Source organism: Paroedura picta, chromosome 3 (genome assembly GCF_049243985.1).
Source record: "Paroedura picta isolate Pp20150507F chromosome 3, Ppicta_v3.0, whole genome shotgun sequence".
NCBI lineage: Eukaryota > Metazoa > Chordata > Lepidosauria > Squamata > Gekkonidae > Paroedura > Paroedura picta.
Genome location: NC_135371.1, coordinates 95816997 through 95949800, shown reverse-complemented (window position 1 = coordinate 95949800; position 132804 = coordinate 95816997). Strand labels below are relative to the sequence as shown.

At 42.5% G+C, this 132804-nt stretch overlaps 2 protein-coding genes across 4 annotated transcripts; both read left to right on the top strand.

The window, feature by feature from the left end:
- Positions 1 to 31202: 31202 nt before the first annotated feature.
- Positions 31203 to 46572, top strand: ZCCHC10 (zinc finger CCHC-type containing 10). Its single transcript, XM_077326926.1, has 4 exons — positions 31203 to 31359; positions 39779 to 39937; positions 43046 to 43087; positions 44468 to 46572. The coding sequence occupies exons 1-4, from the start codon at positions 31289 to 31291 to the stop codon at positions 44736 to 44738; spliced, it is 543 nt and encodes a 180-aa protein (XP_077183041.1). The 5' UTR covers positions 31203 to 31288; the 3' UTR covers positions 44739 to 46572.
- A 5064-nt stretch (positions 46573 to 51636) lies between these two features.
- AFF4 (ALF transcription elongation factor 4) lies at positions 51637 to 131972 on the top strand. Of its 3 annotated transcripts, none has more exons than XM_077326923.1 (23): positions 51637 to 51952; positions 66543 to 66643; positions 84443 to 84569; positions 88652 to 89452; positions 91314 to 91358; positions 91748 to 91834; positions 93819 to 93855; positions 95524 to 95572; positions 96764 to 96784; positions 103380 to 103434; positions 103818 to 103855; positions 104575 to 104737; positions 105252 to 106166; positions 108343 to 108431; positions 109821 to 110055; positions 111905 to 112002; positions 112511 to 112574; positions 114474 to 114610; positions 115336 to 115407; positions 119942 to 120035; positions 123288 to 123331; positions 124674 to 124894; positions 127042 to 131972. In XM_077326923.1, exons 2-23 carry the CDS (start codon positions 66606 to 66608, stop codon positions 127158 to 127160), a joined length of 3549 nt encoding a protein of 1182 aa, XP_077183038.1. In that variant the 5' UTR covers positions 51637 to 51952; positions 66543 to 66605; the 3' UTR covers positions 127161 to 131972. The 3 variants fall into 3 exon arrangements, with proteins under 3 accessions (XP_077183038.1, XP_077183037.1, XP_077183039.1); XM_077326922.1 differs by having other exon boundaries at positions 114459 to 114610; XM_077326924.1 differs by lacking the exon at positions 66543 to 66643 and having other exon boundaries at positions 114459 to 114610.
- The last annotated feature ends 832 nt before the right edge of the window (positions 131973 to 132804 follow it).

The following is a 132804-nucleotide window of genomic DNA, read 5'->3' as shown; positions in this document are numbered from 1 at the left end:
TTGAGTCTGCCATGAAAATGCTGGAGGGCGTCACCCCAAGGGTCAGACATGACCCAGTGCTTGCACAGGGGATACCTTTACCTTTTTAGCCAGATAATGGCAGGGGATCAAGTAACTTATTACTTATTTCACTGCATTCTTTCAATGTGATTTACATACAGGCTTTTTAAAAATCGGGACTCTTCTGCCCTGCTAACTGCTAGTTTGGTTCTAGCCAATATCATAGAGAATTCATTTTTTGGAAGATTTCGTGGTGCCACGAAACTGCATACTAGTTATGTGGATCAGAAAGTTTCTGTTTGACTTAAGATGAGTTAAATACTATAAAAATAAAATTGTTGATATTTTAAAGTATATTTTAAGCATTGATTTAACACCTTTAAAGGTCTTGTGTTCTCAGACTTTTAAATCTTATATTATTACTATTGTTTTCTTTCTTTTTTGAATTGCTTCATTTTCCAATTACAAATGTATCTGAATTTTGGTCTGAATGACTGTAAAATAAAGATTGGTTGATTAATTGATATTTGGAAGATTTATGACAGGAATCACACTTTTTTTTACTTCAACTCCTTTGTTTGCTTAGAGAATTTACACTTGAAAGACTTGTAACAGATTTCATACCAACTCCTAATCTTGATTGGAGGGGCATGACAAATCATTGATGGGGCCTAACATCTTTTTTCCCCACAGGCCTAGTCCTTGGGATTGAAATCTTAGAGTCCAAGGGAATGCTAGAAACTTGTTTTCAGATTTTTAGGGGAAGTATCTCAATATTAGCATCTACCGATAGGAATAACAGTATTTCCCATTGTTCTCACTGTGACTTTGAATAATGAGGTCTGGAAAGGAATCCTCCAGGGGTGGTTCCTCCCACTTTGGGAAGCACAGTTTTAAAGTGACCCAGGAAGAAGAGTGTGATAGTGAAACAGTTTTTCTGTGACATAAATTCTGTCCCTCCCTTAGCAGTGCCTCTAGCCCAAATAGTCAACATCTAAAAAGTCTACTTTCTGGAGTCATAAAGTGAGTGGACCTGAATACTGTACATAGCTACATATGGATGGAGAGATCCAGGTAGGGGAGTCATGACCTTCTGGAAGAGTGACTTGTGAATGCTCATTACAGAAGATAGGAGGACCAGGCACCCTCTTGCTTGAATGTTGTGGTAGCTACTGTCTAGAGCAGCCATTCTCAATCTCTTTTTGGTCATGGCCATTTTAGGAGCTCTTCTCAAGTTCCAAGGTTCCCTCTAGGAGGCTGACAGCTTCTGCAATGAGCTAGGATAAAAAAAGGCCTAAGCTTAAGAGAGAACTATACTTGACATTACTTGACTTATATATACACTAGGGGCAAAGCCCGTTGTCTCCAAGAATACAATGGGCGCTAGAGCTTGGCAGTGGGAAGAGGAAGGGGAGGAGTTGTCCAGTCTGTAAGGGCATGGGGTTGACTGTGTGTGTTGTATGGGAGGTTGTGGTGGCATGGTGGCAAATGAGGCCATGGGTGTGGAGATATGGGTGTCAAGAACCTGTGGTGTGGAATATTCGTTGACTGTGGGAGAGGACTGACCTTTGGGAATTGTGGCATAGTAGTTACATATGAGCTTTCCAGAGCCATGTCCTCAGATATGTGAAGGGAAAATCAGACTGGAGACTCTTCTTAGGGGAAGATTACATGGCAACCAATTCCCCCCAGTTCTGCGTCATTTCCCTTGTGTGAATGAGGCCACATTCACCAAAATGCCCCTCTGCCCTAATACACATAGGGTAGTCACAGTACACAGGTGTCCACCCTTCTATCTCCCATATTTTCACTGTTGGTAAAATGTTATGTGCCCACATGCTTCTTTCATGGTTGCTCCTTAGAAGAACGGATTTTTGTACCCTATTGCTTACTACCCAAAGGAGTCTCAAAGCGGTTTACAAACACCTTTTCCATTTGTCTCTCCACAATAGTCAACCTGTGAGGTATGTGGGGCTGTGAGAGATCTGAGAGAACTGGGAATGGGCCGGAGTGACCCAGCAGGCCTCAGGTGTCTCAAAGCATTTTCCAATCGTCTTCCCCTTCTCTCCCCATAGCAGACTCCCCATGAGGGAGGTGGGGTAGCGAGCCTCACAGGGAAGCTGGCAACCCTAAGAGGAAGACAGTCTGTGCACAGCAGTCTTGACCTTAGTAAGGTTTTTAATACTGTTTTTTTATTTGCCAGGCCAAGATTATTTGCCAGTTACTATTTCAGTTACGATGTGTCTCCAGACATTTACTTGTTCTCTATTTAGTTTCAGGCTGTAAATATTTATTTAGATCTTCCTGCACTTTCCAGACTCACAGGACTGATGCTGGTCTGCCTGTCTGCGCCCCAGAATACAAACAGTTGCTGATAAGGGCTGGCCATAACCCATAGCCCAGGAGGGACACTCCTGCACCACTCCCTACCAACTGCAGGCAAAAATGGCTCATTTGAAGGCTGGACTCTGAGGCATTGTACGATTTTGAAGTCCCACCTCCAAACCTCCAGGAATATTTCCAACCCAGGGGTAGCCAACCTACAGGTGTGGCCTGGAGAGCTCCTGGAATTATAGCTCACCTGCAGAGTATAAAGATCAGCTCCCCAGGCAGAAAGGACAACTTTGGACAGGGTTGTGGTAGAGAAGAAACATTTAAGGCTTCCCACACAGGTTGTTGTTGAATTGAAAGACTTGAGGCCTACTGCACAGGGTTGTTGTGCAGATGAAACAGGAAACAAAAGAGCCAGCTTCCTCTGCAGAATAACGCTGTGCAGTGGCCTCAAATCTGCAGAGAGTTGCAAAGAAGAAAGACACATGGCTTGGCTGTGTCTAACCCCCGGCCAGAGCAGTATTTTAAGTGAGAAGGGGCTTTTCTGTGGCCTCCCTGTCAGGCAACTGTTTGGCAGAAGGGGAAAGTCCCCCCCTCAAAAGGAAGGCCCTCAGGCTCCCCTGCGTTGCTCTTGGAAAGGCCTCCTTCCCTCAGTCAGGGCCTGTCAGAGGCTCCTTCGCAGCAGGCCTGAAGGGGGGAGGGGGAGCACTCTGCAGCCTCCTGCCAGCTCTGTCAGGGTTCTGAGGCAATTTGCAGTTGGACATGACAGTTAGAACAGCCTTGGGGCGAAAAGGGCTGGCGCAGCCTCTGTTCTCATCCCCCTTGGCAGCCCTACCGACCTCCTCTCCCTGCAGTGGTCAGGAGCAGACTGGCAGCCAGACTGGGCTGGGTGAATGGAATTTTGGTCTGTCTTGGTGAGGGGCCAATAGGAAGGCACTTTGCACGCCTCCCCATTGGCTGCTTGGCCCTGGATGGACACTCGGAGGGCCCAATCAGGAGCCGCAAAGCGGCTCCTGATTGGGCCCTCTGAGTTTTTATCCTGGACAGGGCACGCCCTAACTCCTCCCCAGGTGGCCTTACTCTTTTATTTAATAGGACCCTATCCCATTTAAAGATGAGAGAGATTTCTAAAACATACAGCCAAGAGAAGTGTGTTCATTATTTTTCTTGAATGCATTAATTCAAGCGCACACAAAGGAATGGATTATATATTTTTTTCTTTCCCTTAAGGAAGGTCAAAATTAATGACATTGTATGTGACAAAAATTATATTTAATTGGTTGTTACCAGGGCCTCCCATAAATTATTTTGGCTCCCCTTTTTCACATTCTAGTCCGTTCAAAGTGTCCTTTGTATTGCAACCACTGTAACATACACCATGCTTTTCCAGTAAATTGTCCATGGAAGAACAAACACTGGATTTCATTGCTTGTGATTATTTCAGTGGCCTTCTGCATGCAGTTTGCTATAATTCTTTCCCATAAATGAAAATGAAAACATGGGAGCCATGTATGCCTTTTTCTTTTTCTTCACTCACCAGTAATACAAGAAAAGATATCTTAGTTGACATTCCCATAAGCTTTTGCCAGTGGAAGCTATTCACTTAAAAGTGTTCTTTGAAATTTGCTCCACTTAAAGGACAAATATATGAACTGGGTTTCGTAGCTGGGTTGTACAGGCCCTTTCCTATTTCAAAAATTCTTTTCAGTAGCAGCAGCAGACTCTTCAAAATTACTACCTGTATAACTTTTTCTCTGAGTGTTGTGAAGAGGTGCTTAAACCCACAGAGTATGGTGTCACATAATGCTATTTCTTCTCATCTTCACAAAGGGCCTCTTTAGGTCAATAATTCTCTGGCAGTCGCTGATCAGATGCATTTATTTATTTTACTTATTGGCTATATGTAACATTCAACATGCCTTTAATGAAATCTTGTAGGCTGTTTTGTTGCCTATTCAGAGTTATCTGGAAATTCAAAAACAGCCTCATAGATACTGAGATATCAGCTTTTTTATCTTGTTAATCATAAGCACGATTTGATGTGGCAGCCAAATGCCAAATTGAGAAAAGTACTTCTCGATAAATTTATTTTTGAATACTTACCTCATAAATTTCAAAAATAGAACATCATCCCCAAATACGGAGATTTTAAAATAATTTACAAGTTGATAACCAACAAATAATAAGCCAACAAAATTTGAGTCTAATTGCACTTTTAAGACCAACAAAGATGTATTCAAGGCATGAGCTTTTGCATGCATGAACACTTCCTCAGACAAATAATAAGCTGTTACTGATCAAAAGACAAAAAGGGTTTTGTAAGTTGTTGTTGTTGTTGTTAGGTGTGATGTTGTGTCCGACCCATCGCGACCCCATCGACAATGATCCTCCAGGCCTTCCTGTTCTCTACCATTCCTCGAAATCCATTTAAGTTCGCACTGACTGCTTCAGTGACTCCATCTAGCCACCTCATTCTCTGTTGTCCCCTTCTTCTTTTGCCCTCAATCGCTCCCAGCATTAGGCTCTTCTCCCGCATTAGGCTCCTTCTCATGAGGTAGCCAAGGTATTTGAGTTTCATCTTCAGGATCTGGCCTTCTAAGGAGCAGTCAGGATTGATCTTCCCTAGAACTGACCGGTTTGTTCGCCTTGCGGTCCAAGGGACTCGCAACAGTCTTCTCCAGCACCAGAGTTCAAAAGCCTCAATTCTTTGATGCTCTGCCTTCCTTATGGTCCAACTTTCACAGGGTGATGTCTGGCAGGGTGATTGTTGGCAGGGTGATGTCTCTGCTTTTTAGGATGCTTTCTAGATTTGCTATAGCTTTCCTCCCCAAGAGCAAGCGTCTTTTAATTTCTTTGCTGCAGTCCCCATCTGCAGTGATCTTGGAGCCCAAGAAAATAAAATCTGTCACTACCTCCATTTCTTCCCCATCTATTTGCCAGGAATCATCTATTTACTATTTAGTACCTGTTTAAATCATTTAGAAATTCAAAATCATATCAATCTTTATTCACTAGATAGTCAGGATCACAACGTTTTATTATGGCAGCTAAATGCCATGATTAGAAAACTGATTCTGATATTTGAAGCTGTTCTGCCCATGAAAGCAAAAAGAAAAGTGACTCAGCTCATTCATCCTTGAGCCTAGGGGAGTATTCCTCCAGCATCCAATCATATTTCAGAGTGGGGGATGGAATGTTAGAAGAAAGCACAACGGTGATGTTGAGTATGCAGATCTCCCGAGGACCAAGCTTGAGGATCCGAACAGATATGAAACCAGCCAATGCGCTGTGAGGTTCCCTGCTGCAGGAGCCAATCCCTTTAAGTCAAACAAGCACAACTAAGCCAATTGGGCTCAGCCACAGGAGATTTTTTTGTCTGTAGTATGTATGTAAGTTGGGGTTTTCTTGGGTTCTGTCAGCCTTCTTGTCTCCTGCTACAACATGTACTCACTGCTGAGCTCACCAATAAAGAGCTGTGTTTGCCCATTAGCCTGGCATTTTCCTATGAACCCACATATTTTACACTGGCGATGCTAGGTTCAGAACCCTGGTAAGTGATTGCCTACAGCTGCTGAATCACTACAGTGGATCCCTGCTGCAAAGGAGGGATAAACCGCCAGCCGAATCACTCGAAGAGACCATTGTTCATTTGGCACCCTACCTCCTGGTAAGGGACTTTCTGACCGCTGGACATGCTGCCTGGTGTGCAGACTCAGCAAATGAATGCCATGGTGACTGTGGGCTAGAACGAATTTTTGGAACTTAGCCACCCTTCAGTCTTCCTACAAGAGCCATTTCTGCCATGACCTTGTGGCCAACGGCATCAGCGCCAGAAAACTTTCAGTGTTCCTGAGCTTGTGCAGGCCTGCTACCTACAACCTAGCACTCCGGATGCTGTAGACACTGCAGACCTGGAAGAGATTCTCTGGCGTCTTCGGGAACACTGTAACCCCCAGCCGGGAGAAATCACCTGCTGCCATGTGCTCTGCCAAATCTGCCAACACACGAGTGACTTCTCCAAGACTGCCAGGTCTCCAAGCTTGAGGAGGATCTATGGGATCTCCTTGTCCTCGGCCTATGGGATGAGCAGACCGAGCACTGACTTTTCCAAGAGAGATCCTTCCTCTAAGGACACACTGGAGGAAGCAGTTACCACCAAATCTGCCATTCGCAGTACCCACACCGTATGGAGCCTTCTGTGACTAATTATGATATAATCAAAATTGCCTCTACATAGTACACTCCTTTTTTTGTAGAATTTTGATTTGTAGCGGGTGGGGCAGTCCTTTCCTCTGAAAAGTTATTAATGGTTGTGTAACTTTCCTGTGACTAACTGTTCTTTAAACAGTAACTGGGATAGTAGTACTTGATAAATAGTTGTTCTGCTGGTCTGCAGGTCATCTGGTTGCTGTCAGATTCAGCTCCTAACAATTGGTAGGTGGCAGAAGAGGAGAGGGAAGGTGAAAGGAAGGAAGTGGCCGCCATATATTTGCATGGCTTCAGCTGTAGCTTATTTGGTCAGTTTCTGCACAGGTATCATCAGCTGTCTTTAAATGCAGTGCATATTTTATATCTAATGCCTTCTTTAAAGTATATTCTTAAAAAAAAATCATGGGATCCAGATGGTAGGAAAAGTTCCTCCTCATCTTTAACAATTTTAAATTCAAGTGGATAGCCATGTTGGTCTGAAGCAGTACAACAAAATTTGAGTTCAATGGCATCTTTAAGACCAACAAAGATTTATTCAAGGCATGAGCTTTCGTGTCCATGCATACTTCCTGAGACAATGGAACAGGGATCATAAGAGTACAGATATAAAGAGAAAGTAAATTAGTAGCAAATTAGTAAACAGCATGTTAAGTCCAAATATGCAGTATGACAATTCTTTGCTAGAAAAACCAATCAGTCCTGTGGGTTCAATTGTCATTTACAAAAACATTGGAGCAAAAAAAATGCAAAGATAGTGATTAATGGCAGACATTTTCCCAGTTGTGAAAAAAAGTAATTAAAATGACTTTGTTAGCCCCATCCATCTCCGCCCGAGTATGGAGGTGCGGGACTTTCTCCATATCTGTACATGATTCCTGTTCCATTGTCTAAGGCAGTGGTCCCCAACCTTTCTGAGGCTGGGGACCGGCAGGGCATCGGGCCGCGCGTCTTGAAAGGTCCCCTCCCCTGGCCCCCAGTCAGGCAGCTTAAGGTGGCTTTGGGCTGCAGCTCACAGCCGGATCAAGTGGGGTGGGTGGAGGCTGGCCAATTCGTTAGGAGGCCCAGGACAGCAGACAGTCAGCAGGCCGGGAGGCCCTCATTAGCAGGCCCTGCCTAGCAGGCCAAGAGGGCCTCGTTAGCAGGCCCAGCCTAGCAGCCAAGAGGCCCTTGTTAGCAGGCCCTCCACCACGACCCTTTACCCAGGGTGGCTCCAGGCACTGATGCATGCCTGAGAACAAAGAGGCTAGAGTCCAGGGACAGAGGGCAGGAGCTGCAGGGGCAGGGCCAAACAGGGTGCAGCCAGCTTTGCTGCACCCTGATTGGCCCTATTCCAACTTGGACAGCTGGACACGTTCACACCCCCCCCAGGCTGTTTCAAAAATATATAGAGAAACCATGGATAAGGATTATGGCATCCTAAGGAAAGTTACACCCTTGTAAGTCCATTGAATTTAGTGGCTTAGAAACACATCATTCCATTTAGTATGGGACCATGAGATACAGTACAGGTTCCTATATTTTTATGAACATGATTTGTAGCATTATAAAAACTGTAAGCCAGATGAAATAAGTTTTCTACATACATTTGTGTTAACATCTCCCACTATCTCTGAATGTGGCTTTTACAGAATTATTGCCAGAAAATAAGTATGTTTATCAAGTACATTTTGTTATCTCAGTCAGAAATTCACAGACTTCACATTTCTTCACAATCTCATTGCTATAGAGCCCTCCAATAAAACAGAGGTGCCAGAGGGCACACAGTGTCCCAAGCTAATAAAAACCAATGAGCAAATGACCTGAAAGGTTCTTAGTTGGTCAGTATCATATGACTCTCTCAATCTCTTGTTTTCCAGTGGATGATCTGGCAGGTTGCCTTGTAGTTCCTTCCTTTGGCCAGAGGTGGGTAGTAGTGCATAGGCTGAATCCCACCTGGCATTCCTTAAATCCAGATTTTTGGACCTGTTTCAGGTTGGAGCTCTAACATCTACTACAGTTGATAAATTAAGAAGCTGTTCCATATCCCATTAAAGGACTTCTCGGAAAACTATTTTGTATGCAACAATTGCATAGTATTACTTAGCAGATCCTGATGTCTTTCAATATTTTTTTTTAATTAAGTGGGGAAAAGCACATATTTACATCACTTTAACCATAATGTTGATATTTTGTCATAGGTTATCATGGCATCAGGAACTTTTCTTTTAGCAAACATGCTGCCCACATTCTGACTCAAATACCTTATTATTATTTTTAACCCGGAAAAGCAGTAATAAATTACATCTCACTGGTCACGGTGGGAGTTGTCACCACTCATGAAAGTGATCATTTACAATGCATTCATGCACACACACATATATATCTAATCTTTAAACAGCCCGTGGCGCCACGGGCGCCACGGACTATATAATTCGTTAAGCCCCCTAGAGGTGGGCTTTGTCCGTGATGAGGAAGGGTCCGGGTTGGACCCTTCCTCACGACAGACAATCGGAGGGACCAATCGGCAGGCACAAAGCGCCTGCCGATTGGTCCCTCCGATTCCCAGCCTGAGCAACTGCGAGCCGCGCGCAGCGCGGCTCGCAGTTGCTCCCGGACTGACGCGGCGAGAGGCGCGAAGTGCCTCTCGCCACATCAGACCGCCGCCCGAGGGAACCCCCAGCAGTCGCGCGAAGCGCGGCTGCTGGGGGTTCCCTCCCTGCCGGTCTGACGCGGCGGGAGGTGCGAAGCGCCTCGCGCAGCGTCAGACCGCCGCCCGAGGGAACCCCCAGCAGTCGCGCGAAGCGCGGCTGCTGGGGGTTCCCTCCCTGCCGGTCTGACGCCTTCTCCCCTTTCAAAACCCCTTTTTATAAAGGGGCTTTGAAACTAGTTAAATATATTTGCTTAATTTAGAAGAGTTTGGGTCTGTATGCCAATATGTTTATGCCCACTTTTCTGTGATAAATGGATTAAAACAGTTGATAATTATATTTATTTATTTATTTAATTAGATTTTTAGATTTTTATACGGCCTTCCATATGACTCAGGGTGGTTTACATATAACATCATGGGGGAATACAAGGAACAGCCTATAACATATAACATAGTCCAACAACAATAATCTAACAGTGGTTCTGAATAACACAATTACAGTGATCTTATAAACAACAATAATATAACAAGAATGATAACTTAGCTAAGGCCCCCGGAGAGGTCAGACTGGTTCAGGCCATGGTGGGGATGTCTGAGGGGGACCTGTGGATGTTATTTGGGTTTGGTCGGTCTCAGGCAAATGCCTGGTGGAAAAGCTCCCTTTTGCAGGCCCTGCAAAATAGTGGGAGTTCAGGCAGGACCCTGATTTCTTCAGGGAGCTCGTTCCACCAGGTGTGGGCCAGGGATCACTAGCCAATTTGCGGTGGCGGACGTAATGCTCTTTTAGGGGTATAGGCGGAGAGACAGTCTGTCAGGTACACTGGGACCAGACCACATATGGCCTTGAAGGTAAGAACCAAAATCTTAAGCCTGATCCAGAATTCAATTGGAAGCCAGCCAAGTTGTTGAAGTATAGGATGGATGTGAGATCTCCATGGTATATTCGTGAGAATCCTGGCTGCTGCATTCTGAACCAACTGCAGTTTCTGGGTCAAGGATAAGGGTAGGCTTGCATAGAGTGAGTTGCAGAAGTCCAGTCTAGAGGTGACCATTGTATGGATCATTATGGCTAGGTGTTCTGGTGCCAAGTAGGACACTAGTAGCTTGACTTGGCATAGGTGGTAGAAGGCCTGCTGCACTACTCTCATGACCTGTGCCTCCATAGAGAGGGAGGTGTTGAGGATCACACCCAGGTTTCTGGCGAAGTGGTCTACTGCTAGATGCACTCTATCCAGGTTGGGTAGGTGCGTTTCCTCGCTTGGTCCCTTCTTACCCAGCTACAGGACCTCCGTCTTTGAAGGGATGAGCTTCAGATGACTCGGCTTGGGCCATTTCGTCACTGCTTCCAGGCATCTAGCTAAGGTTTCTGGGGGGGAATCCATGAGGAGGAAGAGCTGGGTGTCATCTACATATTGGTGGCAACACAGACCAAACCACCATACCAGCTGAGCAGGAGGGCGCATGAAGATGTTAAATAAAATAGGAGAGAGGATTGCCCCTTGTGGGACTCTACATGTGAGCTGATGATGGTTGCATACTCTCTCTCCTATTTCAACCCTTTGTCCGTTACCCAAAGGAAGGAGATCAGCCATTTGACAGCTGTTCCCCGGATCCCAGCGTTGGCAAGGCGGTGAGCTTGGAGCTCATGATCTACAGTATCAAACGCTGCTGAAAAATCTAATAATATAAGCAGCGCTGTCCTGCCTCGGTCTAGCTGGTGACAGAAATTGTCTGTCAGGGTGACTAGCACTGTTTCCACTTCATGGCCAGATTGGAAACCCAACTGAAATGGGCCAAGGGCTGAAGTTTCCTCCAGGAATCCTGATATTTGGTCCACTGCAGCCCTTTCAACTAATTTCCCCAGGAACGCTTGGTGCAAGACGGGGCAGTAGTTGTCAGGCTTCTGCGGGTCTGAGGTGGTTTTTTGAGCAATGGGCACACCACTGCTTCTTTTAGTCCCTCCTGGAATTCTCCCGTTGAGAGAGAGAGATTGATTATTTCCCGGAGGGGGCCCCCAATTCTTATGTCCATTGTTTTTAGGAGCCACGATGGGCATGGGTCTAGTAATTAAAATAATTAGTATATTGTTGTGTTTAAGAAAAAAAATGAGCTGAAAGTCCCTATCCAGAAGATATTACCTAGCCTCAAGTATGTCTGTTTCTCTCAGAGACATCTCTTCCCTTAAGAAATGATGGTGATATTGCTCTGCATTATAGGCAATATTGAGGTAATGAATGTGCAGCACTTTTCAGTATTTAGGAAGACAGCAATAAGCATTGTTAATCCCTGAAGCAATAATGGGGAGAAACCACCTCCTTTGACAGGAATGAAACCAATGCAACCCACTGCTGATTTAAAGATACCACAACATTATTTTTTTTTCACTTTCGTTTTGATAACAGTCCATGGTCGAGAAGCAATGACATACGTCACTAAAGCATTCATAGCAATGTACTTCTACAACAGGGTCCTGACACCTGTTTCTGCATGTGACTGACACCAAATTGGATCTCTCCCAGCCTAGAAACATAATAGTTATATATAGCAAGAGATCCCCATCCAGTCCAAAAGAAAATGTCCTATTGATGTGGCCTGGCTAGTGTTGGTATTATAATGGCAGCTGCTATGCCAGGGTTAATGACCAATGTAATATAATTATGATCCAGTGAACTGAATCCCGATAGTGCAAGAATACCTATAGAAACACAACAACGCACACCCAAAAGCATACTTTCCTTGGCAAGTGTGTCACTGCAGATCAGTTATCACATTGCCCACTGATATCTGTACATTAACTATGTGCGGGAGGTACTAGTCAACACAACGAAAAGACACAGATTCTATGCTGGCACTACTCTGGCCTAAACATGCCACCTTCTATTCTCACAATGCTCATGCAGATTGCTAAGAAATGCCCATATTACCTCCACCACCTTGTCCTGTGCTTCTATGGCCAAGAAGTAATGAACATCAGTTTATACCTAAAGCCACATGATTGCCAGCCTTTCATGCTGAAACTGAATCCTGTAGACAGACTGAATACTCCTGATTATCTCGATTCACTTCATGGCTGCTTTAAATTAATGTTATTTAATTAAAATTTTGGTTATCCAAATTGTCCAGATTGTCCAGATAAATTGGATACATTAAGTATCTAAAATGTAAGGTTATACATTTAACAGTTTTAGTAATTTCTCATTGCTGCATTAGAATTGAAGTGCTGCCCTCTCTGGAAATAAAACAGAAAACAAAACATACTTACTCCTCAAGCCAAATCTGTTTCAGATTAATATTTCTGATGTACTAGTGAACATATTAACTAAAAGTTTCTCAGATAACTTCAATCGCTTATGGAGGGAAACTGAGAAATGTTTAAGCATATTTTAGAATGCACTTTTAAGTACACATAGGCCTATTATGTATGGGTGCTTTCCCTCACTTTCACATTTAATATATATATATATATATACATATATATATAGATTGAAAGGTGTAAATTATTTCCATATGCAAGAACCAGATGTGTGTCGGCTAAAAGCCTTTGCCAGTGGTAAAATTCAAATTGAACAGTCCATAAATTAAACATAAATAACTCATTCTATACAGATTGGACCAAAACTCCAAAATTGCAGTATGAGCCTTACTCACACTCAGATGTACACTTGTGAAGTAAGTGGAAATAATCTTAAAATGCAACATGGGGAACTGATTATTTTCATAGTGTACCTGAACACTCCATTAGAATTTTGAATATTGTGGACTGAACCTAAGCAGATCCATGAACAAATGACATATTGGTTGATGATTTGACCATGTTGCATTTTAAGATTATGAAGTCAGAATATTGTCTGCAGGCTGTTAAACACAGTGGATCAGACTGCTCTCCACAAATACCCACTCTGGATAATTAATTCTGGGGCTAGTGCAATGGTCCCCAACCCCCAGTCTGGGGACTGGTACCGGTCCATGGATCAGTCAGTACCAGGCCGCAGCCCCTCTTCATCCTCCTCCCCGGCTGCTGCCTCAGGGGCTGCCCTGCCACTCTGCTGCCGGCTCACCTTTGGTGCTCTCCAGTGGCTGCCATGTGTGGCACTGCACAGCTGCTACTGGTAGCACCCCCCAGCGGGTAGTGGGAAGTCAGGGGCGCTGGCGGGAAGGCAAGTGGAGCAGGGGCTCAGGCGGTGGCAACGTCCCTCAACAAAAGACTACCCTCCCTGGGCCTCAGTAAAATTGTCAAGCATTGACCGGTCCCTGGTGATAAAAAGGTTGGGGACCAACAGGAGCCCAAATCCTAAATGCCATGGATGGGACACATATCCAACAGATTCCCTGAATTTAGTAAAAAAAAATTTTTAAAAATCAGGGGCTTCCAGACAGTTCCAGATTCCAATGACATAAAAGGGAGCACAGGTGAGCCTCATAATCTTCAGAGAATATGTAACTATCCAGCTGAATTTCTTTCACCGTTTAGACCAGCTTCATTTAGACATGATTCTGACTAGAAGGCTAGTGTTAGCAACACGAGTGCTCCTGATTAAGGGCATTAACTCTTCTCCATTCAATTTTCTCACATAGCAAGAAAGCATAACAGAACAGAACCATACTAAATTCTTGCCAGTCCTCTACCATCCTGGTTTATGTCCAGGCATTTTACTCTTGTTCATTGTAGCATGACCTGAAAAGCACTAATAAAGGCCAAACAGCCAAACAAATGTGGCCCAAATATAAACCATAGTTAATACTGGTCTCGTGTAATGCTGATGTCACTGAACATAGTTCTTAGAGCGTCATGTCATGTATTACTCATAGTGCTATTCTGAGATGTTCATGCCCAAGTGGGATTTTCAGCCCCCTGTACTCAGGAGGATCATGTTTCTCAGATGCCAAATTCAGATCACACTGCCACTAATATAACACAATGTAAAGAAAAATCCTCACTGCCAGTGAAGCTGAGGGTATATAAACCACTTCCCTCCAATACAAAGTTTCACCAAACGGGTTAGAAAAAATAGTCTTCGGGGTTTTTTAAAAGCACTATTACTATATTTTTCTCATGCTTTCTCTGTACTTTAAAGGTGTGATACTTATATGCAGGACTGGCCCAAAGATGTCCCTAGGCAAAAAAGGAAGTTCTAGATCAATGGTTCTCAACCTTCCTAATGCCGCAACACTTCCTCATGTTGTGGTGACCCCCAACCATAAAATTAGGCAAGTGTTCTTTCACAGAAATTAAACCAAAACTGACTAATGGTGTGAAGATCCATTGTTCATGATTGAACAATAATTGTTTTTTTTTTTCCTGGGGTTTCTCAGTTCAGTTCTGCCTCTTGTGCCACCACACCGATCTAGCTCTTTTCCATTGCTCCAGATAGATGAACGCTCTATCTCGATCTACCTCGCAAAGCTGTTGTGTGGATGAAATAGAAGAGGAGCGATATCAGCCACTATGGGACCCCCTTGGAGAGAAGGGTGGCGTACAAACCAAGTAACGAAAACCAATGATTTGGAAGAACAACAATTGAGTCAGTGGCACCTGCATGGTCAGGCCAGCCCTGTTTATATGTTCAGCATCTTATAATTTCATTATAAATTAACAAAATTTGGCCAAAAAAGGAAAAAAATAATTAAGCAACAAGAGTGGGCTGCAGCCTTTCAACAACCCATGCACAAGATGTTTATAGACCCCTGAGAGTTCATCTGGTATAGTGGTTAAAGTAGTGTACGTGGCTCTGGGAGTCCCTAATTCAAATTCCCACTCTGTCATGGAAGATTTTGGGTAACCTTAGGCCAATCACACAGATTTATTTGTTTGTTTGTTTATTTATTTGACTTATAGCCCGCTGCTCCCGCAAGGCTCGCTGCGGGTCACATACAATAAAATCACATGAAACCCCAATACAGTAAAATCATCCTAAAAAACTGACACACCCCATCTAACCCAACTAATCCAAGTGGTGGTGGCACATACAACTTGACCCATATCCTGAGGAAGGGAATAGACAAACCACCAGAATAACCCTGGAGGGGGGTCCAATCTACCTTCCAAGCGCCGGCCTCAACCATAGACTTGGTGGAAGAGCTCCGTTTTGCAGGCCCTGCAGAAAGCTGGTAAATCCCGCAGGGGTAGGGGTCACAACCGAGAAGGCCCTGGCCCTGGTTGAGGTCAGACGCGCCTCCCGGGGACTGGGTATGACCAGCAGATTTGTGCCCGCAGAGCATAAGGCCCTGCAGGGGGCATAGGGCACAAGGCGGTCCCAAAAGCATGTGGGTCTCAGACCGCGGAGGGCCTTAAAACCTAAAACCAAAACCTTGAATCTGGGCAGCAATCGGTAGCCAATGCAGCTGCCTCAGCGCAGGCTGGATGTGGACCCTCCAAGATGTCCCTGTGAGGACCCTAGCAGCTGTATTTTGCACCTGCTGTAATTTCCGGATCAGGTGCAAGGGTAGGTCCGCGTAGAGTGAGTTACAGACATCTATTCTGGAGGTGACTATTGCATGGATCACTGTGGCCAGGTGGTCAGGAGACAGGGCGCTAGTAGCCGAGTCTAGCGAAGATGGAAAGAAGCCTGGCCTGCTACCTTCTTGACCTGAGCCTCCAAAGTTAGTGAGGCTTCTAAGGACGCTCCCAGGTTCCTGGCTTGGACTGTGATAGTCAGTTGCGTCCCAGCCAGGGTGGGCAGGCGTGCTTCCTGAGCTGCTCCCCTCCCACCAAACCATAGGACCTCTGTCTTGGCAGGGTTGAGTTTCAGGCGGCTCTGCTCGAGCCATCCAGCCACGGCTTCCAGACATCTGGCAAATGGATCCGGGGGGGGGGGGGGAGTCCGGGCAGCCGTCCATCAGGAGATACAGCTGGGTGTCATCCACATACTGATGACAACCCAAGCCGTAACTCCTCACCAGCTGGGCCAGAGGGTGCATGAAGATGTTGAAAAGCGTGGGGGAGAGCACCAAGCCCTGAGGGACTCCACAAGGGAGCCCAAACGGATTTGATAACTCATTCCCCAATGCCACCCTCTGGATCCGGTTTAGGAGGAAGGAGCCTTATCCCCGTCCCAGCGAGGCAGCATGCTAGTAGTTCATGGTCGCCCACATCAAATGTGGCTGACAGATCTAATAAAACTAGCACGGCAGAGCCGCCTCAATCCAGCTGGCAACGGAGATCATCCATCAGGGCGACCAGCACCATCTCCAACCCGTGGCCAGCACAGAAGTCAGACTGGTATAGATCAAGGGCCGAAGTTTCCTCCAGGAATGCCAGGAGCCGGTCCGCCACGGCCCATTCAACTACCTTCCCCAGGAACACTAGATGCGCAACTGGGTGGTAGCTGGCCGGGTCCCGCGGGTCCAGTGATGGTTTTAAAGGAGTGGGCAGACCACTGCCTCCTTCAACAGCTCTGGAAACTCCCCCGATTGGAGGGAGCAGTTAACAATATCCAGAAACTGCTCACCTACCCCCGGGCCCCCATCCTTGAGAAGCCAAGAAGGGCAGGGATCTACAGGACAAGTGGTTGCCCGCACCTTCCCCAGCAACCTGCCCACTTTGGGTAAAGAGAGTTGTTTGAAGCCATCAAACACGACATCCAAAGGCGGCCAACAGTTCATTTACTGTATCAAGCCTAGCAGGAAGTTCACAGCGGAGCGACAAGGCTTTATCCGCAAAAAAAGCTTGCTAATGCCTTACAGCCAAGATCCAATCTCCTAATGTTTTGACTAATGTTTTAGTTTCAGCCTAACTTACCTCACAGAGTTGCTGTGATGATAAAGTGGAGGAGAGAACAATGGTGTTAGCCTCTTTGGTTCCCTACTGTGTGTGGGGGGGGGGGGAGTATAAATGAAATAAAAAACAAAAATAGATATATTGGAAGAAGTTACTAAATTGCCCCTCTATATCAGAGATTTAGTTTATTAGTCAGTCATTGGCCATTTCCAGCAAATTGACTGTACAGTACAAAAGTCAGTTAAAATTAAGACATCAAACTGATAAAATCACAGGGAGTAATAAAAGTACTAAAAAGTTACACAGATAAAAGAAACCATAATGATTAGGGTTTTAATCCTAATTGCACAATTTGGACCTGATTTTCCTGGCTGCGAGAGCAAACAGTGCAACTCTGTTGGTAATGTAGGCATCGATATCAGACAATAAAAGGATCATATACTCAGTTTTTGAGAGGCCTGAGGTGGTAGGGAGTATTCTTTTAATAAACTTGCCTCTTGGTTCATCATAGAGGGGGCAGTCCATTACATAGTGTGTGAGATCCTCAATCACTCCCCTATCACATTTGCAGATGCATTCAGATAGGAGGAGATGGGAGAACCGACCTCTACGCACTGCTATGGGTAAGGATTGGAACCTTAAATGAGTAAATGCTATCCTGAGTGTTAAGGATGGCAGACTCTCCAGATCTGCAGTGGATTCTTTTGAAATGTTTAAAAAGAGGGACAGCTCTGGACCGAGCAATTATATCACCATCTAGAACTGCATCCATTTGATAGATCCATTTCTGGAGCTCCTTTACTGAGCTTCCAGGCCTGATTAGATCGTCTGGGGTAGTGTAAGATAATACTATTTATGTACTCTAGATGGATTCTATCAGTAATGAAAGTGAGCTCTAGGTTTTGACTGCTGATGACTTCAGAATTCTTTTGTGTACATTTCAGCCAGTTTTTCATGGTGATTAGTTTAACCCGTGCTTTTATGGATGGTAGTCCCAGTTCAGCCCTCATAAGGGCCACTGGAGATCCTTTAGAAAGAGCTAAAATCCTTCTCATAAAGATGTTCTGAATTTTTTCTAGGTTGTTAATCACTTGCTCATTCCAGCCCCAAATCTCTGCACCATATAGTATGGAAGATATTACTTTGCTGCTAAATAGTTTAATAGCGGGGTCAATCAAGCAGCAGATGAATGGGAAGGCGACTGTAAGCCGCTTTGAGCCTCCTTCGGGTAGGGAAAAGCGGCATATAAGAACCAACTCTTCTTCTTCTTCCTTTTGAGAAAAATAATTTGACAATAGCCCCCATACTTCTCAGGGTAGTCACTCTCAAACCGGACAAGTGTGCCTTCCATGTTCCATGTTAATGTTTCGCTAAACGTTACACCCAGGTATTTGTAGGAGCTGCACTGTTCTATCCGTGTACCCAGGATACTCCAGGAAAATCTTTTGGGGCGTTTCATGAAGACCATCACCTTGGTTTTAAGATAATTTATGGACAGGCCCTGATCTTTGCAGTGTAAGCCTAGGCTGTCCAAAAGTCTTTTTAGCCCTATTCTAGTCAGTGATATCAGCACCATATCATCAGCATACAGGAGAATGGAAATCTTGGTCTGGCAGAGACTGGGTGCTATAAAATGGGAGCCCTCCATCTTTCCTACCACATCATTAATATATGCCCCTCTATATCACTTTTGGAGTATTGCCAATTAATGGTTTTTTGTATGCTCAGCAAACTAACAAGCCTTTATTTGGCTTGGTTCTTCTTGGTTCATCTCATTCTGTATCAGCATAATGAGTATGCCTCATTGAGAATCTGAGGTTGAGTATTTCTAGGTTTTTATTCCCTTTATCTAATTAGAACTTTTTAATTCTAATCACTTGTCTTTTTTCACTGCTTCAGCACACTGAAATTATAGTGAGCTTTCCACTATGACCCCTAAATCTGTCCTAACTAATCACAACTAATTTAGACCATATCTAGATGTACATACATTTAGTTCACAAATTGCTGGGTAGGAGAGGAAACACGAGCATTTTCCTCCTACTGGGCAGCAGCGTTAAGTTTCTTGGGTTTGGACCCAAGCAGGATAGAATGGAGGGTGTCACTTGTTAAAATGGGGGCCATGAGAAATGTGCTTCGGGGCACACATCAACTGACCCCACACACCAGGATTCTAAAGAATATTAAAAATGGGTGCCCGTTAGGGCACATCCCCTTCCTTTTAAAGACCATTATGTGTGTTTAGGGGGAGGGGGAGCAGGATCAGAGAATGTGTTTCTACTCTGATCCTAATAATCCTACACCAGGCTCTTTTAGTATTGTAGGAGTCAAAGCCCTTAAAAGCACATCACATCTTTGATGGGGGATGAAGGCCAGAATAAATATGTTTCAGGGCATACATCTTCTGATCCCATACTCCAGAATTCTATGAATTGTTAGGGACTAAAGCAACCCAACTCTACCGCCCCATTCCCCCCCCCACACAACTGAAAACTACCCTCAACATTCAACAATTTTTGGAGAAAAATGAACACATATAGCTCTAAAGGGGATTTCTTTTTCTATTTAAAAAAATTACACTTTTTTTAGCATACCGGGGAAGTCCCATGACTATGCAGAAACCCTTAGTTTATGGGTGCACATATTTAAATGCCATACTCTCATAGGACTCCAAGTAGTAATATAGTAACAAGTTGGAATAATGAAAGGAGATAAACAATCCCTTTCAATTAATTATCAAAGGCTTTCATGGCTGGAGTCAACTGGCTGTTGTGGATTTTCGAGGATGAGTTGCTGTGGTCTGGGAGTTTTAGTCCCTGGCGTTTTTCCAATAACTGTGCTGGCATCTCCAGAGGTAGGACATAATATGGGAGTGTCTTCGTTTAGTTGAATGTCAGACTCTCTTCTTCTTTGGTGAAACTGTATCAGTGTTTTTGAATATCAGTGGCTCCCCTGTATAGTCTAGCATAGTAGCTGTTGGTGTTGTCCTGTATTTCTGCAAATAGGATTCTGTGTCCATATTAGTTAAGAGCATGTTCTGCTGATAATTTCTCAGGTTGTTTTAGTCTGCAGTGCCTTTCATGCAATTACAAACACCAATACGTTTTTTTTTTAAGAGTCTGAAAATTTGACTACCTAGCTCTAAAAAATACCAGAATAAAAAACCACAGGACTAAAAAACACTTCCCAGTGGTTCATCAGATAAAATAGGCAAGACTTTGACTAATGGATTTTCTAATGAACTCCACCCAGATACAGGAAAAAACCCTTTCTAATGGAGTAGCTAAGGAACTCCACCCAGATGCAGGAAAAGCACTTCCTAGTTCCAGCCCACCCCTTGGGAGACTCCCGGATAAGACAGGAATATGATGCATAAACCACTCCTAAAAAGGTAAAGGTAAAGGTATCCCCTGTGCAAGCACCGAGTCATGTCTGACCCTTGGGGTGACGCCCACCAGCGTTTTCATGGCAGACTCAATACGGGGTGGTTTGCCAGTGCCTTCCCCAGTCATTAAGGACCCCCCAGCAAGCTGGGTACTCATTTTACCGACCTCAGAAGGATGGAAGGCTGAGTCAACCTTGAGCCAGCTGCTGGGATCGAACTCCCAGCCTCATGGGCAAAGCTTTCAGACGGCTGCCTTACCACTCTGCGCCACAAGAGGCTCCTAAACCACTCCTACCCAGAAGTAAATAAAATACCCAGCAACAGTTCAAACACTCCACACTTTTCCACAGAAAGATTCCCATCTTACTGTGTCCCATCTTATTGTGTCCTATCTCTGAAGATGTCAGCCAAAGTTACTGGCAAACTGTCAGGGATTAAATTACCAGGCCATGGCCACACAGCCTGGAAAACCAATCTCTTTAAAGTTTTCAGCATTGCAGAAATGTAAGCAGAAAAACATCTCCAGCAAATACTTGCCTGCCTTCCTTGTCTTGGAAGTCAGTTGTTGGCAGGCCTACTGTAGCACCATGTACTGAATCTGGAATGGTTCTTTTTTTCTTCTTCCTCCGTTTCCATGTTTATATACCCGCAAACTGAGGTAGAGACTCGGCATTTCTATACATCCAACTGTATTTTAGAAAAAGCAGCCAATCTGATGCATTCCAGAAATATACTGAATGATGTAACGTTCTACAAGTTACTTCTCTTGTGTCCTTTGTATATCCAAATACTTCATTTTCTAGCACCATGTCATTTATGAACTGTTGACACACAATGATATGCTGCGTTCACTGAAATGTGAGTTCAGCATCTAAAAATACAGCATATTTTTATAGCCCAGTGCTTAGGACACTCACCATGCAAGCACTACTAGGGAAACCATTAGAAAGGCAACAGTGTTTCCATGGGAACAGTAGGCTAATGTGAATGGGTAGTGGCAAGTCCACATAATTTAAGGATGTCCAGAAACAACAGGAAAAAAAAAACCAATAGGAGAACTATAGCCTCATAGGACTTAAACTAGGGCTACAATATTTTGAAAAGTAAAAAAAAGGCCTATTGATTGATTGACTGGTTCAAACAAGTGGTCACAGTGACAAACCTCATTTTAAATACCTCTGCTATTTAAGGTGTGATCATTACTACTAATTAGGAATGTTCCTAACCTTCCAACCATCAATAGGACTTTTTCATCAGTTTTTTTTAAAAAGAGCCCCAAAGAGGGCAGACATAAAAAAAGGATATGTCCTCTAAAAAGAAAACATCTGGTAACCCTACTTAAACATTTCAGTCCCATTCAATGCATTTCTTAAATCTGTATTATAATTTTATATTATAAAGCTTAGGATCTAGCAGACAGATTATTCAAATAAAGAGGGATGATTTTACTACCTCTCTCCTACCCCCAGTGGTGCTTCTAGGGGGCCCTTTCTCCAAAAGCTGCATTTGGGGCAGTAGTGAAAAGACAGAAACAGGGAAATCCTGCCAGCGTGGTATAGCAGTTAAGAGCAGCAGCCTCTAATCTGGAAAACAGGTTTGATTCCTCTCTCCACCACATGCAGCCAGATGGGTGACATTGGGCTAGTCACAGTTCTCAGAACTCTCCCAGCCCCACCTACATCACAAGATGTCTGTTGTGAGAGAGGAAATAAAGGCAATTGTAAGTCGCTTTGAGACTCCTTTTGGTAGTGAAAAGCAGGATATAAAACCCACTTCTTGTAAAAAGACGCCTGTTAGATCAGTCCATCTAGTCCAGCATCCTGTCTCACACAGTGGCCAACCAGTTCCTCTGGAGTGCTACCAATGCAGCATAGAGACTGAGGCCTTGCCTGATGTTGATTCCTGGCTCTGAGATTGAGAAGCTTAGTGCCTCTGAATGTGGAGGTTCCTCATTCACCATGGCTACTAACCATTGATAGACTAATCCTCCATGAATTTATCTAATCCCCTTTTAAAGCTGTTTATTCGTCTGAACATCACTACTTCCCCTGGCAGCAAATTCCACATTCAAATCATTCTCTGTGTAAAGTATTATTTCATTTGTTCGTCCTGATCTACTGCCCATCAGTTTCATTGGATGCCTTTATATTCTACTATTTTGGGGAAAGTTAAAAATTATTTCTCTACACCATGCTTCTTATATGTGCAAGGTACTTCTCACAATGTGCCAGCCCTCTGATTGGCCCTTGAGGAGAAGGACCCTCCCTCCGAGGGCCACTCAGAAAAGCTGTCATGCTGCCAGTCGCCACCCCGCAACCTCTGATTGGCCCTTGTGTGGGGGATGTCCTCCCCTACTGACTAATCAGAGGCTTTTCCAACCCTCAGCTGGGGGCCACGAACCCTGCAGAGGCCATGGGAGGCTGGTGGGGGCGGAAAGAACAGTTCACCCCACATGGCACATCCTCCCACTGGTTGAAAGGAGGTGGCAAACCACCTCCTAGCCCATCACGCTAAGAGCTGTCATGTATGGGAAGCGTCTTCGCAGCCTCCTGGTCCTGCAGTGAGCTGCTGCCAGAGGCCTCCATCCTGGCTGGCTGCTTGGCTGACCCTCCCTGTGGTGTGCAGAGTGGAGGGGCATCAGGATGCTGAAGGCTTCTGTGCAGGCTCCTGATCCTGCACGGAGCCGGGGCCACCAGAGGCCTCCCCTGTCTGTCTGCCTGCCTGCCTGCTTGCCTCCCTATGTTGCATGGAGTGGCGCGGCTGGGGCTCCAGGGACAATGGAGGCTTCTGGAAAGCCTACCAGATCTGCATGGATCTGGGGCCACCACAGGCCTTTGCCTCACCTGCCAACCACCTCCCCCCGAGGTGAGGGGCCATACTGCTGGAGCAGTGCCTCCCCCCCCCCACAGCGATCCCATCCAAGCCACAGGTTGCTGTGTGTGCAGGCAGTGGCCCGCAATGGCTGTCAGGCAGGCCTCCTGCTCCTGCCTTGCTGCAACAGGGGTTAGCCGGGAGGGGGATCCTTCCTGCTCAGCACAGGTCACTAGAGTATCCCAAATGGTGTTTTTCCATCTATGCCAGGCAAGGCTACTAGCATCCTGTCTGACCCCGGAGCACCTGGTCACAGTGATTCATTTGATGGTCATCTCCAGACTGGATTTCTTTAACTTGGCTCTACATGGGCCTTCCTTTGGTCTTGACCCAGAAGTTACAGCTGGTACAAAATGTGGCTGCTAGGGTCTTCAAAAGAACACCTTGGAGGGCCTAGATCTAGCTGGTGCTGGGGCAGCTGTATTGGTTGCGTTGAATACCAGATCAGGTTCAAAGTTTTGGTGCTAACATTTAAGGCCATATACAGTCTAGGCCCAGTGTACTTGAGGGACCGCCTCTTTCCTTATGCCCCCCTCCCCCGCAGGGCCCTTTGCCCTGCAGGTTCAAATAGGTTGGCGGTCTTGGTCCCTGGGAAGTTCACCTGCCCTTGACCAGGGCCAAGTGCTTTTTGGCCCTGGCCCTGCCTGGTGGAATAAGCTGCTGGAAGAGCTAAGGGCCCTGCCATAATCGGTCCAGTTCTTCAGAGCCTGTAAGCTGGAGCTCTTCTGCCTAGCTTTTGATTGAGGACAAGCTGACACAAGATCTGCCCCGCCTCTGACTGGAGCCTCTCATCAGTAGCATCACCCCTGAGGACATAGCAGTGGGGGCGGGGTCGAGGGTGCTGAGGTTCTGGGGGTTATGAGATTTTATGAGCCTCCGGAGAGTGGTATACAGCTGTAGTAAATAAACAAACAAATAAATACACAAATAAATAAACAAATAAATGTATTCTATTGCATTTTTACTGTGTGTTATTTTTTGTTAGCTACTGCAACAGGGAGCAGCAGCATACAACAAACAAACAAGCAAACACATAAACAAACTGTATCCAGGATTACCTCTAATCTCTTGAGATTGCAAGAGTCAGTTGGATCCCATCAAAAATGGGAAGAGCCGGGCCTTCAGAACCATCTTCTCAGGATTTTGTTTGTTTGTTTGCCCATCACCATTTAACAACATTAGCACAGAGTCTCTACAGCACCATCAGGTGAACTGGATCAAAAAGTGACAAAGCATTGTTCTGTTTGACCTTCCAAATAAATTGCTCACATACCATAATATATGAATGCGAAACGAAATGAAGTGTCTGCCTGGCAGTCTGATGTTAAAAGCAGATTGGGATGCTATAGCAACTAAATCCACTAGGTGGCCAAGCAAAGGAAACAATAAACCCAGGACACCAACTCCCGAGTTTCTTAAACTGAGTAGCAGTGGGACCTCGGGATAAAGTGTTGCAGAATATTTTGAACTGATTTCAGTTGAAAAGTGTCTTTAATTCTCATCAACTTCTTAGGAAAACTATTCTCTAAGGCTTCATGTCTGGGTTTTGGTGCTGCTAGAGGCAGGATGCTTTAACTGACTTCAGGAAACAGCAGACTGGGTCCCACAGTTCTGATAGTGAGAAATGCCCATACCAGTCGTAGAGACATTTTCCCTTGTATATTAAATCATAAGTATCTTGCAGGGGTTGAGTTTGAGGTGACAAAATTAAAAAGGAGGTAGGATTTCCTGCAGTTTTCATTTAAATTTGTATTATATTTATTAAATAGACCGACATCACATACATATAGTACACAAAAAAATCTTACATCTAGAGCAGTGGTCCCCAACCTCCGGTCCGGGGACCGGGACCGGGACCGGTCCATGGATTGTTCGGTACTGGGCCGCGGCTCCTCCTCGTCCTCCTCCCCAGCTGCTGCCTCGGGGGGTGCCCTGTGACTCGGCCACCGGCTCACCTTTGGTGCTCTCCAGCGGCTGCCATGGCTGGGGCTCCCCCTCGGCGTGGCACTGTGCAGCTGCTGCTGGCAGCGCCCCCCAGCAGGCGGCGGGAAGTCAGGGGCGCAGGCAGGAAAAGCAAGTGGAGCAGGGCTCAGGTGGCGGCGATGTCCCTCGGCAAAAGACTACCCCCTCACTGGGCCTCATTGTCAAGCGTTGACTGATCCCTGGTGATAAAAAGGTTGGGGACCACTGATCTAGAGTTCTAATACTACTTCTGTTCTGTGTTTCATATTCTAAATATTAACATTCCAACACATAAGTACTTTTGAGGCAACCAAAGAGTTCTGAAAAATCAGAAGCCTGATTCATTTACATAGTTCTTTCACTTTATTGAAACATACTATATTTCACAGAAACACCTTCAAAATATTAATCTTCCCACTGTCAATATACTGAAGCCCATTATCCAGTTTCTCCATAAATTGTTATAGCATAATTGAACGGCAACAATTCTAAAATACAAGGAACTGATTCACCAAAACAGAGAATTCATACTTTATAGCATCCTTCAATATCTTTTGTACACAAATACATGTCTTATCAGCTGTAGAAAAAAGTTGTGCTATCAGAATTATAAAACAAACATTTCCCTTTTATGTTTTTTTACCTATCTTGGGAGACAGATGCCACTAATGCCTTATTTTCATAATGTTTCTGCTAAATTCCACCTTGTGGAACAAGCTCCCTGAGGAAATCAGAGCCCTGCTTGAACTTCTACAGTTCTGTAGGGCCTGCAAAAGGGGGCTCTTCCACCAGGCATTTGCTTGAGGCTAACCGACTTGGAACATCTGCTGGTCCCCCCCCCCCAGACACTCTTTCATGACTGAACAATTTGTTCTCTCCACCATTGTTATACATATTGTGTTGTAATTGTTAATGACAGATTGTGTTGTTCTGTTGAAAACTGTATAATGTTATAGAGCATGGGTAGTCAACCTGTGGTCCTCCAGATGTTCATGGACTACAATTCCCATGAGCCCTGCCAGTGTTTGAACATCTGGAGGACCACAGGTTGACTACCCCCTGTTATAGAGTGTTATTATGTTCCATGTAAAGTTATGCAGTATTCCATGTAAACCATCCAGAGTCATAAAGGCAGTATAAAAATCCAAATAAACAAATAAATAAAATGTTACCAGAAAGCTTGGGAACAAAAATCTTTTTTTTTGTTTGTTAATTTTATAGAAGAAGAAGATGCCACAGAGTTGCAATCAGCTCAAGGCAAAGCCAGCTGTGGGTGTTCAAGACAAGAGATAAGCAGGTTTACAATTACCGTATTTGCCGGCGTATAAGGCGACTGGGCGTATAAGACGACCCCCCAACATTTTCACTCAAAATGTGGAGTTTGCCGCCGCCGTGAGCCCAGTGAGGGGGAGCTGGAGCTGGCGCTGCCCGCCGCCCGCCGCCCGCAGCCTGCCGTGAGCCCAGTGGGGGGGAGCTGCTCACCGCCCGCCGCTCGCCGCCACTGTGAGCCCAGTGGGGGGGAGCCGCTCGCCGCCGCGCTGCCCGCAGCCTGCCGTGAGCCCAGTGGGGGGGAGCCGCTTGCCGCCGCTCGCCTCACCGCTCGCCTCGCCGCCGCTCGCCGCCGCTGTGAGCCCAGTGGGGGAGAGCTGCCGCCGCCCGCCACCGCCGTGAGCTCAGTGTCGGGGGGGGGGAGCCGCCCGCCGCCCGCCGCCCGCCATCGCATCCAGACTGAAGTGCACCCGGCGTATAAGACGGCCCCCCCAATTGGAGGCATGTTTTTGAGAGGGAAAAAGCCGTCTTATACGCCGGCAAATACGGTACCTTCCCAGCAGAGCAAGACCAGTTTTCCATGATGGCTTCTCATCTGAATACAGGGAGTAGCGGTCCCAGCTTAGCTCCCAGGCCCTAATTAACTTGGGTCGGCCAAGATGTTTTCTGTCACTAAAAATTTTTGACAAATTTTCTTTCATGTTCTAATGAAACATAATGTATAACAGAGAAAATATACCTGCCCCCTTTGATTAACAATGTTTCAATTTTCCTAATTTCTCTCCGTAAATTCTGGAATTTTCTCATGTTTTTCATTTGTAAATACTGAAAGACAAATATACTGTAATTACTACAAACCAGTGGTGGACCTAGCCTGTTTGCTGCCTAGGGTGGGTGGGGTTTAGTGATAAGGGGCAAATCTCACCAAGCCCCTCCTCTACCTTGGGAAGAGTTGCAGGGAATGTTGTCCTCAGCCTCCTTCCCTAATCACACTTGAATGGCTTCTTCATGGCTTGGGTCTTGCCCCCTTACTGTACTGAACAGCAATAGATCCCTTGTCAAGTCTGCTGGTTCCTTCCCCAACCCCACCCCAAACTTGTTGTATCCACTGTTGCTCAGGAACAAGGCAGAAGCTGTGTAGTATGTGCACCCCTATGTGTCAGGCGCTGAAGCCATGCCAGGCAAGCTGCAGAGCCAGCCCAGCAGGGTGTGCATGTAGTTCTGTTCATGCTGGGTCCTGCCACCCACCTCTTTCTCTCCACCCTTTGTAAGCACAATGGCACTCATAGACTCTCTGGCAATTTTCGCATATCAGTAAAAATAGCATTACAGCAGCTGAATGGTGTAATGCTAAATCATATCGTGGCTGCCAGCCCCACCTCACCTTTTTGCTGTCTTGCCTTCATCTGCCTTCTTTTCACATTACTCGCCACTTCTGCTGCTGGAAATAGCAGAAGAGAGCAACACGCCTTATATGCAACTAGCTTCTGCCTGTCAATCAATCCAGGCAACCAATCCCCTTTCTCCATGTTTTAAAGGTCCCACGATGCCTGCTATTTTTTTTTAATTCATACTTCTCCATTTAAATGCCTATGCATAGAATCATAGATGCATAGTGCTTTTTGAATGACACCTCTTATGGGATCACGAGTCCTTTGATACTTTTGAAAATTAATCTTGTTCCTTATTTTTTTTGAGGGAGGGGGAGAAAACTTTAGAGATGCATGCTTTGTGGTACAACTTTGAAAAAAAAATACTCTTTTATTTCTGGCATCGCCTGTACGCTTGTCTGCCTATTCGTTGCTCCAGTAAGCCATTTTTAAAAAGAAATTCTCATCCCTGGGAACAAGGGAGAAGGAGGCAAGTGTGAGGGCGGGATGAGGCAGGTGCCTTTAGCATGTTTGAGCCTCCATACCTTCCCTCTGCTGGTTGCTCTCTGGTGGCCAGCTCTAAATAGGTCCGCCAGTTTGGTATAGTGGTTAGGAGTGCGTTCTAATTTGGCAAGCCGGGTTGGATTCTGTACTTCCCCACATGCAGCCAGCTGGGTGACCTTGGGCTCACCATGGCACTGATAAAGCTGTTCTGACCGAGCAGTAATATCAGGGCTCTCTCAGCCTCACCCACTTCACAGGGTGTCTGTTGTGGGGAGAGGAAAGGGAAAGCGACCCCCCCCCAAAAAAACCCTACCATCATTGCAAAGCTACTTGTAGTTATACTCTGAAAACAAACCACTTTGTTATCTGAGTATTGGTCTGATTATTTAACCAAATCTGATTGGTGCATGCTACTATGCATCTAAAGAAGTGAGCTCTGACTTACAAATACTCATGCTCAAATCCACTTCACCAGTTTTCAAGGAGCTACTTGACTCCTGTATGATTTTTCTACAACAGATTATAATGGCTATCTGTTTGTAATTATCACCTTGTTATTAAAGATGGAATTACATATTTCCGGTTGGATTCCTGCACAATCCCAAAACATTTTCTTGCAATACAAAGTTCATGATGTTTCCTTTTGGAATTCTTGCTCACTATTTTGGAACACTTTAGCTGGTTCTAATAACAATATGTGAATGGTTCTGTTTTTCTTCTTTTTTAAATGGATCAATTAGACAGCACTTTTGATATAGTGAAAGTTTTTTCATTTGTGGAGTATTTGTGTTTGTGGAAAAGAGTATTTGTGGAGCTGACAATATGAATAATGGGTTTTAAGAGGAAATGATAATTATTTCAAGTTTTTTAAGCTCAGCTGGGTTGGGGATTGTGGTATAGCCACATTCTAGAGCTCAGGACAAGCTCAATAGTACACTATAACATGATTATAGCTCTTACATTAACGCAATTACTTACAAGTGAACAAGTTGTAGTCATTACCTTGTGACAGAAGGAAGCATTCCCAGTTTGTCTCTTCCTCTTGTCACAAACTTAATAGCAAACTAGCAGCAGTTCATACAGCTGGCCTATTAGAGAGGAACTTCAGTAGCTGTGATTCAGACTGCTGTGAGTCAGGATACACCTTGATTGAAGTATTGGATATTAGGCACCAGAGATTAGTTTTGATGACAGCAAAAAGCAATATGAGTACCTGCAAGAGCAACATGAGGCCTTACATATAGTATTATGAAAAGTAGTTGAATATCACACAAGGACAACAAGCAATCATTAAGATATTGCAATTAAAATATTCAGAAATGGGAACTGCTTTTTTGTTCAGTAATTATCACAGAGAGTAAAACATCTAGCTAAAGCAATGACATGTTTAAATTGTACGCAAGGCATGTAAATGGTTTGCTGTTGCATCAAGGGGATGTAATTTTTACAGTGGTTAATAACGCATGTGGCAATGCGCTAGGAACCTCTGATACTAATTAGATATGGTGACACCTATATCAGTTTCTGAATATAAAAGGAAGATACTCAAGCCACCTGAGCCCTCTGGGGAAGGGCAGCATACAAGGAAAGACAGAAAGAAGATATTCAGTGGAGAGTATATTACAGCATATTTAAAATTAAATTGTATTTAAGTAAACAATGTAGGAATAATTCATTTTTGTGTATATCTGATTTCATTTCCAAATCAGATTTTCAATGAAATGGTCAACAGTTTAAATTAAAGGTTACCAGCCCTGTGTTTTTATGGACAGAGAATTTGAATCTTCATTTGTGGCATGGCAGAGAGACATTAACAGATAAAGCATCTTTATAAGGGGTACATTTACACTTTTTGATTTCTATTAAAAAGGCATGGAGTGTCTGTCCATAAGAAAAGCAGCAACCCTACATGATGCTTTGAAAACTAGCAGCTGAAATATACCAGCAAGAATGTATCCTGTGGATTCAAAATGGCACAGATAGGTGGATGTGAAAGTTGTCAAATGCTTACAGTTGTGTGTGTGCGAAGCGTTGTCAAGTCAGGGATGATTTATGGCAACCTGGTAGGTTTTTCAAGGCAAGAGACATTCAGAAGTGGATTTGCCTTCCTCTGCATAGCAACTCTTGAATTCCTGTTTAGCTTTTGAGATCTGACAAGATTGGACTAGCCTAGGCCACCCAGGTCAGTTAACAGTTACTAATTCGGTACTATCACAGTGCCACTTAAGTTATGAACTGGAATGTAAGGCCCAAATCTGAGGCATCCGAATAAGGGTGAAAGAGAGATGTACAGTTCTGTAGCAGTGAGAAAGGACAACTGGCTTTGCAATATCCTGTGTAGGACTGTGACTACAAAATGGATCTTGACAAGAACCCTTCAGAAGAAAGAGTAAATATCTAGCGACACTGTCTAAGAATAGAGCCATGTTGCCTTCCTCCCTCCCTTTAAATACTCTGTCAGCGTCAACATAAAACCCTGATGCTGCTGTCACAACTACAAGGCAAAGCTGGCTGACGTTGGGAGGACGACTGACAGGATTGAGGACAGACGGGGGATTAAATTGTATAGGTCGGAAGGTGGAAAGACCTCTGGAAGTCGTGGCCGCAGCACAGCACCGCAGTTTTCCACATTAAGGCGGCAATCCAGTGCACGCCTCCCTGAGAGAAACGTTTCTCTCCCTAACTGGCCAACCCGGAGAAATTTACAGTACTTTTGGAAGAAATATTAAAATTCCGATCCTAAACTACGGTAGGGACACCTTGCTTTGCGTCTCTCTCGTGTTTCCCCCTCCCCCAGGCATCCTCAGGGAAGAAACCTTCAACTCAATCATCAGGCTTGGGGAGGACGTCGGCGTGACCATAACTCTTGCGCAGCCTTCGAAGGAAAAGACTATGAAGCTGCCCCCGCACCCTCCTCACGATTCACCCGCCGGTCGCGCATGCCCATTCCCCCTCCCCGTCCTCGTTGCCCCGTGAATTTTTCCACCTCGACTGAATCCTCCAATAGGGCGGAAAAAAGAGGGCGGAGTTCCCGACATGCAATGTGCGGCGTTGCCCGGCCGGTGGCTAAGATGGCGACTCCCATGCATCGCCTTATCGCTCGGCGACAGGCGTGAGTTTGTGTTTGCGGGGCTGAATATTTTGGGGAGGGGACACAGAAGAATGGGTGATGGGGATGGCGTTAATAGTAATGGGGTGGCCGTGGAGAAGCGACGCGATGCCCTAAAGGGGATTGTTAGGAAGCTAGGACTGTGCTACTTTTTAAAATGTCAGCTGAGAGAGTGCAAGTTGGAACATGGGGTAGCCTTTTAAAAACTCAGAAATACTCTAGAATATTTATGTGCTTCAGGATTTAGGAATGTCGTTGTTCCTGTGTTTCTTGCTTTTGCATCCGAAGGAAGGAGTGCAGTTTGTTTGTGGAAAGAACTATATTCAAGGTTTTGATGTGTTATAAATCCTTTACCATTTCACCTCATTCTCGGCTCTGCGAAATCAAAATGGTCACAATAGAGTGGCCAGAAGTAACTGTGTTTCTATCACTTACTAGAAAGAGTTCTTGGTTAGGATTTTTGACTGGGCCTTAGTGATAATTTAGAAGAACACTGTTGTCCCATTTTCTTTTCTAGTGTGCTTACCTTGTTTGGTCGTACCTGCAGTATAAGCTGCTTCTGTTATTAAATACTGTTTTGTACAGAGAGGTGCTATTTCTAAATCTATGCAAAGTCCTATACTCACACTGCATTAATTAATAGATTACTTTTCCTCTACGCTGTGCCAGTGAAAGCTTATTAAAATTGGTAACTGGTTCTCTCAAAAGCACCCAGTTCAATCTGATTACACGTCCAGTTTTACAGTTTGTCTCTCTGCCCCTTGCTCTATAGAGCATGGTTTCATATTTAATTTAGTCGGCTTTGTAGCCTAATGTGACCTCAGTTTGGGTCTATAGCATTTAAGTCCTTAAACATTATTGTTTAATTATTGGTGAAAAATTCACTACATCCCTACTCATTTGTGTTAGCTTCCGTAGGCCTTAATTCAAACGTCTAATAATAACTATAATAAATTTAATTTATAGCCTGCCTTCCTCCTAAGATTCAGAATGGTTTACATAAAAATATATAAATGCATAAAACCTCCTAACCAGCATAACTCCCAAGGTACTAAGATGGCCAGGTCCCTCCTATTTCCCGGTCATCTAACAAGGGGTGCACTAGAGATTCTATAGCGCAGCCTGGGGGGGTGGTGCTCTGTTGCTCTTACTGACCCAGCCTCAACCATAGACCTGGCAGAAGAGCTCTGTTTTTGCGAGCCCTGCAAAACTTTGCCAACTCCGTCAGGGCCCTCAGCTCTCCTGGGAGCCCATTCCACCAGGTCACTGTGTTCTGTTCATGTTGCGTACTCTGTTCACATTCCATACCACTTGGTTCATCTTTCTCCACTTCTTGAACTCACAGTATCAAGACTTACTCATCTACTTTCCCTGGCCATCCATATCTGTCTGTCTATATACTCCCTCAAGAGTGCTTTGCTCTATTAATTCCAGCAAGTTGGTGGTCCTCAGCCTCAAGTCTGGCCTCAGTCATTACTTGGACATTTTCCATCCTGTTTGTACATCCTGAGCTGGTTCTCCTGTAAGGGGAATTTAAAAATCATCATCAAATAAATAAATTCTTGCAGATAACATCATAGCACTGCTTATTTATGTGATAGTAATGCACATGCATAGGGTTGCAGCCAAACAGCTTGATATATACTTATTTACTCAGGCAAATTCCAATGAGTCTGTTTCAAGCATGTATGAGAATGTAGCTTTAAATATGGCAATTAGCATTTGAGATGGTGATAGACTGTGTTTTAACTGGGAGCTAATTTGCTTTATCCCAAAGCATATTGACTAATTACAGTGTACTAAAACATAATATTGAGTTTTAACTCATGCAACAAAACATTAACACATTGCATTATGGAATGTGAGATTTGAAGGCCTGGTCTAGAAACCATTTTTAGAGTTTCATTGATTGATTGACTGGATTTGTAACCTGCCATTCTTGGAAACCAGCTCGCGGCAGGTAACAACAATGATCCAAAAATAAAACTCCATAAATACCCATTCAACAAAATTACAACCCCAAACAGATGGCAACATTTCATATGGGAATTGAGAGTTATGCTCTGAGCTTTTTGGAAAACTTATATATTGGCCCAAACAGTCTTATTTCAGCTATAAAATTGTCACTGGTGTAGGTTAAGTAGATTGCCCATGAAGCATCAATAATATAATCTTCTACTATGTTAAAACTATTTTGAAGACAGTACAAATATTCTCAGATAGTTTTCTGATGGTGACCTAAATCTGACTCTTGTTCTATATACAAGCAAAAGAACATTCTATACCTTTTAGGAATAATCCCTGTATGATAGACAGATGTGACAGAAAAATACATAACTCAGTACATCCTTGGCACATATACATATAGCTCTGACTGTCTTTTTTTCCTCTTTGTCTTTTGGTAATGCAGTATTTCTATGTTCTGCATTATAATAGTAAACAAATACATGTTGCTTCTTAATGTTGTCGTTTTCAGAGCTACTTTCATGTATGCTGTGAAATATTTAGTTAAACTCTGTAAAACATGCTTTGACTTTAAATCAGATCTTCTTTAAAAATATCTCTAGATTTGAAAATTACCTACAGAATGTAAATCCAGCAACCAAAGCCAAGTGTCCAGTGCTTTTAATGTTGAATAGCATCCAAAGATATGTGAACACTTATTGCGGGTTAACTGGTTTGTGGATAACTTTTAAATGTTTAAATTAATGGTAACTGATCATAAGAATATTTTAAGGTAGTTATAAAAACAATTGGAAGCCTCTTACAGTTAATAGCAAAGTTATAACAACTTACCGTTACTAATCTAATAATTTTTGGGGAATTTCTATGTATTCAATAGAATGTACAGGATGAAGCAGTTAAATGTCCTTAACACTGTTGATTATTGGGTATTGATTGTGAAATTACATTGTTTCATGCAAGTTTTTCACTGTTGAATATGTTCTGTGTTTCAATCAAGATGTTCATTGTACTGTATTGCTTTATGAGAGTTACAGTGTAAACAGCCCAGAGCCAAAAAGGGAGGGCGGTATATATAAATATAATAAACAAACATTCAAATTAGGATAGTACCATTTATATGGTTTTCAGTAATGACTGTACAGAGTTATGCCCTTTGACTTTAGCGGTCTTAGAAGGGTGTAGAAAGATATAGAAGGATTGCACTCCAAATCAAATCAAAATTCCTTGATGTTTAGGTGTAACAACATTTGCTTTTGGATGTGCTTGCTTTTCAGTTCTGTGAGACACTGCCTGTGTAGACAGAATGTTACAAACATGCCTTTTAAAGGTGATGTGTGATGGAAAGTGCCATGAAGTCACAGCTGATTTATGGTGACCCCGTAGGGTTATCTATGGAAGAAACATCCCAAGGAGGTTCGCCATTGCCTGTCTGTGTGTAGAGACCCTGTTATTCCTTAGAGATCCTATCAAAAAACTAGACAGGGCTGACCTTGCTTAACTTCCAAGGTCTGACAAGATCCAGTTGGCCTGGATGTTTAAAGGCTATATGTAATGATAATTGCAAACATGCTCAGCTAGGGCAGCTATCTTATCATGGTAAACTGTTCTAAAAATAATTCTGTAAGTCTATCCCCAGAGCATTAGGCTTTCTAAATGAAATCCTAAATCTATAGACACCGACAGCATTTATTTTTTAATGTGTTGAAAGTCTACCTAAGAATGCCAGAGCACCAATTTTGTGTCAAAGCAATTGTCTATCTTAATCTAACATCCTGTTTTACCCAGTGGCCAATCAGAAACCTACAAGCAGTGCATTTAGGCCATGCCTTCTTTTTACTTTTTTCCCAGCATTGGCATTTAAAGAGTTACTATTTTGGAATATGCAGTCCCTTGTGTGGTATCACGATCTATAGGGTCCTATGACCCTTGACAGTGGCATTTTGGGCACAGGAGACTGCTGGAGGAATGGGCAGGTGATGATGAATTATTTCCAGCAAATTGCTATTGACATCAGTTTTGATCCAGCCACAGATTTCATTGCTTCATGTTCTTTGCAGTGTTAGACATTTGATAGAATCTTTTAAGATGTGTATCCTGCAGACAGCTATGTTTAATAAATTCATAGGGTATAATTTAAAGCAATGCTGAGATTAGCTGATGTTGCACAAAAACTTTGATGTTTGTCTCCATTTTTAAAGGATGGATCCAGCCAGTTCAGTGGGATTCATATGAGTACTGTGATATAGATGTAGCTTCTGATCTTCATCTCCCTTAGCTAAACACAAGATATCTGTCTTCACTGGGTTTTTCTTCCCCTGCTGGAATGGGATCTCAAACTAACCTTATGTCAAAAAGCCACCACATTAATTTTTAAATAGTCTACGCAATGTAATCATTAGACATAATGCAATATAATTTAGTTTCAAAACAAATTACCTTTAAAATTATAACAATGTGAGTAATTAATAGAACCATTTAAAAAACTTGTATTCTGTAACAAAGCTGCTTAAACTATGGGTAGCAACCCCATATAGGGTTGTGTAAACTGAGGGAATTTCTGCAAATTAGTAAAAAATAGTGTAATGCCCATGGAATAGCGAAGCACTAAATAATATTGCGCCTCTCAAGCCCTCCTCACCTTTTTGCTGTCTTGCCTTTGTCTGCTTTCTTTTCATGCATCTTACCCTCCTCATCTGCTGCTGGAAGAGGTAGAAGTGAGCAATGCACATCACGCTTCCGCCTGTCAATCAATTCAGGCAACCAGTCCCCTTTCTCCAACAATTTAAAGGTCCTGCGATGCCCGCTAACTTTTTAAAATTCATATTTCTCTGTTGCATATATTCATAAATGCATAGTGCTTTCTCATTATGGTATCACGAGTCCTTTGATAAATTAGAAAATCAATATCATTCCTGGTATTTTTTTGGGGGGGGGGAGAAAACTTTCAAGAGGCACACTTTGTTGAATAAAATTTTCTTTTATTTTTGGCATTGCCTATACGCTTGTCTGCCTGTTTATTGCTCCAGGTACGTCACCATTTTTGAAAAGAAATTCCCATCCCCGAGAACAAGGAAAAGGGAGGGAGGCAGGTGTGAGGGAGGGACTAAGCAGGCAACTTCAGCATGTTTGAGCCTACATACCTTTTTTCCGCTGTCTGCCTGCTGGATGCTCTCTAGTAGCTACCGCTTTATAGGTTGATGAACCCACTTTATGCGATTCCTAAAGAAGCACTTTTAAATGGAGGATGTAGCGAGCTGTCAGCTGGATGTGGGTGACGTTGTGTGCATGGGCTGGAATATTCAGCTTGCAATTGACTGGCATGATGCCACATTTAACGGGTGCAGAAATGCCCTGAATGTTGGTGTAGTGAATCCAGGACTTCCAACCAGTATGGAAAGGGAGCATCTGCAGCTGCTTTAAGGGAAAAGCCCTGTTGCACTTGTGTGTCTGCTTCCTGACTGATTTGGTTCCTGAGCTTGCAGACTTGCCTCGGAGCTCCAGAGCTGTTTTTCCTTCTCCGTTCGACTGCTAGCTTCTTCCCACAGCCCCAGGCTTCTGGGCCACACCTGACTTCATTGTAGCTGCTTTATAAACGGCTGAGCAAGTTTGGGGGGAGGAGAGACTAGGGAGGGATTCAGATCTGCAACAGGAGAAAATGAAGGTTTTCTTATGAATTTGGGGGGGGGGGGGAGACTTTTCAGTCCTGGAAGAGAGAAATGCGGCTATGGTGTGCTTTTCCCATTTTTCTGTCTGTCTTTCTTTTTTTGATAGGGAGTTTGTATTAAATAGTTTTAAGATGTAATTACTATTTGTAAAGATCCAGCCTTCTTCTGGCTCCCCCTGGAACTCCCTGGATGGCAGGGCAGGGTCTGCCTTGCATCAGAGGCTGAGGGTTGAAGTGGGTCAATCATTCCTCATGCGTCAGACCCAAAGAATGGCCATTTGAGATCAGTTATCCCTCTGGGATCCATAAGATGCAACACCCCCCTTCTGCCTTTAAGTAAAGGTGAATAGAGATAAGAGAAAATGTGACCTACAACATCCCTCTATTTTAAAAAACAAACAAACTTATAGACTAACCTGTACTGCACTGCATATTCCTCTATAATCTGTGGAGTTTTCTGGTTCCTGGTTCAGAATTAGGGATGCCAGCCTCCAGGTGGGACCTGGGGATCCCTTGGAACTACAGCTTATCTCCACACTAAAGAGTTCAGCTTCCCTGGAGAAAAGGGATGCTTTGGAAGGCACATGTACAAATGCAAGCTTTGCATTTTTAGCACTCCTAATGAAAGATGTGCTGTCTATATTTGAGCCTGGTAATGCAGCACAGCAAGACAAAGACACCTATTTAGGGAGAGCTGCTGAAGTTGTGAATGCTTGCATTTCTGTCCTTAAAGAGAAGTAAAGCAGACATTCTCTTTCAGGAATTTTTGGGGAAAACATCTGAAATATGTGAACATAGAAACATAGATGTTGATAGCTGAAAGGGAAGGTAAAAGAAAAATGAAGCAAAAACATTTTAAGGATTTCCTTGCTGAAGGTAGTATAGGAACAAATGGTAACATTTCTCATATGAACTTTAAGAAGGTATTCAGTGAAGTCCATGATTATTCCATTGCTTGGCCATCACCCCATCCTATTAAGTCTGGCTGAAATGGCAAGCTATTGTTTGTCTTCACCTCTCCATTGAAGGATATTAAATTCTGGTACACTTATGGTAAAGTTTTAATATCCTGAAAGTTAGCAGAGTACCTTGTATGGCTAATAAGCTCCGCATGCAGAGCTTATTAGCCATACATTAAAACAACAAACAAAGCAAAGTATATTCTCCAAGGTTGTACTTAACTAATATAGGAACTATTTATTAGTGAACTTAATTGTACACATTTAGATGTAAAGAGAAGATTTCTATTCTAGTCTAAATAGCTGGATGGAGAGAGATGCTTAAGGCATTTCTTATCCATCATGTTGCAGGCTTGAGGAATGGAGAAGAAGGCTACTTATAGAAGGCTACTTTTTGACAATTTGTTGCTATAACTGTTAGTGACAATGAAATAACTTAAAAGCTTCATATCTGAAGGATTCACATATCTATCTTTTCAAGTGCCTGAACACTATCATCTTAAATTCAAGAGGTATACTGATACCTAGTTTTTAGCCAGCCAGCTGGACCACAATTATCCCAAGCATCTGTAAAGTGTGTCCAAAGAATTTCAATTATTTTAGCAGATGATGAACCACACCTCCAACATTTATTCTGCAGCAAATGTTACATGTCTGATAGTTTGTGGGGAGTCAAGAGTATATCATTTAGCATTTTTTCATACTTGCTAACGAGCACTGTCTTACATGAATCAAATTAATTGTGTTTGGGACAAGTGTGTATTAAAATGAACAAATACAGCTTTGAATAGAGTTTCTAATTTACTAAATAGTAATTTGATACACCATCCCCCAAAACTGTTCACCAAGGCATAAAGAACATTAAAAGGTAACATAATAAAATGACCATGAAAATAGAAACCTAGCAGTATCTTATACTTTGATCTTGAGTACTTTAAGTACATCATGAGAACCTTTTCTACAGCATCTTTAGATTTTATAGTCTATTAAAATTTTTAGCAAGATAACTGAAAAGAGGCGGTAGGACTTCTCTCTTTAGTTTTACTCTAATGTGACAGTTGACAATAAATATATTTACTTGAGTAGAAGCATATATGCTCTGCATAAACAAAAGTTCACTCAAGTTTAGTGCTAAACTTGCTATTTGTTTAACACTAGTCACTAGTGTTAATAATAGATGCCCATGCGAGGATACATCTGTACCTCACATAGCCAGTATGCAATGACAATTCAAATACTTAGTCACTTCTAAATTATTTGCTTCAATGGACATAGAAATCTAAAACTCTGGGACTGTGCTGTAAATCGGAATTTGTTGTCCTTTGTGCAATTTCTTTTTTGTTTACTGCCATGTGAGATAAAAACAGGATAGGGTGCCATTAATTTTAAGTGATGGGTCTTTCTTAAAGTTAATGTTTTAGAGTTGTAGAAAATGATTTTCAGTGTGGAATTTGTTTCATGTTAGGGTATGTGTTTCTCAGATAATAATAATAATAGTAACAACATTAACAAGTTTTATAGCCATCTCTTTTCTTGAAGACATATAGCATCCCCCTTTGGGTAAAAATTAAGAGAAATTTCTAATTATATTGGCTAAATGTAGAACTAAATATAGTTCACAATTAGGGCCATTCATTCCACCCACATAAGTACCATAATGTTTTATAGAGAATTGTGGGGAAAGAACTCAATAGTGCGCTTTAGAACAATTCTTACACATGAAACCACAGTTGGCGACAGGAAACCAAAACTGGCATGTTAGCATCTTCTGTGTTCAATATCCTGCTTGTAATCCAAGTCATCTGGTCTCTAGCTGTGTTGCTTATTTTTACAGGGAGGCAAACAAGCAACATGTGAGATGTCAGAAGTGTTTAGAATTTGGACATTGGACTTACGAATGTACAGGGAAAAGAAAATACCTTCACAGACCTTCAAGGACAACAGAGTTAAAAAAAGCACTGAAAGAAAAAGAGAAGCAATTATTACAACAAAGGTAAGATCAATCATGTGGGAAAATTCCTGCCATCTGTATAGAAGTTTATGCATAAAGTCCAGTAGTACCTGAGAGCCTTAAGCCCCATTGGCTGCAATGGGGAAAAGACATGTTTCTCACCCAAACATACTGAAAGTAAACTCCTACAATCATAGTCTTTCTCTCATGTTGGGAACAGTTCACAGGATTATATTCTTCCTTTAACTATAGTTTATCATGTTATTAACACTGTGTGTTCATAGTCTAGTATTTGAAACCTGGATTAGCCTTACTAAATATAACAATAAACCATAGGTAATGACATTTGCATTTGAAAGATAAGGGACTTGGGGATAGATGCATGATGGTTATGTGACTATACCTAACACCATGGATCAATCTATTTCAGTATTGTCCACTCTGATTAGCAGCAGAGGTCTGGGTTCTTGGTCTTCCCTTTTTATGGAGGCCAAGGTCACAAAAGTAGCTCAGCTGATGTTTTACCATCTCCACTAAGCAAAGCTATTAATAGCCTATCTGTCCCTGGATCACCTTGCCACAGTGATCCACATGATAGTCATCTCCAGGTTAGACTTCTGTAACTCACTCTACGCGGGCCTGCCCTTGCCCCTGCTCCAGAAATTACAGTTTATACAAAACGCAGCTGCTAGGGTACTCACTTAGGACACCATGGAGAGCTCATATCCATCCTGTGCTGAGACAGCTGCATTGGCTGCCGGTTGAGTACCAAATGTTCATGGTACTGGTTTTGACCTTTAAGGCTACATGTGGTCCAGGGCCTGTGTACCTGAGGGACCATCTAACTCGCTATGCCCCATGTAGGTCATTGCGCTCTGCATTGGGAAACAGACTGGAGGTCCCTGGGCCATGTGTATTCTGTCTGGCCTTGACTAGGGCCTGGTCATTTTCCTGGTGGAACGAGCTCCCAGACGGCTGAGGGCCCTGTAGGAGCTGGTAGAAAGGAGGAAATTGCTGCCTGTGACTCACCTCCCCCCCCCCCCCGCTGCAGGCCCACCAAGGCCTGGAGAAGCTGTGGCGGGGCTTCTCGGGGCAGGGGGAAGCACTGGCTGGGACCCCTCTCTCCCCCCTGTCCTGGGCAGGGTCACCGAAGCCTGGAGAGGCCACAACAGGCCTTTTTCTGCTGGAGGGGAGCACTGATGGGGGTCGTGCCTTCCCCCCCCCATGCGCCGGCGAGGCCAAAGCTTGCCTCCCTTCCTAACCAGGCCCTGGCTGTGATTCCAGGCCCTCCCTCCTCCTCCTCCTCCTCCCAGTACATGCTTGCTGGCTGCCTTACCTCTCAGTCAGTTGAGTGGAGAGGGCTGGCAGTGGAGGGTGATATAGCCAGGGGCGGGACAGCCTACCTGATGGCTGTTAGTTGGACAGGCAATGAGTCCCAACTCCTCCCACCACCCCTTTTCTGTTTTATTTATGGTACAAATTGTGCTGGCTGTTGAAACTCATTATACCACTAACTGTTGAGGCTGTTTGAACTGATAGTAACAAACAAGACAATATCAGCTCTTCAATTGAACTAGTGGATCTACTGACAATGTTGGTATAGTATCATGTTTGTAAACTTATTCTGCCATAAATGTCTTCCTTCATGGGTAATACTACTTTGCTGGGACAAAAGGTCTGGTGTTGATTTCACTTACCTGAGTGTAGTATTTATTTATCAGCCCAGTCCTATGCAGTTAAGTGCATCTAAGCTATTGGAACTGCCAAAATCTGTATAGGACTGCACCAGGATAGCCTTTCTGCTGTTGCTTGTTGGTGGCTTTAACCCCCCCCCCCCAAGCAAGGATTTATTTTTTTGTTAGAGCTTGCTTTTGAGATCTCATCCTAAATTTCTCTATGTAAATAAGTGTCTCATATATTTTGCTATTCTAATAAAACTTAGAATGTTTATAGAATACTTCATAGAAACTTGGTAATCCTTAAAACATACTGTAGGCCACTATTACTTCTGCAGAGCAGATAGATGCTGAATTTGAGAGCAGTACTTTGTGGAAGGCCAGCTAATGAGTTCATGACCAAGGCGGTCTTTAAACTGTGTTATGCCCAGCACTCACATTTGATCAGTGCACTACCAAATATGTACAAATGAAGGAAGAGTTTTACCGCCATTAAAATGTGGGTTATTTTGAAGTAAATACAATGCAGTATGGTGAGATTGTTGCCAATTTTGTGTATTCCCTCCATTATATATACAATGCATCATTCTTGTATTGGTCTGTTCTTTTAAATCCCTCCACTAATCGCAGTGGAAACAGAACTACAATGTTGTAATCCTGTCCTGTAGTTATAATAGACATTTGTTTGTCTTGTTGTCCCAAGGGAATGGTCAATATTTCAATGGTTAATACGGTTTTGTATGTTAAAACCTGTCCCACACCGTTATTAAAATTTTCTCTTGAGATTTAAAACATGTTAACTAGAGGTAAGGGAAATATAAAAATATCAGCTGTAATCACTCAGGTACTGTAGCTGGTCTCTTTCCATTCCTTTTAATGGATTGTTTTGTAGAGCAGCTGTCCCCAACTCCTGGTCCAGGGACCGGGATCGGTCCGTGGATCAGTCGGTACTGGGCTGTGGCTCCTGTGTGTTGCCTCGGGGGCTGCCCTGCCACTCTGCCACCGGCTCACCTTTGGTGCTTTCCAGCGGCTGCCATGGCTGGGCCTCCCCCTCGGTGTGGCACTGTGCAGCTGCTGCTGGCAGCGCCCCCCAGTGGGTGGCGGGAAGTCAGGAGTGCTGGCGGGAAAGCAAGCGGAGCAGGGGCTCAGGCGGCAGCAATGTCCCTCAGCAAAAGACTGCCCCCCCAGGCCTCAGTAAAATTGTCAAGCATTGACCGGTCTGCAGTGATAAAAAGGTTGGGGAGCACTGTTGTGGAGGCAAAGGCTACTTTAAAATGCTTTTAGCTCTATTAAATTTAGTGAATGTAGGCAGTCAACATGTTTATAGTTGATGTCCACATCTTTTTTACTCAGGCCTTCTGTTTATCTTATCACTTGCTAGAAAAGTTGGTTTTTCCAGTAAGTCTTAACATATCTCTTCATTTATTTTTCCACTGTTATTAATAAAAATCATTTCCTCCTACTTTTTAATTAGCTCTGGAGAAAGCACTACAGAGAAGAAGAGCAAGAAGAAAAGGTATGTGATGTGATTAAATCTGAAAAGTGAACAAATTATCCCTGCCCACTGGACAGATTCTCGTGATGATCAGTTTGACAATACTTATTAAGAAGTATTGTCCAGCAGGGTTCATTTCTCAGAAAACATGCTTAAGATGAAATTGTATGTTGAGTTGGTTCCAATATTGTATTATGCACTTTTAACATATTTCATTGCAGTTTTCTTTGCCCTCTTAAATATAACATCTTTGTTTTCCTTCAGCCTTCACTACTTTATCTTGCCTCTTACTGTGGTAATAGATGTGCATGTGTGCACATGCATACACACACGTGACTGGCAAGCCAAAGTAGAAGTTGTTGTCAAAATTGTAGAAGGAAAAAATACATTTTATACATAATTTTAAATGCAAAACTAGAGGGTTTACTGTTCTGCAGTATTTGTTTATCCTCTTTCTATATGTGCACATGTAAGTTGTATCTATTCTTAATTTTCAAGACCATCTGAAACTTGCAAGGCTATATAGAAGTTGTCACTTCATACACCGTAAATCTACCACTTTGCTCTATCTCTTGCTGTTTTGGATCCTGGAATTAATTAATTAATAAATAAATAATCTTGTTTCTAGAGATCCCGGAAAACTGAATATTCTGATCTAAACTTAGCTATTTTACAGGCTTGCCTTCTTCTAGAAAAGGATGAATAAAGGATCTTAATGGAAAATGCATTTACACATACAACATCATTTTAAGAGTGTAATTCCAGAAAGTTCTTTGGCCTCAATTTATAAAGGCTTGAGGGTTTTTTTTGTTTTTTTGAGTCATAAAGATTGTAGAACACTTGGTGTACCCAGATCTTTGATTGCAGCTTCACTAAAATCTGAGATTAATTGAACCTCTCTGCTTAAATATTCTTATTTTTAGTGATAAATCCATGGAGCTAGAAATCATTACGTCTTTCTAGGAGCTAAAGCTCTGTTAACATTTGAGTTTCTCACTTGCACAGTAACTGGCACAACAATGTTGCTTGATTGTATCTTATTTGAATAACAAACTGAACTTTTAAAATCAGGGAAGCAACACTTCCCTTGCTAAATAATTAAAGGTTACTCTTATATTTATTTTAACAACAAGCCCTAGACATCTCCCAAATATTTTGGAAATGCCACAGCTTTCTTTCTTGCCTTCTCACTGGAGCCCACATCCCACGTGGCTTTGGTTTGCGCAAGTGCCATGAACCCAGCGTAACTTTTCAATGTCATGGTCACAGGTAGCCCTCTTCCTTTTGGGGCTGTGTACTACCTATGAAAAGCAGAATTGAAACATGTTTGGTAGACTCCACTAGCTTTTGATACAAAGTTGTTGAGTGACAACCACTGATCCGTCTAACATTTTTACGCAGATCTAAAAGTGTGACAAGTTCCAGCACGAGTAGCAGCAGTGTCAGTTCTGCCAGCGAGTCGTCTTCTGAGAGTGAAGATTCGTCCTCCTCCTCTTCAGATGACAGTGACAGTGATGCCAGCACTTCCACTTCCACTTCCTCCCCTTCTTCAAGTAGTTCTTCCAGCTCTTCTGACTTTGAGACGGATTCCAGTTCCTCCAGTAGTAGCAGCAGTACCAGTACAGACAGCAGCACAGATGATGAGCCACCAAAGAAAAAAAAGAAGACATAGTTTGATGCAGGGTCAGAACTCTGGTGTCAGCGTTTAAAAACGAGGTCATGTTTTAAATAGTATTTATGGCCAAACAAAATGAACATGACAATTTTTATAATTTGGGAAAAAAAACAAAGTGTAAGTGTTTTAAAGGGTAGTCCAGTAGGGTATTGAAAAGCTGTTAAATGACAAGTGATGATTATTGAAAGAGTATTTTTGTGGGTTATTGTTTAATAGGAAAGGCTACTTCATTTAATTTTTAAAGAACTCTATCAAAGGTTTATATGAACGAAGGTCCAGTCACCCTGATGTTTACATGCTAGGAAGCAACCCTATTTCTTTGAACCATCCTGCGTTGTGTAGTAGAGCAACGTTTATGCCATGTTCATGTTGCAAGCAAGATGGAAGGAGGGTGAATATGAAGTTTTATTTCAGTTGGCTGACAATATAGCAAAGCCATATCAAATCTCTGCTAAGCATTAAAGAGGAAATGATGATATTGCATCAAATATAAATAAAATAGATTTACTTTTTTCCCGAATGGCTTTTCTGGGTCAAATCTTAGTTGCAATGTCATTCTTTTGTCAGTGCTGATCTGTTGGTCAATATGTTTGTGTTTATATATACTCCCAGATCTTGTTTTACATAACAAAAACAGACATTTGTGCACAGATTGCTATTCTGGATGTGTTCCCATATATGCAAAAGGATGTTTTGCAGAGAACATAGCACAGTAGTGGGCTGCACAAACATTACTGCATTTGGTTTCTCCCAGCAAATGGATGGTCACTGTTATTAGTTGTGAAACTTTAAATTGCCTTTTGGGCTGGGAGAAGCATTTCTCCTTTAAAAGTGAAGAGTACTGTTAGTACCACCAATGTCCATCTGTTCATCAGTGGAGATCCTTACCTGCAGCTGCATACTCAACTCAGTGCTATGCATCAGAATCTTTGGACCAGGGCCAAATGCTTTAATCTTTTTAACAGGACCTGTGTTTAGAGCTTCTTATACTGAAACTTTTCTGAGATGAAGTTCATTCTTATAAAGCATTACTTGCACAGTGCATAGAGAGAGTAGTATTACCATTGTAACAGAAGTGTTTCATCTTTGTGCCTTTTTCATAAAATTAAAAATGTACTTAAAATCCTCATTGTACCTTCCACACATTGATTTGGGAGCCTGGAGAAATGGTAATAACGTACATGCCCTATTTTCAGTGCGGAAGAAAAGTACTGTCATTGGGGCTGGGTTAAAGAAGTGTCTTAAGTTTTTTCCCTTTTGCTATGTTTGGGAAATGATTAATTGTAAAATAAACTGTTGGTTGTATAACTTCCATTGGTTTTCAAGCTACAGTTGCTTGTTTAAATCTGTTGTTCGCATAGCACAAATTTTATATACGAAAAATCTGATATGGAGGACACTTATTTGCTAAGATCATATTACAGTACATGGTTGACAGAAGTGAACTAACTTGCTGTTGTGATGAACCTTAACAATTGGCAATAGTCAATTTGTGATCCAGTCTCCTTTAAGTTTCTTATTGATGGGAGTCTTTTTAAGAGGGAACATGTGGGGGAGAATCTTGAATATCCTAGTCTAGTTAAAATATGAATTAACTATTGAACTATTTTTTATATTTTTATGAAATTGTCGTGTGTAGACTGAATTTTGAATACAAATGTTCTATTTAAATGTTTATGTAAGTTGTGCATTTTAGTCTGTAACCATTTCTATGTTTCGCAGAATTCAGATACTGTACTTCTAATACTACCAGAAAATTTTTGGAGGAGTCATGCTAGAGAATGTATCATTTAAGAGGAAAGATTAATAAATTATTAAAGCAGATGAAGAATGTTAATATTTTGTGTTTATGTACCGAATCAAACCTATAGTTTTGTTTCATTCTGGACTGAAGAATCTGAAGCCATGAAACATAATCACACTAAACACTGCTGGAATAAAATTAGAGAAACCAGCGTGGCTTAAATAAGGGGGGAGGGGGATTGCAGCAATTCACTTGTTCATAATGGAAATGTGTCATTGGAAACAAATTAGGGCACAAAGTTGCTGGGGAAAAACACTTAACAGTGAAGTAAACATCTCAGTGTTTAAAAGGCTATCTTAATATGGATATAAGGAGGGTTAGTTGAGAATAGTTGCAGGCATTATATTCAAATACCTTGAAAAATGACAAAACAAGATTGTGTCAGGCTCATATCTAAGTTCCATTTGGGAAAAAATCAAGTAGTGCAGCCCTCCAGAAATGTCACTACTCCAAACTGTAGATGCGAGCTGAGATTGAGACAACAAAATGGAGGTGGCTTCATTAAGATCAACCAATAGGTGCATTTATCGCAAGCCGTTTCAGGGGCACTTCTAGGAGCAAAAGGAGGTGCCTGCTTCTGTTTTTAGTTACACTATTTGTCTTTGTATACTTGTGTGTATGAAGTGCTCCTGCAGTGTGTCTGACATTGCCATGAACTAAATTAAATTTCTTCCTGTAATGTGCTTTTTAGAAAACAGCCTCTTGATACGTTTTACGGAGTTATAATTTATTAGAAGTGCACTTCCATTTTGGTTTTCATTCTTCCTTTTTTTTTTTTGGCTGGGAATCAAATTTTATGCAAGCAATTCAAGTTAGTCCTGTGATTAGTGAAACTAAGGCATCAAGGGGAAAGAAAGCAACCGTAAGCGGATGGACTTACCTCCTACAATCAAAGCCAATTAATGGCCTAACCTCTGGCACCTGAAACAAGCCCCGGGTGTGCAGAGTGTACTTCTCACACTGCAGTGTTACATTCACTCTCTGGGTTTGTTTTTGGCTTTTCCAACAGAAAAAAGTAATGTTACTCTTAAAGATAGCATAAAGTTCTTTATACAGGAAAGGAAAAATTGGACCTGAGACTCAGAATTGTTTAATCTTCATGTATACTGTATCTAACTTGTCTAGATTAATGACAAAACAAAACAGGATTTGACCAGAAGGTTCTTCTCAGGGAAGGGGCATAGCTCAGTGATAGAGCATCTGCTTTGCATGCAGAAGGTCCCAGGTTAAAATCTCGACATCTCTAGTTGAAAGGATCAGATAACATGTCTTGTGAAGGCCACAACTATGGAGAGCTGCCCCCAGTCTGCGTAGATAATGCTGACTTTGATGGCCCAATGGTCTCAGTGTAAGGCAGCTTCATATGACAAGGGGGAGGGAATGGTATTTTCTTTAAATATGCCACAAGGAATTGATTTTACAAGAGTTTTGCTGCAGGCACTTTTCTGTTGATAGAGTGGCAGATACTCGAGCTTCCGATGAACCTTGTGATGGGAAGCAAGAAACAAACATTCTACTCTTTGATATGTACTGTTGAGCATAGGATTCATGGATACGAACTGTGATGGTAGAGGTAATCCATAGGGCTTGAGGAATTTTGTTTGTGGGCTAGTTTTGCATAAGATACTTATTCAATAATGGCTTCTAATGTGAAACACTCACACCCACCCACATATATAGCAAGTTGCCTATATGCAGAGATGTGCATTTATTTATGACTAGCAAGAAAGCCCATTGCAACCACTAGGACCCAGGGGACATCGGCAGGCACAGTTCTCTCTCTCTCTCTTTCTCTCTCTCTCCATCACAGCAGGAGCCATAGGAGGTAATCAGGGCTGTTTGTAGCAGGGAATGAGGGCTTTGGGCAGTTCTCTCTGTCTCTCCCTAGCAGCAGGAGCCATAGCAGGTAATCAGCAAAGTGGCTAGCGTCCAGGGAGGGAGGGCGGGAGCTGTAGGTGCAGGGCCAATCAGGGTGCGGCCAACTTTGGTACTGAATCAAAGCTGGCTGCACCCTGATTGGCCCTATTCCAACTCAGACAGCCAGGACACTCTCCTCCCCCAGGGCTGTTTCACAAATATTAAGAGGAACAATGGGTGGATGGATGGATATAAGGATATTTCATTGGGGAGTCTGTCACAATCACAGTGATTGGACTTTGCCAGGAATTACACCATTGTTGTTTGAGGGTTTTAAGTTGTTTTCTGTTTCAGAAGTAATTTAAGAACAAGAACTGCTTTAGAACTCCCAGGAGCTGACTAATTCACGCTTACTATAGCAAGAAGTACCAGAGAAAAAGATTAGTGAGTGCTTGGAAAAGTTAATCCTCTTTTCATACATTCTAAGAAATTTTAATGCATGGATATTATGAAATATGCACTTTTTATTTTAGCACTCTGCAAAACCATTTTATCTAACTATTGGCCAGCCATAACCTGTAATTGTGTAGCACTGGAAGACACTAAGACTTATATGTAAATTACCAACAATATCATTAAAGAAATGCATGCAAAAATTATGCCATAATTTTCAGTATTTATATAGCAAATGTATTAAAATAATTCTACATAAGCTCACTGGTGTGATCCTGGTAACAGCCCTGTAAGGTAAGTGATATCCCTATCTTTGCTGAGGATAAGGGTTGTTGTTATGTTATGTGCGAAGTCGTGTCCGACCCATCGCGACCCCATGGACAAAGATCCTCCAGGCCTTCCTGTCCTCTACCATTCCCCGGAGTCCATTTAAGTTTGCACCTACTGCTTCAGTGACTCCATCCATCCACCTCATTCTCTGTCGTCCCCTTCTTCTTTTGCCCTCGATCTCTCCCAGCATTAGGCTCTTCTCCAGGGAGTCCTTCCTTCTCATGAGGTGGCCAAAATATTTGAGTTTCATCTTCAGGATCTGGCCTTCTAAAGAGCAGTCAGGGCTGATCTCCTCGAGGACTGACCGGTTTGTTCGCCTTGCAGTCCAAGGGACTCGCAAGAGTCTTCTCCAGCACCAGAGTTCAAAAGCCTCAATTCTTTGACGCTCGGCCTTCCTTATGGTCCAACTTTCGCAGCCATACATTGCAACTGGGAAGACCATAGCCTTGACTAAACGCACTTTTGTTGGCAGGGTGATATCTCTGCTTTTTAGGATGCTGTCTAGATTTGCCATAGCTTTCCTCCCTAGGAGCAAGCGTCTTTTAATTTCTTTGCTGCAGTCCCCATCTGCAGTGATCTTGGAGCCCAGGAAAATAAAATCTGTCACTATCTCCATTTCTTCCCCTTCTATTTGCCAGGAATTGAGAGGGCCGGATGCCATGATCTTTGTTTTCTTGATGTTGAGTTTCAAGCCAACTTTTGCACTCTCCTCCTTCACCCGCATCAACAGGCTCTTTAGTTCCTCTTCACTTTCTGCCATTAGAGTGGTATCATCTGCATATCTGATGGGTAGGTAAGGGTAGGTAGGATAAGGGTAGGTAGCCTTAAACCACCAAATTGTTGTTAGATGTGAAGTCGTGTCTGACCCATCGCGACCCCATGGACAATGATCCTCCAGGCCTTCCTGTCAAGGGGGCTTGCGATCCTTGAAAGGGAGAAAAACCACCAAATTAGATGATAGTAAAGGGAGAGAAGAGCCCTTAACTTTTTGGTTTGTCTTTCCACCACTTGCTTCCTGTGCTACTAACTCTTGTGAGGTTAAAGGTGTAATTACAAATACAGATCTTTAATATACAGTTCAAATAGAATTAAAACTATGACCTACTTTTAAAATGAACTTGGAAAATGTGTCCTAACAATGATTTATTCTATGATCTGCTGAAGACATACAGATTTGTAGTTTGGCATTGCAAAATCCAAAACTTTGATATGTTTAACTGCAGTTACTCCTAATCATATGGCATTGCAGCCTTTAAAAAAATTGCTTGCAGCATTTAGAAAACAGTTTAGCTACTCTTGCACATTTTCCATAACTTTTGTTATAAATATGAAGTAATCATTCTTTTAAATCCTCACACTGGTTTCTGATATGCAGCCACACCTCATGTAACATATTTGGCAGCTCACTCTCTCACTAAGGTGAAGTTAAATTACTGTGTTTTATAGGTAATCATTTCAAGACTGAAGATACTATAGGGTTATGTATAATGGCCCTTTCGTGGAAGAAGATAGGAGCCCCGTGACACCAGGTCCGGAATCCATAGTGTTTCCAATTGTGGCAAAGTGCAGAATGATGCCTCCAGAAAGCCTACAAGGTACCGCCCTCAGTTCTGAAAGATCAAAGCAAGGCTGTTAAAGATAGGGGATTCATAAGATCTTCATAAACCAGAAGCAACTCGATAAAACTTAACGCACGCACGTACGCTTCTAGCCCGAACATTGTGCAAGCTTCCGCAGTTTCTGGGGGTCCAGATGACATAAAACAAACTGGGAAACACAGTCAAAGCTCACTCTATAGCCCACTGTTGTTAGGTTCCGTCAAGATTCAAATGGGTAGCCCTGTTGAAGCAGCACAATAAAATCAGAGTCCAGGCGCCCCTTGAAGACCAACGAAGATTGATTCAGGGCGTGAGCTTTCGAGTGCAAGCACTCTTCCTCAGACTACGATCTTCTTATAAACTCATGATCACTTTCCGAACAGAGGCCGGCCATCCAGCTCTTTCTGCAGTCTTAATTTTTTTTCTAAGGTGAATCCACTTGTGTCTTTGACTCTATCCATCTTATTCTCCGACTACCTCTTCTGCTTCCTTCAGTCTCCCAGTGCATGATTTGCCCGCCTGGCGTGCCCGAACGGGACGAGAGCTCTAGTGCGCAGCTCTTCCCCTCAAGAGAGCCCTGGGGTTTAATTTGGGCCACGGTAGGCGCCGTCATTTCGCTTCTCCCCTCTAGGGGGCGCGGGAGAGCAGCGACGCGCCTTCCACTGGCCCGGTTACGCCTCATCGGGGTGACGTCATTCACGCAGCCCGGGCGCCGCTTCCTCTCTGGGCGGGAGATCGCCCTCGACTCGTCCGACTGGAGGGGGGTCACGTGGCGGGGCCCGAGGCCCCTCCTCCCAGCCGCAGGAGCCGGGCGGCGGGGCTGTTTGGCGCGGGGGCTTCTGGGTAATCCGACTCCGGGGAGGGAGGGAGCGAGAGCGAGCGAGAGCGAGAAGGGAGGCAGCGGCCTGACATTGCCGCCCACCCTTCTCGGCCCGAGCGCAGCGACCGCCGGACATGGAATCCCGGCGGAGCCGGAGATCCGCCGCCTCCGCCCGGGCCCTTTGGCGGTGATCGGCCGTGGCCTGCCCGGCCCCTCCCCTTGCCCACGGCCGCCCGCAGGGCCTTCGCGGCCCTCCGCCCGCCTGCCTGCCTGCCCGCCCGCCTGCCCGCCCGGCCGGCCGGCCGCGGCCCCGGGAAATGGTCGGGGTGTAGCGGGGCATCCAGCGGAGGTGAGTGCGGGGCGGCTGCGGTGGGGCTGGGGCGGGGCGAGCGCAGGCCCGCTTCCCGAAGAGGGGCCGCCGGAGCCCTTTTCTTGGCCGGAGGAGGATGAAACGTCATTCCCTCCCCATCGCGGCCGGGCGGCCTTTATTATCCGCATCGGGGAAGGCGGAGGCGTTTTCCTGCTCCCTTTCGGTTCTCCCTGTTTCGTTTGGCATCCACTTCCTTTCTTCCCCTTGGCTGCCGCCTACAATCCTCCTTTCATGTCTTTTCCAAAACTCCGAGGCGCTTCTCTTCTTCGACGCAGGCTCTCTCTTGGCTTGCTGTCCCCTTTCTCTCTTGAGATGTTCTTCAGAAGACAACGGGAGGGCACTAAAACAAATGACACCCCCCCGCCCACATGCCTATTGGGAACAAAGAGAGATGCCTGAATGGGAGCCGGGAATGACAATTGACTGGCGTGGACTTCGTTGGAATATATTTTAGTAAACAAAAGTTGCAACAAAAATGTGGGATGGGTTTAGGGAAACCTGCCCTGGGACTGGAAAGATGGGCCTGGAGTGGAATTACACTTTCTGGCTCAAGGTAGACCATGCTGGCGCTGAAATGACAGCCTCCAGAGTGGAATGGCAATCTCTGGAAGTAGCAGAAGTGTTCTGGGCCTGCGTTGACAGGCCGCAGAGTGAAATGACAGACCCTGGGTGTAGCGGAAGAACACTGTCAAGAACACTTGTGCTACTCTTAGGGGCTGTTATTCCAGTCCCCGTGCAGTTTATCTGGTCCCAGAGACTGTCATTCCCCTGTGGGGGTTGTCATCCTAATCCCACAATACTAATGCTACTCGCAGGTGCCCTCCTTCAACTCTAGGGGCTTTCATTTCAGGCCCAGTGCAGTTTATTTGGGTCCAGGGACTGTCATTCTGCTCTGGGGGGGCTGTCATTTCCCATCCTAGAATGCTTTTATTCTGCATCTAAGGATTGGCGTTCCACTCTGGGGACTTTTTCTCGGCCCAGAGCAGTCTGGGATTGTAATTATACTCTAAAGATTGTCATGCCAGAGCTATGCCAGGTTTCTTAAAATCCCTTCAGCATTTCCATGGCAGCTTTTGTGTGCTGTAATGTATTTCAACGAAGCCCATGCAAGTCCATGGGTATTTCTGGCTCCCACTGTATCCATTGTCCTTTCAGGCCTCTCCCATTGTTTTCAGTGGGAATTCCTGTCATTTGTTTTATTATGCCCTAACCCACCTTTTACAGACACACACTGTAGGAGCATTTCATACACTATTTGTCTTTATCTGTATACCTGTGTTTAACTAAGAACAAAAGTAGGCACCTCCTTTTGCTCCTAGAAGTGCCCGTGAAATGGCTTGGGACAAATGCACCTATTAGTTGCTCATAATGAAATCACCTCCCTTTTGTTGCCTCGATGTTAGTTGGAACTAATCAAAGTGCTTTGGAACTTCAACTATAATCTCTCTTGTGTACTGTATCTTTGAATGTAATTAAAGCAGCTGTTTGGATTGATAAGAAAATAAACTATAGGGAGGCCTAGTCAGTAATACACTTCGTTTGGAGTTCATTTGTATAGGCGTGTGCCTTGTAAGAAGGGAATTCTGGGAGATGGTGAAGTAAGTTGCCTACCATATGGGGTTGAATCCTGTAACTCTTATAATACATATAAATACATTTCCTCCCAGCTGGCAATTTATTATTTCAGATCTTTTATGATAGACTGTGCTTAAGATTCCCTGGCCATGATTTGGGATTTAATGGTGATTTGGTAAATAGGTGCAATAATCTCCCCTGTACCCTGATACGAAGTTCTAATTTGAAGTGTACTCCAAGTATAGTGAAGAAGATTAATTTGAATATTCATGTTCATCTAGTTGTAGAACTGAGAACTGGTTTATGCCATACGTCTGTATGCATGAGATGCCTCAGCTGTCCTTGAGTGCAAGCACATGATGTGGGCAATGATCGCCTTTTCCCCAAGCTGTGTGATTGGTGGAATTGCTGCAAGTATAGTTCACATGTTGTTGTAGAAACATATATATAGAGAGATATTGCTTTATTGCATCTGGGGAAAAAATTACACTAAGATGTTATGATTGGGTCTGCATTAATTGAGGAGCAGGTTTTCTGTTGCCCAGTATTCTTTACATAGGAATAAGCTGTGACTGACCCAGATTTGCTTCAGTGCCAGTAGAGTTGGTTGAGAGGAAGACATTTTTATACAGACGTAACACTTTTGGATCAGTAAGGTGAATTATGCTGTATTTTTTTCCCATTTTGAACACATGATTGATTAAAGTCTTTATATGCCATTGTTTTGGCATGTGTTCAAGTAGCTTATAACAGGGAAAGGAAATGTAATATATAACCAATAAAATGACTTGAAAATATATTTGGTAGTCAGAAAAGTTAGTCTAAGGAAACCCAACAAAACAGGAAGATTTTATAGCCTGTCTAGAATGCAAGTAAAGCAGAACAATTATAGAGAGGTAATTTCACAACCTTGGGTGTGTGACTGTAAAGGTCCTGCTCCTAGGAGCTGATTATATGGAAGGCATGAGAGGCATGAGTGGTGGCTGAAACCATGTCTGAGTTGATGAATGAAGATAGTAGCAAAGTTGATAGAAGGAGCATTTCAGGTTATATGGATCTTAACTACGTACTATAGGTTAAATACAGCACAGAGCTAAATAGTGTGGTTGACAAAGCAAAGTCTTGCATGTGCTCTCATGATATTTTAACAGAAAACGGTCTTCAGTGTTTTGCATCTACCTCTAAGTTATTCGCCAAGGATAGTTCAGATAAAGTGCATTAACAGTCTTCTAGCTTGAAAGCTATAGAAGCATGGATCAGGGTGGCAAGATCTCTACCTCCCTAAAGAGTTACAGCCCTCACAGGAGATATAATTGACAGCCATGCTACATACCACAGCAAGCTTTTTATCAAAACAAAGCTGTTCCAGAATGTTGCCAAGGCTATGAGTCTGTGTCTATAGAGCAATCTTTTCCAGCCTTTTGACCATAAATGGACCCCTGAAATGATTTTTCAAGCTTCAAGGAACCCCAGAAGTGATGTCAGCTGGCCATGCCTCCCTGCTACACCCTCTGGAAGTGGCATGTCACCAAAAGTTAAATCACCACCCATGTGAACTGGCAGGCTCAAGAGGACTGAATGGGGGAGAGACAGGAGGGGGTTGAAGGCGAGAGTAGATGTGAAGGCTCCATCTCCTCCCAGGCACAGAAGCCATGAGGGACTCTCTCATACTTGGAGGGGGAAGGGGAGCAGTGGAAGCAGCAATGTCCCTAGCTTGTGGCCAAGTTCATTAATACAAGAGGGGAAAGGCAGTGGACCCCTCCAGAATTCCCACAGTCCCCTAGGGTAGCGATCCCCAACCTGTGGGCTGCGGACCACATGTGGGCCTTCGACTAATTGGAGGTGGGCCCCGAAGGATGCCTTCTCACCCCCCCCCCCGGCCCTTTACTTCATCCCCCCAGCCCTTTACAACACACTTCATTGTTGTGGTGTGTCTGTATCTTATTTTGAAGGGATGTTTAAACATTACCATAGCGATCAGAGAGCGCTAGGGCAGTGGTTGAGAGTAGAGGAGTAAACTACCCCCCCCCCACCGGGCCTCAGTAAAAGGCGTTGAGTGGTCCCCGGTGTTGAGTGGTCCCCGGTGATAAAAAGGTTGGGGACCACTGCCCTAGAGGTTCAGGGCCCCTGGTTGGGAATCTCTGCTATAGAGTAAATTACCCCATCAATTGTTATATTTAACTCTTGAAGGCTCAAGGATCTTCCACCACTATCCTTGTCTTCTCAGAATTTCATTTGCCACCTCAACTACAAACACTGGTTAAAGATATAAACGGTAGTTCTTAAGTGCTAAATGATTCAGCATGATTTTCCTAGAATTATGATTCAAAGTGTGTGATTTGTTCAATTGAAGGATAGGTGGTTCAAGGGACCACGCATATTTCAGTCTCCTCCTTCCATTACTGTGTTTTTAACCATCTTCAGTGGCTGTTTTGGGTGAGGCTCACAAATCAACTGGAACAGTTGGGTTTAAGCTAGGTGACTACATCAAAGACAATGGTATCAAGGTAGCTTAAATCTAGAAATACTGATTTATTTGGTCATGACTGGTTCCAACTATGTTGAACTGCAGTTCTTAAAGATCATAGAGTAGCTACTATAAATTAATAGTTGCATAGTTTAGCAGCATATTACTCTGCCATTTACCAGAACTCAAGTTTATACAAAACTGGAGTAGAAATTATAAGATTATACTCTGAAGTGTAACTTCATGCACATTTTCAGTTATCTGCTGGCTGTAGTCTTTTTACAGTGTCTATTTTCCATTATTGAGGTTTCAGTTCAGTAATTGTAATGTGGTTCCTGTCAAGAATCTGTTATTAAATAGCTTTATGTGGTAATGAGTGAAAGGACTGCTTATTGTGAATGACAACTAAATGCCATTCAGAGTACCATCTCAAATTGCCAGTGTGAAGAACAGTGAGCGTCCTACAAAACTGTTAGTGTTGAGAGCTATAATGATCTGTGCAGACACTTTGAACTTGTAGCTTCAGATACATGCTGAGTAAAGTTTGCATTCAGTATGGACAATTTTTTAAAAAGAAGTATAATTCTTGCTTTCTGTGTAGTGTGCAGAAACTTTAATGTGAATAAAGCTGTATGCAGAGCAGCTTTAATACTGAACCAGGGGCATAGCCTGTTGTATGTAGCAATACAACAGGCGCTAGGCCACCACCACCACTCCAGGGCTGGGCAGGCCAGGCAAGGCTTGGAGAGGTGTTGGTGGGCCTGTGGGGAGAGACACTGGTGGGCATCCAGTCCCCCTGCCCCCAAAAGGTTTGCTGAGGTGGGATTTTTTGGGGGGAGAGTTGGTGGCGAGCAGCTGTTCTCCCCCGCTGCACCCCAAAGGCCCGATGAGGGCTGCGCAGGCTGTGGTGGAGTTTTGGAGGGCCGGGGGGGGAGCCGCTGGTGGGCAGTGCATTTTACGCCCCGCCACCCTCAAAAGGCCCAGCGAGGGTTGCACAGGCAGTGGTAGGCTGTTGGGGGTGGGGGAGTTAGTGGTGGGCAGTTCATTCCCGAGCCTGTCGGGAGAGGCGGGAAATAAATATAATAATAATAATAATAATAATAATAATAATAATAATAATAATAATAATAATAATAATAATAATAATAATAATAATAAGGTGGTGAGGCCAAAGACCTTCCACCCCCTGCCGTTTTTATTATAAGGGTTAATTCCTCCACAGTGCTGCCTACTAATGGCCCACTGACAGTTGAGTATGCTGCGGTGGGGCTTTTGGGGGTGGGGGGGAGTCGGTGGCATCCAGCACATTTGCAGGCCCCCTGCCCCCAAAAGGCCACGCAGGCAGCGGTGGGCGTTTGGGGGGGGGAGTCTTCAGTGGGTAGTTCGTTTTTTGGATCCCCCAGCTCGAAAAGGCACATCGAGGGCCCTGCAGTTCTTTTGGGGGTGGGGAAGGCACTGGCGGACATTCCAGTCCTGCCCCTGCCACGTCATCGAGGCCTGGCAAAGTCATAGCCAGTGATGCTATGGGCGGGGGCAAGCGCTGGCAGGGGCTCCCTCTCTGCTCCCCCCCCCCAGCCCCACTGGCACGCTGTCCCAGGCCCTCCACTCCATCTCAGCTCCTGCTTACCGGGCTGGCACTTCTTCCAAGTGGAGGGGGAGGCAATCACCAGAGGCAGGACCTCTTTGCCAATTGGCCATTTATTGGATGGACAGGCAATTAGGAGTGGGGCATCCTGGACAGCGCCCACCTGATTGGTGGTTAGGCGGTGAGGCCAAAGACCTCCTTCCACCCCCTGCCGTTTTTATTATAAGGGTTACAGATTAGCTCATCTGTTACAGTGCTATGCGTACTGGCAGCTTCATTCCAGGTCTCAATCTGGAGTCATTCCCAGCCCTCTTACCTGACATCTTTAAATGGATGACTGTCTATCCAGGATGAGTTTTTCTGCTGCAAGGAGAGCCCTGCTTTTTCTCATTGGCACCTGTTCTATTATACCTAAATCTAGCATATCCTTGTACATATGCCTTCTATGCACTTTTGTCACATGCAGTTGCCCAATGCTTTAGGTAGGCTTAGCCATTTTAAAAAATTCAAGACCTTTGGCATATTTTACACTAATTTGGACAGTTGTGTTTTTTGCTTTGGATGGGTGGAGTGCCTTCATGATTGCCACTAGGACTAGACAGTTGTTACTGCTTAGCCAGCTACTGCTGAAAACAGGATGAACCGGTTGTTCTTGAACTTGATTATTTTAAGAAGGTTGTATATCTGGCCAGAAAAGGATGAATATACCAGGCTTGTGAATCAAGATATGTAGAATTCTATACACAATCTTGGCAGAGATATTGGAGATTAGCTATGATATATTATCCATAGAAAGTCTGTGTCTTATCATGGAGTTGTATTCTGTCCTGCAGATATTTTACTTATTTAGACTAGCTTTATCAGACAGTGTATTGAACTCAGAGACATTTTAAGCTTTTGTAGTTTAGTTATATTTCCTCTTTGCCCAAAATGTATCCTCTTTCCTTTTTCTTAGTGAAGACCCACATGATATCAGGGAATCTGGCTTACTCCTCTGTACAATTTAGTGCAGAAGACAAAACCTAACTGACGAAGAGTGCTTGTACTCAAAAGCTCAAGCCCTGAATAAATTTTGGTTGGTCTTAAAGGTGCTACTGGACTCTGATTTTATTGTGTTGTTCTTGTAACTTAAAGTGAAGGCATATTTAAGATATTTCTTTGCTGGTGCAAAATTTCCTCAGTACTTTGTAGAACTTGAATCTTTGTAGGCTACTAAAATCTGCTATTGGAGAAGCTAATTCATCTGCTAGATCACGCTCTCTGGTGAGTGGGCATGAATTTGTGCTAGAGCTAATGAAAAGATGGACTCCACTATCAGGAAAGATTTCTACCTTGAGATACTTGGTAATGTTTGTGTCAGACCAGAATTTGGAAGGAATGTTTTGGAGCTTGTTTTTTTCTTCTACTGTAATTTTTCTTGTAGATTTAACAGAAATATTGCTATGGAATATTTAGACTAGAGATGGAAAGAACCCAAGTTATGTGGCCATGTTAGTATGTTAACCATTGGACTATCAACACTGGTTTTAATTATATATCTATATTGATTACCCATTAATGGGCTAAATCATTTGTATAATGTCTTAGTGTCCCTCACGTGGCTGATCAACAGATGTGGTCTGGGAGTTCCATGCTTGGAACTTAATTCCTGATATGTATATGGACCTGGTTTTGATCTGGACTGTTCGGGGAAAGGACTTGTGCCTCCTCCTGCCCATACTGTTTTCCTGACCTGAAATGGTCCTGGGGAGCCACTATTTGCTCTGGGGAGCAAGGAACTTGATTTTACTGATGGCTACACATCGGTTTCTCCTATGGAATGAAGAGGCTCCCTAGGGACAGTTCGTGTTGCAAAGAAAAAGAAAACAAAAGAAAAAAAAGGCATGCAGGGGAAGAAAGAAAGATCCCCTATTCCTTATGACCCCAGTTCAAATTGAGTCCATGGATGAGCTTGAGGGCTAATTTCCGTGCATGGAATTCCGGTATCTCTTCCAATATTCCAATATGTAAATTAGTCATGTGTTAAACTCTCATCTCCCTGGTCTGTATTTGAAACTGCAGGATGTTGATGCTCATTGATTGTGAATTGTGTTGATTTTCTGTACTGGGATTAATCTGATTTATGTTCACAGTTCATTGCTAACCTTGGATTGGCTCAGCTTGCTTGCACTGGTTTCTCACACTCTTTCTGGCCAGGTTCTGTGGGAAGGGCTAAATCTATTGAGACTTTTCAGGAGACTCTGCACTATTCTGTATTGGCTCTTGTGTCTAATACTTTATGTAATCTGAAGCTCTGAAATAACGTTGTTGTCAGTAAATTGATGACACTTGGTTTTATATTATTTTATAAGATCCCCAAAGCTACTGGGCCAGTGATTGGATTCATTGGTCAGGTGATTAAGGGGAGAGCTTGCTGAAGCTAAATCTGGATGGCATGGGTGATACTGGTTAACAAGAGTGACGCCCTGACGGTGGCTGAACCCGGTGTCCAGGGTGGGAATCCAGCTTGTCAGTCAGAATCACACTTAGTGACTCCACTTTCCCCTTTAATCTTCAAGATTACAATGCTGAGTACTACAAAGGTTACCTAGAATACAAAATTGATCTTATGGACTGCATCTAGTAAATGATTCTGCAATTAAAATTCAACATTCATGCGTCCTTTGTTATCTGATGAAGAGGAGGCCCTTGCAGTATTCCTTCACTGTTAAATAAGTGATATTTTAGTATTGATAATTTATGGTGTCTCACTAAGATCCTGTAAAGTAGGTCACAATTACAATAGAAGAGTCAGGCTGAGAGTAATTTGTCCAATGCCTTCATAGTAAATTGAGGGATAGTGATGAAAATGTATGTATTTGAAATAATAATTGTGCCCCTCCTTTGCCCAAGAATGAGGCCAAAATGGTTTACAACAAATGCACAGCATATAATGAACATTAAAAAAAAATCTAATAACTGCTCAGGTTGTCAGATCTCTACTTGGAGCACCTTGGTTCCCATGTTTCCCAGAAAGACTCTGCTAGTATTTGACAATTGTAAATCTCATACACAGGTTCCATGTGATAAGCCAGTTATGATACTTGAAGGTTTTGATGCTTTGACCCTAAAGATTTATAAAACCATTCCAGACAACAGTTAAACAAATGTAAACAGTATTTACGGTTTTTAAAGTATGGTGTTTTCATATGAAAGCTAGTAAAATTGCTAGAAACAGTTCAGAGAGGTATTCAAGGTGTGTTCATACCATCCATCATGAGTGAAGTTCGTATCTTATTTCAGAATAAATGATTACAGTAAAGTATTTGTTTCAGTTTAAATGTGGAACAAATATAGAGACTATGTAGTATAACAGGAGCAACTTCCCTTTTTATGGTTTCTAGCATTAGACCTGGTCGAACATTGAAAGCCTCAGTGAAGGGAAGTCATTCTTTTTTTTTTCCTGTGTGCTTGCTTGCATCTTCTTCTCATAATAATTTTACAAATTAATGAATGTTAAATTGGCTCGCATAGATGGCAGTGCTGAGCAGAAGATGCCTTTATTTTAAAAGGGTTATTTGAGAGGTTATGTGAATACTCTTAAAAGAGAACAAAAGCTGCACTGGACATGGGTGTGTAGTTGTTTTTTGTTTTGTTTTGTTGTTTTTTTTGTTCATTTCCATTGGGCCTGCAAAAATATTGGAATTCCTGGGAAAAAATTGGATCACAACATTGGAAAAGTATTAGGACTCAGGATTTTTTGGGAATCCTGAATTTTTTTTTTGGTCCAATAGATCCAAACTGAGAAACACAGAAGTATAAAAGCAGTAGCAAATCCACAAAAAACATGCTGAGAGGTGTCTCAGCTGGAGCTTCCTTTAAACTGGACTTCCCATAAGAACTTGCAAAGCAGCTGATTCTGTAGGAAGACTCCCTGCAGACTGTCCTATGGAGTCCACAATAGAGCCCACAAAGCAACTGATGCTGCAGGAAGAACTCTTCCCACAGGCTCGACTGGAGCCCTCTTAGGCAGTTCATTGCAATAGCCCAAAAGACCCCCCACTGACCTGGTGGGGAGAGTGCTTTAGCTGTTTTGCGGGCTGCCTTTTGCAGTCCCTTAAAAAAAAAACCCTTCCTGTTTAATGAGACTGCAATAAACAGCCCCAAAACAGATGAGTGGTGGAGTAATCTGCTCTAGCACCACACCTGTTGTTCTGGGTTTGCCAGTGAGGGCCATTCTGCACCCATTAAATGTAGTGAAATGCATACCTTAGGTAGTCGTTATATTCTGGCTGCTCCGGGTAATGTCACCAACGTCCAGCATCCAGGCAGCAAACTGTTCACTACATCCTCCATTTTAAAGTGCTATTTGGGAAATTGCATAAAGTAGATTCCCCAATCTAAAAGGCGCTTTCTCCCGGCAGACAACCAGCACACTACATGCCAAAGAAATGTATGGAGGCGAAGAAGTGCTATCTCTGCCTCCAATGTCCTGCCCTTTCACCTGCCTCCCTCTTCCTTCTCCTAGGGACAGGATTTATTTTTTTGAAAAGCAAACTGCCTGGAGCAACGAATAGGCATACAAGCATCCAGGCAAAGCCAAAAATAATTTTTCCTCAAAGTTGTGACACAAAGGATGCTTCTCTAAAGTCGTTCCCCCCAAATCAGGAACAAGATTATTATTTTTTAGTATCAAGACTTGTGATTCCACAAGGGGTTGCATTCAAAAAGCACTACACATCTATGATTAGATGTATAGACAGTTCAATGGAGAAGTATTGAATTAAAAAAAGTTAGTGGGCATCGCCGGCCCTTTGAAACACTGAGAAAGGGAATAGGTTGCCTGGCTTGATTGACAGGCGGAAGAGATTCGCGTGTAAAGCGCGTTGCTCTCTTCTGCCACGTCCAGCAGGCAATGTGGAGTGTAAGAAGCACAAAAAGACAGAAGACGAAAGCAAGATAACAAGAAGGTGAGGAATGGCTGGAGGTGCAATACGCTGGTGTAACACTATTTTTTTCGATGTGCAGAAATGCCCTAAGTATTGAATATATCCACGGTTTAGGGGGAGGGGGAATTTTTTCCCTTGATCTCCCAAAAATTCCTGGATACAGCTGGGATGCTGAAATATACCTGGAAAATACTGATAAGGTTTTTCTGGTTTATAGTTTTTTAGGGTAGACCTGAATGCACACCACTGTTGGTAATATGGTAAGCTGTCATGACTTACATTCAGCCTATTATAGTAATACTAGACATAAAGACCATTTCATGGGTAAATGCAATGGGGGTAGAGATGTGGGGAGGGTGGGTGGAAACTCCTGGGCTCTCCCCCGCCAGCCCTCCCTCCAGCACCCCCTGGGGCCCCACCAAGCCCTGGTGTGGCTCATCCGAGCCTTGCTAGGGCTTGGCGGGGCTGGGTAGAGTAGCAGCGGGAACTCACCCTGTGTGCCCTCCCTCCCCACACTCGGCCACAAAGTGAAAGTCTAGCACAGCCTCCTGAAGCCTCGGGAAGCCACACCAGACACCCCCCCTGCCCTCTCCAGCCATCAAAGGACTGCTGTGGCCTGCCGAAGCCCTGACGCTTCCACACACCGTGGCAGGCAGGCCCCTTGCACTTCTCACCTGGTAGTCCCAGTTACCTGCTTTCCTGTCAGTGGCCAGGGGCAAACTGGCTGCAATCTTGCCAGATTGCCCCAGGCCAGGCTGTTTGGGGAGGTCCCAAAGTGCGGACAGGCTCCACCCAATCTCCACCCACCTATCCCTTGCTCAGTAATTTTAACAGTGCAAACTGTTACAGATGTGCACTTCTCAGGTTTAAGTTAAGCTTCACCTGGGTAAAAGTACCATGGAAAGCATAAAAACAATTCCTCTAGAAGTGGTGTTCTCTCTCTCTCTCTCTCTCTCTCTCTCTCTCTCTCTCTCTCTCTCTCTCTCTCTCTCTCTCTCTCTCTCTCTCTCTCTCTCTCATACGTATGGATTGTATGATTTCCATGGTTCTTAAAAGCAAGTGTATCCGTTTGTGAAAAATTTGAATTCATATCTTGCTATTGAATCTGGAATGATAGCACTTCTGTATTCCTAAATATAAAAAAGACTTGTGAACAGTACCAGTGTGGATTAATTCACATAATTATTTTCCATGCTTTGTAGGTACTTCCCAAATAAAATAGCATTCTAACTTGTTGCTGTGGACAGAATATTTTATTTAAAACTGAGACTTTTTACAACCTTATTGACAGGTTTTGTTTAACAGATACATACTAAAAAGGTTCCTTTTCTTTCTGGTGTTCCTTTTTAATCTTCGCTTCCTCTATCCCCAGTCTTAACTCGGAGCAAGGAGTGGTGTAATCTTGGCACAAAAACTGGGGATCTTTGCTCAACTATCTCAGATCTTTCCCACTTTCTCTTCCTTCAAGAAGCTGTTTGTGACCAGGACAAATTAATTCTTGGGGTTGTGGGACCCATAAGAAGGAATAGCCATATGATTTGGTGTGCTGCAAGGAGCAGGTGTAAAATCATTCCCTTTTCCCTTTTGCATCAGCAGAACTTTGCTGTCAGCACAATGATCTCTGCTGATGGAACAGACAGGAAGGGCAATTGTACTTCCTTCCCCCTGCTTGCGGCAATCCACCAGCTTCCAACAAGCAGCCATGTGAACCTTCAGCAAAGTGCATTCCAGGGACAAGGCTTTCTGTCTCAGGCAGCCCTTCATATATTATTATACTTTACATAAAGGAGAGCCTGCAATGAAGATCTTTTCACCCAGGCAGAGCAATGCAGTACAAGAGAAGGCAGTCCTTTAATTATCTGGTCCTGGACCATGTTTGTTCATACCAATCTCTTTGATTTGGTCTCATGAATAACTCATAAGGCTGTTGGTTTTATTGTTTTATTATTTTACTAGTAAAAAAGCTCATTGTATTAAGAAGACAATGGGCGCTAGCAGGCGGGGACCAGAGCGAGGGACAGGCTACCTGAAAGAGGAGGTGGGCGGCGGCTCCTCGGCGTCTCGTGTTTTTTGCCGGGGAGTCCCAGGCGTGGTGCGCTGGGCTGCGGCGGGTCCTTTGCGTTTTTTTGTTCTTCTGCGGCTTTCCCGGCGGCTCCATTGTGTTCTGGGGCCATGAGGGCAGGGAGCCCCCAGCAGCCGCGTTGTGCGCGGCTGCCGGGGCTCCCAGGGTGGCGGCTTCAAGCAGCGAGAGGCTGCTCCTGGGGTTTTTTTGTTCTTCTGCGGCTTCTCGGCGGCGCGGCGGCTTGAAGCGGCGAGAGGCTGCTCCTGGGGTTTTTTTGTTCTTCTGCGGCTTCTCGGCGGCGCGGCGGCTCCCTCGGCAGCGGTTCGAGTCAGGCGGCGGCGTGATTCGGGCGGAGGCTCCTACGGCTGGTGGCCTGACATCAGGCTGCCGGCTAGGGAGCCCCCGGCAGTCGCGCGGCGCTCCCTCGGGCGGCGGCGTGACTCAGGCAGCAGCGGCTCCCTCGGCAGCGGCTTCCTCGGGCGGCGGTTCCCTCGGCGGCGGCGTGACTTGGGCGGCGGCTCCCCGGGGGCGGCGTGATTCCGGCGGCGGCTCCCTCGGGTTCGTGGCTCCCTGGCCGTCTCCCGGCTCCCTGGCCAGTTCTTTTTTGCTGGCTTGCAGGAGTCCTGGGGTTGCTGCGGCGGCGGCCTGACGCAGCGAGACGCGCAAAGCTCTGCGCGACTGCCGGGGGCTCCCCCAGGCGGCGGCCTGATACGGCGAGAGGCGCGAAGCGCCTCTCGCTGCGTCAGGCCAGGAGCAACTGGGGCTGGGAAGCAACTGGGGCTGGGAGGCCAGGAGCAACTGGGGCTGAGTTCCTGGGGCTGGGAATCGGAGGGACCAATCGGCAGGCGCTTTGCGCCTGCCGATTGGTCCCTCCAATTGTCTGTCATGAGGAAGGGTCCAATGTGGACCCTTCCTCATCCCGGACTCATCCTGCCCCAGAACCCCTTACTGTTTTATTTAGTCCGTGGCGCCTGTGGCGCCACGGGCGGTTTACAGATGTTTAATGATATTTATTGTAGGGTTTTATGTTTGTTACCTGCCATGAGCCATCATGTTCAGGAGTGGTGGACTATAAATCACATTATAAATAATAAATAAATAAACCAACAAAGATCTCTTAACACTGGGGTAATATGTTTAACTCATCTCAGTTAGTAATTAGCAACTTTTAAAGCTTTCATATTCTTTTCAAAGGTAGCCCCATGTAGAGTGCATTGCAGTAATCTAATCTGGAGGTGATTAGTGCGTGGATTACTGTGACTAGATTACCTCTGGTTGTGGACAATAACTCACATAGTGCTGATGATTCTGAGCAGATTTCCTGCTGCTGAAAGATTATAGTTCAATATGCAGGGGACCTGCAATATGCAGGCTTATGGAAGGCATCTCATTCCTCCTGTTTTCTCTTTCAGTTCCCTGAAAGCCTCTTCCCTCTTCCTGCCTCCTCCCTTCCTTCCTACCTGTGAGCCAATCTATCTTTATCTCCTCCCCCAACCCCCTTCTCCAGTTTTCCCTTCTTCCATACCCTGGCAGCCTCTCTCTGGAAAAAGTCTGGCCAAGTTGCATGATGCCAGCTGCTGGGTGAGGCCTAGTTGTGTGGTGGAGAACCCAAAAGGACTTGCGAGCAACACCTGATTTTCCTCCCATTTCCCTTTCCCCACACTATTTCCTTCTGCTTTCCTGTTGGTATCCCTCATGCCCTCAGCTTTCCCTGCTTTCTTCTTTCCTTTCCACCTCCAGTCAACCTTTTATTTGCCCCCCCCCCCCAATCTTCAGCTATATTTTTTATTTATTTACTACACTTGCAACCTGCCTTTCTCCGCAGCATGGACCCAAAGTAGCTTACGTTATTCTCTTTCATTTTTCTCCTCACAACAACCCTTTTGTTCCATTTTCTCCTTGCAACAAGTATTTCTCTTCTGTTTTATTTCTTTGATGTTCTTTTTTTATAGATGTACCCAAGTTGAGAGAAACATTACAACAGACAGGGTTGAATACAGAGTGGCAAGGAATTAATGAGATGTATCTTAAGAAGTGGTTTGTGGCTGGAATGGTAGGTCTATTTCAGTTAAGGGCTGTTGAGTTTGGGAGTGGGGAGGTTTCACAAAATCTTTCCACATAAACCCTGAATGTGCTGCAATAAACTGGTTGGCTGGGTGGGTAATAGTAGGGTGGTCCCCCAAATTTAATCAGATTATTTTTGATTAAAATTTCAGTTATAGAAAATGTATCTAAAAGAGCTAAATTTAAAAATATAATTTAAAATATGATGAATTTATAATAAAACCTGTGTTTACAATCTCTGAATCATGAACCGTATATCAAGTGCATGGAGTTGAAGCCTGCTTTGCCTGACTTCTGAGGTTAAGCACCATAAATGTATATATAGCATTATTATGTGGTTGCTTTTGGGTCCTTCAAGTGGTAAACGTACATGTTTTACTAACATCGATATGCTTAGCATGCAAATTTTAGCCTTAGCTTTTAAGTAAGTGATCTTGCATATTATAGTGAAAACCATGTGAAAATTCATTTGGGCTGTGTGATCAAAAGTTTTGGATTAAACACTCTTAAGCTACATAAAAGTTTTAAAGTTTTAATTGAGTCTCAGCCTTCTAAGTGTATTGAAGTCTTTAGGTTTAGAAAGGTAGAGAATTCTGCCAAGTGTGGAACTTTGCAAATTACAAACCAGTATGCTTCATTATGATATACAGTTTACATAAAAAAACAATAGAGCAGGGGTAGTCAAACTGCGGCCCTCCAGATGTCCATGGACCTGCAAATGCTGGCAGGGGCTCATGGGAATTGTAGTCTATGGACATCTGTAGGGCCGCAGTTTGACTACCCCTGCAGTAGAGTATCAAATTGGGAAACTGGATTACATCAACCTTTTCTCTTAGTGATTTTCCAAGTTGGATGGGATGCAATCCCCTGCAGTACAGTATCTGAACTGGAATCCAAATTGGGCTATACAGTTAGGAGCATTCTACATTTTCATACTCAAATCTGAGCTCAACTTTCTGTCATTATGATGGTCTGAAAAGGTGTTAGCATGTTGAAGTGTGATAGCTCTTGAGCACTGAAATCACAGCCAAATTTTCTGTGTAATATTAACAGCATTTAAAGATGAAAACTAGTGCAGCTTGATCTGTGAAATATACCACAATGTGGTATCTAAAATAAGGTATTAATAATTAATATCTATACAAGCTTCAGGAAGGTATCTCCTTCTAGGAAGTTCAACTGTAATTTTTTAGAACCTTAAGAAAAACTAGGTACAAAGCACTGAATGACTTTACTATCCAAATGGGACCTATATGCCAGGTATGAACATGAGACAAAAGATTGCCAAACTGTACTAGATTATATTCAGTACCCTATGCCCAATTCCAGGTAAATTCACATTCAGGGCAGCAGAAGTGAGCTTGTCAGAATATCCAGACTTCGAACCCAAGATATTAGGAAGTTGATGTAAACTGGAAAGGGAAACATTTGTCATTATTAATTGCTGTCTCATCCCATATCCATTTATGACAAGGCAAGGGTTCTCTAGGGAGACTTGTTTGTACAAACCTAGTGTCTCCTGTAATACTTCATTTCAGTGCTTCATGGAATTCTTTGAGAAAACTCACTGGATGCTTGTTACAATTTTTTTCAGTAAATAGAAAAGATTATGTGTGAATGCACTTTGTGGACACTTTTTATTGTTTTACAGGTGCAAGGACAAAGTTGGTGAGCTGCTTGTCTATATGTTTTGCCAAAAATTCGCAACTGGTGATATTTTTCTCCAGATTATTTCAAAGACTTTTTCACATGTAGTTTTTTAGCCCTGTATATTATTCCAGGAAGAAGTGTAACACAAAAAGACTTCTACAGTACTATAATACTCATGGAAAGATAATTTAGCCTGACCAAAGCAGCAGAATATTTACACTGGTTATAATAAAAGTGCATGTCATGTAATTGCAACCATTTGTGAAATAGCAGGTATTGCAAACCATAGATACTGTGGTAAAAAGAATTTTGAGAGATGGACGTTATGTGCCCCCGCCAAGCCAGTGATGATTGCTGGAAACACTGTTTAGAGAATAATCTAAAATAATTTTTTGATTTATTTATTATTAAATTTCTGTGCTGCCGATTCCCAGCCCAGCTGGCTCATGGCGATTCACAACAGGATAAAAACATAAAATAGCAAGATTACTATCTCGCCGATAAAATACAATAACTAAAATTTCAAATTAGCAAAGATGGCAAGCACAACAGTCTCTTTCTAGATCAATATTTCCCATTCACCCATTCCCAACAGTATTGATCAGATGTAAAACTGGGGCAATGGTGGATGCCAGGGGGATCCAGATGCCGCATGGGCGGGGGAGGACCCAATCTTATTAGCCCAGTGTTCAGCCCTGCCTCAACCAAAAGCCTGGTGGAAGAGCTCCTTTTTACAGGCCCTGCAGAACCCAGAGAGCTCTTCTGGGAGCTCATTCCACCCGGCTGGGGCCAGGACTGAAAAAACCCTGGCCCTTGTTGAGGCCAGGCGTGCTTCCCTGGGATCTGGGATCCTCAATAGATTCATACCCTCAGGGTGTGATGGCCTGCAGGGGACATAAGGGGGTAAGCAGTCCTGCAGGTAGGCAGGACCCAGACCACGTATAGCCTTAAGGGTAAAAAACCGTACCTTGAACTTGATTCAGAAGCAGACCAGCAACCAATGCACCTTTGGAGTGCCCAGGTCCAGTGGCTGGATGTAGGCACTCCAAGGTGACTTAGTGAGGACCCAAGCAGCTGCATTCTGTACCAGTTTTAATTTCCGAGTCAGGGACAAGTGTAGACCTGCTTAGAGCGAGTTAAAAAGGTAAAGGTAAAGGTATCCCCTGTGCAAGCACCGAGTCATGTCTGACCCTTGGGGTGATGCTCTCTAGCGTTTTCATGGCAGACTCAATACGGGGTGGTTTGCCAGTGCCTTCCCCAGTCATTACCGTTTACCCCCCAGCAAGCTGGGTACTCATTTTACCGACCTCGGAAGGATGGAAGGCTGAGTCAACCTTGAGCCGGCTGCTGGGATTGAACTCCCAGCCTCATGGGCAAAGCTTTCAGATGGCTGCCTTACCACTCTGCACCACAAGAGGCTTAGAGCGAGTTACAGAAGTATAATCTGGAAGTGACCATTGCGTGGATCACTGTGGCTAAGTGTTCCGGGGATGGGTAGGGTGCTAGTAGCCGTGCTTTGTGCAGATGGAAGAACGCCGTCTGGGCTACCTTCAGATGGGCAGAAACGGCAGACTGAGCAGGGCTCAGCGCAGGCCCTGTTCAGCACAACACCATACCCATTATGTGGAACTAGGGGGCAAAGACCAGCCTTCCGGCAGCGGTTGCAGTTGGAGAGCAGGGTTAATGACATTTTAAAAGCACCTCATGAGCTGCCAGTGCTGGCATAGTGGCTCTCACCCCGGTATCCCAGCAGCGAGTGGTGGCTGGAAGGGGGGCAGGTGCTGGTTTGTTGCACACCTTTAAAACAGGGCTTGCCATGCTGTCCTCTGCCCCGCTCAGCTTGGAACCACTTGGCCGGGGGGGGGGGTGCCAGCGTCTGCTGGGGGTAAACGGGATGGGAGAGGTGGCATGGATGCTGGCTGGGGGGTGAATACGCTGTCTCCCGGGCCTGTTTACAAGCGGCTGGCAGGGCTGTGAAGCTTCCATGTAGTGCTCACCATGGGAGCGCGGGGAGAGCTGGGTTGAGGAACAGGGTTGAAGCTCAGATTCAGACAGCTGGCATGGTGAGCCTCGGTGCCACATCCTCTACCCCAAGCACCCTGGGCATGGGTGATGCCAGCTTCTAGGCTGCAGTGAAAGGTGGCCAGGAGTTGGTGGGAGGCCCCAGTGGTCCCCTGCATATTTTATTATTTATTATATCGGCTAGGGTAGGATGTGTTTCTACACAATGGGCAAGAATCCACTTGTCACTTGAATTTATTTTACAGTTCTTTTCAGTTGCAAGATCTGTTTAAAGTATGACCACACCTGGAGTACTGTGTGCAGTTCTGGAGGCCTCACTTCAAGAAGGACGTAGATAAAATTGAAAAGATACAGAGGAGAGCGACGAAGATGATCTGGGGCCAAGGGACCAAGCCCTATGAAGATAGGTTGAGGGACTTGGGAATGTTCAGCCTGGAGAAAAGGAGGTTGAGAGGGGACATGATAGCCCTCTTTAAGTATTTGAAAGGTTGTCACTTGGCGGAGGGCAGGATGCTGTTTCTGTTGGCTGCAGAGGAGAGGACACGCAGTAATAGGTTTAAACTTCAAGTACAATGATATAGGCTAGATATCAGGAAAACATTTTTCACAGAGTAGTTCAGCAGTGGAATAGGCTGCCTAAGGAGGTGGTGAACTCCGCCTCACTGGCAGTCTTCAAGCAAAGGTTGGATACACACTTTTCTTGGATGCTTTAGGATGCTTAGGGCTAATCCTGCGTTGAGCAGGGGGTTGGACTATATGGCCTGTATGGCCCCTTCCAACTCTATGATTCTATGATGGCTGAGAAAGTTAGATATCACTTTCATCTTTTGATTCTTTTCCTCGGAACGTGAAAATAAGTGAAATCATAAATCCCATTCCATTTGTTTTTAACATGAATGGTAACAGATTTTTTTCTCTTTTTCATTACCTAAAAATGAATTGATACCCTTAATTTTGATTGTATCTAGTGTGCTGATCACAGATTTGATAATTGCATAAATATCCTCAGTCATGCAAGTTTCTGACCTGCCTGGCTGACAATTTCATTTATCAAATGGTAGATGAACCCACAAGAGGTTCAGCCATACTGGACTTAATACTGACCAACAGGCAAGAGTTGGTAGATGAGGTGAAGGAGGTGGAGACCCTAGGGGGAAGTGACCATGTCCTCATAGAATTCCTTTTGAGATGGGGAAGCAAGGAAGCTTGTAGACAGACGCGGATGTTGGATTTTCGTCGGGCAAACTTTAATAAACTCAGAGACATGATGAGTGTCATACCATGGACGAGAATGCTGGAAGGGAAAGGAGCATGTGAAGGGTGGACACTACTCAAACTAGAGCTATTGCATGCTCAATCAATGACTATCCCAGAAAGAAGAAAACACTGCAGGAGTTCTAAGAAGCCTATTTGGATGAACAGAGAACTTCAATAGGAACTAAGAAAGAAAAGGAAAATGTTCAGGAAATGGAGGGAAGGACAGAGCTCTAAAGAAGAGTGCCTACAGGTTACTAGGCACTGTAGATCAATCATCAGAAAGGCCAAAGCTGAGAGTGAGCTAAGATTGGCCAGGGAAGCCCATTGTAACAAGAAAAGATTTTTCAGTTATGTGAGAAGCAAACGTAAAGTAAAGGAGGCAATAGGCCCACTGTTGGGTGCAGATGGACAAACTCTAATGGAAGATGCAGAGAAAGCAGAAAGGCTTAGTGCCTATTTTACATCTGTTTTTTCCCACAGGTCAGAGGGTTTAGGCACATCTAGAGATAGAAGTAGCCAAAGGATAGTGTCTGGGTGGCAGGTTGACATGGATAGAGAGGTTGTCGAGAGGCATTTAGCTGCATTGGATGAGTTCAGATCCCCTGGGCCGGATGAAATGCACCCGAGAGTGCTCAAAGAACTTTCCGGAGAACTTGCAGAACCCTTGTCCATCATCTTCGGGACCTCTTTAAGGACTGGAGATGTCCCGGCGGACTGGAAGAGAGCAAATGTTATTCCGATCTTCAAAAAAGGGAGGAAAGATGAACTGGGAAACTACAGACCAGTGAGTCTAACCTCTGTTGTGGGGAAGATAATGGTGCAGATATTAAAGGGAGTGATCTGCAAACATCTGGAGGACAATTTGGTGATCCAAGGAAGTCAGCATGGATTTGTCTCCAACAGGTCCTGTCAGACCAACCTGGTTTCCTTTTTTGACCAAGTAACAGGTTTGCTGGATCGTGGAAATTCAGTTGATGTCGTTTACTTGGATTTTAGTAAAGCTTTTGATAAGGTTTTGATAAGGTTCCCCATGATGTTCTGATAGATAAATTGAAGGACTGCAATCTGGATTTTCAGATAGTTAGGTGGGTAGGGAATTGGTTAGAGAACTGCACTCAAAGAGTTGTTGCCAATGGTGTTTCATCAGACTGGAGGGAGATGAGTAGCGGGGTACCTCAGGGCTCGGTGCTCGGCCCGGTACTTTTTAACATATTTATTAATGATCTAGATGAGGGGGTGGAGGGACTACTCATCAAGTTTGCAGATGACACCAAATTGGGAGGACTGGCAAATACTCTGGAAGAACAGAGTTCAACGAGATCTGAACACAATGGAAAAATAGGCGAATGAGAACAAGATGCAATTTAATAAAGATAGGTGTAAAGTTCTGCATCTGGGTCAGAAAAATGAAAAGCATGCCTACTGGATGGGGGATACGCTTCTAGGTAACACTGTGTGAACGAGACCTTGGGGTACTTGTGGATTGTAAACTAAACATGAGCAGACAGTGTGATGCAGCGGTAAAAAAGGCGAATGCCATTTTGGGCTGTATCAAAATCACAAGATGTCATAGTCCCATTGTATATGGCACTGGTCAGACCACACCTGGAGTACTGTGTGCAGTTCTGTAGGCCTCACTTCAAGAAGGACGTAGTACAACGATATAGGCTAGATATCAAGAAAAATTTTTTCACAGTCAGAGTAGTTCAGCAGTGGAATAGACTGCCTAAGGAGGTGGTGAGCTCCCCCTCACTGGCAGTCTTCTAGAAAAGGTTGGATGCACACTTTTCTTGGATGCTTTAGGATGCTTAGGGCTGATCCTGCGTAGAACAGGGGGTTGGACTAGATGGCCTGTATGACCCTTCCAACTCTATGTTTCTATGACTGTCTTGGTCCTTTTGCAGCCATCAGTATTGAAAGAATCTTCATAGGGTTGTGAGCCTATATTTTTGGCATTTGTATGGATTAATTATAATGGATTGAAAGTAACTTCACAAATACAATACAGAAAATAAAAACAAAACTGTATGTTTGCAGTTTGCTTGCCAGGAAGGGAAACTTAGAAAAGTAATTTTAATATATTAAAAATACAAGTATATTCAGGTATATGGCTAGGTTTGCTTTTTGATATACAAATCTTTAAACCGCCCGTGGCGCCACGGGCGCCACGGACTATATAATTCGGTAAGGGGGGTAGAGGTGGGATTAGTCCGTGATGAGGAAGGGTCCGGATTGGACCCTTCCTCACGACAGACAATCGGAGGGACCAATCGGCAGGCGCGAAGCGCCTGCCGATTGGTCCCTCCGATTCCCAGCTCCAGGAAGTTCCTCCCGGCCTGACACCGTCAGGCCGCCGACCCAGGGAGCCCCCGATTCCCAGCTCCAGGGACTGTGAGCCGCACACAGCGCGGCTCGCAGTTCCTCCCAGCCTGATGTGGCGAGAGGCGCGAAGCGCCTCTCGCCGCGTCAGGCCGCCGACCCAGGGAGCCCCCGGCAGTCGCACGAAGCGCGGCTGCCAGGGGTTCCCTGCCTGGCGGGCTGACGCGGCGAGAGGCGCGAAGCGCCTCTCGCCGCATCAGCCCGCCGCCCACCAGCCCGCCGCCAACCAGCCCGCCGCCGCCGCCGACTGAGGTCAGGACCTAGCGCCCGCTGCATTCCCCTGCAGCGGGCTTGATTACTAGTGAGTATATATTGTAAATAGCCATTTGCTGCAGTGTGTAATTCCAGGCTGAAAAGCTTCCAAAAATGCCTTGTCTTTTAAAAAGTAACAAATAACCACCATAGCTGTTTGTGAGTGCTACCTAGTAAACTTGTAAGACTGAAATAATAAAACCTAGCATTTTGATAAAATTCCAGAAAGTATTTTCTAGTGCAGTTACAAAAATGGTTGGGTTTTTCCCATCCAGAGCTTTAATTATTATCATTTCAGTTGTCTTTATGGAACATGACTGATTGTTGCCCAGCATGTGAATTTGTTACAACTAGAGTTCTCTGTTACACTTGTTTGAAAAAAAAAAGTATTGTGGTGGACTTGGAGAGTAACGGAAACATTGTGTTCCCAACCTGATTAATCAGATTATAATAAGAGTTTAGCAACTGATTGTTAAATTGTTTCCCCACTGTGACATAAATTTAGTGTTGGCAGTATTGTGCACAACTATCTTTTTAAAAAAATTAGTCACTTTCCTACTAAGGAGGCTGTTATCTACCCAATAATACATATATAGGAAGTTTATAATGATTATAATCATTTATTAAAAGCTGTGAAAAGTTTAAATAAAAAGACCAAAATCCTTGAAACCATACTTTGAAACGTTGTTTTTCATGGGGTGAGAGATTTAGAGCACAGTGAAAGGTATATTTATGTAAAACATTGTTGAAATATATGGCATAATACAAACTTAATATTAACATTTGACTTTAATCAGTTATAGTGGTAATCTTATTTATTGCTTTATCCCCTGAAGGCTCAAGGCAGTTTACAAAGGATTAACATGCATAAGAATAAAACATTAAATATTAGGTTTTATATTTTTAAATGAAATCTAAAATATCCAAATCAGTTTCCAACCACCTCCTTCCCCAAGTGAAAAAAGTGTGAAGAATAATAGATTCATTTAGATAACATTTAGTTGGATTGCTTGTAGACAGGAAAGTCAGCAAATTATAAAGTTCTTTATAGGTCTCAGTCATAAGCCTGGCAACACAGCTCCATCTTGCAGACCCTGTGTTCCTGCAGGGCCCTTATTTTATTTTATTTTATTTTTATACCGCCCTTCCCGGATGCTCAGGGTGGTTTACATACAGTGTAGAAACTATACAGGAAACAATCCATAACAAATAAATAACCACAACATTAATACTACTAACTTATAATTGTAACAGTGGTAATAGTACAACAGTATAAACAGGTCCAGGAGCAGAATGTGTTGATGGATTTCTGGGAGGGAGGGAGCAGGGGCCCTGCAGATGTTGTTGGTTGTTGGCCTAAGATCTACACTTCTCCCTATAAACCCCTCCCCTATGTGTTATGTGTCTCCTTGGAGCAGGGTTGGGAGGGGATTTTAGTCCATTGCCTCTGTTGTATTGATTTTTATTGTATGGGGTTATGATTGGGAGATTCTTTTATTGTTAGCTGCCATGAGCATTCCAGGAGTGGTGGGATATAAATCCAATTATAAATAAATAAATATGTTAAAATGTCTTAGTGTTTTCTGTTGACCTTTAATAAGAATCACAGTGCACTTTGCACCTTGATGAAGACCTAGAGAGCACTGATCTGTGAACTCCTCTGTTTTGAAACCTATTTCCAGAAAATTGAACTGACATGATTAGCAATCCCTGCAACAGCATGACTATAATTTGGTATCTTTGGCAAACAATTACTGTTTTTCCCAGTTTCTTATTCCAAATAGTAACTCCTCCAAAATTAATTTACAAGCTTTTGTGATCATAGCAAAATAAGCGGAGAGGTTTTTTTTTTTTAGAGAGATGGACAAAACTCTTTATAAAAGCAGGTGTAATCCCTGCCAGAAACTAAGAACTGGTATAGTTTACCCAGCACTTTCACTCAGGACTTCTAAATTATCTCATTATGCTAATATACTTGCATTAGCTATTCAGCAACAAAGCCTGAGCTTTTTTTTTAATCCAAAGGGTTGTTGAAACCTAAGTTTGTGGAATAGCACTACTTCAGTATTTACATAGTATTTCTGATACTGAATTTTTAAATCATCTGACCAGAAACCCTAAACCACTGAAGTGGTGATTTCTTTTCAAGGAGATTGTTTGAAAGCAATTGATATTGAAAGTTTAAATGTTTGTATGCACCTTCTGGCCATGGTACATGATACTCAGAAGTGTATTTGCATGAGTTCAGTACTCCCTAAAGGTTTCAGCAGTGCTATAACCAAGGGAGTTACAGAATGTAGAACTCTTATAACTTGTGTTATAAGAGTAAGTTGGAGGCAATATAATGGTATGGAAAAGTCCAAGAATGGAGTTTGATCTTGATTCCCTCAGCTCTGTGAAAAAGCAGAGAATGTATGTTCCTCCTGGTTTGTGCTGTATTTTGTCATATGAAGATAAGAGAACCTTAAGGTATCAGATACTTGTTTATGTGATTGGAGGTAATGGAAAGAACCAAATGCTGAATGTTCCAAGATAAATTATACATTTTTTAAAATTGTAGAACTTGTTTCTTGATAAGTATACGATCACTGTAGCTTGCTGTTAATTGTTTGAGTATGTAACTACATCTAACATAAGTGAGCTTTATGATGGAGTACACAAAAGAAACTTCAATGTACCACAGTTATTGTGTAAGTTCTCAGAATGAAAAGATCAAGAATTTCTAGCATTACTCTTGTAGGTAAATAATATTAGCATTGGAATTTTGAGTGTTGTGCTTTTGATAACCTGACCAAAGTAGGTAAAAGATTTACCTATGATGGCCTGTATCTTACCACTCCACTCAGGAATGGCTGCTAGTTCCTCTAACACAGCCTTTCTCAACTTTTATCCAGTTGAGAGAATCCTGAAACTTTCTTTAGGCTTTGAGAAACCCCAGGAGTGGTGCAGTCATGCAGAACATGGTTGGTACATGGCCACCAGGGGCCCCTCCCCACCTCACCATCTCCAGGCCCATCATTGGCCATTTTGGGAGGGGGAGGTGGGTTAACGTGGCCATACACGGTCATATCACCCAATAAATGTTTATATATATATATATATATACACATATATACATATATATACACACACACACACACACACAATTCCATATTAACTGGAATTGATCATCCTACTACTAGTCACATCTAGTTCATCCCATGGAATGGAGGACATCTATAGAGCTGGGTTATCTCTTCAGCTATTCAGGGAGGCAGGAGAAATAAAGGAAATGCCCTCCTTCCACTTTCTGTCCTGCATGTTGTATCTCCTTCACCAGTCTTTCTCCCACTTCAGATAGGGAGTGCAGTTTAGCTAGACCTTCATTCTACAGATTAAAACTTTCCTTTTTCTGTGCCTTTCCCTATTCTTTTAAAGCGCAGTTGAAAGTCACAGGACATTTTATTCCCATAGACAACTAGTGGGCATAGGGCAGTCTGCTCTAAATAGCCTGGCATTCAGAGCCTGAAGATTTCCTCTTGAAAAAAATCTCGAGGTCCCCTTGGGGGCCTCGGATTTAGAGGCAATCGTGCTGGTGAGTGCTGCCCTGCAACAGGCTGCTCCAACCAAGATTAAGAGAGCCCATGACAAAATGGTGGTGGACAGCAAAACAGCCAGAGGCACAGGCAGTACACTGCAGAGGGCTCCTAGTTCACAGCCCATCCAGCCTGGCAGCCATTTGGCAAGCTTAGCAGCCCATCCATCAGAACAGGCACCAGTAGCTGAGCAAAATTCAGCTTCCAGATATGCTGATGTTTCCAAGGACAACATGGACGCTCCAGAAGGGAGGTCACATGAGTGCAAAGGGGAAAAACCATATTAGTGATGAAATGTTGAGATTCTTTCTCAAAGCTATGAGAGAAGAGCTTGTTTCCTTTTGTCACCAACTTTATCTGAGAGTGCCTATTCCCCTCGCCATTCTACCTATTCTTACAGGTATGATGATCAAGAGGAAAATATTCCAGAACATACTCAGAACTGGCTGACCAAAGTAGCCAGAAAAGGGAGAAATTGTGCCTCAGTCTTGTGGCGCAGAGTGGTAAGCGGCAGAAATGCTGTCTGATGCTGTCTGTCCATGATGTTGGGAGTTCAATCCCAGCAGCCGGCTCAAGGTTGACTCAGCCTTCCATCCTTCCGAGGTCGGTAAAATGAGTACCCAGGTTGCTGGGGGGTAAAACGGCAATGACTGGAGAAGGCACTGGCAAACCACCCCATATTGAGTCTGCCATGAAAACGCTGGAGGGAGTCACCCCAAGGGTCAGACATGACTCGGTGCTTTCACAGGGGATACCTTTATCTTTTATACTATGTCTACTTGACAGTGAACAAAATGTTAAAGATGATGGAGAATTTCCTTCAGATGAAGAGATTACTGAGGAGGTGCAGGCTTCTAGATTTTTCAAGCAAGAAGATTACCAATACCTACTTGCCAGAGATATGGCTACAGTTAACTTAAAGCAGTCTGAAGAGCCAGACCCTCAGGAATTCCCTGCCAAAAAGAGTAAAGCTGCCTGAGGGGCAGAGAAGTTTTCCCCTACAACTGAAACAGTTCCCAAACTATTTCCACTGCCACTATTTTTAGGAAAAAAGATGAGAGCAGAGTGGAAAAAAACATTGTTTAACAATTTTCTTCATTTATTAAAAAGCTTTATAATCTCCATTCATACAGGGAGGAGATACTCCAGGTTTCATCGGTCAGTGCAGCAGTAGTGGTTATCTACTTCCCAGAGGTGGTCTCCAAAAACAGGGAAGGAAACATTAGAAACCCAGTAGACAGGAAGACAGAGATAAAACTTCATAGAGCACACAAGGCAATGGCCATGATGGTAAGGGCAGTAACTATAACCTCCATCTTATCATGTGCCTCCATCGTTTGGGCAAGAAAATTGGTTCAACTGATACCAGCCAACAACAAGGCTCCTTGAAGAGGAAAATAGACTTTAAAAAACAGTTTCCTTTTCCACAGATGCAGCCCTGGACAGTATCACCTTTAATTCAAGGGGCCATGGCTTCCACAGCTGCAGCAGGAAGGCTTCTCTGGCTGAAAGCCTGGTTTGCTGACAATTGCTCTAAATCATTAGTAGCTGCAAATTCCTTTCAACGTGATCATCTGTTCAGGGATGCTTTGGAGCGCATATTGATCGAGATCAAAGGCAAGAGAAGGATAGTGCCCAGGTACATTAGGTGGAGCATAGATGACAGGCTGTCCCACCAAGGGTCCTTTCGTACCCAGGGTACACAACAATGAATTTGACAAGAAAATCACATGGGTTCACGGTCTCAGTTTTAGAGGGGACAGCAATGGGACAACAGCCATCTTCAGACCATCCAGTGGGTCAGGAGCCTGTTATGGCAGAAATGAGAGAGAAGGTAACAGTCAAACAAGAGCATGACTCCATGTTGATAGTGGGAGGTCATCTGGTGCTATTCAAAGCACCTAGTTACATCCCACAAAGATTGATTGGTGTGGTAAAGCAGAGCTCCACCTGGTGATGCAAGACAATCAGCTTATCCCATGGGAGGTTTTATGCGATCATATATCAGATACAGATCTTCACAGACACCAGTCTGAGAGGCTGGGGGGCTGTCCTCAACCATTTGTCTGCACAAGGCACTTGGTCCATTCAGGAAACAGCACTACCAATAAATATTCTGGAAGTGAGGACGATATTCCTGGCACTCATGTACTTCAAATCCCAGATCAAATGGAGCAGGTTTTGTTAAGAACGGACAACATAGCTGTGAGAATGTTCCTGAACAGACAGGGGGAATCTCAGTTAAAGGGACTTCTAAAGAAGGTTACCAGGATTATTGTCTGGTTAGAACAAAACCTGTTGTCAATACATGCAGCACACATCAAAAGAAACCTAAACGTTCAGGCAGACTGGCCAACTTCGAAGACCATCCAGGAGGGAGAATGATCATTGAAGGAAGACGTTTTCAGGCAGATTTGGAACACTAGTTATAGACCTCGTGGCATCTGCAGAGAACAACAAATTGACAAAGTCCATGTTAAGATTTCACCATCCAAAAGCAGAAGCAACAGATGCCCTCCTATCAGGTTGGCCATCCAGCCTACTATATGCATTTCGACCAATGCCAATAACCCCAAGATTATTATGCAAGATAGCCCAACAAAAAGCAACTGTACTTCTTGTCTCTCCATACTGGCCAAGGGGATCTTGGTTCTTCACAATACTCCACCTTTCAGTGGAATCACACCTGTCACTTCCACGTATTTCAGGCCTACTAGTCCAAGGACCCATTTGACATTCAAATCCAGACTGGATGAGCTTAGCTGTCTGGAAATTGAAAGGAGAAACTGGTTATTCAGAGCAAGTAATAAACTCCATCCTAGTTTCTCGTAAGGATTCTACTTCTCAGTTGTACAACATGACCTGGAAAGCCTTCATGAGATGGGGAAGAAGAAAGAAGGTAGACTTCTTACATCCTTCAGTAAACACTGTGATGAACTTCCTATGGGACGGTGTAGATCAAGGGCTAAAGCCAGTGACTCTACCGAGTCAGATAGCAGCCATTGCCACTGTCTGCCCACATATGGAGGAACTTCAGATCACACAGCATCCTCACATTGTACACTTCCTAAAAGGAGCAGCTGCAAAAGCTCCTCCAAAAGTTCATAGTAAGTCCTTGTGCATATGTATAGCAGAGGCATACAAGTTGCTGGGGGTGCCGGCTCCTTCAGGGATCACTGCACACTCCATTAGGAGCGCCTCTACTAATGCGGCAAACAGGGCATCCATCTCCGAAGTGTGTAAAGAAGCAACCTGGGCCTTGGTAGCTACCTTTATGAGGCACTACAAAATTGACCAATCCATCTCTGCCCATGCAGCTTTATGGCAGGCGAGTACTGCAACATGTACTGGAACCATTAATCAGGTCCCAAAACCCACCCAGGTCCCAAAAGGCTCTTGAAGGACTCAGCTCTACAGATGTCTTCCATTCCAGGGGGAGAATGACCACTGGACTTACTGAAGAGGGTCCTTCTCCCCTGAAATAAGGAGGACATCTGGCCCTCCAAGCAGATTATTGGGTCCAGTAGATCATGCTGAGTAAGAATGCAATAGGCACAGAAAACAAGTACTATAAGGTCATTAATCTGTCCTCCTTCTTACTTGTACCTTTGTTTCCTGTTTTCACAAAAAAAAAAGTTGTAGAGCTGGTTCACTACTTATTAAACTGAAAGGTTTAATAGTCTGAAAGGTTTGTTATAGTTACAGTTTAAACAGATCCATACCTTTTGAAGTATCCCGACTGGTGAAGGAGACACAGCATGCAGGGCAAGAAGTGGAAGGAGAGTGTTTCCTTTTCCCCCCTACCTTCCTGAGTAGCTGAAGAGAAAACCCAGCTCTACAGCTCTACAGATGTCCTCCTTATTCTAGGGAAGAAGGACCCTCTTCAGTAAGTCCAGTGGTCTCTCCCTTGGTTTTTCTGGATGAAAGGACCGTTTGCTGTTAACACATTTTAAAGTGTCTTTTTAAACAGCCTGATAGAATGAAGCCAGCTAGAGATAGTTTCCGAAAGGGTTTTAAGTTGTTTTTTTAAATCCTCCAAAACAAAGGTGTATTGTCTGTGTTTCAACAGGCAACCACATGGAAGAAACCTGACCTTCCTTCCCTCCTAGGCTCCCCCTTGCCCAGGAGAAGAAGGCAGTGGCAGTGCCTCAACTGCTCTTTTCTCCCCCTCCACTTGATAGAAATTACAGAGGAAAGGGAGGAGGTGGCATGGAGGTGAGCCAGGCAGGCAAAGGCCCACAGGCCTGGCAGTGACTGGAGCAGCAACGGGGAAGGGAGGAAAAAGGCAAGTGTCGAGGGCAAAAATGAAGCCACTACTGGGTCAGCCCAGGAGGAGGTGGTGGTAGTGGCAGCAGAGGGACAGGAGGAGTATGATAAAACTAAGAGGGTGATAAAGGGTGGGGAAAGGTTGGTGGAGACAGAAAAAATGAGATAAAAGGATGGGGTTCTTGGTCCTCTTAGCATTGTCTCTACCTTTAAATTCCCTTGTGCTACATCCACTCAGCTTCTGAGTTTCCTTAGTCTGTTCATTTCTGTAGAGGGGTTATGACTCAGTGATAGAACATCTCCTTTGTATACAAATGGTCTAGGGTTCCATCACCAGCATCTCCAACTAACAGGATCAAGCCATAGGTGATGTGAAAGGCCTCAGTCTGAGATGTTGCTGCCTACCAGAGCATATAGTACTCACTTTGGTAGACTAATGATCTGCAAGGACTAACATTTTAATTATAGTTCTAATCTCACGATAGCTATTTTAGTTATAATTCTATTCCCCAGCACATTTCAATGCCTAAAGACAAGTAGTTTATGAAAAGTGCCTCTCATGTTGTTTTTTAAAATAATTACAGTTTAGAGTTTGGTTCTATTATAAACCACCTAATTTTGTGAATAATCATTGCCATTTAGTCCGCTCAGGTGTAAATAAAACCTGCTAAATTCGTTTTGTCTTCTGGATTTGTTTCAAGTAGCAATGTATTTGATAGGCACACTGAAGGCTAATATTGGAGTGAGTGAATTTTCTTCTATTGCATGTCCTGATGATGAATATACATAGTAATGTGTAGGAAGTTCTTAAATGGTTTATTGGAAACCCCAAATTCTGTTGTCATTTGGGTGTCACTTTCTGATTTGAAGTTGCTCAAAATTTTGTTCAAGGCTTTGTGTACAATCAGATTTTTTGAACCAATACCAGATACACGTCTTGAATAAGATGCAGTTCAGAGCTGAATGTTGGAGAGCTCTCTGCAACTTACAAAAGAATCATTGTGCAGCAGGGAGAAATATTTTAAGTCATTTGTCACCTACATTTTGTGACAGAGCCATTTATTTTCTGCTATGAAGCAGTTTTTAGTAGGGTTTGCAAGGAAAAAAATGCTTTAAAAATTAGTATATTGGGCCCCTCTAAAATCAGTATTTTCCTGATATTCCTGAATACCAATACCAGTATGGTTTTCAGGTTCAGTTAGTATTCGGAAATCCTGAATTTTTTCCAAGTCCATTATACCCTGGGGACAATTAAAGATAATGGCAAATCCATCTTGGAATATATTCAGTGAGCTGTGGGGAGGTAGAGGCACTAAATTTGCAGTGTAGCTGCTGGAGCTCCTCCTCAAAATAACCTCCAAGCTGCAAAAAGATTGCACCAGGGTTCCAATTTTATCAGCATCCAAACAGGTTCCCCCATCCTCCATTGTTTCTAATGGGGGGGGGGAGCAGAATAGCAAGGCAATACTAGCCTAGCAGAATGTCCTAGAGAATCTTCGGAGAGAATAAATATATTTTAGAGAAATTAATTGTTGAAAAAAGGATTTTATTAAGAATAAGTATTTGGCAAGCAAGCATACTGAAAGTAATTAAGATTTTCTCTGGTTATTTAGTGTTCTCTGTGTATTCTTTAGTGGTATAAATTGTGATTATAAGTTAATGCATGATATCCACAAACATCATCATTAATATCAGATAAAATGTAGTCTGTCTGCTTTCTTCAGTTTAAAGAGAATCTTATCTTTTGTATATTTAGGGCTTATATTTGGAGCACTAGTTTAAATTAAACAGAACTCTTGTTATGACAGGATTCAGTTGACCCATTCTTCCATGTTCTTAAGACTCAGAGTTCTGGAAGTGTTGGCATTTTGAGAGTGATATTGCTGTAATGTTGGAGATGTTTACTGAAATATGCAGTTAGAGTAGAAGTGTCATTTTAAGAAGCCTAGAAACATGCCACAGAGGATGAACACCAAGGGACAGAGAGAAAGAAAAATGAGGTAGAAAGTAATGCCATTTGTTGAATATAAGCATATGGGCTCATAGATTGGATGGTGGCAGGTAGTTTGAATGTGATAACTGGTACCAAGAGAAGGCAGAGTTTGATGTTTTTAAGTTATGAAGAATGCTTCTTAGTTATATTGTCTATCAGCCTATTCTAAATATGCAGGTCACATGACCTAGGAGAATATATGAAGTACTTGCATAAGTATTACCAGTGCTGTAAATGCCATCCAGGCTCCAATGTTTTAAAGAAAGCTCATTAGAGTGTCTTTAAAGGGAAGGTGGGATTCTTAAGATGCTTTGCATAGTGTCTAGAAGAAGAATCTTTGTAGCTTACCTTCACGGCATCCCATTTGATGTAATCAAATTATTTTTGTTCATAGCAACATGAACCGTGAAGACCGGAATGCGCTGCGTATTAAAGAAAGAGAGAGACGTAATCAAGAAATTCAACAGGGTGAAGAAGCCTTTCCACCTAACTCTCCTCTCTTTGCTGAACCATACAAAGTTGTAAGTTCAAGTGGTTTTTCGAAGATTCAGAAAAGATGGTTTAAGGTTTTTGGTTTTAAAAAATCTGTCTCTAAGAAGTTTGTACTTCTGAAACATTTCTGGAAAATGTTTTACACAAGGCTTCCATGTTTCTATATGAATAACAGTCCGCTAATGTAATTTGGTGTTCATAAAAGGCTTGAGAGTGAGAGGGGTTAAGATTTTTGCCCTTGATGATAATCAACTCAAGAATGTTATATGTTTCTAAGTGTTTTTACCATAACTGGAGATGAAATATTTGCTAGAATTTTATGACTGTTCTGGGATTAATAGAGGTTTTGGATTCATTAAATCAGCAGTCTTTTTAAAAAGAAAATATTGAAGTTCTAATTTCTGTAAGTAGTACCCTAATACCCATATAATCTGTATGTGATACTGGTTAGCTACTAAACAGTATATATGTAAAGTGTTAAAATAAAACAATAACTCTCAATAGAACTTTATTTGCAGAGATGATTTGCAGAGATGACACTGAGATTTTGCTTTGTGATTTAAGATATAAGAGTGATATAAGATATAAACATTTGTCATCTTGTAGTTTGTATTCCATAGAAGACAGATAATTGTTAGGGTTTGATATATTAGTGTCTGGTTCCTTCTTGTTTTTAAAAGGCTTATTGTGATTGGTAATGATATCCTGCATTGTCTAATTGTAGTAGTCATAACTAAAATTGAAGCCAAACTAAAAGTGATCGGGAAGAGACTGGGTTACAGAAAATGGTTGATTTGATAAACTTGGACCTAGGGGGTTTTTTTGGGGTTTTTTTAGTACAGGCTCCTTGTTTATGAAGTGGCTGCAGATATATCCCTGAATACCTCTATTCTAGATAGTACAAAGGTCAGGAACTAAAGATTATACAGCTTGGAACCACTTTACCCCAGTTCTTTCACCTCTTAGACACATCTTGAGTACCATAGAATCAGAAACTTCACTTCAGTCCATGGATCTGTTTTATATCTCACTCTTACCCCACTGACATCATAGTACTCCCTCACCTTGGATACTCCCCCTCATTTGTGTGTGCTTCATAGTACAGTAATTAGACAGCTAATTGCTCTGAATTTTCTATTGTACACAGCATGAAACAATCATTTTGGGACATGTTTTAAGAGGCATGCTGACCAGTTATGTATGAGGAATAGACTGAATGTTTTGTGGTGGATTAATGTTTTTTTTGTACTTACTAATAACATAGCTAAAGTGAATCCTTTCATAGGTGCATTTGTTTACATTGTACAATAGATACGAATCACCTGCACCATTCTCAACTTTATCATTTGCCAGCTTCTACTCTACCCCAGAAGTCCACTGGGGACCTAGAGCCCCTAGATGGCCACAAAATGAGATCTTCCAATGTAATTTCTCACTTAATATCTATCTTTCTCAGCTCTGGTGAAGTGGGTGAAAGAAGTGTATCCATGAGAGAGAAAAGGAGAGAGAATGCACCCATCTAGAATTCTTCCTTTTTGTCCCTTTAAAAAACTGTGTCAGATATTTGAAACAACTGTCCTGGTATATGTCCAAATTCAGCTTGCAGATGTGCCCTATTGATGTGCTCAAAAATTTAGGGCTGGCTTTCTTTTTTCCTCTATCCAATGAGAGACCACATTATTTTAATAGTCAATGGAAAGAATAGTTCTTGAATCGTATTTGTATCACTCAATTTTTTTAAGTAATCTACAGAAATGAAGGGGAATGCAGAAGCTAGATAAAATATTTTTTAAAAAATCAGCTCCTTGTGTTTTTAAAACTGAAGAATTACAAGCTTGCATAAAAGGTAGATAGAGGTAGATGAAGTGTCAGAACTACCAACAAACAGCCAAATTAGACAAGACTACATATGTGTGACAGTTTTTGGGAACTTGCATAGTTTTCAAAGAATAAACTCTTGTATGAGTATTAGGGAAGCCTGCAATGTAAGAAATTGCTGTGATCATTTTTTGAATGATGCTTTAAGTTTCATTTTGGCATTAGGATGGCATGGCTTAAAGATTTCAACACAGGAATCCTGAGTGTCTGTGGAAATATACTATTATTACTATTGTGTTATGTCCTAATTTTCTTTGAAGAAGGAGCACAGGTTGGTAGATATGATTATCTACCTCCCCCAGTTTAGCCTCATCATATTAACATGATTGTCTTAAGTCAGTGAACTTCATGGCAGAGTAGGGATCTAGAACCTGTAATCTCTGGGCCTATAACTATAATCTATCCCAGTGAGTCACATCTATATTCAGACAGAGTGTTCTGCAGTGTGGCTGACTATCACTTGGCCTTTTTATTCAGTAATGACAGAGATCCAGTCTGGTTGTTTGTTTGTTTTTAAACAGAAAATTGATCCTTACTTGCACATTACTGGAACGATTAATAAAACCAGCGTGGTGTAGTGGTTAGGAGCGGCAGCTCCTAATCTGGCGAGCCATGTTTGATTCCCCTCTCTTCCCCATGCAGCCATCTTGATGGCCTTGGGCTCATCACAACCCTGATAGTGCTGTTCTCACAGAGCAGCCCTGTCAGAGCTTTGTCACCCTCACCTACCTCACAGGATGTCTGTTGTAGGGAGTGGAAGGAAAGGCGAGTGGAAGTCGCTTTGAGACTCCTTCAGGCAATGAAAAGCAGGGTATAAAAACCAACTGTTGTTCTTTTTTATTTCTTGTATGTAAAATGCTGTTGCTGTATAAGACATAGCTACTACTTCTAGTTTTTAAAATTGTGACATCAGAAGAGAAGACATTACTTAATCTAAGTTTGAGCATGTTAAAGGAAAGTAACCCTTGTATAGTATGATTTACAATTTAATAAGCAACAAATTATTGCTAGAAAAAATGTTATCTTTAACCTTTTTATCATGAGTGTAATATGGAATATTTGGCATTATAATTAGGGATGGGCTTGAACCACATTTTTGCTGTTTGGTTCATGGCCATTTAAGATTTAAACCCATGCTTTCTGTTCCCTGTGGCTTTTTGCAGGGAGCAGAAAGTAGGAGTTTGCAAACACCTGAGCTGCAGGGACCACCGTCCCAGTGTTAAGTTTAAATAGCTTGCAGTCATATCATCCTAACAGCGGGGTGGGTTTTCCCAACAGCTGTTTTGCTTCCCCCACTTGGAAGTGGAGCAGGGAGCAAAATGGACAGGTTAAATTGTTTACAGTAATTGACAAGTTACAGTTGACAAGTGGACTGACCAAGCTGCTAGGCTGAAATGACTGCCAGTCTTTTCACTGGTCAAGTTTGCTTCCCCCCACACACCCTTGAAGTGAAGGGGAGCAAAACCGCCATCCATTTAAACCTAACAACTGATGGGTAAGCCCACCCTGTTAGGTTTACATGGTCCAAACAGTCAAACTGAATTGGACAAAAGTCCAGTAAATGTTTGGGGAAGACACCTTCCCCAAACATCAGTTCAGGGGCTATGAACCTGGCCAAGTTCATGCTGAATTTTGACTCATGAACCAGTTTGTGCCCATATCTACACATAAGCAAAAGCATGTTTTCATTAATACAGATGACCCATTGACATTATTTTCAGCTGGACACTGACAGATTCCATGACTAAGATTTTTTACTGTTAGAAGGCAAGGCGTAGTAGTTTAACTGCAAATAAAAAATGGTTCCGTTTCTTTTTCTTAAAATATGATGCAAGGAAAAGGCAGATGTAACCTATTAATGACAGATCTTTTAAGAGACCCAAGTCCCAGAACCTTGTTGACTGCCCAATGATTTATTTGTAACTCAGCCTTAGTCTTCGGTATAGGTTAATTAGTGAAGCTGTATAGCTTCATTTTCATTTAAGTGTTTTAGTCGTGAAATGAATTCTAATAAAACCATTAGTTAGCTAGTATATATTTCTGTTATGGATGACTGCAGTGGTTGCTGAAAATGTATGTAAAGAACAACTAAGTGATTGGAAAAAACATGTAAATATTTAGCATTCAGAAATTAATTTGCCTTAAACCTGAGTTGTATAATGACTTGGAGGTATTTATCAGTGTATCTTAATTTTAATGTGCTTTTCCATTGTGTTTTTTATTACTTACACAGACCAGCAAAGAAGATAAATTGTCTAGCCGTATCCAAAGCATGCTTGGAAACTATGATGAAATGAATGATCTCATAGGTGACCGGTCTCTCCAGAAACTTGTTGGATTTCCCAAACCAACAGTACCATCAGCACCAGATGAAAAATCATCCCAAAATTTCTTTGGTGAACAGAGACATAGTACTAGCTCTCATCAGAGCAGCAAATGGACGCCTGTAGGTCCAGCGCCTAGCACTTCTTCCCAGTCACAGAAGCGTTCTTCAGGTTTACAGAGTGGACATGGCAGCCAGCGCAGCAGTGGCAGTAGCACTAGCAGTAGTGGGCAGAGACATGACCGTGATTCATATAGCAGTAGTGGGAGCACCAGTAGCCGGAAAAAAACCCAGCATGGATCAGAACATTCAAAGTCTCGTTCTTCCAGCCCTGGAAAACCATCTGCTGTTTCTTCTGTGAATCCCAGCCATTCCAGATCTCATGGAAATGATCACCACAGCAAGGAGCATCAGCGTTCTAAATCTCCACGAGACCCAGATGCCAACTGGGAGTCACCATCCCGTGTACCTTCATTTTCTAGTGGCCAGCATTCTAGCCAGTCTTTCCCTCCTTCACTTATGTCTAAGTATAACACAATGCTGCAGAAGCCCACTGCCTATGTAAGGCCCATGGATGGTCAGGAGTCCATGGAACCAAAACTTTCTTCTGAACACTACAGTAGCCAGACTCATAGCAACAATATAAATGAACTGAAACCTAGTAGCAAAGCACATTTAACAAAGCTGAAAATTCCCTCTCAGCCTCTTGATGTAAGTTGTCTTTTATTTTATTTTAGTTTTATTTATTTATGAACTGCCCTTCTCAAACCAGTCATTACTAGTTTCATAACATGCTCAGTGTACCCTGAAACTCAATTTCAGTTATTCCACCAATAAATTATACTTTAGGGGTTGTGACAGATGGAGACGTCTGCTGAAATCACCTTCTGGAGTAAGAAAGCACGTTACCTTTGGAATAAATGCTCCAGTGTTTAACTGTTTCCCATGTGCACTGTTTTTGGTATTAAAATCTTCAATTTTGCTATGATAAAATTATTTTAAAACCAAAAGTTATCTAAGTGCTTGTCAGGCCACATGAGCCCTTGCACAAAATTACATACGCCTTCTAGATACAAATGCTGTGCTAATTATTAAACAGAGAATATTAGACCATGAGCATCAGGAACTCATGCTGCCTACCCAGCCTCGAGTCTGATCTGCAGCATTCTTTGGCATCACTATGCAGAGAAATCTTATGGCTACATATTTACATCTTCTTGATGTCCCACCCCTGAGAAGAGCTTTTCTCCTGGCACAAATGAATGCTTTCCCCTCAAAAGTCTTAGAGGGAAGGTTTAACAGTATCCCATACCATGTGAGACTCTGTCCATGGGGTTCTGGCTGCCCTGACTCTATCGCACACATTTTGTTAGATTGCCCCTTATATGAGCAATGCCAGGATGACAGTTATGTTGCTTTGCTGGGAAACAAGCCTTCTGTAAGTAAGTCTATGACCTTGCAATTTCTGCTCTCTGACAAAGACCCAGAAGTAACTAGTATAGTCGCCAGAGTCTTAACTAAGATGCTTTTATAATATGCTGCCTATTTTGTATTTTATCATTTTAAGATCTATTCGGTTATGTAACCCCATGGCCCATTTTATTATTTCGTTTAAATTTTAAGCCATATTTCTATATGTTTTATACATATTTTATGCCAATAAAGGGTTACTGACTGACTAAAAAGAAAAGGCAGTATACACTAGTGAGATCTTGGGCCTTATATGTCAAGATATTGCAGTTTGCATCTGTTGTGCAGCTTCCTGCACTGAGCAAATATTTGGGTCTACTGGTAGCACAGAAAATGAATGTGTTGTGTTCTCCCATCAAACCTGAAACAATATTCACATTGGCAAGTTGAATGAAATAGCTCTTCTTAGGCTATATGGCCCTTGCTTTGTAAAGTGAAAATGGCTCTGAATCAAATGGTTATAAAAACTTGATTCCATTCAAATATTTCAGGGGTGGTTTAGAAAAGCGACATAGACAATCATGGCGTACTTTATACAAGGACAACCAACAAATTTTATTATGTTACTTTTCCACATTTAAAAATGCAATAACTTCAGAATTTTAAAATGGGATAATTTGTTTCAAGTTACATTTCTAAAAAAAACCTGTACATTTTGAATTTCACCAGGTAGAGAGGGAATAATTGAAAGTATGTTGTGACATTTCAATTTGATAGCCTTATGATATGACAGCTGTAACTCTAAGGGCAGGATCCAGATAAACTACCTTGCACATAGAGTCATGCTTCTGTTTGCTGCTAATTATGTAGAGAGATTTTGAGGGAAGCATTGGGAACTACTACTGGGAGGGTGGAGCTGAAATGTTCCTATGCAGTAGTGCACGATGGCCATTTGGCTTCTAACATGTTTCCCTGTGGTTCTAAGAGAGGTCAGAATCCTAGTCAGGTCAGTGGGGCTTGCCCTAGGAAAGTGTTCTTAAGATTCCACTTTAAGTCATTCTGCTCTTTGGAGCACTAGCGTTACATGGAAAATCCTGAATTTGAACCTCAAACCAGCATGACAGTGCAAATCAAAAAGCTCATTCTGAATCTTGATTTATAGGCAACTGCATCTGGTGACATGAGCAGTGTGGATGAAATTCTAAAAGTAAGTTATTTTTCTGTCTCCCAGTTAATTTCTTAGGACAGGTGCAGGGTGGTGCCAGTTTGGTTGTTTCAAAATAATTTGACCATGCCCTGTCAAATGCTTAACATTTTATAAACATTTAAGAATATAGTTGCAAAGTTTTAGAACTGTTAACATGGTAACTCAGTGGCTTTTCATTCTTTTGCTTGTGAATTGAATACAAAGGATTTATAATTTACTGTTAATAAAACTTAATATGTTGATAATTAATTTTAGTTAATTATTATTTAGCTAACGGTGATGTTGACTGAGGTCACAGATAGTTATTGAGTATGCTCAAATATGAAGTCTGTATGTTCTGTTTGCATTAACATTCTTGTATAATTGTTTTGGGCTTTGTGTGACTATAGGAGATGACCCACATTTGGCCACCTCCATTGACAGCTATTCACACGCCTTGCAAAACTGAACCTTCAAAATTTCCATTCCCAACCAAGGTCAGTAGACAGCACACCCATTATTATAACTGTAGCTGAAACTTTAATGACAAAACTACTATTGTGTACTTCAACTTTCATAATGCAACATTGGCATTAACTTCTTTTGTGTCTCTAAAGTCTGTTCTGGCTTTTTCTCTCCCCCTTCCCCTTAATCCTGTTTACCTTTATCATGAGCTAGAATTTTTGCCCTACTCTTTGATGGCTGCTCAGTCCCCCCAAAATTGCTCCTAGAAAAACGTGGAATCATTCCTGGCATTCAGAACATGAGGTCATTAATTGTTCAGATTTTCTTCCTGTTAGGAAATTCCAGCTATGCTGTTTCCGTACTTAGTACTTCATGTTCTCTTACACATCTTGAAATCTTGCGCAGCCAGTCTAACCATGAATGATCCGGGGTTGCTTCATGAGATTTAAAAACAGCAATTTAACGTGAGCAGGTGGCTGAGCTGATTCTTATTTTTTTTCCCCTGAGGTGTACCTCTGCTTAGCACAGGGATAACTTAACTGGATCTTCTTTGTAGGCTTGCAGTGTATAGATATTTAAAATTGCTGGTAGTGAAACATATCTGTAATGTGCACAGGCATGAAAACTGCTTTGCTTAGAATTCTTTTTCCATTGCCATTTATTTTATATCATAGAGCATGGATGCTTCTTTCATTAAATCATAATTGTTTTATTTTTGAGGAATCAACTCTTTTTTGTTTTGCTTTTCCCCCAAAAAGCTTTTGACTTGGTCAGAGAGAACAAAATATTAATTTTTGTTGATTTCCCGCCCTCTTGCTACAAACCTCCTGCTTGCCTCTCATGTTGTTCCTGGGTGGCTCCTCCTGTCCAACAGGAGTGGCATTTCAGTGAGAACAGTGAAATGCAGGAGGAGAAAGGTAGGGAAGTTTTGTTTTGCTAATGGTAGTGCCTTTTGTTCATAGAAATTATTGTCTGGACCCAATTATTAGTCCCAAGAGAATAAATGATAGTTTAGCACTTTTCACGGCCCTCTTTTGTATTAACTTGGACAAAAATTACGTCGTAATAATCATAAATGTGTTATATATGTTGTCTATTTATCCCATTTCTCCCCCTCCCCCAATATTACGGATCCTGTTTTATTAATTTTAGTAAAGCTACATAAAGCATGCGTGGCAGTGAGTTTCATAAAATAACCATACATGGTTACTGGTTACAGTGGGTCAGCTTTATTGTTTTGTGTTACTCCTTTAACCCCATCTTGATAAGTGTGTGGAAAAGTTCTTGTGTTCATGGCTCTACATAATTAAGCATGAGTTGAACTCCAACTGTTGGCTGGTTAAGGCTTGTTGGTAGATGCCTGCTGAATTGCCTCCAAGCTGGGAAGTATTTATAGTTCGTATGGTTATTACATGCACACACATCCTATCAAGGCTCATATCCTACGGTTGGCTAATGTATTGGAAGGCGGGACTGGGCAGACTTTTGTGGGCTAGTAACTTTCTGGATATGATTTCAAAGCAACTCTCATTTAGTTCTTGTCCACAATAAGTTGCATATTTAAGGAACTTTCCATACATATTAACATATGTTGGACTGTTTATAGTTTTCATTCTGAACTTTATCTCTCAACAGTAGCTCTCCCACCACAGATTGACAGTGCCCATTCTTTCATTTTCCATGAGTTGACTGATGCAACTGTATTTATTTATGTATGAATATGAATATGTGCTTGATCCTTCATAAAACACGGCTCAGTTATGCCCCTTGAAATTATTTGGAACCAGAAAAGTGAAATCTGAAACAAAACCATAAGGGAAAAAAAATTTAAGTTTGCAGATCCTCTTAATTTTGGGATAGATTCAGATAGTTCCTGCAGTCTTGCAGTTTTCCAGCTATGTACTTCAGTAATAATAATAATAATAAATAATAATCAGAGGCAAGCATGACTGAAGTTTTATTTTTCTCAGTACATCTTTATCTTTAAGAGACAAGTAACTTTTGATATTCTTCCAGGAAACTCAGCAGTCTAATTTTGGCACTGGAGAACAAAGTAAGGTTAAAATTGTTTATGAAAATTGTTTTTATAATCTGTAATCTATTTCTATTCTAGGATTTTCATTCAAAATACATTTGTTATATGAGGCTTTATTCATTTGAATAAATGTTATCTAGTGATAGTCTTTCAGTGGATCCTTGGCCAGTTAAACCAATCTTTGTACCTTGTTTTTGTTTTTTTGATTAGTACAAATTTTTATGCAAACTGCTTAGAAATAGCTTATTGAAGAGTAATTCTAGAACTTTTCAGTGCTTGATGTCTTAATGCATTTTGTTCAAGAAATCTATATTAGCTCTTTAACATACATTGGAAATGAATTAATAGCTGTAGATAAGAAGAATAAACAGCAGAGCAGTTTCACTACTTATAGCGTATTTATATTCTCTTATAGGGACATAATTAAAAGCAGGTACTGCTTATGACAGAAACCTGTGTGTGACTGTGCCAGCTCTCACTCTTCTCTGTCTCCAAAATACTTCCTGCTTTTTTACAGAGGCTGCATGAAGCTGATTATACCATTTAATTTATAGCATCAGACTATACCTTCTTTAAGGCAGATAACTGTGAGCCAAGTACATGTCACAGCAAACATGGCTCTAACCCATGGCCAGCAATGCTGTTTTAGAGGGAAATTTAGCTGTTTAAAATTATTGTAAGGACTTTAGCCTGATTGGTCCTGTGGCACGATGGCAACAGGTGATGTTGTTTCCCCCTACTGTGCCTTTTAGAAGCCCAGAACAGCCTCTGACAGCACTTTTCATGCACCCACTTAGGGCACAGTGTACAGTGTGCTACTAGCAACATCGCCCTCCCAGCACCACTGTCTTGGCACGGTCTGAGGACAGTTGCTCACATCCACTTGGGAATGGTAATACAGTTGCAGATAGCAACACAATAGCCACAACACCTAATGAATTACTAGCATTTTCCAGTTTCTTCATCATTTGCCCACAGTATATACAGTCTTCCTAGTGCATCTTTTAGCAACACAAAAAGTGTGAATATATTCCAGCTGAGAAATAAATGGAAATCAAAACAAGTCCTGTTGATTTTAGTGGTGGTTTAAAAAAAATCTTTATTGCTATATTCTGGCCAGCTTGCAAGAACAAGGCACGTTGGTACTGCTGTATGTTACTTCTTGCCTTGGAGAACTCGCTCCTTGCTTAGTTAGATGTGGAGGTGATAATGAGGCTGCTGTGAAGTTTCTAGTACTACCAAATAAATGCATCAAGTGAGATAAAAAGTGTTTTGTCTGAAACAGTGCCTGGCTTCTCTTCGGAATTCATCTATGCTTTGAAAGTAAACGAGACATCACCATTGCTCCATTTTGCAGACCATGAAATGTGTCTGCTATTTTGGTGATCTTTCTCTGCTAGCTCTTCTATTCACATTAAAAGAAATCTGAATAACCATATGCTAGTTATTAAGGAAGAGAATTGTAGGTCTAGTGCATAATTAATTGGTGAGTCAAGAATGTGGAATAAAGAAAAGGCTATTGCATCATGACTCAGGTGCATTGACAGGACTGTGCTAGATAACACGTGCTTGCACTGTTCCTGACAATGCCATCTCTGTCCAGCCCATTGTTTCCTCCAGGTATTTTTTGAAATTCTGTATGTTGTATATTTAGATTTCAAGCACTTATTTTCCTTTTACCTCCAGAAAGATACAACCCTTCGTCAAAAGCATCTAATAGCCATCAGTCCAAATCGTAAGTGTTCTTTATAAAGACATTTCAGTTTCTTTTGCAGTGTTTACAAAGATAATATAAAAGTGTTCATGATAGGAATATGATCCTCCTGGAGGTTCTAGAGTTATAAGAGTATAAGAAGGACGGTCTAATAATTAAACCAAACAGAGAGAAACAGACCTATCCACTGGCAATATAATAAATGTATTCATAAAAGAAAGAAAAGCGTCCTATTTTTGTAGTTTTCCTTGTTTCTTTATTCTGTAGGACGGAATGTGTCAATACAGACCGGTATCCCCATACCTATGTGAGCCTGTGGCCAGTATTATACTATTAATATATATAAGGACTTGTCACTGATGAAAGACTCTCACTGAAAACGGATATTACCTGGATTCCGTTCTGACAGAAGTCCTACAGAATAAAGAAACAAGGAAAATTACAAAAATAGGACGCTTTTCTTTCTTTTATGACTACATTTATTATATTGCCAGTGGATAGGTCTGTTTCTCTCTGTTTGGTTCTGGAGTTATACCTTTAGAGATGTAACTATTACAAAGAATTGCAAAGAAATATCACTTATTTTCTAATTCCTTCTCGTCAGTGCATGATTGTGATGGAACTTTAATTCACATTATTAACTGAGCCTGGAACCAGAGACAGGTACTACTGCTTTAATCAGGAGAAGAAGAGTTGGTTCTTTGGTGGCTTTTCTCCACCAAAAGAAGTCTCAAAGTGGCTTAATGTGTGTGTCTGCGATGGTCACATGAACAGTTTTTTAAAGCTGAATCCCAAACCCAAATACAAAGATTTTGGGTTTCCTATTACTTATGTATTTCCAGAACTAATTGATAGTTGTTGGTGTGTCTCCCCCCCCCCCCCCCCATTTTGGAGCCTTGAATGTAGGCTTCTCCATCACCCAGATAAGTGACGTGCTCAGACTAGGCTGTTAAAGGTCTTCAAGGCCTCTACCATCTGGCCTGGATGGATGAAGTTTAATATTTATCCATCAATCTAATGATGCCTTTATCCTTTAATGTGGTACTAGAGGGCATTGGAGTTGGTGTGACTGTATTTCTTTTAAAATGCCTTTTTATGGCACAGATTAGCTGTGTGTGTTAGACTGGCATCGCCAAAATTTGTTTTTAGATCTGAAACTACTTATCAGGTTGAACATTTTAACTCTGTTTCTATTTTTTCTCCCCACTATAGATGTGAATCAAACCAGACAGAGTAAGAAGCTATGATTGTTACAGTGATATGAAGTGTGGTTCTTAAATGCCTGTTAATACATTTTTTCTATTTGAATACATTTATTGAATGAAACATTAAATGCAACACTTGCTGCAGGGCAGCAGTACAGTAAATCAAAATGAATATGGGTATTGGAATCCCTTCAGTTCTATTTGACATATTTCAATATAACTGGTGAACCTGATAGTTCGCTGTCATTAATTGGCAATACCATAGCTCAGTTTAAAAAAAAACCTTAGGGATACATTTCTACTTCTTTCACATGGGACTAGATAATTAGATATTTCCTGGTTCATAGCAGACTGTAGTTGGTAAATCATGATTTGTTTTTGCCTTGTAAATAAGGATTCCAAACTACAGTAACCAAACTACAAATAACCTGTCAGCATGTCCAGTCAATGAATAGAGAGTGAGTGTGGTGGTCCCACTCTCACCACCTAGAAATGTCTAGTCACTTGGGATTATTTTGTTGGTGTTAAATTGTGGGACTTTAAATTATGATTCATAGGCTGTCTTGAGCCAAGAGGAGTGGTGGCTATAAACATTTTAATAGATCGAGTATGTTGTGGGTGGTAGAGTGTCGTTCATTGCAAGCATGGCACCTACACATGGAGAGGGTATATTCTCTCTCCCCGTGAATGCTTTTGAAATGTTTTTTATCACAATGAGGGAGTGTACACTGTATATAGGCACCACAAACCAGAGATCACAGAGAGGAGAGTCCAGTGCATTTGTACCCACTCCCCTGTATGTCCATTGAATACTCAAAAGTGTTGTGTGTATTGCTAGTGAATTCCCACTTCAGAATTTTTGTAAGATAAGCATAAACCATTTACCAGTGTAGAAGTAATGGCAAACTGTAGTGTGCTGCAAACCCAAAAGTATCTAAGAGAGCACATGAGATAGATCCCTGTTTAATTGTCAGCCAGATTCTATGAGTGCTGGGGTCTGACAAACTGCATTTGTTACTTGGCCATTTATTTAATGTTCTTTAACAGTCACTAATACTTTCCTGTTCACTTCCTGTTTGTGATCATAGTCACTTGTATTCTGTGTCAGCAACCAGTCTTGTTGGTATAGGTTTTATTCATTTTGTCTTTGCCACTTATTTCTTTGAGAGATTGCCTTTGTTCTCCCCCAGAGGCGGAAGACATCTTGGGTTGTTCCATTCTCCGGTTCAGGGAGGCAGACTCACTTTTCCCCCCCTCCTTCTTCCTGAGTGGGCATACCTCTCTTCTCCAGTTCTTTCCTGCCTCTTGATCAGGGAGAGCACGTTCTTCTAGCTCTGCTAGCAGGCCTTATTCAAAATAACTTCTATCTAACTCATTCCTATTTTTCTAACCTCCTTACCTAATCTCTAAGAAGTTCTTTCCCTTCTTTACTTTCTTTCTTGCACTTCGGGCGGTTGGGAGCCTCTAAGCCATCTGAGGCTTCAGGTGAGGCAGCGGCTTTTTGCGCAGTTTTTGAGACTCCCTGACTGTGCTAAGAGGGCCTCATGGCGACCAGGAGAGTAGAAGAAGAATTTCTCTCGGAGGAGGGCGTTGCAGCCCATGTCCTGGAGGGAAATGGAGACTTCCCAGGAGGCCGAAATGAGGCCTACCGGCATGGATACAACATCACAGGATACAGTAAGGCCTGATGGGCAAAATTTCTTACCAAATGCTTTGATAGAGGCTATTAACAAGCCAACTTCAGCCCATATGGAGGGCTCTGGGGACTAGAAGCAAGGGGCACTCGGATTCTTCTCCTTCCCCCCCCCCTCCCGGTCTAGGGGTTATGACTCAGATAGGTCCCATCCTAGGCAGTCATGGCCCACCAAAACAGCAAGGAAGAGGAGCTATCCTCAAGAAATGGTTTCACAGCACTTTTCTGACTCAGATTCTAATGTTAATCCTAGACAGGACATGGCCTTTCTTACTGATGAAGGACTGGAGGTTGATATTGAACTCCCAGAACCTTCAAAAGTTTTCTTTAAAATAGAAGATTGTTCCTCCTTACTAGATAAGACATTAGCTGCCCTTGCCTTGAAGCCAAATCCCCTGGAGGATCCAGAGGAAGGGCCTAGCAGACCAAAAAGGCCTTTGGGGAACTCAGAGTTCTTTCCACCAGAAGACTACTCTCTCAGAATCTTCCCTTTTCCTGATTATTTTGAAAGACAAATTAAAAAAGAATAGGTCAAGGCCATGGCAAATAAACAGTTCTCATCCTATGCTAAGAAATTATATATACTGCCTGATTACGCTGAGCGTTTTTTGCAGGTACCAGCCGTGGATGCAGCAGTAGTGGCTCTGCAAGCACCTGGCCTTCTTGGAAGATGGAGAGGGTTCTGTAAAGGATACCATGGACAAGAAAGCAGATTTTGCCTTGTGCAAGGCCCACGAGGTGGCTGCTATGGCACTGAGAGCTTCTTCTGTATCCTCAATCGTGATGAGAGCCACTGTAGTTTGGGCCAGGAAGACGGTACAACTTTTGGGTGAAAAAGACAAGCACCTCCTAGAGGGAGCAAATAGAATACTACAAGGAGTATCTTTCGTCGCTGATGCTACTCTGGATGCAGCAATTTTTAATGCCCGCACCATGGCTTCTGCATCTGCAGCACACAGAGTACTGTGGCTTAGGGCCTGGCAAGTGGATGTCAAGACAATTTTCACTGCTTACCAATTCCACAGAGAAAAATTGTTTGGAGAATCCTTAGACAGGGTTCTAACTGACTCAAAGGAGAAGAAGAGAGGCATGCCTAGATTTATCAGGAAGAATGACCGCAGACCTTATTCAAACAATTCCTTTCGTGGCTCCTTTCCTAAGAACAGACAGGACAGGAGGCAAGCCTGGTCCCAGTAAAGACAGCCCTACAGAAGGGGTGGTTTTGAACAAAAGTTTTACAAAAACCAGCGCCTTGACAAGTCAGACAGAGAACCTAAGCAAAATAACGACTGACTATGAAGCATTCCGGTGGGGGGCAGACTACAACTGTTCACACAGGTGTGGTCTTCTCAGGTCCAGGACAATTGGGCCATAGAAGTAGTCTCAAAAGGCTATTCAATCGAGTTCATACGTCCCCCACCAGAATTTTTCCTCCAATCTCCTCTAAGCAATTGCACGGAAAAAAGTCTAAGGACTCTAAAAGCCATTGCCCACTTGTTGCAGATAAGGGCCATAGAAAAGGTTCTGGATCACGAACGGGGTCGAGATCTCTACTCCATCTTCTTCACAGTTCCCAAAAAACGATGATTGGAGGGCAATACTAGACCTGAAGAGATTTAATTGGGCAGTAAGAGCAAGGAAGTTCAGAATGGAGACCCTTCTCTCAATCAAGGAAGCTATCCAGCAGGGAGAGTTCCTCACTTAGTTGGATCTGCAGGAGGACTTATTTCCACGTGCTCATAAATCACTCGCACAAGCAGTTTCTCAGATTCTGTGTAGACGGCCAACATTATCAATTCCGAGCTTTACCTTTTGGACTGTCATTGGCGACCGAGTATTCTCAAAGGTCCTCATAAACCCCATAGTTCTTCTGAGGAACCTCAAGGTGCATGTGCACCCGTACCTAGATGACCAGGTCCCCATAACAGGATGTGGTCATCACCAACACCACCCTAGTGGTAGAGACCCTCCAGAGGTTCGGGTTCATAATCAATTTTCAAAAGAGCTCTCTGTCACCATCTCAGAAGATGGAGCATCTAAGGATACTGATAGACACTCAGAAAGGGGCACTCTTCACCACGGAGAAGAGGATTCAGAAAATCCAAGACCTAGCAACCCAGGACATCAACTAAGATTGTTCCCTACTCATGACGCTGGCGAGACTAGTGGGTCTATTTATTTTGTGTCTGGATACGGTCCAGTGGGCCAGGCTTCTCTCAAGGGAGCTACAAGCCTTTTTGCGTTCCCATCACGTGAGCATTGTTCACAAGAAGCACATGACGTTACAGTTGCCCACTCGGGTGAAGGACAGCCTCAGGTGGTGGACCCAAGCAGACAATCTCTCCAAAGGGAAGAAATTTATTCTTTTGCAGGAGGTGGAGATCTTCACGGATGCAAGCCTCAGTGGCTGGGGCGCCACAACCAAGAGCAACCTGGTACAGGGTCGGTGCTACCCTCACGAGAGTCAACTTCCCATAAATGTCTTGGAATTGAGGGCGGTATTTTTGACTCAAGATTGAAGCCCTGTCTGCAAAACAAGGCTGTTTTAATACGGACGGACAACATTGCCACATGTGCATATATAAATCATCAGGGGGTTCTCGTTCAGTACAGATGCACAAGGAGGCCATTCACTTCGTAGAATGCCATCTGCTGTCGCTTCAAGCGGAGCATATTCGAGGGGTGGAGAACTGCCAGGCAGAGTGACTAAGCAGATCTACCCTTTCAGAGACGGAATGGATGCTCAAGAAGTCGGTGTTTCTGAGCATCACAGAAAGATTTGGTGTCCCCATAGTGGATCTTTTTCCATCCCATCTATACCACCAGGTTCCGAGGTTTTTCTCCCGATACCTTCGTCAACAAGCAGAGGCGACGGATCCCTTGACTTCTCCTTGGCCGGACGGACTTCTATATGCTTTCCCGCCTGTACCAGTAATTCCACGGCTTCTAAGGAAGATAAGAGCACTCAATGCAGATTTGATCCTTCTGGCTCCAGTATGACCAAGAAGACCGTGGTTTCCCACAACCCTACAAATGGTGATCGCCGATCCCTTTCATCTTCCTTTGGTTCCGGACCTACTGCAGCAGGGTCCTTTCTGGCATCGGGATCTCGGATGGTACCACCTAGCTGCTTGGAGGCTGAGAGGGAGCGCTACGTGAAGAAGGGATATGACACAAAGGTCACAATACCCTGCTGGCGGCGAGAAGGGCTTCCACAAAACGCATCTATGAGTGCACATGGAGAGTATTCAGGGGTTGGTGCAGAAGAAAAAAGTTTTCCTTATACTCACCAACCTTAGGTGATATTCTAGCCTTCCTCCAAGATGGGATTGGTCAAGGTCTCAAGATGGCTACTTTGCAGAGACAAGTCGCAGCGATAGCCACCGTTATTCCAACAGTTAAGGAGAAGAGCCTATCATGACATCCTCATGTAATCCAGTTCCTAAAGGGAGCGTCGGTGCTAGGGCCTCCGGTACGTCATAGATTCCCTACCTGGAAACTCAACCTGGTTCTGAACACTCTGACTAAGCATCCCTTTGAGCCAGTCTGAAATTGGCTTGAAATTTCTTGGAATGCAGGTGTTATTCCTAGTCGCAGTTACTTCGGCCAGAAGAGTTGGGGAGCTGGGGGCCCTTTCATCCAATCCAAAGGTCTGCACGTTCCATAAGGATAAGGTTTCACTTCGACTGGATCCGGCCTTTGTTCCCAAGGTCAACTCTAGCTTCCATCGGCTACAAGAGATTCATTTGCCATCCTTCTGTCCAGATCCCAAACACCGATTAGAGAGGATCTGGCATTTTTTGGATGTACGGAGGGCTCTGAAGCCTTTTCTAATTAGGACAGCTGACTTCAGAAAGACAGAATTGATCTTCATTTCAATCACAGCTCCAAACAAGGGGAATAGGATGTCCAAATCTTCAATCAGCAAGTGTCTGAAGGACTGCATTGTGGAGGTTTATAAGGCTTCGGGAGTCCAAGTCCCAGAAGGAATACTGGCACACTCTGTACGCAGTGAGGCAACTAAGGCAGCATCTATTAATCATGTGCCAGTGGAAAAAATCTGTAAGGCTGCCACATGGTCATCAGTTTCTACCTTCACAAAGCACAATAAAATAGTCCGCTTTAGTTCTGCTGATGCTGTCTTTGGCAGGGCGGTTCTACAAGAGGTCATTTCAACATGAGCAACTTCCCACCCTGGGGGACACTACTCGGGGAGGTCCCAAGCTGTCTTCCGCCTCTGGGGGAGAACGACCAGTGGTTTTACCTGTGAGGGGTCCTTCTCCCCAGAGGTCTAGGAAGACATCTTCAACCTCCCCAGAAGTTGCAAGTTGTTATCTTTTCTATTGCTGTTGGCCTGTTAGCACCTTTTCTGTTATCTGTTCCTTTCCTGTTTTTTCACTCAAGTTTAGGGTGATGTTCTGAGGGGCGAGTATTGTGATCTAGCGGTGGAAGTCTCAAACTGGAGAAGAGAGGCATGCCCACTTGGGAAGAAGGAGGGGGAAAAAGTGAGCCTGCCTCCCTGACCCGGAGAATGGAACAACCCAAGATGTATTCCTATACCTCTGTGGAGAAGGGCCCCTCACAGGTAAGACCACTGGTCGTTCTTAGTCTTTACGCCTTCATCTCTTGTGCTGCAGTAGTACTTTGGTACAAGCTGTGGTAATATGGATATAATTCTGCTTAATATGCCCACCTCCTCTCCAGTCCATATCACATTGCTACTTTACTCACTTCCAAGTTATGTGGTGAAAATTTGCTAGTTCAGTTGCACTATCCAGAGACACTACACTGATTGAATCCTTCTTGTGATTTCTTGCCCCAATGCATCACTGGCTCATGACATTACATGATACAACTGTGCTTGCATTATAGTAGCAAATGGTAGAAAATACTTTTTGAAAACCTTACCCTCTTTTTTCCTCTTACCTAGTGTACTGATAAATGATTTAACAGTCACCAGTAGTGAAGACAGTGATGGTGAACAGGTATGTGCTAGAAGTATTTTTAAGAGCATAATAAAAATTGACAGGGTTATTTTGAGAATGTAGAAGACAGGGACATATTGTTTGTAAAGTCTTGTAAATTGACAAACAATTCCTATCAGAAGAGATTTGATGTGATAATATTCTCCTTCACCTCTGAATTGATCTCCTGTTGATGCCTGTGTATTCTTGGTTTTAAACATTACCAAATTATAGAAATTAACATATGGCTCTTGTGAACTGCACTTTATGTTGGTTATAACCATTGCATATATTCCTTTACACTTGGGCAGCATTTTATAGATGCTAGAATAAGGTAGCTGAGTTGCAAATGCTGTACTTTTCTCTTCTGCTTTTATATACAATATAAAATACTTTAATTACAGGATTCAGATAAGACAGTGCCAAGAGGTACCCCTGGGAGGTAAGCATCTGTGGTCAATATAACTTTCTCTGTCTATCTCATGATCATATCTTGAGCTGAGAACAGTGTGCATAAAGGTACCTTTTTCTCAGTTTAATCTTACAACACCCCTAAGAGACAGCTTAGGTTAAGAGAGAGCAACTGACCCAGATATAATCAGGGTCTCTCTCATTAGTAAAGGTAAAGGTATCCCCTGTGCAAGCACCGAGTCATGTCTGACCCTTGGGGTGACGCCCTCCAGCGTTTTCATGGCAGACTCAATACGGGGTGGTTTGCCAGTGCCTTCCCCAGTCATTACCGTTTTACCCCCCAGCAAGCTGGGTACTCATTTTACCGACCTCGGAAGGATGGAAGGCTGAGTCAACCTTGAGCCGGCTGCTGGGATCGAACTCCCAGCCTCATGGGCGAAGCTTTCAGACAGCTGCCTTACCACTCTGCGCCACAAGAGGCTCTCTCTCATTAGTGAAGTATCCTAATTAGAGTAGCAAACTGTGTGGGTGGAAATAATATGGTATGGAACTATTCATAAATTCTGAGATTTTAGTTCTTTGTTTTAAAAGAACAGAAGGGAGTAATTCACCTCTAATTGAATTGTCATGTGTTTTTAGCTGGTCAAGAAAATTGCTAATAGGCTTTCTTATTAATCTTTATATTATTACTCACAAGTTTTGGTGATTTTTTAAAATGGTAACATAACTTTGTGTTCTTTTATCCCTCAGTAATTCTGAGCCATCTCAGCATACTAGTGAAGGGGCAGATAATTCCAGGGATGACTCAAGCAGTCATAGTGGATCTGAGAGCAGTTCTGGTTCGGACTCTGAAAGTGAAAGTAGTTCTAGTGACAGCGAGGCCAATGAGCCATCACAGAATGCCACTCCAGAGGTAGGAATTCTGTTGTTGTTCCTGCTGCATTCAGATGTCCAATTACGTCTGCTTAGGATAGTAGCCATTTCAGACATTAACGGGTGGGCTTTGCCAATGAATTCAGTCTTCCATCTTGTATCCCATGCAAAGGACTCTTGACTCTGCTTTTCGGGTGTTATTTGTGTGTGTGTGTACGCGTGCGCGTGCATGCGCATTTATCCTACAAACAGCTCGTGCTCTAGTTCTAAAATTGCCAGGCAAAGTACTACCAATCTGTTTGAGAGGAGAAGTAGTTGCTCCCAGATTTGCAAACAAGTGTGAAGTGGCCTTTTCTGTGACCCTGTGTCCAGGAAAACACAGCACAAAGTTATGGCAGCAAACATGAGAGGCACTGTGCTTTAGAATCACAGCAGCTGCCTGATTGCTGCTGTGATTTGCAAGGCTGCAGTAAAAATTGCATTTGTTGCTTTGGTGCACTTAATTAGCCACAAGAGATAACTTCTTTTTTCAAATGTTCCCCTTCTTTCCTTAGCCTGAGCCACCTCCAGCAAATAGGTGGCAGCTTGACAACTGGCTGAACAAAGTGAATCCACATAAAGTATCACCAGCTTCTTCTGTGGACAGCAACATCCCTTCAACACAAAGCTACAAAAAAGAAGGCAGAGATCAGAGTTCAGGGAGTGGATATGCAGATCAGAGTGGATCTAAAGAGTCCATTTCTTCTACTCCAGGGAGAGATTCCAAAGCTACCCAGAAAGGGTCAGAGAGCAGTCGTGGTAGACAGAAATCACCTGCTCAAAGTGAAAGCATCCAAAGGAGGACTGTAGGTAAAAAACAGCCCAAAAAGGCAGACAAACCATCTGTGGAAGAGCCTCCTAGAGGGGGACTGAAAATAGAAAGTGAAACCCCTTTGGACATGACGACAAATATCCCTTCTAACAGACACAAGGCAGCCACTAAAGGCTCCAGGAAGCCCAACATTAAGAAGGAACCCAAATCCTCCCCTCGGCCTACAACTGAGAAAAAGAAATGCAAGGTAGCAGGCAAGTCCTCCCAGAAATCCAAGGAATTCATAGAAACTAGTACCTCATCTTCTGATTCTGATGAGAATGAGAGCCTGCCCCCTTCTTCACAAACCCCCAAGTACTCCGAGAGCAATAGGACTCCTGTCAAGCCCTCCATAGAGGAGGATGACAACTTTTTACGGCAAAGAATGTTCTCTCCTATGGAAGAGAAAGAACTCCTTTCCCCACTCAGTGATCCTGATGAAAGGTATCCACTTATTGTGAAGATTGACTTGAGCCTCTTAACCAGAATACCAGGGAAGCCTTACAAAGATACAGACCCATCAAAAGTTGAAAGGAAAAATGTGTCTGAGAAGCATCCAAGGGAGTCTCAGAAAACATCCTCTGACAAAACTTCCACCAAGGGCAAGAGGAAGCATAAGGTATGTCGGATCAGTCTTCAATATGATATTCCAGTCTCCCACTCTTAATGGAAATGATCTTATGGCTGGTATCCTCTCTACCACAGGAGACTGATCAGCTCTGTTGAAGGTCAGGAGTTGATATAGCAGTCTTAATTTTGGCAACGCATACCTGCAGTTCTTTTGAGAAAATGTTAACTTCATTTCTGTGATTGTGAGAGGAATAAATTCAAAACAAAGCGTATTGTGAAATCATTGGTGAATTGATATTACCATTTAATTGATATTACCATTGTACTGACATGGCAAGCAAAAATACATTTCTAAGGATATATTTTGCTATTGATAGTTTAGCCAGGCTAGTCAAAAGGTATTTGTTTGAATATATATGTCTAATTTGATGGACAGGACATCTATTAGTGGGTAATTATGTTAATGGTGTGTAATAGACTTAGAAAATCTTAAAAGATGACAAGCAAAATCCCTTGGTGATTTCTACGCACTGTGAGAGGATTTAATTTTTAGAACATCTGTGTTGGCAGGGAGATGGGCTTCCGTGATCTCATTAGTCTGTTGTACTGTAGACTTCTGCAGCTTTATCACATCAACGGTCCCTGATTACAGGGATTAAAATGTTTGTGTTTTATATAAAGTTGTTACGCGTCTTATTGTGAAGGAGCCTAGCAATGGAATTGTGCGCTTGTCAATCACATTTCCCTACGTAGATTTTCTTTGACGATACCACTTTTGTGGATGTTTTGCAGGGTCAGACTTTGTAAATCAGTGATTCAGTGGTGGCTTTAGTTAAGCTGCTACTTTCAACCATCACAGGCCATTTTATGGTTGCTTAGGATATATTTAGGACTTGAGCCTAAGATATATTTAGAAATTAACTTGGTCGTCTGTGTATATGACCTATATATGAATCCTTATGTCAAGCTGAAACACGTTTAATATCCCCCCCTTAAAAGGATATTGTTAAAAAACAAAAGCTTTACTATGATGCTGACAGTGTTGGCACTACACAGCTTCCTGTGTAGCTGTTGATTAGATATATTTTGATTTTTCCTCTTAGTAGCTGGTTACTGCTAAGCAAGCTACCTATTGCTTGTAGAGCCAAAGGGAGTGGAAGGCACTTTCGCTTCCAAGTGTGTTTTCCAAGTATACTTGACCTTATGTCTTTAATTTCAAAAGTAGGAACAATTTTAGCTCTATTAACATAATGTAGCCCTGTGTTAACTTTAACTTAGTACTCCCGAATGTCAAACTGAGACAATGATTCCCCCCCCCCCAAATGACATTGTTAAGAAACAAAAGGCTGCATTATAATCATGACAGTGGACATATATGGTTGCTTAGGATATATTGAGGACTTGAGCCTAAGATGAGCTTACCAGGTAGCTTAAGAATCTTCCTTGCTAAGCTGAGACATACAGCTCACACTTTAGTCACTATATTACCAAACACCCCATTCCACAATTAAGCACTAAAACTGAGGTAAACTTGGTTGAGGCCGGATTAGTAAAATCAGTGGGCCCCCCTCAGGTCCTGCTGGAATATCTAGCGCACCCTTGTTAGGTGACTGCGGGAGGTAGGAGGGATCTTGTCATCTCAGTAAATTTTGGATTTGTGCTGTTTTTAGGGGGTGGGATTTATGGGGATTTTTACGTGTAACCCTTCTTGAGTCCAAGGAGGAAGGCAGACTATAAATTTAATAATAATAATAATAATAATTTATTATTATAATAACAACAACAACTTTGTAATACAGATGTATATTTTAAACTTTAACTGTATTAGCAGTCATTTTGTCATTTGATTTTATAGTATATTTATACTATAAATATAGTATACATTAATGAATGTAGAAGAATAATTTTGTACTTACCCCTGTTCTTATGAGCTATTTAAGTCCCACTTCAGCCCTCTTTGTCTGTCTGTTTATCTGCCTATCAAAATTCAGGATGGATTACAGTAATATAAAATACATATCAATTTTATAAATACTGCTCAAGTAAGAACAGTATTTTGTTGCTTTCTGTTTACCTCAATACATTTGAGTGCAGAGGGTTTTTTTAATGACTAGCTGGCTGATTTCGCTGTTGTAAATGTCATTTTAATGGTTGTTTTCTGTACATCACTTCAGTTATTTAATGTGAGATGATCATGGATATGTCTTGTGAATGTTTTGCTTTAGAATGCAGATGAAAACCGAGCCATTGAAACCAAGAAAACAAAGCTGGATGAAAAACCTTCATCTGTTCACAAGACTTCTAGTAACAGGGAGTGAGTACTAAATAGAGTATTGATATGATACTTTTAGTTTTTCCTTTTGAATTGTTTAAATAGCAGCTTTGGAAGCCAGTGGAACTGCAAAAGCAGTTCTCCAAAAATTAAGAACAGGGTTGCATGTTCGAATCATGATCACTATCTTTTGGTTCATTGCTGTTGTCATTGAGAACATAATAGATTGCCTGTTTTTTCTCACTTTTTAACTTATTAAAACACACACACATTCTTACAAAGGCTCTTGTTAGTGAAGGATGAGAGACTTTGTAATACAGTTGGCATCTTCTAGGAATGTCTCACATTTACAGCAAGTCAAGCTTAGCATTGTGTGTATGTAATTTCCTTATCACTATTCTTGTTATGTACAAAATTAGAGAGATATAACCATATGTGGAGTATATTTACCGTATATACTCGCATATAAGCCGAGTTTTTCAGCCCTTTCTTTAAGCTGAAAAAGTCCCCCTCAGCTTATATGCAAGTATTAAAAAAAAAAGCTTCCAGACAAGACAGGAGGATGGGAGACAAGTATACTTGCCTGAAGAAGCAGAGGTAGGAACAGCAGAGACGCTGCAAGCCGGGGAGGGAAAGAGCAGTCTCCGCTTCACTGCCTTAATGAGGCTAGCACGTGTTGCAGGAAGCTCTGAAGCCTCTGTCTCAGAGGGAGTGCAGAGAGCAGGAGGAGGAAACGCCCTCAGAGGAAGGAATAAAGGCAGAAGATTCAGAGGGAAAGAGGAGGGAGGAGGAAGGTGGGAAGAAAAGAAGAAAAAATCCCACCCAAAACAGTGGGGAGGGGAGGAAAGGAGAAAAAGCCACTATCCAAACACCACCCTCGGCTTATATATGAGTCAATACATTTTACCAACATTTTGTGGTGTAATTAGGTGCCTTGGCTTACATGCGGGTCGGCTTATATGTGAGTATATACAGTACTTAAAAATGAAACTGAAGCCATACCTTTTGCCATTTCATTATTAAAACTTGAGCGTGATGCCTGGGGCTAACCTGAATCTTGCCTCTGAGCATGAAAAAGCTCCTTGTGCCATCAGAGAAGATGTTCTGTTGGTAGTAAATAATCCAAAGGCGTCTGAAAGATGCTCTAGTGAGTAAGATATTTGCTAAATGCAGGTTGATGGAATCTGCATGTGAGCCCCTTTTTTAATTGCTGCGGAATAATGTGGTTTTTTTAGAGCATCTCCTTTTTATTCAGACTGCCTTACTCTGGTTAGTTTTGCGAGTTCTGTTTGAGCTGAACACCATTGCCTACTTTTTCAAACGGAAATCTTTATAGGGACATAGAACAAGGTATCTGTTGTGCAGTGGATGAAGCAGGAGAATGGCAGGGAAAGACAACTCCTTGTATAAAGTTTGTCACTTATTTTGCAGGTCATCAAAGCAAAGTACCGTTAAAGAGAAGGACCTTCTTCCTTCTCCTTGTACCACCCCAGCCATCCAAAAAGATCCCAAACAAGAGCATGTCTCTCGGAAGAGAACCATTAGTCAGTCTTCTTCCTTGAAATCAAGCAGTAACAGTAATAAGGAAGGTGGCAGCAGTAAAAGTAGCTTGTTGAAACAAAAGAAGACTGAAGGGAAATCTTCTAGTAATTCTAAGGAAGCAAAGGTAAGAGTCTGTGTCTGTGTGTACATATGTGTGTGTGCCTAAGAGAGGGGGAAAGATCCAGGACCAAGGAGCCCTGGAGCAGCTATGTGTTCCACATATCCAGTGAGAGTCTGATTTTCACTAATTTATTTAGAAGACACTCTGTGAATATAAACATGCCTTTCAGTAAGTAAAATTGAGGTGTTGGACTCTGAGGGACGGTTGTTACTTTGAATGGCAAAAGGTACTGTGTCAATAGAAGAGCAAAAGTCGTAGCTGAATTTGTAATTTAAAGAACTTGTGGTTGAGGAAAAACTGAAGTATTATAGGAATAGGACAGTGGAAAACCTTAAGAAGTCACTAGCTGAATATTTAAGAAAGGAGCGGAGTGATGACTTCTGAAATTTTTTCTCCCAATTTCTAGCCAAAGGTGTTGGCTAGTTGGTCCAAGAAGGGATGGGCGCTTCAAAGAGTATGGACTTTTGAAGATTTCTTTGGTATCCTTGTTTCTAAGCGTGTATTGAGTAATGTCTGAACCACTTTTTAATTAGCGTAATTAGTAACCCCCTCATAGTTCTGCTGTGTCTTAATAATTCTCTGAATTAGCATCATTTTTTTCCTCTTCAACATTTGTCCCAGGAGAGCATTTTGTACATTGCACCTGTATATGATTATGAAGCAAGGTGTGTTTGTTTCTTAAACCCAGTCTTTCAAGCAGAAGAGTGGAAGGGCTGAAAAGAGAAGGGAAGAGTCGTGGTAATTAGGGATAGGCACAAACCAGAAAATTCCAGTTCAGTTCAGGGTGTTCCCGTACTCAGACGACCTACTCCCCCCCCAAAGCTGTCCAGTTCAGGCCAGTTTTTTTCGTTTCCACCACTTAACTGCCTGCCAGAGCAGAAGCTCCCCAGTCTGAGTGTAGGGGGAAGACGTGTCCCCCATCCCACTCACACCATGCTCTTTGAAGGCTTCTGATCATGGGCGCCATGAGCAGAAGCTGCCTACCTGATTTGAGTGTGGGGAGGAGACATGTTACCTTTCCCACTCACACTGGGCTCGGAAGCTTTTGTCCCAAAAGGCTGCAAGAGATTTCAGGCTGCAGGCTCCCTTCCTTTCTTTGGGAATTGGGGAGGGGACTGTCTTGCAGCCTTTTCAGGCTGACACAGGGCTCATATTGATGATTCAATAGATGCGCCCAGCCCCAACACAAACCACCAAACCTAGAACCAAGATAAGGATCATATGGGGTCATGGAGGATCATGCTTATGAAATCGAGCCACAACTCATCTGATTTTCGTGGGGTTTGTGGGGTCGTGCCCATCCCTAGTGGTGACTAGGGAGAACTGCCTTATGGCCTTATGAAAATCTTTGTATGCAAGTTTTAGATTTTATAATTTTATAATCACCCTGGGACTTATAGCTTAATCTGGAAAAACGATTGAAGTATAAAATATCCCAAGTTGGCATGATACATTATTACCCAGGGGCAATATTAACTCTCAGCTCAGTCATCTGGCTGTAATTTGATCTTGGTTGCATGGTTCTGCTTCAGCATAGGCTGGGACAGCACCAGTGATGGTGACCTGGCAAAGCTGCATATTATGTCAGATAAGTTAAAAATTATGGTATTTACTGTGGGCAAATCATAATAGCTGCTTCATAATCAAGATACAGTACTGGCTGTCATCAGCTTGCTTACTTTTTGGCTTGGATTTGCTGGGTTAAGTTTAGCTACAGCTATTTCTCCCGAGTTCTGTGTAGGGTAGGAATGGGTGACAGCACACAATTGGATTGCATTTAACCATGAGCAATGAGCATGTGGTTGACAAAATTACTGTGTTAACTAACAGTGGTATTTCTTCTTTTTCCAAGGAAAAGGTTTTAAATAATTCTTCAAATGGCTCTTCTGCCTCCACTACAACAGCAGATAGCTCAAAATCCCGGAGGGCAAAACTAGTGTTTGATGACAGGTGAGAATAAAAATAAAAGCTAGGCTAGTTTATTTGAAGTCTCATCCCACATTCCTAGGTGGTGAGGTGGGGAATGATGGAATGTTTAGCATAAGACCCCTCCAGTATTGTCAAAAGAACATTCTCCTCCTTATTTTCCACATTTCTTTGAGGAAATTGAAACAGAGCAGCAGCCCACTTTCAAACTTACTGCCTTGCAGGGGCGTATCCCTCAGCTAGGTATACTGACACATGCCAAGACAGGAGGGGATGCTAGACAGTTGGTTTGAATGGAAGAGAAGTGCCATAACATGCTGTTTACTTCTGATTCTAAAAGCTGCCAGATCTCTTGGTACCAGGATAGGCAGGGGCTTTTGCAAGAGTTTCCCCTGTTTTGTTTAGCAACAAGTTAAGATGCCTTGTCTCACCTGGGTCTCACTTGGCCTCATGCAGATTTGTTTCTTCATCTGTTTCTGTCATATGGTAGGAACTGTTTATGTAAGAGAGATGATTTTGTTTTGTGTTTCAGGACTTACTCAGCAGATCATTACTTACAGGAAGCAAAGAAGTTAAAGCACAATGCTGATGCATTGGTAAGGGCAAAAAAGAAATCTTAAACTGTAGTCTTGTTACCAGGAACTAGGAAGTTACAGACCAGTCAGCCTAATGTCTGTCTCAGGCAAATTTGAATTGTTAAGCACATAGAGGGACAAAGCCTGCTGTGGGGAAATCAGCATGGCTTCTGCAAAGGGAAGCCCTGCTTCACCAACCTTTTGGCAGTCTTTCAGAAAGTGAACAAGCAAATAGACACCAGTGATGTGGTAGAATTTTATATCAGGTCTTTGAAAAGGCTTTTGACAAAGTACTTCACCAAAGACTACTGAGTAAACTTAGCAGTCATGGGTTTAAGAGGAATGGGTCCTTTAATGGATTGAAAACTGGTGAAATGACAAGAAGCAAAGAGTGGGAATCAATGGATAGTTCTCATAATGGAGGAATGTAAACATTGATGTCCCACAGATATTGGGAGCAGTACTATTTAATTTATTCATAAATGCTCTGGAATTAGGATTGAGTAATATAGTAGCCAAGTTTGCAGATGACACAAAATTATTCAGAATGGTAAAAACCAATTCTGATTGTAATGCGCTCCATGGGGACCTCTACAAACTGGGTGAGTGGGCAACATTGTGGCAAATGAAGTTCAGTGTTGGTAAATGTAAGGTGATGCACATTGGGACAAAAGTCCCAACTTTATGTATAGGTCAGCCTTTCTCAAATATTTTTACCATTGAGAAACCCCTGAAACATTCTTCAGGTTTCAAGAAACCCCAGAAGTGGCATAATTATGCTGGTTGAGAAGCATTGCTATGTATGTGCACATATGGGGCCCCTCCCCTTTCCACCCCCTTGAGGCCCATCACTGGCCATTTTGGGAGGAGGAGCAGGTTGATATGACCATATATGGTAATATCACCTGATAAATGTTTAACAAGTTTAAAAATATATATTAAAAATTAACTCCCATCCCTTTAGGAAACCCTTCTGAGGTCGTTAAGAAACCCCAGGGTTTCATGAAACCCTGGTTGAGTAAGCCTGGTATAGGCTAATGGGGTCTGAACTGGCTGAGACAGAGAATGGGAAAGACCTTGGGGTTGTAATGGATAATTCAATGAAAGTGTCAGTCCAGTGTGCTGTAGCGGAGTTAGGAATTATTAGGAAAAGGAGTGAGAATGAAACAGCCAATATTGTAATGACCTTGTAAAGATCTGTGGTGCAACCTCATTTGGAATATTGTGTAACAGTTCTGGTCGCCATGTTGCAAAAAGAGCTGGAACAAGAACAGAGGAAGAAACCGAGATGATGAGGGGATTGGAACACTTACCCTATGAGGAAAGGCTGAAGAGTCTGGGACTTTTCACTTTATAAAAGAGATGACTTAAGGGGGAGCATAGTAGAGGTTTATAAAATTATGCATGGGGTGGAGAGGGTTGTTAAAGATAAATGTTTCTACCTTTCCCAGTATACTAGAATTCAAGGGCATTCAATAAAACTGATGGGCAGTAGGTTCAGGACAGACAAAAGGAAAGACTGCTTTACACAGAGAGTGATTAAAATATAGAATTTGCTGCCAGAGGATGTCGTGATGGCCACTGGAATAAACAGCCTGAAAGGGGGTTAGATAGATTCATGGAGGATATCTACTATTAGCCATAGTGCCTGAGGGGAAACTCCACATTCAGAGGCATTAAGCCTCTTAATTCCAGAATCAGGAAGCAATATCAGGGGAATGCCTCGGCCTCTGTGTCATTCTAAAGGAATTGATTGGCCACCATGTGAGACAGCAAATTGGAATATTGGTCTGATCCAACATGGCTCTTACATTCTCTTCTTATGTTCTCATGTTAGTATAATTATTTTCAGGGCATTTTTCTGATCCTGTTATAATCTTCCCTTTTTTTACTTGATATTCAAAGATTGATATTCTTCAGTCTGACAGGTTTGAGAAAGCTGTGCACTACCTTGATGCTGTAGTGTCATTCATTGAATGTGGGAATGCATTGGAGAAGAATGCTCAGGAATCAAAGTCCCCATTCCCTATGTATTCTGAAACAGTGGAATTGATCAAGTAAGTGATTTTAAAAAGTCAGCACAGGGTCAAAGCATTCGGATAGTCTTTTTAAAGATATTTTTTTGTTCATGTAAATTTAAATTGTTACATCAAAGAAATACTCCTTTTTGGATTTAAGAAGAAGAAGAGTAAGTTCTTATATCCCACTTTTTCTCTACCACAAGTAGTCCCAAAGACCGTTTATGCACTGGGAACTTCACTGCGCCAGCTCCTGTGCAGGAGCACAAATCGGGGGCGGATGATGTACGCCAGGCCAAGTGCTCCCCCACGTGGGTGCAGGAAGAGGTGGGGCGACCTACCATGACTAAAACACCAACCTGCAGCCCCGCATGAAACCTCCAGTGCGTAAACGGTCAAAGCGGCTTACATTCACCTTCCCTTTCCACTCCCCATAACAGACACCCTGTGTGGTAGGTGAGGTTGAGAGAGCCCTGATATTACTGCTCGGTCAGAACAGCTTTATCAGTGCTGTGGCAAGCCTAGGGTCACCCAGCTAGTTGCATGTGGAGGAGCACAGAATCAAACCTGGCTCATCAGAAGTCCACACTAACCACTACACCAAGCTGGCTCTTTAGATTAGATTTCTTTGTTAGCCTTGAAAAATGAAAATGTATGTCCTGCTGAAAGTAAAGAGAAGATTTTTGATGCAATGAAGGCAGCACAAACTGAAAGAATTCTTGATTTTAAAAATGAAGTTTTGATTTGTTGTTTTATTGTTGCAGGTACACTATGAAACTGAAGAATTATTCAGCACCGGATGCTACTGCTGCTGACAAAAGACTAGCAGTACTTTGGTATGTATATGGTGAATTTAATTAGGAAGATGTCAGTAACTAAAAGCAAGATGTGGTCCTGAAAAGCTAGTTTTTATCATAGAATCATAGAATCATATAGTTGGAAGGGGCCATACAGGCCATCTAGTCCAACCCCCTGCTCAACGCAGGATCAGCCAAAAGCATCCTAAAGCATCCAAGAAAAGTGTGTATCCAACCTTTGCTTAAAGACTGCCAGTGAGGGGGAGCTCACCACCTCCTTAGGCAGCCTATTCCACTGCTGAACTACTCTGACAGTGAAAAATTTCTTCCTGATATCTAGCCTATATCGTTGTACTTGAAGTTTAAACCCATTACTTCGTGTCCTCTCCTCTGCAGCCAACAGAAACAGCATCCTGCCCTCCTCCAAGTGACAACCTTTCAAATACTTAAAGAGGGCTATCATGTCCCCTCTCAACCTCCTTTTCTCCAGGCTGAACATTCCCAAGTCCCTCAACCTATCTTCATAGGGCTTGGTCCCTTGGCCCCAGATCATCTTCGTCGCTCTCCTCTGTACCCTTTAAATTTAATCTACGTCCTTCTTGAAGTGAGGCCTCCAGAACTGCACACAGTACTCCAGGTGTGGTCTGACCAGTGCCGTATACAATGGGACTATGACATCTTGTGATTTTGATGTGATGCCTCTGTTGATACAGCCCAAAATGGCATTTGCCTTTTTTACCGCTGCATCACACTGCCTGCTCATGTTTAGTTTACAATCCACAAGTACCCCAAGGTCTTGTTCACACATAGTGTTACCTAGAAGCGTATCCCCCATCCAGTAGGCATGCTTTTCATTTTTCTGACCCAGATGCAGAACTTTACACTTATCTTTATTAAATTGCATCTTGTTCTCATTTGCCCATTTTTCCATTATGTTCAGATCTCGTTGAACTCTGTCTCTATCTTCTGGAGTATTTGCCAGTCCTCCCAATTTGATGTCATCTGCAAACTTGATGAGTAGTCCCTCATCTAGATCATTAATAAATATATTAAAAAGTACCGTCCAAGCACCGAGCCCTGAGGTACCCCACTACTCACCTCTCTCCAGTCTGATGAAACACCATTGACAACAACTCTTTGATTGCGGTTCTCTAACCAATTCCCTATCCACCTGATTATCTGAAAATCCAGATTGCAGTCCTTCAATTTATCCACCAGAACATCATGGGGTACCTTGTCAAAAGCTTTACTAAAATCCAAGTAAATGACATCAACCGAATTACCCCGATCCAGCAAACCTGTTACTTGGTCAAAAAAGGAAACCAGGTTGGTCTGGCAGGACCTGTTGGAGACAAATCCATGCTGACTTCCTTGGATCACCAAATTGTCCTCCAGATGTTTGCAGATCGCTCCCTTTAATATCTGCTCCATTATCTTCCCCACAACAGAGGTCAGACTCACTGGTCTGTAGTTTCCCGGTTCATCCTTCCTCCCTTTTTTGAAGATCGGAATAACATTTGCTCTCTTCCAGTCCTCCGGGACATCTCCAGTCCTTAAAGAGGTTCCGAAGATGATGGACAAGGGCTGTGCAAGTTCTCTGGAAAGTTCTTTGAGTACTCTCGGGTGCATTTCATCCGGACCAGGGGATTTGAACTCATCCAGTGCAGCTAAATGCCTCTCGACAACCTCTCTATCCATGTTAACCTGCCACCCAGACACTGTCCTTTGGCTACTGCCATCTCTAGTTATGCCTAAACACTTTGACCTGTGGGAAAAAAACAGATGTAAAATAGGCACTAAGCCTTTCTGCTTTCTCTGCATCTTCCGTTAGAGTTTGTCCATCCGCACCCAACAGTGGGCCTATTGCCTCCTTTACTTTACGTTTGCTCCTCACATAACTGAAAAATCTTTTCTTGTTACAATGGGCTTCCCTGGCCAATCTTAGCTCACTCTCAGCTTTGGCCTTTCTTATGATTGATCTACAGTGCCTAGTAACCTGTAGGTACTCTTCTTTAGAGCTCTGTCCTTCCCTCCATTTCCTGAACATTTTCCTTTTCTTTCTTAGTTCCTCTTGAAGTTCTCTGTTCATCCAAATAGGCTTCTTAGAGCTCCTGCAGTGTTTTTGTCTTTTTGGGATAGTCATTGATTGAGCATGCAATAGCTCTTGTTTGAGTAGCGCCCACCCTTCACTTACTCCCTTCCCTTCCAGCATTCTCGTCCATGGTATGACGCTCATCATGTCTCTGAGTTTATTAAAGTTTGCCCTACAAAAATCCAACATCCGCGTCTGGCTACAAGATTCCTTGGCTCCCCATCTCAAAAGGAATTCTATGAGGACATGGTCACTTCCCCCTAGGGTCCCCACCTCCTTCACCTCATCCACCAACTCTTGCCTGTTGGTCAGTATTAAGTCCAGTATGGCTGATCCTCTTGTGGGTTCATCTATCATTTGATAAATGAAATTGTCAGCCAGGCAGGTCAGAAACTTGCATGACTGAGGACGCTTCGCAGAGTTTGTTTCCCAGCACACATATGGGAAATTGAAGTCACCCATGATGACAAGGTCCTGCAGCTTGGATATTTTCTCAAGCTGCTCACAAAGTGCAGCATCCACATCCTCTCGTTGGTCAGGTGGTCGGTAGCAGACACCAACCACCACACTTTTTGTTTTCCCCTCGCTTATTTTCACCCAGATGCTTTCCACTGTAGATATGCTCTCCTTCACTAGAATTTCCTGACAGGTAAGCCCTTTCCTCACATACAGTGCCACTCCTCCACCTCTTCGATCTATTCTGTTTTTTCTGAACTGTTCATATCCATCCACCATTACATTCCAGTCATGAGAATCATTCCACCAAGTTTCTGTGATGCCTACTAGATCATACCTTTCCATCAGCATGAGAAGTTCCAGCTCTTCCTTTTTATTGCCCATGCTTCGAGCGTTAGTGTAAAGACATCTGAATCCTTTTATTTTTGGTTCCCTATGAGCTGGCCTTGCCGGTTGGGCTGCCTCCGATCGTTTTCCTTCCATACACTCCCTATATTGATCGTCTCCTTCCCCTAGTGGCTTTAGTTTAAAGCTCTCCTGATGAATCTCCCCAGGTTCCTGCCAAACACATTCTTCCCCAGTTTCGATAAGTGCAGTCCATCAGGTGCTAGTAGGCCTTCCTCAAGAAAGCCTATCCCATGGTCCCAGAAACCAAATCTCTCCTGCCGGCACCAACTACGCAGCCAGTGATTCACCTCCATTATCTTCCTCTCCCGACGCATTCCTCTTCCCTTAACAGGCAAGATTGAAGAGAATACCACTTGTGCCCCCATTTGCTTGAGCTTCCTCTCCAGATCTTGATAGTCTTATGGAGTTCTTGAATCCAAAGATTGGAGCCTTGAACAGACAAATATTTCTGTTTGCAGAAAAATGAAATCTTTAAAAAGGGGGGAAAGCAACACCTGTAGCTTTAAGAAATTAGTGTCCTCGGTGGCTGTTGGTAGGCAGTCACAACAGTATTGCCAGCCTTCAGGCCTTGGTTTCCATCAGTAGAAACAGGGAGGATAGGCTACGTTGGCCTCATTTAGGCTAGGAATGGCTGCAGTGATTAGGCTTCTTCTACTACATGACTTGCATGACTCACCCAGGCCAAGCTACTCACAATAGCTCGACAGTAGACACTCTACCAAAGCTAGTGTGGTGTAGTTGTTAGAATTTCAGATTAGGATCTGAGAGATTCAAATCCTAATCTCTCATGGAAGTTTACTAGGGTGACCTCATGTCATTTACATACTATAAACTCACAGGATTTTTGTGAGGGAAAAAAATGGAAGAGACTAATGTAAACAAGTTTCCATTGTGGAAAAAGATGTAGTATAAATGAAGAAAATAAAAAATATAGCTAAAGATGGTGGGCAGATAAAAAGTAGATTAGTTGCTATGTGGGAAAAAAAGATGGCAGGGAAGGGTGAGGGTATGGGGATTGCCAGGAGGAGGGAAAGTGGAAGTAATCTGGGGAATGTGCTACAGGGGATATAAGGGGTTCCCCAGATGTCCTTGTGGGTTCCCCATTCTCAACTGGGTCTGTCCTGGTAGACATCACTACACAACTGGGCCATAGTTTTCCCAAGTAGAGTCTGCCCAGATGAGGAAAGGAGGGAAAGCTGAAGACTGGACTGATAAAGATAGGTTGGCTGGTGAGTGGGAAGGAGAGAAGGAAGCAGGAAAAGAGAAGAGGCTATTCCACTTTCATGGAAGTGAAAGAAGAAATAGCATGGGGAGTGGACTTTCCTTTTAATACTTAATATCTAAAACAAATACATTTATTCCATAACTAATATATAACTAAAGTTAATGGTTCAAAGTCAATATTAAAAATCTTATGCTATAGTGGTTATCGTTCCCTAAGAACAAAATCTAGATATTAAATGGGCTTTATTTCTGATACCTGATAATGAGAAATTTATTCAAGATTGTTCTAATGTCAATTTAAGATGGGAATTACGTAGCATATTTTTATTATGCAAATCTGCTTTTATTTGAGCTAGTAAGATTCAAAAGTAATGTTGCTTTTTGTTTTGTTAGTCTCAGATGTCAGTCCTTGTTATATTTAAGACTCTTCAAGCTGAAGAAGGAAAGTGCATTGAAGTATTCCAAGACACTAACTGAACATCTAAAGGTAAAAAGTCTACTGTTGCAAATTATTCAGAAGGAATTATTCTCACAGTGCTTTATTTCAGTGAAGTTAACTTTCAGATTGGTTGTAATTAACTGTAAGTTAATCGTTGTCAGATCTCCAGAATTTGGCAATTCCAGAGGTGTAATTTCTTACAGCAAAATAAGATAGGAAGTACTCTGGCACTTTAAAAAGTAACAGTTTATTATAGTGATTCGTTTTCTCGCACCTGAACTGTCAGCTTTGGTAGTTTTCTTAACTGAAGCTGTTATGTACAGCTTCTATTGTGTTTTGTGTTTTTGGTCTCCCCTCCTTACAATTGAGTGTATTGTTCAGTTTGCTTCCCTGGGTCTCTAATATTTTTTGCAACAGGTCCGAGAAATCAGATTTCTGCTGGTTAATGTAGTTCACATCCTGCATTGTTTCTCATAAAACTTCAAATTTGCTGTTTCCTAATGAATTACTTTTGAATGACTAATAATGGTGTCATCTTAGTAAACAAAGAACTAGGGTTGTGCGATTCGGCCGCCGAAGCGGCCGTTCCGTCCGGGCGCAGCCAGCGCCGCGCCGCAGGGGGGGAGGGCGGTACCGGCAGCGGCGTGACAGCGGGCGCAACCACGCAGGCGCGGAACTCCGCACCTGCGTGGTTGCGCCCGCTGTCACGCCACTGCCGGCACCGCCCTCCCCCCGGCGCGGCGCTGGCTGCGCCCGGACGGAACGGCCGCTTCGGCGGCCGAATCGCACAACCCTACAAAGAACTATACTGAGGGCCATTCCGCACCAGGCTCTATGTTGCAAATTGGTTGCGGAACGAAAAAACGCCATTTTAAATAGTGGAATTCGTCGTTTTGCACACCTGCCTTTGTAGTGGAATCCAGTTGTGTTTCTATCGTTTCCAACAGGTTTCCGGTCTCAGCAAAAATCGCTAGCCAGGAAGCAATATTGCCGAGCTTTGTCCCGCCCCTGGCCATCAATCAAACGAGCAGCCAATGGACGGCTGTTATCATGCTCCCAAAAAGCCCCTTTCCCTTTAAGGCAGGTTTAAAAAAAAAACACACACACACGTTGCAACGAATATGCCTTGATTCGTTGCAATGGAGGAACCAATCTAGCTAGCAGGTGGTGTTTGAGCTGCCGTTTCATCGTTGCCACGCTCCCCCCCCCCCCGCACGGGTGCGATTTTTGGCCGAAAATAAAGGGAAAAATAAAGGGAAAATAAACCAGCAAACGGGGCTGTGCGGTGCTTGGTGACTTAAAACAGCTCTGGGGAGGGACTGCAGCCAGGGAAGCCTTGCTGGGTAAACGAAGTCTCGCCAGTGCGTTGATCTCCGCTCACTCCGAGAAAAAAAAATGACGATCGCTTCGCCGGAAGATCAGAGGAGAGAGCTAGGGGTCGGGACTTTGCAGAAACCGCAACAATGGTTGCAAGAGTGTAGCGCTTTCCGGAGGGTGAATCCACTTTTTGGGATTTCCCTGAAAGCACTACAACGAAGCGCTTTTTGCAGATCAGTTTCAGGAGTGTGGCAGATTGTCAACGACATTGTGCATAACTGCATTTTTGTAGCGATTTCAATTTGCCACACTCCTGCTACAAAGAATCTGTGCGGAATGGCCCTGAGTCTGTATTTATGTTGTTACTAGTAATCAAGCCCGCTGTAATAAAAATACAGCGGGCACTAGGCAAGGGAGCCCTCGGCAGTTGCGCTCTGCGCGGCTGCCAGGGGCTCCCTTGGCCGGCGGCCTGACGCGGTTAGGCCGCCAGCAAGGGAGCAACTGCAAGCCGCACTCTGCGTGGGCCAATCGGCATCCTTCCTCATCCCGGACAGAGCCTGCCCTAACTCCTCCCACAAAGCCCTTACAGCTTTATTTAGTCCGCGGCGCCCGTGGCGTCGCGGGCTGTGTTAAGATATCTCTGTGAATTGACATGGATCCTTAATTAGTTTGAAAGGTAAAAGCACAATTAAGCTAAACATTGTTCGCAGTAGCTGGCAGAGAAGGAAGTCCCTTACTGTATCTTGCTCAGGCATGTTTTACTTGGCGTCAACTCTTTAGTCTTTTGGCTTTGGTGGTTAGAAATCCTAAATTTCATGATAGTATGTTAGGAGACCTCTTAATGGGGAATAGTGCCATGTTTCTAATTTTAAAGTTCAGGGAATGCTTAATACATGTATTATTTATGAAGAAATTGTTTTAAAAACAAAAAGATATATATTACTTAGGTGTCAATGATTTCAAGAGAAGTATGTTGTTTTCAAGAATTAATGCTTGTTGGGCCATTGGAGAAATTTAATATACAAATTTAATTGCAGAAAAATTCTTGAAGATAACAAACATTTCAGATTTAGACAAGAAAGTTTATATCTTTGGACTAGGGATATAGATATGGAAACCCCAGATATGTTCATTCTAGATCAGTTAAATAATTTTCATTATGTTCATTATTATATATACATCTCTTAGGGAGATGTAGAACTTTGTAGTAAATAGTATCTGATCCCAGAAAGCTTCAAGTAAGACTTCAAAATAGAATGCTTTCCAATGCCATGGTGATCATACAGATTTGGGAAGACAGCCTGGATATACTGAACCCAAGCAGCAGATGTCATTTTTATCATTGAATGACCGTTGAAGCATTGTATTTATACAGTTGGAATTAAATCTAAATACAGATGTCAGATGGTAAATGATCATTGCTGAGTAATGTGTCCATAGTCTTATGCTGAAACCTTTATTATTGCATAGCCAACTTTACCTGAAAGCTTTTGTGTAGATATGATAGTTGGGGGGTTTAGAAAAATTAATTTAGATTCCTTTTCATGTTTAGTTTTCTTCTTAAAAATGTAACATTTCCGTGTGACTTTTCTACAAGTATGCTGTGGCTATAAGGTGGGGGGAAATAAGAACTGTGAGTCTCTGCAACTGACTCTGTGTACACACTGTGTACAAGAAGCTAATTCTGCAATGTACTAGGCTGGCAACAACAGCAGGAAGAATAACTTACCGTAATACTACCTTAACAGGAACCAGTATTTAGCCAGGCTTTCTGTGTTGCTACTTAGTTACCAGATCTTGTTGCAAGTTGTCATAGCAACAGTCTCCAGTAATTGTTTCAGTCTTCCTTCTTTGCTGTTACTTTCTCTCCCTTTTCATTTGCCCCAGCTTTAAAGCACTTTGTGACTTTTCTCATTTTCTCCCAGTTTTATCAGTTGATTTAACAGCCTATTAAAAATTTGCAATTTTCTTGTTCCTAAACAGAATTCATATAATAATTCTCAAGCTCCATCACCTGGTATGGGAAGGTAAGCATTTATTAAACATAGGATTATATTGTTTCACTTGAGGGTTAAAAAAAAAAAGCAAGCAAGCTGTGTATTCAAGTAATCACATTTGAACTGGTTTGGGATTATAAAATTCATCCCTCCTTATTGAAAAGTTTGATAGATCAAGTTTACAGTCCAGTGGCACCTTTAAGACCAGCTAAATTTTATTCAAGGTCTGAGCTTTCGTGTGCACGAACACTTCCTCAGATACAGTGTCCTAGAATAGAAGTAATCATACTTATAAGCAAAGTGTGAAAGTAAATTAACGTACAGCATAATGGAAATGGTTAACAAATTCCAGAGATAAAAGGGAAGAAACAGCACTTTGTATTTGTTTATGTTATGAATTGCTTGGGAAACATCTCGGGTTCAATAAATATGTCCAAATTAAGAGAATGATGGGCTCATGACATTGTATCTGAGGAAGTGTGCATGCACACAAAATCTTATACCTTGAATAAATCTTTGTTCATCTTAAAGTTGCCACTGGACTCCAAATTTGTTCTGCTGCTTCAGACCGATATAGCTTACTCACGTGAATCTAAGTTTGATAGAGATTGTCTTGTCGTATGTAGAATTGTCCTCATATTTAAGTCCTTCCTTTGCCTGTTCATGTTGTTCCTGAGGGCCTTGAAAGTCCCATCACCTCAGTAAAGCTCCATGAACAAATTCAGATTGTGTAGATGGGGGGGATGCAGATAGGAGAACCTTTCTGACTTGGTTTCTTGCATGCGTCCAGCATATGCATAACTTATATCTGTATAGATTCAAATGGGTAGCCGTGTTGAAGTAGCCCAATAAAATCAGAGTCCAGTAGCACCTTTAAGACCAACAAACATTTATTCAAGGCGTGAGCTTTCGAGTGCAAGCACCCTTCGTCAGAGTGCTTGCACTTGAAAGCTCATGCTTTGAATAAATCTTTGTTGGTCTTAAAGGTGCCACTGGACTCTAATTTTATTGGGCTACTTCAGACCAACACGGCTACTCATTTGAATCTCTCCACCCTGAAAACATTTAGCAAAATTGTTGTAACTAAGCCATTGTAACCAATCTGAGGCTTAGTATTTTATTTACAAAAATATTTGGGTCTAGTAGCACCTTTAAGACCAACAAAGATTTATTCAGGGTGTGAGCTTTCGAGTGCAAGCACTCTTCCTCAGACTATGATCTTCTTACATAACAGTGAATATATAGTCTCTGGATTATATCTGGATGCAGCTTTCACATGCTGGACAATATGTTGTCCTGTGACAACATTTTTCTGCCTTGTGTTAATGCTGGTAAAGCAAGCAAAATGTGTCCTTGTGTTTTTACTTGCTAGCAAACCAGGCAGTATGCCGTCTCCAGTGTCTCCGAAATTGTCTCCGGGGAATTCAGGAAGCTACTCTTCAGGGTCCACCAACCCTTCAGGGAGCACTTCTTCAGTGACTATTCCACAGAGAATCCACCAGATGGCAGCCAGCTATGTCCAGGTTACTTCTAATTTTCTGTATGCCACTGAAATTTGGGACCAAGCAGATCAGCTTGCCAGAGAGCAAAAGGGTAAGACTTTACAGCATTATTTTTCAACCTATTATTTTTCATTATATTATCACATCCCCCACCCCAGTAACATTTGATTTTCAAGCATTGCAGTAGTTTGGGTCCTGCAAACTGTCATCAGAAAGTACTGACAAAGGATCCTTTCCATCCCCTCCCCCTGAGTTACTTCCAGTCCAGGAAGAGTTTTTCCAGGGTTGAGGAATTTGCATGCACTAATAGTCACACCTGTGGGGTGGGGGGAAGAAGTTGAAATCACCTTTTTTGCCTTTTGCATGAATGCAGTTCTGCCAATATAGGGGAAAGGTTTGAATTTGCTCCTTCCCCTCACTCCTCTGCATCTGCCCAACCAGTGTGTTAGTAAACACAAGTCTCTGAAACCCAGGAATAAACCTCCCTGAAATCAGAAATGATTCGGGGAAGGGGGAAGCAGGGAATATTATGTAGACCCATGCACCCAATATCTATACATTTTGGAATAACTGTCAGCTGTATCTTCTGATCTCAAGACCCATGTGTATCACCTCCTTCCCACACACAATTAAAAATAGTAAGAAACTATCTCCATACCAAAGAATCTTGGCCATTTCTGGAACTAGTACATAAGATGAAGCTTATGCAGAGGTTAGTTTCAGAATCAGAATCACACAAGAGTTAGAAGAGACCACAAAGAGCCAGCCTCACACCATCTTGGAGACTAAAAAACACACACTCCTGACAGGTGCTCATCCAGTTTCCTCCTGAAAACTTCCAGTGAAGGAGACCACCACCCTCTAAGGCAGCATATTCCATCTACAACAGTCCTCATCATCAGAAAATGCTTTCTAATATTTAAGGGGAACCTCTTTTACCATAATCAGAATCCATTGCTTCTAGTCCTTAGCTCTAAAGGACTAGTAAACAAATTTGCACCTTGAACCTGATCCAGAATTCAATTGACAGCCAGTGCAACTGCCTGAGAACAGGTTGAACTTTTCAGTATCCTTTTTGAACTGTGGTTCAGCTGAGGTCTAACCAGTGCGGAATAGAGTGGCATTATAGTTTCCCTTGCTATAAATTCTAACAGTGCAGCCTAATATTGTGCTAGGCATCTAGCTGCCATTTTCGCACTGTTGGCTCACGTTCAGCTTATCGTTCACCAGGACTCCTAAGTCCCTTTCACATATACTATCAAGCCAGGTATCCCCCATCTTATATTTATGCATCACATTTTTATTAACCAAATATAACACTTTACGCTTCTGCCTATTAAAATGTTTCCTATTAAAGTTTATTTTGCAGTTTTATATCTCTTTTGGAAATTGCTGTTTTTAAAATACAGAATTTATTTTACAGTTTGACTCTTAACAAACTTTTCTGGCCACCCATATAAACATTACCAGATTTTCAGAGTAACTATTTAAATGTATAACCCACCCTCTCTGCCAGAGGTGGACTCAGGGCAGTAAATGACAATACAATAAAGCACACTTGAAACATATTAAATTTATAAAAACTAAAATCCAGAATCCTAGGGCCAGGACCGTGGGCAGAATACAAAGTAAGGTGTGATATAGGAGGGAGGCCAAATGAGACGTTGGCTGTTTTACTGTCCTCAGCCAAAGTTTCTTGAGTTATTTAGGCATCTGTTAAATTCGTTGCAGCTACACAGTCTGAAGTCTTTTTTTATTGACTAGAAAAATTATTTAAATATAACATACAGTATTATGAAGAGTTGCTTCTCTCGTTCCTCAACTGGAAAAGGAATTACTGAATTTTGACATGTGGCTTATTGACCACAGGGTAGACAAAATATTTCCCCAAATGGCTTGCTTTCTCTGGATTATGAAACTCAATAGATTTTACAATATATTGCTCCAGCAAATTGAGAATTGAGGTTTTGAGCTTTTGAGTGGTGAGAGTTTCCAGTACATGGTATTTGATGTGATAATCAAGAATAATATGGAATCTTGATAATGAGCCAGTTTACGTTGCTGTTCAGTCAATTTTGTGTCTTCAGAAGGTATTCTTAATCTCTAACATTTTCCTAACATTTTAAGCCCTCTCAAATCAGTTTAACACAAGATTAATCCATTGTGAATTCTTTATCACTTTCATATCAGAAGATATGTGGAAATGTGTTTATCATTCTTGTTTCTGGTTCTCTGTAGAATTCTTCGCAGAGCTGGATAAAGTTATGGGCCCTTTGATCTTTAATGCGAGTCTCATGACAGAGCTAGTACGTTACACCAGACAGGGGCTGCATTGGTTGCGTTCAGATGCCAAGTGATACCTGGACTGCAGAAATCTTAAACGTAGAAGATATGTTTCTTGCTGCCTCTGATTTTTTTTTTCAACACTGTGTCATTACAATAAGGAAGACTGCCATAACGCATTGCCTAGCGGAAAATAAGATTAAGGAATGCTTTCATGTGTCTCCCAACATCATGTGTGCGAGAACTCGAATCATGTCAATATGAACTTTTCCCAATGGTCCCCTTTTTAAGATATTTAAAATATTTTAATCTCTGCAACATTTTAATATAATATGGATTCATTGAGCTGCAATTGGATTGAAATTCTAGTGGTTATGTCTAACAGATCTGTTTAAAACTTATTTATTTTAATTTGTTTTTTTAAAGCTCTGTTTTGGGGCTATAAAGAATTAGCTGTGTTTTCCTATAAATTTCCCCTATCAAGTACTTAGTGGAGATTAAGTGTAGACACTTTATTTAAATATTTTGTGAATTCTGTTATTCTGTAATGTCTTGTGGTGGTAGAGATTGTAAAAGAAATAAGGGTTGATAGATTCTAAAGGATAGGGACACATTTTCATGAATATCTGACTCAACCCCTAAATGACAGCCACAGTTTTACTCTTGCGCAGATGTTCCAAGGATATTCTTTTCTACGTTAGGCCATCACATTGAAAAGAAATATAAAGATGTCTGGAAAACTAGTTTCAAAACTCATGTTTTAACACTAACAATCACAAAACGTTACAGGAAGTTGCATTGAATGCAATATCGAAGTGAAGTGGTTCACAATGAGTTCAGTCCCCAGGTGTGGGCTAGAAATTGTTTCCAATGGACAATCTTATGCTTCATGCAGCATATTTATTTCCTTGCTTGTCATTATTAGACACTGAAGCCACTAACTTTAGTGCTTACGTGGAACTGATGCTTATCTCATTTCCAGCGCTTAATTAGAAAACATGAACAGTTACTAAGATCTATCTCTTGAACAGGAGTATGCAGTGGGCAACATGGGGTAGAGAACAGTCTTATGGTTACAGGGAGGTTGGAAACTGTTCCTTCCAGTTCTCTTAAAAATATTGATTTTACTCCTGTTGTTTTTACATTGTCATTAATGTTAAATGTTTGTGAAAAGAATAGTTTATTAATGTTAAAAGGAAATAACTGTGATCAGCAAGAATCATGCATGGAATTTTAAGTAACTGCTTTAAGGTTTCTAACCAAAGTACCTTTCCTTAGAAGGTGCTTGTCTGAGGTAAAAAAAAAAATCTTACAGTCCCTATCAAGTCTGGTGTGCCTTATGCCTTTTTAGATGAAGATTTTGAGTACTGTTTACAAGAGGTTTTACATGTAGGACCCAGTATATTGTGTCCAGTTGGTCTCCTGCAGTACTTTGCTAAAATTCCACTTCCTTTCCCCTAATACTAGTGGCTGTCATTTTGTTGACAATACATCTCAGTTGTCTTTTAGAGTCAAACTCTGAACCCCTTCAATGTGGGATTGTGGAATGCTGCTTTACCTGCCCTTGTCCCTGAATCCTGTCCCAGAAATGAACGTGCATGTTCAAGAAAATGATTGCACTAAATTTATGTCTAGCTGTGTAGCTAATGTGCCAAAATGATGGCGACCTTTGAAAGAAGAAATAGAATTCTACATTAATTAATACTGCAGTGTGTCCTTAGAATGTTGAGAACTTCATTACTTACAGTAACTTCAGTAAACAGAGGGCCTTGCATTCTGATGCATTCGTTACTTCCAGAGGTGCACAAATTCATACCCACAAACTTGGAATAGATTCACTTGAAATCAGCAAACTTTGGGTCTGTATTCATAATCATTAATACTGTTTAGCAGGACTACCCATTCTGGATTGGGGAATTCCTGGAGATCTGGGGATAGAGCCTGGGAAGGGAAGGGCCTCTGTGGGGTCTAATGCCATAAAGTCCCTCCAAAGCTGCCATTTTTTTTACAGGCACTCTGTAGTCTGGGGATGAGTTGTAATTCCAAGACATCTCCCCTCCTCGAGGCTGGCAAGCAACCCTTCTGTTTACTGTTGCACTCTGCCCATTAGAATGCATTGAGTGAGTCGCTGAAAACATAGTCATATCTATTCTGATTGTGCGCAAAAAAAAGAGGAGGGGGTACAGTTTAGTGGTAGAGTGCATGCTTTGCATGCAGGACATTCCAGGTTTAGTCCATAGCATCTCCAGTTAAACTAGAAAGACCTTTACTGGAGATCTGCTGCCAGTCAGAGTAGACAATACTCTGTCAAATGGACAAAGGTATAAGGCAGCTTCATATTGCACATTGCATCATAAATTAAAGAGTGTTAACTCTATAAATATTTGGTATGTGAAGTCCAAGGCTTAGTTGAAAACTGAAGGGAAGGGCTGCAACTCAGTGGTGAAGTATCTTGCTTTATCTGCCTCAGGTTCAACCTGAGGCATCTCCAACTAAAATAAATGGTTAGTAGTCAACATGAAAGACCTCAGCCTAAGACCCTGGAGAGCCGCTGCTAATCAGGGTAGATGATGTCACAGTGAGGAACAATACATAAATTGCATAAATAAATGACATTGACGTTGATGGACTGTTGGTCTGACTCAGAATAATGAGAAGAGTTGTTTCTTATACGCCGCTTTTCTCTACCCGAAGGGGTCTCAAAGTGGCTTACAGTCGCCTTCCCTTTCCTCTCCCCACAACAGACACCCTGTGAGGTGGGTGAGGCTGAGAGAGCCCTGATATCGCTGCTCGGTCAGAACAGCTTTATCCGTGCCATGGCAAGCCCAAGGTCACCCAGCTGGTTGCATGTGGGAGAGGAGTGGGGAATGAAACCCAGCTCACCAGATTAGAAGTCGGCGTGTCTAACCACTACACCACGCTGGCACCACACTGAAGGCAACTTCTTGTGTTCCATGATGAGTAAATCCAAATATTTATATTTCAGTTGCTGCGTTTCTGTGTGGCTCATTAGGGTCAACGTGGGCACATAGGCTGCCACATAAACTCTAAATTGCTCCCCCGACACACTGTTTACTGCATTCACAGGCTTGGGAGAGTTCTAGAGTTCTATTTGAAGTAGTTTAAAAGCAGGTATGTTTTTATGTACCTCAGTCCCGAGAGGTACAGCCCATATTTCTAGCTCAAATCAATTGCGTAGGGTTCCCTTCCCACCTAATATTTAGAAGTGCCTGGCACACTGTCATGTTGAAGGCTCTACACTTTTAAGAGCTGGATTGTATAAGCTCTATTGCTGTGTAGTGCTGCAGAGTGGTTTGCCTAGCATTTGTATCCAGCTACTATTACTATCAATGTGAACATCTGCCTCTCCTCCCACCATTTTGTGTTGAAAGAACCTTGTTTTAAAATTCATAGTAGCATATTAGAATTTAAAGTGGGGGAGAAAGCTTATCTAGCTGAATATTTAACATGAGTATGTTCAACAATAAATCTACCATTTCCTCTCTAGTTTAATTGTGGACCTAAGGTAGCATATACTATATGTTCCAATACGTGCCCTTCTGAGCCATTATTAGTGTGTGCTAAACGAATGAAGAGTGCTTTTGCTTTTTAGTAGTTTTTAATCAGTTCTGTTGGAGTCAGCGATATCAAAAGGCCATCTAATAGGGACTCTGAAGTCCCTTTTTCTTGAAGTACATGAATATGTTTGCCAAAGTTTTAATACTTCAATGAAAATGTTGTGAGTTTCTACTTTTCTTTCCAAAAGTAAGTGAACAACCTAAGGCTGCAATGCTGATAATGCACTTACCTGGGAGTAAGCCCCATGGAACATATTAGGGATTGCTTCCAAGTAGACATACATAGAATTGTGCTGCAATGCATATGCATATCTCCTGAATACTGTCATAATTTGTGCTGTTGTCTTCATTTTGAAAACATTGCATTATTAAATATAAGGGGGTTAATGATTGTGTGTTACACATATCAGTGTTTGTAGTTCATCCAAGTGATGAACCTTTAAATATGGCTTAATGGTCAGACTAAGCTTGTTTAGGCATTCAAGTAATGTTGAATTTTCCAACAGCCTTGCAGGGTCGTAGGAGAGCAAATCATGAACATGGTGTGAGATCCACCAGTGAAGTTTTGTGGACATTCCACCAGGCTGCTGGCAGTGGGTGTGAAGGTAGCACAGCACAAAAAGCCACAAAAGTTTAATCTGTAGTTTGGGCTGAAGTAGGAATTACATGAGTCCCAAACTCAAGCAAATTTCTGATGGCAGGTCCCGAGGAATCATGGACTTGTAGACACTTGGCTACTTCATTTTGTATCTTATATTGAACATTCAGGGTACCAGACCAAGATGACCCACATGTTCAGTGTGATTTAAATCTCTTGGCTGCAAAGCAGAGCTAACAGCTCGTGATCTTTGACATTAGTATGCAATTTGTAATGTACATGTTTCTAATACATATATCTACATGCATATATAGATGAATGAACTCAGATCTGTCCAAAGTTTGTTATACTTGTGTTAGATTATAGTGCAGCTGACTATATTGATATATTTATTGACTGCTGAACCATCCTCATTTTGGTGGTGGTGATAAATCTTTCATATTATGCAGGAGTGCTATGAGTTTATTCTAGAGCAATGAGGCTTAAATGCTGTGATTTTATACAAAATTACTTCTGTAATGTGTGTTATGATCAGCCACTGCATGTGTAGAGTCTATGGATATAACTGATTGCTTGCCAAGTGCAAGAAAAACACAGCTTTCAGAAGATAACTGCTTAGATTGCCAATTTTGGCAGCTAAAAGGAAAGACTACCTTTTGGTGTATATATCATGTTCCCTACACTGTAAAATCTGCAGTATTCCCCCCCCCCCCCCAAAAAAAGTGGTTTAGATGAACCTGAGCAAGTCAAGCTGCAATACATTTTATCCATAGAGGAGTAAGCTGCATCCAGACCATTTGGTAGAGTCCTAAATGGCAAATATTTCATAAATATTTGGATCAAGGACTAAATGACTTTAAATTGAGCGGAAGCAGTATTGCAGAAATTGTGGGGTTTTTTCCAGTAACCGTTAATGTTGGATATCTCAGCAAAGTGTAGCCAAAGCTTTTATTAGTGATCCCTATTAATGAATTTGTCCTTTCCTGAGAGAATTTTCAAGAGAGAGAAATACTTCTTAACAGTACCGAGTATTGTTTTGGATGATTGTTGGGTGTTTTGTCACTTTAATGTAGCAGTGATGGGCCGCTAGATTTTCACTGGGTTGAGACTATCCTGGAAAGTTCAGACATCGATACAAATGCCTCCTCCTCCCCCCTCCCCCAGCCCCAGCAAATAATAGATTTTTAAGCTCATTCAGTTCATCTGAGCTGAATAGACTTGGTTGAAGACATCTGAACCAACTGCTGCAACTCAGATAATGGGCAAAACTGATCTAATATTAACTTCATTCCTCATTTCCATCTGTAAATGCATCGGCAAAACATTTGTACCTGGTAATGTAATTGTGTGAACCGATTCTGGCAGATTTGACTCAAAACGTTCCTTTTCTGTTTCGAAATGGTTGCATTAAAATCTCTGAGAACTTGGCTTCTGCGAGCACAGTCGCTGACATTTGTATCTGGTTCCCCTTTTAAATGGTTTTAAGAAGTTTTGTATATGGAGGATAAAGTGCTTATATATTTATTAAAGATCCTTTATCTT

Coding starts and splice junctions, on each gene's coding strand:
- ZCCHC10 (XM_077326926.1), top strand. CDS start 31,289: ATGTGCGGCGTTGCCCGGCCGGTGGCTAAGATGGCGACTCCCATGCAT. Junction 31,360..39,778: donor CTTATCGCTCGGCGACAGGC/GTGAGTTTGTGT, acceptor TTATTTTTACAG/GGAGGCAAACAAGCAACATG. Junction 43,088..44,467: donor AAGAAGAGCAAGAAGAAAAG/GTATGTGATGTG, acceptor ATTTTTACGCAG/ATCTAAAAGTGTGACAAGTT.
- AFF4 (XM_077326922.1), top strand. CDS start 66,606: ATGAGATGTATCTTAAGAAGTGGTTTGTGGCTGGAATG. Junction 84,570..88,651: donor TTGCTGAACCATACAAAGTT/GTAAGTTCAAGT, acceptor TTACTTACACAG/ACCAGCAAAGAAGATAAATT. Junction 89,453..91,313: donor TTCCCTCTCAGCCTCTTGAT/GTAAGTTGTCTT, acceptor CTTGATTTATAG/GCAACTGCATCTGGTGACAT.